Source organism: Maniola hyperantus, chromosome 3 (genome assembly GCF_902806685.2).
Source record: "Maniola hyperantus chromosome 3, iAphHyp1.2, whole genome shotgun sequence".
Classification (NCBI taxonomy): Eukaryota; Metazoa; Arthropoda; class Insecta; order Lepidoptera; family Nymphalidae; genus Maniola; species Maniola hyperantus.
Window position 1 is genome coordinate 17,385,671 of NC_048538.1, and position 144,179 is coordinate 17,529,849.

At 38.8% G+C, this 144,179-nt stretch overlaps 1 protein-coding gene and 1 pseudogene across 1 annotated transcript; one reads left to right on the plus strand and one right to left on the minus strand.

Annotated features, from left to right (window-relative positions):
* Nucleotides 1–2,415: 2,415 nt before the first annotated feature.
* Nucleotides 2,416–29,037, plus strand: LOC117996480 (mucin-3A). The gene is made up of 11 exons (XM_069509496.1): nucleotides 2,416–2,481; nucleotides 21,204–21,257; nucleotides 21,477–21,689; nucleotides 22,665–22,742; nucleotides 23,060–23,281; nucleotides 23,582–23,791; nucleotides 24,598–25,390; nucleotides 25,871–26,301; nucleotides 26,516–26,632; nucleotides 27,280–27,474; nucleotides 27,562–29,037. The coding sequence occupies exons 1-11, from the start codon at nucleotides 2,439–2,441 to the stop codon at nucleotides 28,518–28,520; spliced, it is 3,315 nt and encodes a 1,104-aa protein (XP_069365597.1). The 5' UTR covers nucleotides 2,416–2,438; the 3' UTR covers nucleotides 28,521–29,037.
* A 177-nt stretch (nucleotides 29,038–29,214) lies between these two features.
* Nucleotides 29,215–51,153, minus strand: LOC117996481 (rhomboid-related protein 2-like; annotated as a pseudogene).
* Nucleotides 51,154–144,179: the final 93,026 nt, after the last annotated feature.

Genomic DNA, 144,179 nt, shown 5'->3' on the forward strand with positions numbered 1-144,179 from the left:
TTTTACGTCTCACCAAACGAAACCAAATTCGAGAGTTGAAATACTTCCGCGTTACAGTAAAATGGACCTAAATAGCCTTGAATTGAAGTCAAATATTCAATGCCACTGATTTTAATTTCGCAATGTTTCCGCTTGGAGCGCTGGCTGTAGAAGTGTAGACCAACTTGAGCTTTAAAACAAGGCATTTAAGATCCAGTTTACTGTAACGCAGAAGTATTTCGACTCTCGAATTTGGTTTCGTTTGGTGAGACGTAAAATCTTGTACTACGGGTACTATTAACTACAATGTTTATAACTACCAGATCGTATAGCTCCGAAGTAGGTATTCTAGGACAACGAGTAGTACTAGTACCCTCTACGTTTCTTGACAGACAGACAGACAACGAAGTGATCCTATAAGGGTTCTGTTTTTCCTTTCGAGGTACGGAACTCTATAAACTACATACAAATCCGTGTTCTGTACCCGTAGTACAAGATATTACGTCTCACCAAACCAAACCAAATTCGAGGGTCGAAATATTTCCGCGTTACAGTAAACTGGATCTTAAATCCCTTGTTTTAAAGCTCAAGTTTGTCTACACTTCTACAGCCAGCGCTCCAAGCGGAAACATTGCGAATTAAAATCAGTGGCATTGAATATTTGACTTCAATTCAAGGCTGTTTAGGTCCATTTTACTGTAACGCGGAAGTATTTCGACTCTCGAATTTGGTTTCGTTTGGTGAGACGTAAAATCTTGTACTACGGTTACTGGGAAGCGTGTTCAAACTTCAAACAAGCGGTATTGATACAATCGGGCAGGCGGGCGGCACGGCGGCGGGCGGCGGGCGGCGGGCGGCGCGGCGGCGGGCGGCGCGGCGGCAGGCGGCGCGGCGGCGAGCGGCACGGCGGCGGGCGGCGGCGGTAAGGCGGCACACTCACGCTTTTTGCCCGTAATCAGCCTCGTCAATTAAGGCAGGACACACACGCCGCCGGCCCGTTACATGCCGCGGCCATCCGGTCACCATTCATAATTAACATTAAGTGGCAAAAACTCATTTATAACGTCTTAGACGTACCTATCCTCAACTGTAAAATCGTGGATCTCTATAGGAAATATGTAGGGTTTTCTTTATGGAGGTAGGTACTTACTTCATAAGCGTGGATTTAGGTTTTTAAAAATCCCGTAGGAAGCCTTTAATTTTCCAGGACAGACTAGACTATATCACCCACCAGTTATATTCATGAAAAAAATTTACTTCGATCCGTTGCTCCGTATTTTGGAACGGAATTAAGAAACCTAATTCCACGCGGACGAATTGTAATTCTCCAAGTGATTCTTGTAAAGATATTCCTGCTTGTCACCAGTCCACCGCCACCATGGAACTAGAATAGAACCACAAGCTTAAATAGCGCGGTGCTTTGAAAGCATCTTAAAGTTCTAAAGCTGGCTATTCACGCGGACTTCGCTCGACGAGCAAGTTTCATGCTCTCGCAGATCACTACTTGACGTTGAATTTACACGCAATACATATTATTATTACTCGCACAATGTTTTATACACAAGACGTGTAAATGAAAAACTTTGCTCCTTCATTTTTTACTAGGCTGGCTTTCATCATCATCATTATCAATCGATAGACGTCCAGTGCTGGATATAGATCAAAGTCAAATGATTTATTCAAAATAGGACTCTACTCTTTTCGATTGTCAGATGTTGGATTTGTAAGATATAGTGGTGATAATTATTTCGCAAACTTAAAACTAAAGCTAAGAGGGTTCCAAACGCGCCCAAGTCTGAGAAGAGCCCAAACAAACTCAGCCGGGTATTCAGATCTGTTGTAGGAACTGCCACACGCCATAGTCTTACGCCGCTTGGATTCAGTGGCTCCGTGCGATTTGTTTGATGTCGTCTGTCTATCTAGTGGGGGATCTTCTGACTATCTTCTAACTATGTACCACTTCAGCTTTGCAACCCGTTGAGCTATGTCGGTTACTCTGGTTCCCCTACGAATGTCCTCATTTCTGATTTGACCATGCAGAGCTAGCTCTCTCCATCAACCGCTGAGTGACTCCGAGCTTTCTTATTTCTATAATATTGAGATGCATATTATGTCATCACTGGCAAGACGCACAGTTCGAAGATTTTGGTCTTCAAGCATTGGGGAATTTTGGACAAGAAGACGTCTCGAAGCTTCTTAAACGCTGCCCATAAAGTGACTGCAAATAACGAGTGTAATGAGGTGAAGGGGTATAGGTGTGAGATTCTGGCGCCATCAAATTTGCTTGAAAGATTTAAGAAGTCGAGCATGTGCGCACGTGAAGAGCTGGCATAACAGGCTCGATCGAGTATCCCAGTTCCGCCAAAGAGTGCAGTGATACCTCTAGTGGATGGTCAGTGCCTCAGCTGACCCCTGAAGTGCTCAGTGTAATGCGGAGCGGCGCGGAGGTCGCACGTGCCATGTGGGTGCTCGTGTTCATGCTCGCGGGCGCGCTGGTCGCAGGTTCGTAGTTCGCGCGAAACACGGTCGATGACCCCAGTGATTTATGCTAAGGATAAGCTCCCATACGACACCGATAGCTCCACTTTTTTTTTCTCCATCTTTCATTGATATAAAAACCAAAGATTTCATTTTAACGACATTTTTAAAACGATTGCCCAAAACAACGAGTGTAATGTTTTAGGTTCCATGTATGTTTGAATGTATACGTGAGTTTCTTTATTCCATCGTTACTTCTAAATGCCTGAACAGATTTGGAGGTGTGGAGCATCATCCCAAGTGACACAGTCTAAAAGTTTTTGAAAAAATTCAATATGGCGGCTGTATGGTGTGAATCTCTCTGTGATTTTTTTTAATTTTATAGTTCGTTTTTGACAGGGTTAAAAAAAATTAGGACATTTCTTGTTACTATGAAAGTTACATTTTCATTCTGCTATAAAACTTCCAAACTTACCAAAAAAATGTGCCACGATTTTTCGTAATAAAGGTTTTTTGGGAATTTCCAAAAACGAACATTGGTTTACAATCTGATCTCATGATTTGAATTCTTGTATCATCATCATCATCATGATCAATCCATGACCAGCTCACTACAGAGCACGGGTCTCCTTCCGAACATGTGTAATACCTAATTATTCTTATGAAATAAGTACAAACTTTGAATTTTCACAAGATTTTCATGCGAGGCTAGAATGTTCGGTTGTATATATCAATGCTTTGTTAGTTTATTTGCCGGTGAGGCTGCCGAGTGAACATCCTTGAGCCAGAGGCTCCTTTGGTTTTGTGTTTTTTGCTATTCTGAGAGAAACCGCCGGCCGTAAGTATGCTCAGCTTGTAGGTATCCCGAATGCCCAGTATTACGGCACAGCCTTCTCAAATCGTTCTTCTCGATGAATTTTAGTAGCAATGAACAGGTACCTAAGTAGATTTTTGCGCTGGATTTTGACCTGTTTAAATTCCATTTGACCGGCCTATACTATGTACCTACTACCTACCAATTTTGTTGTGGGCTCTTCTCAGACCTGGGCGCATTTGGAACCCTCGTAGCTTTAGTTTTAAGTACGTATTAATTATCACCACTATATCAAATAATCAGCGTAAAATTTTACCTATCTCTATAATATAAAAATGAATCACTAAATGTGTTGGTCATCGCAAATCTCGAGAACAGCTGAACCGATTTCGCTAATTCTTTTTTATTATAATATTCCTTGAAGTACGAGGATGGTTCTTACGGAGAGAAAAATTTTAAACATTTGAATCGACTGTAAGGCGGAACGAAGTTCGCCGGGGCAGCTATTTCTTAATAAATAATTTGAGCTTGAGTTTGAATTAGAAAACAAATTTTTATTTTTCTCATCTAACTATAGCCTGTTCTATAAATATAGATTTTTGTTACTATTCAATGATTTGAGATTGCCTGATGCCTTAATAAAGAGACATTCTATCATTTTCCATTATAGGTATTTCAAAATGTTTTTCAAAGGCAAATTTAAAGGCAAAATATGTTAAATTTTGATTAAATAGACAGCAGAATAAATAATAAATGAAATGATATATTATGCTGGCTAGGAAAATACGTACCTTTGTATTGTTTCAATAGACAAATAATAGTCTATATCGTAAGATCTATATTTGTAACCTTTTTACATTATTATTTCGCATGATATGATGTCATATGACAAAAAGTAATAAAACTGTTCCATGTTTTAGTCGCACTTTGTCTAATACAGTCGTAATAAACGAGAACTGGATTGTGCGCGGGTCGCTCTCAACTCAATAGAGTTCAACGCGCGCGCGGCGCTCCCGCCATGTTTACCTTATATTGGTTCAATATTTAATTAATAACCGCCTCCGACGACAACTATCTAACGAGGTCAATTTAATGTATTCTCATAGGGTCTGAGAGAACTCTCGGCTATGTCAAATAGTAGCCTATCATCATCATGATCACCCCATCGCCGGCTCACTAAAGAAATCCATAAAGACCAGCGAGGTCTTTTTTTATAAAATTCAGATACAACTTACCCTTACCCTTATACCCTTATACCCTTGACTACAATCGCACCTGGTGATAAGTGATGATACAGTCTAAGATGGACGCGGGCTAACCTGGAAGGGGTATGACAGTTTTTTATTAAACCCACACACACCTGGTTTCCATGCGGCATCGTACCGGAGCGCTAAATCGCTTAGCGGCGAGGCGTTACTAAAATTCCAAACCCCTGCCGGGAATCGAGCCCAGGACCTCCTCCTAATAAGACAACAGCGCTTACCCTGCGCCATGGAGGTCGTCAATATAATGTCAATATCCGTAGGCAGGTACGCGGCAGAAAAGAATGTATATCGACCTTAAGAAAACATGGGTATGAGTGACAGAGCCAACGCTCTACAAAGCCGAAATGTCATTCTAAAGGGCGATGTACATTACTTTCTGCCTCGTACTGTAAACTGTAGTGGTAATTATTGTCCTGACAAAGCCTGAGCCACTGACACACTTGCCGCTGACATTGGCGTTAGAAGGCACGCATGCTAATTAGGAAAACAGGCACCGATTCCGTTGTATTTCTCTAAACTAAATTTAGAGTATCTGCATCCTTTTCTTTTTAACAATGCTGAAAAGGACAGAACATATGAACTCTATATTATATTATCTATATATTTAAAGACTCTAAATTTTAGTGCACGCTATTTAAACAGTAGGCTGGCGACTGTGCGCTAAAATCACGGGTTTTAACATCTAAAAATTAAATTTAAAACTGTCAAACTGCGTCTGTCCTTTTCATATTACATTAGTAAGAAGAGGCGAATACTTACTCTAAAATTAGGTTGTGCTCAGAATCAGCACCACTGTGGCTAATTCCGTTTTACACAATCTCTAAACTAAACTTAAATGACACGTCTAAATCTAGTGCTATCCCTACTGTTGCTTGCGGAAAAGGATGGCACTAGATTTAGACCTGTTAATTTAGTTTAGTTTAGAGATTGTGTACAAGAGAATCGGCCCCATTCTTAAGTTAAGATATTGTGTTAAAGTGATAACTTTTTGGGTTGCATACCCCAAGGGTTCTATCGGGACCCTATTAGGCTATTACTAATATACATCTGCCAATCCGCACTTGGCCAGCATGGTAGTATGGCCATATCTGTGCTCTGTAGTGAGCCGATGATGGGCTGATCATTGATCATGATGATAATTTATTATGAAAATGCTATTGAGTGGCTTTTTCTGAATTTTATTTAAAAGTTATAGTACAATCATAAGTATTTAAAAGTTATGGTAGAATCATAATATTATCAACTTACAGTGATGAAAAACAACCTAGGTATATATATGTATTTAGAAATCAGAAACGGTTACTTTATTCCCCAATGACACAATATACTTAACAGTAAATGCACTCGAGGGAAAATACGCTCTTTGTACAGGCCAATAGATATTAAATAAACAGGTCAGCCAACTTTATTACTAAACTAAACTAGCTACGAAAATAGCTTATTCCCGCGCACATCCGACGCGCTTATAAATAATGCCCATTGTCTCACCGGCAATTAGAACGGAATAAGTGAGGCGCTTGAACTCCTTGGAGAGTCCCACCGACCACTGGCTTGTATCTTTCAATGTTGAAACAGTTTTCAGTCAATTTCGCCTGTCAAATCTCTTGCTGGTCTTTTCTTCTGGACTTCTCAGTCGAAGCTGCTTTTGGAGCTGATGATAGCCTGGTAGTGGTATTTAGCGATGGGCATAATTGTTCATTTAAAATAATTTTCATTTGTTTCCATTTCATTCATTGTTGTTTTTCTTCACAGTTATTTACAGGCAACTTTTCACGAAGTTCCGTTCTCCATCTCCGAAGATAAAAATCGGAACTTTACCAAATTGAAATAGGACCACCTGTGAAGTATGTCCTACAAAACAAAAAAATCGGCCAAGTGCGAGTCGGACTCGCGCACTGAGGGTTCCGTACTACAATCGTATTTTAAAGACACTGCGTTATAAATCAAAAACTATTATGCCTAAAAATAAATAAAAGTCTGTTTTAGAATGTACAAGGAAAGCCCTTTCATATGATACAATTATGTTGATATGGTAATTTTACTTTAAAAGTTGAAAATAGCAATATTTGTTCATGAACACATTTTAATTTTTTTCTTGTGATGCAACCACAAATTCACGGTTTTCTAATTTTTCCCCTCATGTCTGCTATAAGACCTACCTTTCTTCCAAATTTCATAATTCTAGGTCAACGGGAAGTACTCTATAGGTTTCTTAACAGACCGACAGACAGACAGACAGACAAAAAAGTGATCCTATAAGGGTTCCGTTTTTCCTTTTAAAGTACGGAATCTCTCGAATTGAGAACCTCCTCCTTTTTTGAAGTCGGTTAAAAAATGGATACCACTGCTTTAATGTGGAGCTCGGAAAAGCTATTCAGTCGGATACGATAACATGAGCATTCTTATCACTCCACAGTACACTTACATAATACACGGCACCACATTCGTATAGTTTAAGCCCCGCAAATTGCTATTGCGCTGGAACCATGTCGCATTAGCATCGAAATGACGTCATTTTGACGTCAGCCGAAATAAAAATATAGCATCAGCTCAGTGATGTGGTTATCTAACTCTATGCATCAGCTCGAAACTTTAGTCTGACGTCACTAAAATGGCGGTTGGTGGCCACGCGCATTAGCAATTTGTGGGACTTATTATAACATATAGCAACCGTGCCAAGTCGGGAAGCGGGTCGCCAGTCGCCAACGCGCTAGTGTAAATTAATTGTTAATTTATTAACATCAGAATCAATTTATATTGATACCCAGTGTTTCCATGTACACGGTAATTACCGTAGATGCACCGTAATCTTGGACGATTTAACCTAAGGACGCGCCTCGCATGATTATTCCCCTCTGTCAATAGTAATGGATTTTTAATCCACTGCGTTTATAAACACTGTTTGCGGAATCGATTTTGTCATTGTCAGAATCGTTTTCGATGTGTGACGACGTCTTACACGCTGGGTGAAAAATGCCTGTTTGTGCCGTTAGTGAGTGCAAGAACAAATCAAACACATCAAATTTACAAAAAGATGGAATTTCATTTCATAAGTAAGTATTTTTGGTGTAATAAACGCTTTCTATAAATTAAATTACATAAATTATTATAATAAAATAACAATCGAGAACTTTACCGATTCAGTAATTGAGTACGTAATAATTCGGTAGAAGCGAGTCACACTCCTCACGAGACTATATTTTGTTTTTTCGTAACAATTGCAACCCTCGATATATACAAATTAGGTTAAAATTTGAATACGCGTGAACAGCATGAAATTACGTAGTAGTACGATAGTGATTGCGGTTCGATTATCGATATCGATGAAAACATTTTCTTTATTATTAACGACTAAATTACCGTCTTCAAGTCAAGTAAAGAATAGTTATTATTAATTACCACAATTTTTTCGCTACCTATACTTGTAATAAAACTGGTCGATTTCTGTGATTTCACGTACTTAATACATTTAAAAAAAAATTAAAGCAACGCAATTTTAGTGATAGGCGCGAAATGTATAAAATTTATGTATTAAATCGCCAAGAATGTACATAACATTAACCTAATGGTAAATAATGACGTGTTAAAAATAGAAGAGGCCACCGTGTGTGTTTACTAATTTATTTTCATAGTATCATATCTGTCTTATGGAATTTTGCTGTGGGGTAAAAGCGGCAGGTATTGAGAAAATTTTTGCATTGCTAATTTGTAAGGGCAATACGTGTTATATTTAATAACTTACATTTAATTTTTTTGGACAAAGAGTACACCATATTGGAATTACCATGTAAACCCAATGTGCAATAAATAAATGATTGATTGGAAAGAAAAAAACATTTTATTGATTGATATACCTACTAATTATGTTTGGTAGGCTTTTGCGCGGTCAGGTTTATTTTGTATTATATAATAATATAAGTCATTAATAAGCACATTTTCACTATCGAAATTTTAAATGAAAATTTCGTTATATAAAAAAATACAAAAGATTAAAAATGATATAAAATAAGTAAAAAAGTATGTGCATATTTTTTAAATAAATATTTTTCTTATTTTTACGTTGCATTATTAGTTTTTGGGATAATTACCTATTAAGTGAGGTGAATGTATGCAAGAATACGCTACGCTGACCAAACACTGGTTTTAAGTAATTAAATACGAGTAATAAATTCTTACTTCTACTTTTGTTTCTGAAAAACTATCGATATATTTTAAAATATCGATACGGTAGCATCGCAAATCAATTTGACTGTCTTACACTCGTAATGTCTTTGTATGTTGATGTATATAACTTATTAGTGTGCGTAAAATGTAGTAGTGTTGAAGATTTAGATATGTGTGTGTTAATAATGACACAAAACTTTGTTGAGTGAGTGTGTCAAGTTGTCTATGTAGTGTTTCCTCGTCCCGCACCAAAAGTGACAGAAATTTTTATTCGTAATATTAGGCGCGTTACAAGTCCATAGGTTAAATCGTCCAAGACCGTAATTCAGCCCTAATCTACCGTCAAGGTAATATGGCCATTACCTTGACCGTGTCACCGTAATACAAAATCACGTTAAAAATTCATAATATACTGCGTAATAGTAGTATTTCGTCCTTATTCAAGCAATTAGGAAGGAGTAAAATGTAAAACTAATGAGATTTAACAAAATATTAATATGAATTAATCCGTATATGAAAAAGATATTGCTATGCTAGGAGAGTCAGATTCAGAATAATATTAATAGCTGATTAAAAAGCTAATTCGTGACGTTTTTTTCTTTTAAAAATGACACGGTAATTTACACGGTATTCTTTTAGCTAATCCACCGTAATTTAATCTAGAAACACCGTAATTTTAACCCTTCAACACGGTAATTCTCGATTTACATATGGAAACACTGTTGATACCAATAAGGTATCAATTCCAAAAATATATTAAAAGAACATCGGCATGGCAAATTTTGTATGAACTTTGCCTTTGTGATTAAATAAGAAATTTCATTATTTTTTATAGCGTAGATGCTACATGCCGATTGAGCGCGCTGAAAAGTACTACAGCGCCATCTATTTGTAGCTTTATAGAAACTTGAAATTTTCATAGGTTGCCTAGGGGCAAGTTTAAGGTTTTAAAAATCCCGTGGGAACTCTTTGATTTTCCGGGATATCCTACGTCACTCTCCAGGTCTTAAACTATACCCAGGCAAACATCACGTCGATCCGTTGCACCGTTGCGACGTGATTGAGGGACAAACCAACAAACAAACACACTTTCGCCCTTATAATATGGGTAGTGATTACCTTGTAGATAGTGGTACCCTAAATAGATAGGTACAGGTACTTTAATCTGCTCCGCCCGCATGTTTCCCTGACTAGTCATCATAACCAGTGAAATCAGAAAGCTAAGCATAAATTACGACTATGTTTTAAAATATATCAGGCAGGCAGACAGACACACTTTCGCATTTATAATGTTAGTATGGAAAAGTATGGATGGTACGGAACCCTTCGTGCGCGAATCCGACTCGCACTTGGCCGGTATTTTAGAACCGACTTTCAAACTGATCTTGTAGTCTAGTCTACAGCTATTTTATGTTTGTTAATCAGATATAATACATATATCGGGTAGGTATCATTCGGTGTCATTAAACTTTGATTATCAAAGTTCATTTTTTAGACGATCGGGAAACCCCACTTATTATCTACTAGCTTATGCTTGCGACTTCGTCCGCGTGGACTACACAAATTTCAAACCCCCTATTTCACCCCCTTAGGGGTTGAATTTTCAAAAATCCTTTCTTAACGGATGCCTGCGTCATAATAGCTATCTGCATGTCAAATTTCAGCCTGTTCCGTCTAGTGGTTTGAGGTGTGCGTTGATAGATCAGTCAGTCAGTCAGTCAGCTTTTCCTTTTATATATATAATATTGAGATTAAGTATCAAATATCGTGAGGAAACCTGCATGCCTGAGAGTTCTCCATAATATTCTCAAAGGTGTGTAAAGTCTGCCAATCCGTAGGTGCTTAGCCAACGTGGTAGACTATGGCCAAACCATTATCATTTTGAGAGGAAACTCGATGCTCAGTAGTGGGCTGCTGATGGGTGAACATGATGATAATGATTAGAGGTTAGTAATAATAACCCCTAGTGTAGTTCACGCGGACGAAGTCGCGGGAATAAGCGCGTTAAAGTATTCTCTTTGGTAGAAGAACCACAGAATATACATTAGCATTAATTGTCATAGTACCTTGGTACCTACTGGTTACTGGTTACTGGTTAGGGAAACATTTGCTTTGGAAGTCATGTATACAATCGAGCCACGAACACTCACTATTATACACCTTTACTTCCAGAACATAGAGTCCATTTTCGTTGGGCATTTTAATTTTTATATTATATTCGTATACCGAAATAGTATAGGAGAAGAAAGTACTTCTAATACGCGGTGAAACAGCTCATTTTTCAGTGCTCACTCCAAATTAAGCGTTTGTATTCTTAAAAGGTTCTTATTGCCAAGGAATAAGGTTGATTTTAGACTGATTTTCTTGTGGAATGATAGCAGAATTATAGCGGTCACATTTGCATATATTATCGCTACGAGTGGACAGAGAGGTACATAGGTGTATATTTTATGTGGGCTAATGACGTAAGGTTGTTTATAAGTCCCGCAAATTGCTATTGCGCTGGAAACATGTCTCATTAACATCGAAATAATGTCATTTAGACGTCAGCCGAAATAAAAATATACCATTAGCTCAAAACTTCAGTCTAGTACTGACGTCACTAAAATGGCGGCCACGCGCATTAGCAATTTGCGAGACTTATACACCGATAACTATTTTGTAGCATAAGCAGAGTGAACTAGAGTGAGAGAACCCTTGATGAACTCGATCCTGAATCGATATGTCAAATAAGGCTTTGGCTATGGTCCAAATTACCTCCTATGTCGATGCTATGGTCACAGTTGGGGAACTTCTAATAAAACGTCACTGGCAGGCGTCAAATGTTAGTACATTTGTCGCAGATAGCCCTAATGTAGCCCTATTTTTCTATGATTTTATGTTACTGTAAATTATGTTATCACTTTACAGAAATAACATAATTTATTCAAATCTTCTAAATATATAAAAGAAAAAGGTGACTGACTGACTGATCTATCAACGCACAGCTTAAACTACTGGACGGATCGGGCTGAAATTTGGCATGCAGATAGCTATTATGACGTAGGCATCCGCTAAGAAAGGATTTTTCAAAATTCATCCCCTAAGAGGGTGAAATAGGGGTTTGAAATTTGTGTACTCCACGCGGACGAAGTCGCAAGCATAAGCTAGTTTTGGTATGAAATTAATTAATACGGAATTTTTAAAAGTTGTAGAACAAAAGTTGTTAGTATTAATGACAACAATTACGTGCCGAGAGCTTTCTGGTATTTTTTATTAAACTTGTAGAACAATGCGTTCCCAGGTAGGACGACTGCCTAGCGCTGGACATACTCACATGGGCGTTCCCATGACCTCTGCTTTGCATGGGAGCCTATTATGTTACATTTTTTACTTCTTTACTTAATATTATAATTTATTCCACTTTTTTCGGGGCTTTAGTTAGATATACCTAGGTACCTATATCTAAGTAGATATAAAAACAATAGGTACACCAATATATCTACTATATTTTTTTCGGACATAGACATTTCGGACATCTCCGAAAAAATAATATATAAATAGGAAACAATTCAAAGTTCAAAAATAATAATTGTTCTACATGCGGGCTTGTGGTTCTAATGAATTAGGTATTCTATGACTTTCATGATATTATGTCAAGATTTTACCACCAACTTGGAAAGTAAATAAATGAATGACAAGTCAACAAACCAATAAATAAACCAATAAAATGGGTAGTGAAATATGGGTAGAGATTGCCAATGAACCCAGAAATTCTGTTTTATCACTCTTTATATAAAAATCTCAACAACAAAACTTTCATGATATTGAATGAATGAAAAAAGTTTGATCATAATATTGTGCGCATTAAAAGACGTGTGAACGTGGACAAGTTGCTTTGACCTTAATTTTGGGTTAAAGCAATTTCTTTGTTTTCATTCACATGATTTTTTGCCATCTCTTTTGTGTCCAAAAAAGCGAATAATAATATAACACGGCCAAGCTAGATATTATTTACATACAATACATACTGCAACTTTCGTTTCGTAGCCTACTCTAAATTACTAATAATGTCAGTCAAAAACTGTGTTCAAAACGCAACGGAAGTCAAAGTCAAATTTTTAGAGAGCGAGAGTATCTTGGTAGATATACGGAATACCTTTAACTACTGGTAGCAACAATAATATGGCCAAAGAGATATAAGCAATATCATCATAATCAACATCGCCAGCTCACTACTCAGAATAAGATAGGTTTAGGCGATAGTCCGCCACACTGGCCAAGTTTGACGACCTCCCTGTCGCAGTGGTCGTATTAGTGGGAGGTCCCGAGTTCGATTCCGGGCAGGGGTTTGGAATTTTATAATTTCTGGTCTGGTCTGGTGGGAGGCTTCGGCCGTGGCTAGACATCTAGTCACGTGCGTTGACTGAACCGACGTTGATCTTAGAAATATAGCACCAAATTCCATCTCAACGGGTCGGCATCAGGGTACAGTACTGTTAGGAGCGGTACCGCCACCGCAATGGGGTTATATTGAGCCGTATGCCCTTGCGATTGGGTGGTCGGAGCCAGGAGCGACGTAACAGTGAGACGGGTCCCTGCGGGCGACCATTCACGGCCGCGGTTCCCACGCTCCGACCAGTTGGACGGCTATTTGCCAATCCTGATTCTATGGCTTGTTTATGGGTGGATTTGTAACCAGTTAGTGTCATAGTAAACTCCAATCTTGGCGATATCCAAGGTGAAATGTAAACAAACTTCGAGCGCAAAGTAAGGATAGTATGGAAGTTTTATAAATTAGTTGGTATAAATGGCTCATTCCGCCGTTTCGTGCAAAAAACATATCCAGAGTAATTAACCTATGAAAATAAGACTTTAATTGAATAATTATTTATTTAAGGGGTACAGGCATGAACACTTTAGAATCAGTATTGCACATTTTCTACTTTTATGAATTAGTTTTTTTTTAAACTTAAAAATACCTCCTATTATTTCATTCCTCTCTGATTCCGAATTTGGAATTCAAAAGTTTGTAAATTTTTATTTATGTTTATTTCAATGGACTGCTCCAATTAATATGTCATATTAACATCTAATACATAACTCAATGAATAAATATTTGTTTGTTTTAATAATGCTTATTTATTTTTTTAAACCGCGATTTTAAGTTTTGTCACTGTAAAAAAATCATAACCATCCGTATTTGAACGAATTTAAAATTTGAACGTATCTGTACGTCTACAACTATGGATTTGGGCAAGACGTGTTTCTACAAGTCAGTTAGCCAGGGCGACGGAGCCAGAAGGGCGTGCGCGTGTCGATGTCAAAATTATTCACAATCTTTTCACTCGGAATAGTGTTTCGTCAGGAAGTAATTTCATCACATTCCCTTGAATTCAGAAGGTACAGTGGTAAGTAAATTATTATTTTATCAATAAATGTTTACCTTCTTAGTCCATTTTGTACCTATTTAAAATTTGATTTGATACTGAACTCAATCACGAACTTATTTCAAAAAGAGTTTAAAAAAATCATTCATCTCCATTTCATTACTATCCTTACCATCCAAATTTATGCAGGATGGTAATGAACACTTTTGGAAGGTAATGACTGATTTTAATTTCATAAATATTAATTCATAATTTCATATCTTTATGATCACTCTGAACATCGTCATTTATTCTTCGCACCCACCTCCGCGTCGCCTACACTATCAACTGTGAAGCTACTAACGATTTAAAACAATCGTACATTTTACCTATAAAAAAGTTACTGTCATTATTTCAAGCTATGAGTTTTGTTGTTACAAGGCCGTATTTTTGTATATTTATTAGGTATTCAGTACTCAAATGGCGGAACCCGTAAAAAGTTAACAAAGGAAGAAAAATTGACAAAAGATAGGCAACGTAAACGAGAAAAGTGTGTTGAAATAAAAGCAAATCCTGAACTATATACTGTACAAAAGGAAAAAGAAAGAGTGAGATATTTGGCGAGGAAAAAAAAGAAGCAGATAATTAGCATTAAAAATATGACTCCAAGGGTGCAACGGGAACAAAGGAAGCGATGGCGAAAAAACTCACAAAGCTACTTAAACCGGAAGAAAGACCGAAAAAAATAGAAAAAATACTAATGGAAAACTTACCACCCCACAGTGATGCTAGTGACTCAGAAAATCATTTATACCCTCAATCAGATCCTTTAATAATACAAGAACCAGGTCCAAGCAATCAAAATATTTCACAAAAATTATCAAAACCTATGAATTTAATACGTCGTATGCGTTACAAACATTTAAAGATAATTAAGATGCTGAAAAATAAAATTCATAAACTAGAAATTGAAAAGGAGGCGTTACGCAAACGTAATAGTCCTAGAAAAGCAACTGGTCCAAAAGAAAAAAAGGTGGAAGAAGTATTAATAGATATACGTCCAGAAAAGAAGAAAGAAACTGATAAAAAACAACTGATGTTTAGTGGAACTGTATATTGTAGAAATTTACAAGAAAGCTATAAATCAGTGTCTAAAAAAGGCAAGAGAGAAGTTGCAGATTGTTTTATTAAAGATAAAACTATCCAGATAGACGAATCTGGTGTTCATTGTGATAAAAATGAAGCCACAAATGTCAATGCAGATCCGTCCATATTAAACATAAGCACGCCAAGCATTTTAAATAATATAACAGATTCAGATGATTTAGAAAATTTACCACTTCTGGAGGATTTAATCGAGTTAAATATTTCACCATTAACAAATATAGCTTCCTCTTCGGCAGCTCCAAGATCTCCTAAAGTCAAGATTTTATCTGACGTACGTTTAAGTTGGGAAAATCGTAAATTTTATAAGGAGCCAAACAAAAGACTTTTTTTACCAATGCGCCCAAAAAATCTGGCAGCATCTTTCAACTCTGACCACCGGCATTTTGTTATTCCACCAATTAAATCAGAAAACCAAAACAAATACATTATAGATGTTAATGAATCAGATGACGATAGCGACGAATTCAATATTTTTTAAGTTTTATCATGTTTAGGATTGCTTTTGAATTGTGCAGTGCTTATTAGTTAATTCAAGATGTCATATGGGTATTTGTTATTATTTTTTATATTTTAAAAATTGGGTTTAAGCATTGCAAAAATTAGAATACTTACTTTGAGTGTCGGTAAACTGTAGTCATTTATTTTTTCATTATTTATTTTGTTTTTGTTTCTTTAACTCTAGGAGTTTTATCAGTGAAATACTGTGATTTAGTTTAGCTAACGAAGCTACGAAAATTAGCTGCCATCATTTGACTATTGGTAGATTAGCTAGTTAGATATAAATTAATCAGATGACGATAGTGACGAATTCAATTTTTTTTATCTGTTCATGTTTATGATTTATTTTGAATTGTGCTATTAGTTATTTCTTGATTTCTTAAATTGTTTCATTATTTTTTTACAGTTTAGAACCATGGCATAATTTGACTGCCAGTAGACTAGCTAGCTATATTTTTATCGCATCAATAATAATTATATTTCAGTTTTATATTATTCAAATATATTTTAACTTTATTCTTATTATATTAACTTATAAACGCCAAAACTTTATTGCAGGCTATTTATTGTATAATAACTTTTGTGTTAAGACAATGTCGTAGAAATTATTCCGCCTTGTTGATTGTTTCAGACTGATTAAAAATAATTACTAAATAGAAATAAATACCGTTGATTACATTGTACTGAATTTCTTTTATTATAATTATCTTTTTTATATTACTATCCTTTGCCTTAAGTATATATCCAAGCCTAATTTCATTACAATCCAATCAATTTTCATTACCATCCATCTGTAAAATTTCAATTACCATTTTCTTGATAACTAAGTAAGATACAAAGGTGCCTCCCACTGATTACCAATTAAGGATCTCTCTAGAGTAGATTAATAAGAAAAAAAACACAACATGAAGTACTTTTTTTTATTCCACGGAATGTTCGTTTTTTGCACGAAACGGCGGAATGAGCCAAATACGTAGTTTAAATTAAATACAAATTAAGTAGATTATATGAAAAGGTTTTTAGATTTGATGTTGTATATGACGCTAGACAAAGACCGGACGGACGAACTTTGAGGAAACCTTTATAAATGTTTTGGTAGGCAAAGTTAGCAATTATGTGCCAGCATGATTTAAGATAAGATTAGACCTTGTTTCCAAATATTACGATTTTGTAACACAAAAAGATTAGGAATCTTCCATGTCATCATCATTATCTTTTATACCCTCTATCTCTACATAATCTACTTATACTCCGTAAAAATGTCTTCTCACGCGCCATTTTAACACTATGGGTCAACTGTCATGTCAATAGAACGATACACCTTTAAAATAAGGACTAAAATCGTATTTTTGACATGAATTTGATACAAATGTAAAAATGGCGTGTGAGGAGTCATTTTTTACGCATAATACCTACTTGTATATTATATTAACTTGTCTAAATTAGCCTATAGGTACTGTCCCACAATGGGCAAAGCCCTCCGTCCAAATTTTTCCACGCCTCCCTAATTTTGTCCCTCTTCGGGCGACATAAATAAATAAATAAATAATAAATTTATTCATAAGAATGCAGGTGACATAACATGGTTATAAAATTAGTTGGCGAGCCTTATGCATTCTACCTTAGAATATTGGTGTATGAATATTTAAGTATTACATTACAGTTAAATTTTTAAAAACATGTAAGTACATATAAATTACAAAATCTTTAAAATTATATAATATTCAGAAAGTAAATTAAATTAAGTCATACAGAAACAAGAGAAAAAAAAAAAAAAAAAAAAAAAAAAAAAATAGAAATAATAGCAGTCATTTAAATTTTTACATGTCATACAGAGGGGATACCTAACTATTGCACTACAAAGACCATAATTTATTTCAGTCATCTAATCTAAGTCATCAGATTTACATTATTTAGATATTATTTTAGACAAATTATTTGAGCTCATCAATCAAAAATTCCGAGATGTTGTAATAACATTTATTTATAAGCAGCTCATGAGTTTTCCTCTTGAAATTATTTATAGTAGTGTTTTTGTAGTTGTCAGGAAGTTTATTGTACACAGTTATTGCCATATAGTGTGTACTCTTTTCAAACATCTGTAGTCTTTTAGGAGGCACAACTAGTTTGTTCCTTCTCTGAGCTCTACGAGATCTCACCTCACCCAACTCAGCATAAGTTTTAAAATAGTTTGGGTTTTTCTTTACTAGTAATAGCAATTCATATAAATATTGACAGGGTAAGGTAAGAATATGATGTTTCTTAAATAAAGGCTTACAGGTATCCAATGGTTGCAGTCCACATAATGCTCTCAGACATGCTTTTTGTTTTATAAAAACTTTATTAGCAAATACCGAATTTCCCCACAGGATAATCCCATATCTTAATAGTGATGAAACATACCCTTGGTAGGCTATTAATGCTGTTTTCATATCTGAAGTTTGGTGGAGCCGTCTGAGGACATAAATAAACTTATCCAATTTGCTGCATAGGTTTTCAACATGGGTTTTCCAATTAAAATGCCGATCGATTATGAAACCTAGAAACGATGTAGACTCTACATCTTCAACGGCAGATCCCATATAGTTTATTTTAAAATTTGATAACACATTATTATATGGTAAAAATTGGATAAATTTGGTTTTTTGCATATTTACAGAGAGGTTATTTAGTTCCAACCATTTTATTACATTAGACAACGCTTCGTTTGCATCAAATTCAATAGTTAATTTATTTTTGCTTTTTACTATGATAGTCGTGTCATCCGCATACATTATACACTGTTGATTAATAAAGTCGGGAAGGTCGTTGATGTAAAGGAGAAACAATAAGGGACCCAAAACACTGCCCTGTGGTACACCATACGGATGTTGGACTTTATATACAGAGCGATAAGCCTTACAGCATGAATTTGTTGTTTGAAGAATTTCTACACATTGCATTCTTTTGCTAAGATAACTTGTTAGCCATTCTAAACATTTTCCTCTAATTCCATATTTTTCAAGTTTATCTAAGAGAGATTTATGACAAACTAGGTCAAATGCTCTAGTCATGTCAAGAAAGATTCCTATGACATTAAATTTATCATTTAGGCTTTCCGTAATAATTTTATTCAAGGCATAACAAGCTAAGGTGGTACTACTATTTTTTATGAAACCATATTGTTCATTTTTCAATAAATGATAAGATGATATAAAACTATATATTTTATTGTGCATTATTTTCTCCAAGACTTTCGAAAGAATTGGTATTAGTGTTATGGGGCGGTAGTTATTTATATCATTTTTATCACCCTTTTTGAAAATAGGCTTAATGATAGAAAGTTTAAGCCTGCCAGGAAAAACTCCTTCTGTAAAAGAAAGATTTACTATGTAACTTAGTGGCAACGCTACATAAGTGGCGCATATTTTTAGAATTTTTGTGCATAAATTATCGTAGCCAGTTGAGTTAGTATTCTTAAGGTGACGCAGGACGCTCGACCGAAATTGGCAGCGCACGTGGGTAACATGTTTGCTTTTCACATGACATTGTATGAGAAAGTTGAGAGGCACGATGATTTTCACCGAAATCAAGCGCGCGAAAAGGGTTTAAGAAGAGTATTTTTGAGAAAAAACTGCTGAATTTATGTTTGCAAAGTAAAGTTATTTCAAGTAATGAATAAATAAACTACGTCTAATGATAAATTGTTTTAGAATTTTCATATCCCTAATCTTATTTATTTACATCCAAAGTTGTCATTAATTTAGTGTTAAAATAGGAATCTTTTGAGCCTCGTAACTTTTAAATCAATATTTTTTTCAATGTTTTATATATCAATAAACCTAGATAATGACTCGATAAATCGATACAATTCTTAGTTTTGTGCGTACAATATCGAATATTGTTGTAATTTCCCTCCTACGTTTGTATGAAGAAAGCACTGAACTGAGTCCCCTTAAGTCCTAATATGGTTTTATGCACATCGTTTGCGATTACTGGTGTAAGGTATAAAGTCTTGTCATTAGTACTAATAAAGTTACTTATGTTATGCCTAGGGACAGTCGGGTAAGATTTTTTACTAATGTTTAAAAAGTAGTTATTGAATTCCTCAGCAATTTCATTTGGATTAGAGTAAGCAGTGCCCTGCGATTGAATGTTATTTATTTCTGTATACAATGTTTTCCGTTCAAAATTATTACTTATTACATCCCACGAAGCTTTACATTTGTTCTTTGATTTCATTATAAATTTTTTATTTGCAAGAGATTGTGATCTATCAATACATGCTTTTAGTAGTTTTGAATATTTAGTGTAATTCTTTTTATTTACGTGTTTATTTGATGGAGATAGTACATATTTCAGATAAAGACGACGCTTATGTATGCATGATCTTTTTAGGCCTTTGGATATCCACTTATTTTTTATTTCTTTGTTAACTTTTTTAATAGTGATAACTGGAAAACACAGTTCATAAAAAAGACTTAAAAGTTCATGAAAGCTATTTAACGCACTTTCTGTATCGTTTTGTGAAAATACTTCTTCAAAAGATAGCGCAGATATACATTGTTTGAACTTCCTAATATTATCTGGTGAATAGTCTCTCCGTTTTTCAAACCATACTTTTTTCTTGAAAGCCATACATTTTGGCTTCTCTTCTTTGAATGAAATAGTTTGTGCCGTTTCATGGTCTGAAAGACTAAGGTAATGTATGTCAGATTTTGCCTCTATAATATTACTCACTATAAGGTCAATACAGGATGCTTTCCTTGTTGGCTTTGTTATGTAATTAGTTAAGTTATAATTTGCAAGTAATGCATTTAGTTTGTCAAAAGATTTATTTTTGGTTAGTATATTTATATTCCAGTCACCACATAAGATTAATTTTTTTTTAGAGTTTGGATTTAATTTATATAGTAAGCTGTCTAATTTTTCAAAGAATAGCTCAATATCTGATGAAGGAGTCCTGTATAAGCAGACAACAATTAAATTTAGAGAAGTAATCTTTACGCCACAATATTCAAAATTATTTTCAATAGGTTGCACCACTTTGTATATTTCAGTTAGAGGAGTGTATTCTAAACCATTTTTTAATACAACACACGTACCTCCTCGCTTTTGCTTAGTTCTTGTGAACTGTGAGGCTACTGTATAGTTATTCAATTTAAGGTTTTTTTCAGACCCCCGCTTTATAAATGTTTCAGTTAGGCATAATATGTCAATACTTTTCCTACCTTACCTACCTTACCTATCTATTCATCTCGGCATCGTCGCCTCGGCCAGCCACTCAGATGTTGATGATTTTGGGGGAGTCCAGAAAGTCCTAATTCAAAATATTCAATTAAAAAATAGTAAAAATCTCGTAATTACCGAAAAAGTTCGCGATCGTGAGAAACAAAGAAGGCGCGAAATACTCGGTAGGAAAAAAACGAGGCGCATGTCCTTTCAAGGTACTTCAAGCTAAATTATTTCAGAAGTACAAATACTGAAAATACGGAAATATTTATGTTTCAGAAAGTCACGAGAACGGCAGATTCCCGTCTAGCAATAGAGTCCTCAGAGCCTTGAGTGAGTACCGGCTTTCTTTTATGCACCCCCGTAAAGGAGAAAGTGTGTCTGTCTGTCTGCAGGCCTCTCACGCCCTATCCATTCAACCGATTTTGTTTTGACAAAATTTGGTACATATATAGCTTGCATCTCGTGGAAGGACATGACTACTAGGTATGGGATGCCTTACAAAATCTTCACACAAATAAAATAATAATCTTCTAACGTGTATTATTTCAGGTAAATCCGAGCAACAAGCAGGGTGCCTGTACGAGGGGCGATGGCACGCGGCCGGTTTTCCCGTACGCACGCGGGAGGCGTGCCTGGCGTGCGTGTGCACGCACGGCGCGCTGTCGTGCCGGCGCCGCACGTGCGCGCCGCTGCCCGAGCCGCCGCCGAGGTGCCACGTGCTGCACAGGAAGGGAGACTGCTGCCCCGAACTACGATGTCCTGGTTAGTATATCCTTCTCCTTGCATGGATACAGAAGCTCATAATAATGGGGTCTTCTTCTTCTTCTTGAAATGCCGTCTCCTATATCGGAGTTTGGCAATCATTAGGGCTATATGCACCTTGGACACGGCTGCTCGGAAAAGAGATCGGGTACCTACTCTTCCCGTACCATTGGCGTAAATTGTTTAGCCACGATGTTCTTCTACGGCCTGGTGATCTTCTGCCGGCTATTTTCCCCTGAATAATGAGCTGAAGGAGTATTTGTCGTTGACTATGGTCGTATTGCCGAAGTACTCCAACTTCCGCACTTTTATGGTCTTCAGGATTTCAAGATCTTTCTTTGCTTAGCCTTTGCAGTACAGTAGCATTTCGACACGCACCTGTACCCAAGAGATTCTCAACATTCTCCTGTATACCGACATTTCAAAAGCTTCTAACTTTTTACACTTTTTTTTCTTTAATTTATTAAAGAAAAAAAAGTGAATTCATTTTAATGAATTCTAGCCCCATAAACTACCGCCATACAAAAAATCACGTCATTTTATTACTACAGTCCAAGATCTATTGTCCCACTAGAATACCCCTCCCACTCCCAGTTTACCCCAGCACATGAGTAGATATCCCTATACCTACTCGTGTGCCCGTAGGGTAGGTATAGGCTGGTTCTAGTAATCCCTGAGTAATCGAAGTCGTCGAATTTTCGATTTGAATCGAAACAGTCCTAGTCGAAATTCCACGAAGCTATTTGCCTCCACGTTTCTAACTCGACCCGCTAGGATATGGGACGCCCTTCCGGTTTTAGATTTCCCTTTCAATTTTGATATGGGTACCTTCAAGTCGAGAGTGAATAGAAGTATTCTAGGCAAGCCCACCCCATCTAGGCTACATCGTCACTTGCCAGCAAATATGATTGACTCTTCTTCTCGATATTAAATTCTTTTTAGGTCGTTTACAATTATATTAAACTGCATTTTCAGATGGCATAAAATACCAACACGAGGCGTCAGCTCGACTTGATGACTCGGACATCAGCAGACCAACATCAATGGGCCACGGTATGTATCTTCTAAGAATTTCTTCTCATTCATCATGATCATGATCAACCCATCGCTGGCTCACTACAGAGCACGGGCCTCCTCTCAGAATGAGAAGGGTTTAGCCATAGTCTACTGGCCATGTGCGGATTGGTAGACTTCACACACCTTTGAGAACGTTATGGAGAGCTCTCAGGCATGCAGGTTTCCTCACGATGTTTTTATGAATTGTTGTTTTCGAAAGACACACTCACACACACACACACACGCTCATATACACAAATACAAACTTTTGCCTTTATAATATTAGTGTGAAGTGTGATTATGAGTGTTTCCAGCGTGCGTGGAGGGCGGCACGGTGTACGCCGCCGGCTCCGCCATGAGCTCCAGCACGGCCTGCGAGCAGTGCTTCTGCCTCGGCGGCGCGCGTCGCTGCGTGCGCCCGCGCTGCCTGCCGCCGCCGCCCGGCTGCCAGGCTCGGCCGACAGCCGGCGCCTGCTGTCCCCAACGATACTATTGCGACCATATCACTAAGCCTGTACACGAAAAAAACTCACATGGTAAGACCCCTTAACACATTTTTCAGTACTTACTCCCCATAGAATCTGATTTTAAAACAGGTGGTAGAGTCTTGACTTTGTAATTTGTATGAAATAATGATATTTGAATTTTTATAAGCGGGTGGGATGTTACTTGATGGTCTGAGACGATGTAGTATTAACTGCTAACTTGGAAGGGATAAAAGCATATGTTATAATTAATGACGTAATTAATGACTAAAGCTACGAACTTATGTCACACCATTTTCAGATTTTTTATAGGAAAAAATACATAATTAATTAATTAATTATTTGTTTCAGATTGTGTTACTCCCGAGGGTTCGTGGGCGTCGGAAGGAGAGCGGGTGAAGGCGGCAGAGACAGGCTTGACATGCATCCACTGCTTCTGTCTCCGCGGTTCCATCCGCTGCCAACACCTGTCCTGCGCCCCGTCCTTGCAAGGCTGCACGCCATTGGTGCAGCCGGGACAGTGCTGCCCTCATCAGTACCAGTGCGATCGACATGCTAACGGTAAGTGACTATCTACAGCTAGCATTGACTTCCCTAAGTCAATACCATCATCATCATCATCATCGGCAACACCTTGCCGGCTCACTATCGAATATGGTCTTCGTCCCAGAATGAAAAGGGTAAATGATGATGACCAATCATAGACAATTTATTACAAGTATCGATGTTTATTACAAGTATATATTAAAAGTATATATTAAAAGTATAAGCATTGGTTTATTACAAGTATAGATTGTGCCACACATCACAATGTGTGGCACAATCTATACTTTTTTTTTTTTTTTTAATATTACAATAAAACTTAAAGCTAGCCTTATCTAATTACTATATAAATCATGACCGCGTGGAATGGTGCCAAGAATACTGGCTGCATTTCCGCGCTGGACAGCCAGGCTGATCCGTTGCGCAAAAAATGAGCCAGCCCTTCTGTCACCAGATGAGGCTATTAATCGCGGTGAAATGTCTCGTAAAAATTTTTTAGCACTAAGACTCCATGACAATCTATACTTGTAATAAAATTGTATCTGGACGATTTCTGTGCATAAAATTGAAAATGTTAATGTAAATGAAAATGTCTGTCTGTCTTTCATGTACACGTTGTTAGGTATAATATCATAATACATTGCATTTATAATAGGCAGAATTTGACTGTACCTTTTTGTTTTTGTAACATCTCCACTATTACCCATATTTCTTTTCTTTCTTTCCAATCAGAATTTTCAGACTCCACATACTTTTGAGAACATTATGGAGAACTCTCTGGCTCGTGAGATAAATTTTCTTAATTATTTCATTGAACTTTCCAGGTACTAAGTCAAGTTTACGTCCTCAACGCCAAAACATACTGATATCTTTGCGAGATGAAGACCGCTCGTTCCACACATCGAAATCAACGAAACGTGACACAACAGCAAGAGAACAAACAACTGTAACTGATAAAAGCACGGCAGCTGTTACTGTTACAAAAAAAGATTTAACTACAACGGCCAAGGTGAAAAGGGAGACTGAGGTACCAAATATTACAAGTTTAAGTATGAGAATTGAGAAAAGCGAGACCAGTACTTCAACAATTGCACAAACTACTCAAAAATTAAATGAAGCAACTCAAACACTAGCGACTGAAACCACAACATTGGATGAAGCTTCAGAAGAACTCCCCACAGAGCAGCCTCCAGGATCTGTAAAAGTGATCATTAATGGGACAATAAACTGTACCACGGAACTATCCTCCACGTCTTTACTCTTAAACGTATCAGATACAAACGACACTGTATGGATCGACAGTCAGACTCAACCACGGATACCTATCATCAATACGATTGATGTGGAAACTCACACTTTTCCACCAAATGATATAATAACTAAAGGAAGTTATGACGAAGAGTATGATGACGATGAAACGTTTACCATCAATGTAACCAGCTCACTACGAACTAATACAAGTCATACAACCACCACAACAACAAAACCTTTGCCTGTCGTCCCAAAAACTGTCCCACCTGCACTTCTCGGAAAAGTGAATGTTTCTAAAACAAAGAAGGAAGAATACGACTACGATTATACGGAACCAACGTTACCACCATCACTGCCGAACTTAAAGTAAATATCCAAAGTATTTGATTTTTTCCCATTTTGAGGGTTCCGTACCTCAAAAGGAAAAAGGAATCCTTATAGGATCACTTCGTTGTCTGTCTGTCAAGAAATCTATAGGGTACTTACCGTTGACATAGAATCATGAAATTTGGCAGGTAGGTAGGATCTCTATGGTTTTATAGCACACGCAAGCGGAAAAATCGAAAACCGTGATGTAACCACAAATCTGGTTACATCAAAAAAAGAATTAAAATATATTCATGAACAAATAATTAGTAGGTATTTTCAACTTTCAAAATAAGATGAAAGGGCTTTACCTGTACATTCTAAAACAGATTTTTATTTATTCTTATGCATAATAGTTTTTGATTTTTCGTGCAAAATGTCTAAAAAATACGGCTGTAGTACGGAACCCTCGCTGCGTGAGTCTGACTCCCAATTGGCTGGTCTTTTTAACGTTTATTATAAAACAGTTTTCAATTTCAGAATTATTCCTTTTGTAGCAGCCGATGCCGTTGTAGAAGACGATGTATCATCGAAAGAAAGTCTTGATTACTCTGCATTAGAGAGAGAAGACAAGTTTCCAGTTTACTATCCAAGTAAAGAGACGAAAGATACGATTTATGCGACGCGTAAAGTAGATGTTTATAATCCAACACAGTACCCAATATTTATATCAAAGAAAGTTGAACCTCAATATCCTAGTTTGAGTCAAGAAGCCGACGATATGAACGCACCTTACCCAAGCATAAGGAATGAAATGCCAGGTCCCGTTCAGGAATACACAGTTACTGCTTCGCTGGGGAATTCAGCAAAGATAAACTACAAAGGAGATACCCCACCGACTGCTACAAATACCCAATTTGAAGTTGAGCCACCAGCCAATAACTTGTTCTCTCCACCAGTAGAAACAGAAGGTCAGTCCTAGTTATTAATCCACAACTATAATATCCATACTAATATTTAATTGCGAAAGTGTAATTGTTTCACGGCCCATTTTGACGAATTTTGACGCCGAGTATAGACGCTTGTTCCCAGAAACGCAACGGGACTTTTAAGAACCAAAATATCAAGTTGAAATTGCTTAAAACTCATGTTCAAATATTATGTAACTAATATTTTTATTTTTAGGTGGTTTCATACCGAAGGGCCCTGGAATTGTGGACGATTACTATTCTGTGTACCCCAGCACACCGTTAGGAAATATTGTGCCTCATTTAACGACATCAATGCAGATAGACCCAAAGGGTAATGCAATATTTCTGTTCAATAACTATTAATAACTGCACCGGCGAACTTCGTATCGCCTTCCATTCGATTCTTTTTCAGGATTTTTTTTAAATTTTTCTCTCCGTAAGAACCATCTCCGTAGTTCAAGGCATATTATGAAAAAGGAATGTGAATATGTGAAATCAGTTCAGCTATTCTTGAGATTTGCGATCAGCAACACATTCAGCGATTCATTTTTATATATGGATATACATTTTTGATTTTTAGGATTCCGTACCTCAAAAGGAAAAAAGGAACTCTTATAGGATCACTTCGTTGTCTGTCTGTCAAGAAACCTACAGGGTACCTACAGTTGACTTAGAATCATAGAACTTGGAAGGTAGGTGGGTCTTATAGCACGCGTAAAGGGAAAAATCTAAAAACCATGAATTTGTGGTTACATCATAAAAAAAATTAAAATGTGTTCATCCAATCCAAAATGTACTAAGTGGGGTATCAGGGCTTTACCTGTAAATTCTAAAACAGATTTTTATTTATTTTTATGCACAATAGTTTTTGGTTTATTATGCAAACCGTCGAAAAATATGACTGTAGTACGGAACCCTCGGTGCGCGAGCCTGACTCGCACTTGGCCGGTTTTTATTTAATTATTTATTGCATTTCAGATGAATGTGTCTCTGGCGATGGGAGACACGTTTCGGAAGGTGAATCAATTTCAGTGTCCTGCTCTGTATGTAGTTGTGCGTGGGGAGAGTTGCACTGCTCCCCGCGACCGTGCAGCACCCCGCCGGGGTGCAGGAGGAAGGCTACAGATATTAGCACAACCGATTTGTGCTGTGGGGAACTAATTTGTGATAAAAGTAAGTAGAGGATGTTCAACAAATTATTTCCTTTGAAAAAACTAAAAAGATTAATTACCTAATATCATTTTTTTAATGTGTTTTCAGTGAACAACACTACATCCATGCCATTGATGACAACGAAAGAAATTGAAATTGATCTAAATGAGACTGAAATAACAAGTAAATACGAAAAAGTATCATTCACTTACCACGATAGTACAACTACACCACGCGTTTACACAAATATCGATACAATAAAAAATACGAGCTTAGGAACGAATATTTCAGAAACGAACGAAAGATTCCAAGACAAGGACTTGATGATACCAATAACATCAGTCACTTCAAGCACCACTGAAAAATCATTTTCATATACAACCTCAACCGAAACTGCTAACAATGGGATTGTAGGAAACAATAACCATTCTCTGGAATACGATGAAGAAGATGATGATGAAGGATTTTCCCTGGGAAGTGTCCTTAAGCTCTTACTCAGTGAAACATACGACACTACAACTGAAGCACCTAAAAAGAAAATAACTACAGTATTAGCAAGCACGACGCCTAAAATGACGTCTACACCTGTTCCCACAACTAAAAGAAAACAATTTACATCTGAAAATGGTTTCGTTCCGGTGACTCATCGTTCTCCTTACGCACCACCGAAAAAGTTATATTCACCAAATACCATCAACAGAATTGACCATCTCGTGCTTGGAGAATCAAATGCTATTAGGAAGTCAACCCCGAAACCTACGTATAAGCCTGTTACGCAAACAACAACTAGAAAACTGGTGACAAGTACTAAAACTACACCGCAGCCAATTACTACGAAGACTGTAGAGATTTCCAGTAAAGAAGGTTTTGGGGGGCACTCTGTAGAAGTACATCCTCCTGCTCCTAATTTTGTATCTGGGTATGGATTAGGTTTACCCAAACTTGCTGGTTGCAATATTTACGGTCGAATGTATCGGGTGGGTAGAATCATCGCCGAATTGTCGTCTCCGTGCCAAGAATGCAAGTGCACCGAGCTCGGTGTGCAGTGCCGATCGCTAAGCTGCTGAACATTCGGATGGTGAAATTGTAGAATATCTTTCTACGATGAGTGATAATTTAGGTAAAGACTAAAAGCGTACAAAATTACAAAAAAATGGTGATTACATTCAACGAGTTAGTAAGATTGAGTTGTATGTTCTCATACAGATTACGTTGAATTAACTTTTGTACAGTAAGTATGTAATATGTGAGTCTTGTGTGTACTTATAGATAAGGTTAGACGTAAGTTTTATTCCAATGAATATTTAAAACTAGATAAATTCCGCCTGCGACTTCGTCTGTGTGGATTTAGGTTTCCAAATTTCATCAAAATCGGTAAAACGGAAGGGGCTGTCAAAAGCCTACAGGGCAAAAAGGCAGACACACTTTCACATTTATAATATAAGTATGAATCATATTAATACGGATTACGTTCAATTGCCTAAAAGTACGAGTAAATAGCCGTGGCGCGTTGGTTTTGATCTCAAATAGTAATACTTTACAATAACAGTATCATACTTTTGACTTTTTAATCAATTTTAATTACTGAGCTTGCCAGAACAGTATAATTAAAATAAACCGTCTTGTTTGGGTGAAATTAAATGATTGACTGATATAAAATTTTGTTTTTCTTAATCCGGCAAACTTACATGTTGGTGTTGTGGCAGTGATGTGGTAAAAGTGGTAAATGAAATAAAAGAAGGACTTAGTACAAAAATGACTTTTATTAACAACATATCACAATAATGTTGCCAACATAGTAGGAAAACTTCATATAAAAATGAATGGTTTCAACATCCAAACTTCAACGTAAATTGAACTTTGTAAAATTTTGGAACAAGGTAATTTTAATTAAGTAAGTATATCATAATATATTCCTTAGACTACGAACACTTCAGAAGGTATCATTTGAATCCTTGACATTATGGGTAACATTACAAACTGTAGGTATAGATAAAACTGGTACACAAGCTTCGTTCACTTATCCTACGAAATATTCATGATATTCAAAACAGTAAACAATTATTGATATGCATACAAAATTTAAATTATTATTCTACTTATAATACACGGCTTAGTTAAAGAAACTTAACAATTTCAAAAATATCAAAAAATTGGACTAGATTATGAATCTCTTTGGTTGTCCATGGCTTTAGTTTTACTTAATATTATCACAATTTACAAACATGTCCTTATTCAAATACAAAATTAAGAATATTACCTTTTTTGTTACCTATTTGACGTGGTAAGTACTTCACGAACATGTGCACAATGCACATGCGTCAATAGTTCCTTAACATCAGCAATTCCTAAATTTCTTCCATGAAAAAGGTATATAAGTAAGAATTATTATTATCACATAATGTACCTAGTTAACCATGATATTTAAAAATGTTTTGATACAAAACGACTGAAACTTCTAATAATTTCATAGAAATTGGAAACAAAAGTAAATTAAAAAGCACGAGCGATAACTATATGTGCATAAGAATCACTAAGTACGCACCGAAATTATAATCTACGTACACTGTCCTTAATTATTAATGTTTTTATGGGATATTTTCAAAAAATATTTCATGAATAATATGTTTGCAATAAAATTATCCATGGAATAAAAATTGTTAATGACATTTAAATATCGCATACATATACAACATTAAGTAATAAAAATAAAGTCTATTAACTATTACTTTGGTTAGTTTGACATCAGTTTAAAACACTGTACTAAAATGTTTAAGTGCAAGTCCGTCGATATAATATTAAGAGTACATTTTCTGGAAGACTTTTGTGCATATCGTTGTTTTTACCCCACATTAATTGACTAAGTTTAAAAAGTCAGATTTGATGACCATAATCATTTATATTGGTTCAAACTTTTTTGATCTTCTCACGAAACACAGATAACTCTCATTTTCTTTTCCGTATTTTTAATCCTGTCTTTTTTCTCTGTTGCATGGATCATAGTATTGTAAGTCTTGTTTTTCGAGTTAATTGTATTGGTAACTATACATATAAGACACCTGGTGAACTTCCTCAGTTTTCTTATTCTATATATTTGGTTTTTCGAATCCGTTCCGAATTCAATTCAGAACGGATTACATTAATTCTCACGGCCTTAATCATGGCACAAGGTAGGTACCAATTCTTCTATCGGTTTTGGTACCTACGTCGAAAACTCATCGAGCCTCCTTCGGTGAAGGTCTCCTCACTCTCACGAAGGAGTCAAAATCAATGGATCCTAAACTTCATCTCCATCTCTCGTCAAGTCCAGGGATCGACCTTGTACCAGTACACGTAGTGGACGACAGAAGCGCACAGACCTGATGCGAGCAGAAGGATCGATGATAGTCTACACACTGTTATACTTCGTTTGGGCGAATTCTCTCCTGAAACAAACGAATTCTTCATTAATAGTGTTACCAGCATTGAGTTGCTATATAAGTATGCCAAAATAGTTTAAACTCCTACCTAAACCTACTTAAGTGGGAGAGTTTTCATATTATCACTAAGTAGGACATCTACCTAAAATTAGAATTGTGAGTTTCAATGTTGAACGATAACATTTTGAGGATTTACGAATGGCGCATGCAAATAAAATCTGCATTCATTTGTATTTTAAAGAGTAAGCCAGGCGGCGCAAGATCGTGGCGTGTGGAAGTCCCTACAAGAGACCTATGCCCAGCAGTGGACGTCTATCGGTTGAAGATGATGATAATAAGAGTAAAAATGTTGACAACATTAAATTCAAAGTAGAACAAGTAGATTTTGAGAATGATGTCACAGTTCTATTTTCGCACAGCAATAAGATAATGTGTATCAATTGTCGCCACAAACTAAATACAAGCTCATTTACTAAAGTTTACACAGGTGATACTTAGCAGATAGTTCTCAGTGAAACGTTACTAAATATACATGCGGATAACATTGAGTCCATTGAGTCGAAGCTTATATACAATTATTGATGAATTGCTAAGTGACAAAGTTGCGTGGAAGCAACCGGCTGATCTTTCAGTTGTATTCATATTTTATATTGTAACTTTTTATTATTTGAAAAGTTCTTACCGACTCTTCTCAATGTAATCTACATTCCGACCGGTGGTAGAGTCACAGACGTAGCATAAGAGACACTAGTTGTCTTACATAAATATGCCAAATATATAAATGTTGATTTTGATTTCGATAATGTCACGGGAAAAACTATACTCTGTCCACGGAGACGTTATTATAGGGTTTTTGTCTCTGTCATTTCTATGGGATCACGTAACAGAGAGAGGCCCTTTCTAACTAATTCTCTCCGTGGACAGAGTATATAGTGGCAGAAATATTTTCAAACCTACCTGTAAAAACGAGGAAAGCCAAGGGAACCCCCGACGGCGGCGCCCAGCGCATGCGCGGCCCACGCCACGTGGTTGTACGACACCTTGGGCCCCGGCGCGCGCAGCAGCGCCCAGCAGCCCTCCGACACTCCCAGCACCACCACGCTGAGCGGCCGGAACCACCACAGGGGGATGTGGCCGAATCTGTCGAAATTTTTATTGATATAGCTAATTCATAAATTTATTTGTATTTATATGTATTATATAATCATCTGGGATTACGTTAGCGTGATTCAGGCTTCATAGTGAGTGATTGAAAATACTTGTAGCGCCATTTAGTGAGAACGTTGTGAGTATTTCTTAGGTTCGTGTCGTGTCAACTTGTGTGGACCACCACATATAACAGTGTTCAGGAAACTAAATAATTTTAAACCATCAAGAACAATAATAACCCATCGTTGAATCACTACTGAGCACGGGTCTCCTCTCAGAATGAGAAGGGCTTAGGCATAGTCTGCCACGCTGGCCAAGTGCAAATTGGCAGACTTGTAGAACTCTCAAGCAGGCAGGGTTCCTCGTGATGTTTGCCTTCACCGTCAAAACAAGTGATATTTAATTGCTTAAAACGTACATGACTCCAAAAACTTGAGGTGCATGCCCAGGATTGAACCCTGGACTATGGGGCTGACGTCTTAACCAGTAGGCCATCACCGTTGAAATATACAAAGTTCATATTCCATACCTAAGGACACACGTTAGGCAGATGCGCAGTAAGTAAGGCGTAGACAGCGGCGGAGGCTCCCACCACGCGGACCTGGGGCTGCAGGGCTCCGGCCCCGAGCGCTCCTGCCGCCACCCCTCCCAGCCATATCGTGGCCACTCGCAACCAGCCTTGCTCGCACTCGAGACGCCAACCAACCTATAATGAGGGACAACTTATAAGTAAGATTACACATTTACACTGCCAATACACTTTAAATATTGTGCCAAAATCACTTATTAAGTCGAGGCTGTCTACAATGTGTGACTAATGGATCCGAGACATGGTCGCTAACTATAGGCCTCCTAAGAAGAGTCACTCAGCGGGCGATGGAGAAAGCTATGTGCAGAGTTGTTCTACAATTGTAGAGTGATCAAATCAGAAATGAGGGGATCCGTAAGAGAACCTGAGTAACTGACATCAACGGATTGCGAAGCTGACATGGCAATGGGCAGGTACGAAAAACGAGATAAGTACACTTGGGTCCCAAACTGCTAGACTAGTGCTGGCGACCACGCGCTGGAAAGCGCAGCGTTGGAACTTGGAAGACCCCCACTAGGTGTACAGACGAATCACAGTGAGCCGCTGGATTCAGGCAGTGCAAGACCGTGGCGTGTGGAAGTCCCTACAAGAGACCTATGTCCAGCAGTGGACGTCTATTGGCTGATGATGAAGATGATAATGAATTAAAACTTAAATACCTAAAAGGGGAAAGGCATCTTTTCAATGTCTAAACTTGAACGGGGGCTCTGAGGCAGGGTCTCAGGGTCTTGCTTGCTTGGATCTTCACAGGAATTCTTTGTTTACGATTACAAATTTAAAAATAAACTTACAGCCAGTGCCATGAGTGCGTTGAGCGCCAGATGGGTGGTGCCCATGTGCACGAGGCCATACGTGAGAAGCCTCCAGGGCTCCTTCCACCACGCGCCTGGCGCCCACTCCAGCTTGGCGCGCCACTCCTCGGGGGCGCACAGGTGTACCATCACCTGGGGAACAATTACGTTGTAACATCGCAACCCATATTATGAACTGCCGGCGACGTCGTCCGCGTCAATTTGGGTTTTTAAGAATAACGTGGGAACACTTTGATTTTCCATAATCACAAGAATAGTTCAAGGAGAGTCTCTTAATTTATTGCAGATATAAAGAAAGAAAGTTTTTAATATGGGTGTAAAGAAAGAAGCAAAATCACTAACATTGAGAAACAGCATGGTGATAATGAAGTAGGGAGGCCTCAAAACGTGTTTCAGCTTTTCTTTCCTCTTTTGAAATTTCGTTTTGGTTTGCGTTTTGATTCCGGACTTGATTGATGTACATTTTGGTTTCTTGACAACCAAAACTCCTAAAGTGAGACCAGCTTGAAGACGGCACGAGGATTTCTGGAGGGGCTTGCTTCCGAGGAGTCTCCGGTTCTCCCCGGGGCTGTTGGTTCTGCTATCGTTCCCGAGTCCCGACTCCTCGTTTTCGGCCCAGGCCTGCGCCGGGGGCGGCTCTTCGGGCAGGATCCGTCTGCCCTGATGAACTGGTACTTCTTGATAGTCTCCATTTAGCCTCTCCACCTGATTTTGACAAGACTAAAATTAGATATTATCTGCAACGGTTCACTCAAATTATGCAGGGAAAAATCTTCTCTTTACATTTTAAATTTACTTGGAATTTTTGGCTCTTAAAGTTCCATTACTGACATTTTTGAAAGAATTTTTAGTTTTGTGACCTATTTTTATTTTTTTTACAAACCTGTTCGCAGTCCTCCGCATCCGGAGCCATGGTTCGCCGCAGGAGATACTCTGGTCATCTTCTAAAAGAGTCAGAAGAGCGTCACACCATACCTCCGGGGGGTTCTGGCAACAAATGATACCTCTCGTCAAATCCCATCAAATTTATACAATGTTGAAGGAAAATCGAGGAAATATTATATTTAACTTCCTAATTAGGGATTCCCTATAATTTGCCCGGACATTAGAGCTATTAATAAACTATTGCGGTTTGTTTATTGCTAAAAAGGACACAGATTTGTTATATTGAGTACTACGTGTTCTTATCATTGGTTATGGTTTTCCGAAGGATTATGAGCTTTACCCTTTACCTACTAACGTATCAAGGTTCGTTTCAGGAATTTTGTCATCGAAAATGCCTGGTGTTTTGATGCCGGATTTCCTAGAGTTAAATTGTTTTGGATAACAAACTTATCCAAATAAATAAACAAAAGTATATACTTTACTAGCTGATGAACGTGGAATTAGGTTTTTTAAATCCCGTGGGAATTTAAATCCCTCCTGATTTTCCGGGATAAAAAGTGGATATCGTTACATCAGATGTATGGTTTAGGAAATTCCACGTAGAAGCTTATTTAGGTAATAACTCAACTGAGGTAAGTATTATATTTTGCGGCTTTCTCCCTGATGCTTGATTCAAATAACTCTTCGTAACACAGAGTTTATTTCCTTCATATAGACTTAAAGGTACTGCTTACTGAATTTTTCATACCTAATCTAAAGAAGAGAAAAAAAATAGTGACCTACATGAACGGAAAATTTCACTGACTGAGAAAGATTCATCACAGAACTTCTCAACTGCGGGGAATGGACGTTCGTCAAATGCGGGCATCATCACATGGACACTCGCAAACGACATGATACTCCGCTCAAAGGGATATTTACTTGAGGATTTAAAAAAATGCTTTAACAGCAAAGAACATAATATTATTGCTGTGAAGCCGAGATGCAGATTTTTTTGTTCAGAACTTAAATTGAGTTTTATTTGTTTTAATATATGGTTGAAATTGGAGTAGGGGGGCCGAGATCCAGCTTGTTTTGATAGTAACTTAAACTCAGCTTTATTTATCTAGACATACATTTGAAATTGTTATAAAATACGGAAGAGAGGGCTCGGCGATATCGTGCTTTTTAGGGTTACGTACCTCAAAAGGAAAAACGGAACCCTTATAGGATCACTTTGTTGTCTGTCTGTCTGTCTGTCGGTCTGTCAAGAAACCTACAGGGTACTTCCCGTTGACCTAGAATCATGAAATTTGGTAGGTAGGTAGGTCTTGTAGCTGACATTAGGGGAAAAATCTGAAAACTGTGAATTTGTGGTTACATCACACAAAAAAATTAAATTGTGGTCATAAACTAATAATTAGTATTTTTTTTCAATTTCAATGTTCGAAGTAAGATAACTTTATCAAGTGGGGTATCATATGAAAGGTCTTCACCTGTGCATTCTAAAACAGATTTTATTTATTTTTAAGCATCATAGTTTTTGAATTATCGTGCAAAATGTCGAAAAAATACGACTGTATTACGGAACCCTCGTCGCGCGAGCCTGACTTGCACTTGGCCGGTTTTTTACGTCGCCGTTGCTATGCCAAAGTCAATATACCTAGCTTGAATTTGATTGTTTTCAAAAAAGCACCTCGGCTCTACCTAGTTTGATAGATTATTTTCATTTTATTTTTATTCCCTATCTTTACAAATTAATCTGCTTATGTAATAAGTAATTAATTAATGTGATTAATTACAAAATCACAAACTTACAAAAAAGCACCTCGGCTCTACCTAGTTTGATAGATTATTTTCATTTTATTTTTATTCCCTATCTTTACAAATTAAACTACTTATGTAATAAGTAATTAATTAATGTGATTAATTACAAAATCACAAACTTACAAAAAAGCACCTCGGCTCTACCTAGTTTGATAGATTATTTTCATTTTATTTTTGTTCTCTATCTTTACAAATTAATCTATGTTAATAATATTATAATTAATTAATGTTACAAAATCACAAATTTACAAAATTACAATCTCAGTAATAAATAATCAATTACTGTGATTAATTTGTTATTAATAATTGGAAGTTTAATTAAGACTTAATCAGAATGTTTAGTTCATCATGATCATCCCATCGCCGCCGGCTCACTACAGAGGACGGGTGTACTCCCAGAGTGAGAAGGGTTTGGCCTATAGGTGTTTTTGCATAAAACATTATAAAAAATGTATAATTAGGTACTAAAAACAATTGTGTATTAGTAGATAATAAATATACCTACCTATTAGCTATACATGAAAATATGATTCATCGCCTTATTTTAAGTATCCCTAAATATTGGTTTTTCCATCTTAATAATATCAAATAATTATGTTTATTATTATTTACTTACCTACCCATGACATTATGTGAATATAAATAATATGGGCCTAATGGTGTGGTCACATAATTAACTTTTAATAATAATACTACCTACTTAATACTTCTATTAAAGGCATTTACGTAATAATATAACAATTAGGCCGAAATCATTACGCTAATTGTGTTTCTTGAATATTTTGGCTTTGGTTGGTTTTTTGCATGGACTTGCTTTTAGGTGATTTAATTTTAAAGTAATTAAGATAGGTAGGCTACTTACCTACCAAAATATTGTTGCGCCGTTTTTATAAGGTTAACATAATAATATTATTGTTATACTGTCACTCAGCATTTTAATTAAGTATTATGAATAAAGAGATTTAAAATAACTGTTTAGGTTATATCAGGTTATCAACACTATCATTGGTGCCTACTTTCACAGATAAGATACAAATTGGGTTATCATAAAAATGTCAAATACAAAATCCCACTGTTGCTTGTGCTGTGTCAAATTACTTAAAAAAGGAGTTTTTATATCGCTTAATGTTCGTTTCGACTCAGTTCGACTATATCAAAATGTAACTTTTTTTAATAAAATATTTTTAAATAACAATAGCTCGTGTATAGTAACGGTATATAAATTTGTCATGCACAACAGTGCAGCACTAAAGTGCACTACTAAATAAAACATCGCAATCCAAATCGGTCCAGCATTGCCTATGGTATTGACAGTTAGGGACCCCGTGTAATTGAGTGTCATGCATGGTGTCATGGTGTTCTGCATGCAGTCGCCGTTGCACTGCCAGCCCGTGTACTTCAAGAGCTCGTGGATTATAAAAGATATAGATAGTTCAATCCACGAAGACGCGCCCCACTATTTTTCGTGCGGGGAAACCACGGGGGCGGGGAGGGATCTTTACTTAATTTATCTTCTTGTGCGTGTGCCCACGTCGCTGATCGGTGCGTTACGATAGAACTCACACTCTAACAGTACCTACACAGCACATTTGCATTGTAACCGATTAGGACAAAGAGTGGGGCGCGTCATCATGGATTGAACTATCTATACCTGCCTGTTAAAAGCTGAAAGAGTATAGAGGTCTGGACTCTTGATTCATTAGCAAGTTTGGTGGATTTATTGACAGCTTTTTCCCTCCTAATGGCTTCCGCATGGATTTAGGTTTTTTGATGATCTTTCAAAATCCTTTTTATTGCACCCCTCTCAAGGAATATGTGCTCCAAGTTTCAAATATCTAGCTGTACCGGTGGTTGTACGTTGTCTGTCAGTGAGTCAGTCAAAGTATTTCATCTTCTCTTATCTATAATATAAAAATGAATCACTAAACGTGTTGCTCATCGCAAATCTCGAGAACCGCTGAACCGATTTCGCTAATTCTTTTTTATAATATTCCTTGAAGTACGAGGATGGTTCGAACGAAGAGAAAAATTTAAAAAAATTTAAGTATTAAAAAAATTAAAGAATCGACTGTTAGGTGGTACGAAGTTCGCCGGGTCAGCTAGTTTATAATAGTTTGTATAACATATTTTATAGATTAGCATTCTAGTTTGCTAGATAGTCGAACAAGAAAAATAACAAATTACAACCTTTTAGCTGTTATAAAATACTAGCTGATGTATGCGACTTCGTCTGCGTGGATTTAGGCTTTTAAAAGTTCTGTGGGAACTTATTGATTTTCCGATATAAAAAGTATGCCTATGTTTATTTATACTCTCCAGGTCTTTACTATGTCCATTGTCCATGCAAAAAATCAAGTCAATCCGTTACGACGTTTTTGAAGGTAAAACAAACAAACACTCTTTCGCATTGATATTGTGTGTGACGTTTGATACCCACCAGCTCTCTGACTACAATGCCCTGGTTGTGCCTAGCTTCCTACATAGGTCGGTCACTCGGTATGTTTGTCTGTTATATTATAGCCAACCGATCAACTATGCATAAGGAAGGATCTGCGATTATACAGCACTAGATGATGCTCGCGACTTCGTTTGCATGGATTTTAGTTTTCAATAATCCCGTGGGAATTCTTTGATTTTACGGGATAAAAATTAGCCTATGTCCTTCCCAGTGATGCAATCTATCGCTGTACCAAATTTCGTCAAAATCGGTTGAACGGATGGGCCGTGAAAGGCTAGCAGACAGACAGACAGACAGACACACTTTCGCATTTATAATATTAGTATGGATGGATTTATAAGTACTTATGCCTGATTCGATTAGTAGGTAGTCATTGTTTTGGTCCGGCCAGTTGGCCTTTAACACATATTGCTTAGATTATAATACCTATAATATCGTGGTATCATGGTGCATGTAAACTCGCGTGATTGTTTATGCTACCATGAGTCATGACGTCCTACATCTTCAATGGTAAACAATCACATACCGATAAACTAAAGCGAAAGTCTAGGCTGAAATCTATAGAAAGTAGGTATTAATAAGAAGGTATTTAGCTCAAAATTTTACCTAGAGTTACTTTAGAGTTAAAATAAATCAATGTTTCATTACTGCGTAGCATCATCGCATGTCATTTTTCCCGCGTCTTTTTAGATATTATACTTACAGTGCGACAAGGCTATCTTGGCGCGTGGCGAATATCAGAACTAAAGTTGCCGTCAAGTGTCCCTTTTGTTCTTGTTTGAATATTCTAAGCCTTTGTTCTCAAACAGCGCCCCCCTGTCAATGTCACTCAAGTGCCAAGAGGGCCTTGTCGCACTGTACCTACATAATTTTGGTGAGTTAACTGAAACTGAAAACCATGCTTGTGTTCCGCATAGTTTTCTGTATGATGGTAGAAGTAGACAGCGTGCTATTGGCGCTTCGGGCGGGCGGGCGGGCGAGCGCGGCCCACGGGGCCAAGGCTACCCATGTTACTACATTAGTAGTTCAAATATTTGCTATACTAATGAATAAAATTGAAGTGTCTGTCTGTAATGTCGAAATAACTACCTCATACGGTTATTTTGAAATTGTCCCATGAAAAATTCGCATTCCAACTCCTCAATCCTGATGCTGTACACGACTTGACCACAAAAACTGATGGGATTTAAATACCTACCAGTTTGATATTGGAGGTGCCTACTTACCAAGTAGGTAAAGACTTTTTGAAGTCGAGGACCCAACTTCTTAGCCCTGATGCTGTCAAGAATTGCATTCCTAAATCGTGGTGATCCCACGGGGTGTTTAAAGAATCATGCGTTTAAATGTTTTTATGTAATTTGGTACCTACCGAGATACCTAAGCCGTAACCTAACCGTACCTAAGAAGTAGGCTATTCTGTCCATAGTAGCTCGTCCCCGGGATGCATTCCAGGGACAGGCTACTTTTTGTCCTGAAAAATCAAAAGTTCCCACTGGATTTTTAGAAACTGAAATCCACGCGGGCGAAGCCGCGGGCATGCAGCTAGTTGGTACATAATTACAAAAAAAATAAAAACCGACTTCGATACACAAACACTAAAAATTGAAAAATAATTTAATTTATTACCGAATATATTATGTATACAAGAGTTAATATAGTTCCATAATAATACTTTTTGTGCCGGTGCCAATTAGCTTTAGCTGCGCGAATCGTCTAGACTTCATATTTTTATGAGACTCCACAATGGCACCTCATTGGCACCGACCCCAAAAAATATTATTATGGAACTATATTAACTCTTGTATACATAATATATTCGGTAATAAATTAAATTATTTTTCAATTTTAAGTGTTTGTGTATCGAAGTCGGTTTTTATTTTTTTTGGAAAAAAAATTTATTTCACAATTTTTAGTGGTCCCATGGAATTATGCTATGACTGGTTAAAAATCTACTGTTTACTAAGCTATTACACTGATCGCGAGCAATTTACTCTTATCCGTTGAGGAGTTCCAGTATCTATCTTCGAAGATGTTCATCAGATTTTCACCAAATTTAAATGGGACCAACTTTGAAGTATACCCTTTCAAACAAAAAAAGAATTTTCAAAATCGGTCCAGGCGTCTTCGAGTAATCGGGGAACATACATAAAAAAAAAAGAAAAAAAAAAAAAAAAAAAAAAAAAGATTCCGACGAATTGAGAACCTCCTCCTTTTTTTGAAGTCGGTTAAAAATAATTATCTACATGATGATAGGCTTCGGCAATCGGCAACCCGTGCGAAGTCGCGGCGGATCGCTAGTGCCCAATAATTCAAAGTATTATCTTATCAGAACGTAACTGGTGCATTTCATAAAGCAATGAACTTTAAAGTAAATTAATTTAATTCCGTTATCATTACCGAGAAATGCCGCGGTTTGGTTTTGTTTTTTATTAATAAAACAAGTTAGTTGGCGTCACTTTGTCTGCGGTAAATTGGTATTTACAATATCTACCTACTTGTTACTACTAGTGACATTACTTATTTGACTAACAGCCGCACTCAGAGTCGCTAATCGGTACTTAAAATTGAGTTAAAACGAGACAGATTTATGTGAAAGATATAGCTCTGTTTCGTTTTAACTAAACTTAGACTCTGAGTGCGGTAGTAAGCATTTTTAGTGTAATTAGTAATTACCAATTTTTGGGATGTCATGCATATTTTTTTTAATTGCGATAAAATTAGAATAAGTTTATTTTGATAAAATACCTGTGCTCATAAAGATACCAATTTAATGGTCTAGTTATCATGGGAGAATCTACAGGATTTGTCATTTTGACAGATTTCCAATACAAAAACTGTCATAACATCAAATTTATTTATAGACAAAGTTTATCTGGAAGCTGTGAAACTCAAATAATTGAAAATCTAATGTTTTCGAACTATGTTCTTCCCTTCCTTGTAATTCTATGTATTTATTTGCAGACAGGGAAAACCATATTTTAATAAACCATCGAATTACCGAAATAGGTATATCATTTACGTATAATGTGTGGAATTCCTCTAAAAATTGGGTTACAGTATTTAGTATTTACTAGGTATAATTATTATAATCATCGTCCAAAGGGCCTGAAACGAATGACGCAAATCACAGGACTGCAAAATGGACTTATGCATCAGCTGAGAAAGCATTTTACCCGTTTTTATCCCTAAGAGGGTAAAATGGGGGTTAAAAAGAGTACCTAGTACAGTTCTTGCAATTCACGAAGGCGAGTGGCTCATACTTGTGTTTAAGTCGTATCGGTACAAGTAACGTACACTGAATGTGTGCGTTTGCGTTTGCTCGCGACTGATTGGTCCGACATGCACGCACACTTACGCAATGCCCGTGTATTCCGACGTAACCACAAGTAAAGTCCACTCGCCTTCGTGAATTGCAAGAATTGTAACTACCTATGAAAGCTGTACGAAGTTCGGCCATAGTAGTATTCTTAGGGTTCCGTATATAAAAGAAAAAGTTGACTGAGCAAAAAAATACGTATTACACGATTCTTGAAAATTATACTGCCGAGGGGGTTAAATAAAGGATGCAAGTTTGTTCGAAAGTCATTTTTCAAATTATTTCCATGAAAATTGATATTTGGGTTTTCGGATACAAAAGATAAAAAATACGTAGACCGTAGATTTTTGAAAGTTCTATTCCACGCCGATTTTCTAAATTCCAGCCGAACGAAGCCGGGGCGGGTCAGCTAGTACTATATACGAATTTTAAGTAGCGTTTTTACTTGTTTTATCAGAAGCGCGTCAACGCATAAACTAGAGATACCATAATCATACCCTTGACGCAGAGTTCAAGTATCCCTTTCAAGGCGAAGGCCACATCATTGCATTACATTGCCTCCCTGAGTGAACGCCCGTTATGCTTTATTGATACATTTATGGCGAGCTTTCAATTGTAATAGATATAGAAGTTTGTTATCTCTAAATATATAAAAGGAAAAGGTGCCTGACTGACTGACTGATTTATCAACGCACAGCTCAAACTACTAGACAGATCGAGCTGAAGTTTGGCATGCAGTAGCTATTATGACGTAGGCATCCGCTAAGAAGGGATTTTTGAAAATTCAATTCCTAACGGGTGAAATAGGGGTTGAAATTTGTGTAGTCCATTCGGACGAAGTCGCGAGCATAAGCTAGTATTCTAATAAAACTTAAAGTGTTTTAAGTGTCAAACTAGTAATTTAAAAAGTTTTAAGAAAACCCTACTGCAATTTGCATCTTTTTCAGCCCGCACCTTAAAGCGCACGAAATTCCAGCATTTTGATTTTATAACAATTTTATGATTCCAGTGACACTCACGCTATCAAGACGAATCTAATGACCTATCATTTATTTATTAAAAAGAGGAAAACTAACAGAGATATTGCATTGCTCTAGTTTTCTGTCGCAACCACAGGGCTTAAATGATAAAATCTGTCTTCTATGTTCTAGTAGGTACTACAAGTCGGTAGCTCAGAACAATCTCCAGTCGACAGTCGACAGTCGACAGTCGACAGTCGACAGTCGACAGTCGACAGTCGACAGGTTATGCAGTACAGTCGGCATAAAAGCCTCGACTCGCTACTGCATTATGACTGAAACAGACGTATTGTTCGACGATGGCTCTCGATTAGGGCTGCTGACTTTCCTGCTTCCCTGGTAGATGTGGAATCATTTAGTTGTTTAAAAGTTTATTTATATGAAAACTAGCTTAGAACTAGCGTAGTGGATAATAAACTTCAACCCCTATTTTACTCCCTTAAGGTTTGAATTTTCAAAAATCTTTTTTGAGCGGATGCCTACGTCATAATAGCTTGTGCATGCCTAATTTGAGCCCAATCCGTCCAGTAGTTTCAGCTGTGCGTTTATAGATCAGTCAGTCACTTTCTCCTTTTTTCATTTTATTTTATTCTGTTCTATTGACATAGGTACTGCGGTATACTATATCGTGTTTCAAAGTAAACCGAATTTTATCTCCTTTAACTTTAATCACAGATAATATTTTGTTATTCGCTCACCTTTCGAAGGCTGAAAGTATTGATGTATTGATGAGCAAAAAAGAAAAAAAAATCGTATCACAAAAAAATGTTTGTGATACAAAAAATTGGAGTTTTATAACAATCCTTTTTGGTTTGACGACTGGATTAATGTAGGTACTGATTGAAAATAATAATTAGTAGATACTTAAAGTTAAAATTATATCTATGAAGCCACATATTGTACCTATAACAAATTTTTAATTGTATAATTAACTAGCTGCCCCGGCGAACTTCGTACCGCCTAACAGTCGATTGTTTTTCAGGTTTTTTTTAATTTTTTCTCTCCGTTAGAACCATCCCCGTACTTCAAGGAATATTATGAAAAAAGAATTAGCGAAATCAGTTCAGCTGTTTTCGAGATTTGCGATCAGCAACACATTCAGTGATTTATTTTTAAATATAGAGATAATTTGGTGTACCACAGAAAAGAATAATAAGTATTTTGCTTTACTTTAGGCAGTTGGTTTAAAATACAAGCTTTTTTACGAAATAAGAAAGAAAGTTCACGAGTTTTACAAAAAAATTTTTTTGTAAATAAGTACGGCCTCATATTTTTGTCCTGGAACACAATGAGGGAAAAAGGCTTTCATTAATTCCAAGCAAACAGTACGTACAATAGATATTTGTCCAGAATTAAAAGTTAACGAACAAGTACAAAATAGAGCTATGGTGGAGACGTAGACAACCCTAGCCCATTGTCCTAGGCTTGTATAAAAAGTGAAATATCTTTTCAGGCTTTTGTTGCTGTAATCATGGAGTAAGGACAGAGTCAGTGCCCTCACTCTTGAAGGTATTATTAAGGAACATAAGTAAGATCGGATAAACTTCAAGAGGCCAATTGAGAACGAACTTGCGGCTCTGGTTTGCTTTACATTTCAGGAATTATGAAAGTGCAACTTATAAAATACAATTTTTTTCTTTTGCAACATTGCTAGATAACATTAAAATTCTACAAACTTTACGAGATAAAATTCTTTCTTTTTCAGACAAAGAGTTACTAGTTTATTTGAGATACAAGATATCTTTGTACCAAATTTCTTCAAAAACGGTTTAACAGATGGGCCGTGAAAAGCTAGCAGACAGACAGACAGATTAGACAACACTGGCGTTATGGATAGACAGAACAATCTGAAATTGTAATATTATGTAGAAAGACTAACAGGTTAAAAAACGCCTCAATGTGGACTGAAATACAAAAGTTGTAACAACAATTTGAGGGGAAAATTAGTATCCTTATTGAAAACTATTACTAATGACTTACCTACTGAGTTTATTTTAGACGTGTAGTGAACAACAACAAAATAAAATAATTATTCAGTGGTACCTATCGTATCATTTATTCGTAGGAAAAAATAAACATCTACTTATGTTACTCTTGCGAGTTGTAGCATAACAACAAAGCATGAAACTAAACGCTATGGAAAAGCTACAACAGTCTAACCACGAGTGGAAACATTCCCATTGTTCAGTTCATTGCCTGTCCCTGGGCTTTGATACAAGCTGCAGTACTTTAGCAGGCTTCGTTGTAATCAAGGGTTGGAATCGCTGACTTATCGATCGGAGCCTCCATTGTGGAGTGGTGCAGGTTGGAGAGGCCATCGAGACTACAGTAATGAGGATTACACATTTACGCTCAGCTACAACTACCTGCAGTGCGCGACAGAAAATAATGTACATCGACCTTTGGTAAGAGGTAGCGGTTTTGTAGAGCACTGTCTCGGCCGTTGAGACCGATAAAACGTCACATATACAGTGACAGAGACAACGCTCTACAAAGCCGAAATGTCATTCTAAATATCGATGTACATTAACTTTCTGCCACGTACTGTACCTTGTTTCTCGAAAATATTTGTTTGTAGAGGGTGAGGTTTTGGCCTGGATTTCTATGAACTAAAGATGTATGTCCACTAAAGCGATGCGGAGATGTGTGCAGGCCAATTTAAACTACAAGTGTTAAAAATATTGCCAGCGCTCCTAGAATCCGCTTTCCGAACCAAGTCAGACGTAGCATTACAATTATATTTGCTCTACATGAAATAAATGAATTTGATTTTATTTTACTAAACGCCAGCGAGGCGAGAGCGAATTTTTTAGATAATTTGATTTAAAAAGATGATTGACTGAAATCACAGAGCATTAAGTTTAATTATAATAGACTTAATTTAAACTTAATTCTAACGTTAATGTTAACGAAATAAACTATGATGACTTAACCGGTAGGAAACAAACTATGATGACTTAACCGGTAGGAAGATTTTACGTGCCAAGGTGCGTGTTTAAGCATTAAACAGATTAAAACCGAGTCAGTATCGATCGTCGTCGTTAACAATACAGCTGCACCCACCAGTCTGGGCCTGGAGACTGGAGACTGGAGAGAGTGGCGGGCCCCCGTCTTTACGTGCTAATGAGGTTTGCGTGGAGGCCCACAAAGCGCGCGTTTTGCATGCTCAACCATAATACTGCATTCATTATACGACGCTTCCTTTGATTCACTCCCCAAAGTTTTACACTAAATATTTATTTTTGAAACGAGAGAATTCTGCCGACCTATCCAACTTACCCAACGAAGCTGGTAAGCTCTGTGGTCTTATATGCGGAAAAGGCATTAGGTTCGGTCCCCAGCAGGGACAATTTGGGATTGAATAATTTCTGGAATGGATCTCTTCGTGATCTCTTCAGAAATGTGGACATCTGTAGGAGAAGCAGAGTAACCGACGTAACTCTTGCGAAGCTGAAGTGGCAATGGGCATGGCACATAGTTCGAAAAATCTATCTTCTATCTAAATATAAAAGGATTGACTGACTGACTGATCTATCAACGTACAGCTCAAAGTACTGGACGGATGCGTGTCTTTCCAGTTTGGAGTTGGTATAATTTGCAGTATGTATTTAGGTTCAACTATTTCGTTGTCCCTACTTTAACCTACTTAATTAAATAATTTCATACGTTTTTAGCTTAGCAAAATCAAACCTACCATCTTGTGGCCAACTGAGAGTTCAGCCGGTTGCTTCCACGCTACTTTGTCGAAACAATTAAATAAATATTTTTAGTTCAACATCCTGTTTAATCTTACAGTTTCTATATATACTAACATAGTTTACACAACGCTACTCCTACGCTGCGCCTCGCAAAAGTGGGAAAGTCATTTGTGGGAATGAGTGTAATATCCTCCATACTTTTCCAATATTATAAATGCGAAAGTTTGTCTGTCTGTCTATCTGCTAGTTTTTCACGGCCCAACGGTTTAACCGATTTTGATGAAATTTGGTACAGACCTCTGTAAAACTTAGCTTAAATCCCGGGGAAGGACAGGCTACTTTTCATCCCGGAAAATCAAAGAGTTCCCACGGGATTTTAAAAAAACCTAAATCCACGCGGATAAAGTCGCGGGCATCATCTAGTTTTATAATAAAATTCCACAAACAATTTTAGACTTGCCTTTACACAAGTTTAAAAATCTATTAAAAGTATGCTCTTAATAAATGCATATTATACAGTCGACTGTAAACGACTATGTAAACGATAAAAAGCTTGGATTTGACGCGCTCCAGCAATGCACGGGGCTGCAATCGCTTGTACAGTATGGTATAATAACATTGTAGATTGAAAACTTAATAAAAAGGGCAACCGCCGAGTTTCTTGCTGGTTCTTCTCGGTAGGAACGGCATTCCGAACCAGTGGTAAATTAAAGTATCAGACGATTCAGTAACTTGCAAAAGTTTACTTGAATAAAAATATATTCTATTCTATTCTAAAAAAACAAAGCCTCAATAGCTCAACCGGTATAGGAGTGGACAGAAAACCGAAAAGTCAGACGGTTCAAACCCCGCCCGTTGCTTTATTGTCGTACCTACTCCTAGCACAAGCTTGACGCTTAGTTGGAGAGGAAAGGGGAATATTAGTCATTTAACATGGCTAATATTCTTTAAAAAAAGACTTTTGAGGTGTTTAGGCTACTGTTGAAGTACTATTATAAGTCGATAGCTCAATGGGGGGTAATTGCGTAGTAATAAAACCCTTGTAGCTACTGTGGGGGTGCGATGGGGGTATAAGGTGTCAATGCCCGCTTTACCACACTAAGCTATCAACCTATCAACGCACACCAAGAATTATAGGTTAGGTACTAAATTGTGTTATCGAGTATTGACCTCTTGCACAGTGATGTAGCTTTTTTAATTTTTTTGTTCATATAGAAGTTAGCCCTTGACTGCAATCTCACCTGTGCTGTGCCTCCCATAACTTGACTCGTCATCAACCGATAGACGTCCATAGCTGGGCATAAGTCTCTTGTAGGGACTTCCACACGCCACGGTCTTGCGCCGCCGCTATCCAACGGGTCCCTGCGATGTCGTCATGTGATGTCGTCAGTTCACCTAGTAGGGGCTTACCAACACTGCCTTCCGGTGCGAAGTTACCATTCCAGCACCTTGGGACCCCAACGTCTAACGGTCTTTCGAACTTGACTCATTCCTGATTAATCAATCAGAAATCAAAACGTAAATGTTATCTAACTACCTACACACATGGTGTGATTGTTTGTAAACACAAAAATATGAGACTACCTATATTATTATGTCTGACTCAAGAAATAAACCACCTCCTTATAAATGGTAAAACCGCACAAATATAAATAGTGATAACAATATAATTACGAGTAATTACCTACTACAAGTCCTGCTAATAAATTAAATATAGGTGAATTCTGTAAGTATTCATTTCAAGGTAACAATATGGTAACAAACAAAACAATATTTTATCTCAGTTTGATTGACTCTAAAAACCTAAAACGTTGTACGGTAATCTAAGTATATCAAAAGGAAAAGGTGACTGACTGACAGACTGACTGACAGACAGACTGACTGACTAACTGATCTATCAACGCACAGCTCAAACTACCTATTGGACGGATCGGGCTGAAATTTGGCATGCAGATAGCTATTATGACGTAGGCATCCGCTAAGATAGGATTTTCGATAAAATTCAACCCCGAGGGTGAAATATGGGGTTGAAATTTGTGAAATCCACGCGGATGAAGTCGCTAGCATAAGCTAGTTTAGTATAATTTTGCCGCTACTGATAAAAATATTTTATTTAAATAAAACTAAACTAAAACTGGTGAATTAGGACTAGGGGATGCAGAACAAACTTAGGAGAAAACAATGTATTGATTAGAATATGTCGCGAACATAATAATCTTTTTAAAACTGCGAAAAATATGATAATAGATCCTCATTCACTCTCCTTGCAGCAGTACAAAAAAATGCTGCATCAGTATATTGATGCAGCATTATAAACTCGTATGCTTCTTCGTAATTTTTCTTATTTTTCGTGTTTTATGTAATATTTAGTATTTAATATTTAGTACTATTGTAAATTGCAGTAAAACCAAAACTTAGTTTGATTTCGGAGGATTCAATCTAAAAAAAAATTTAATCTCTGTCAAAACTTAGTAATAAAACGTAGATAGCGGTATGTTTGTTGGATACTATTATGTGATAACGGTTATCATTGCCATTGTAAAAAGATAATAATAATAACTGTCGAATGTCGATTGTCAGACGTTTTTTAATACACTCCAAGCAGTTTTGGATAGGTTCATCAAATAAAGTTCTTTATTTTAAAATTACATAAGTAAAAAAATATAACAATTTTTCAATGTTTAGTTTTAGCTGAGGAATTAAGAAAATAATTTGGATAATTTCGGCTCTTCAGGAATTCAAGTCACTTGTAGAATGTTCCAAAAAATTATTGAATTTATTTAGCACCTTAACCTTAGCATCCTGGTGAAAGCTTCCAAACGAAATGTTGCCTAGAAACATTTGTTGACACCAGATAATACAATATATTATACCTAATAACTTAGGTATATATTGTATAATTTATAAGTACATGAGATAATGAAATATTATGTTCAGAAGTTGAGGAAAACCAGTGATTTGTCTGCTTCGTGTCACGTGCACCCACATGCGGCTGTTTCGTACTCACGAGCCACCACTCACCACTCACCACCAAGAGCAACCGCCGAGTTTCTTGCTGGTTCTTCTCGGTAGGAAAGGCATTCCGAACCAGTGGTAGATGCATCCGACTATTCGTAAGTGCTTGTAAAAGTTTATACGAATAAAAAAGATTTTTATTCTATTTATTTATTCAAGCAGGTGTTCCGTTCATATATTATGTAAGTATATACTTTCATATATTTTTATATTAATCCTACTTTTTACTGAAGATTTTAAAAGTTCAAATAGGCAAAGCTCCATTGTATTTTAAAAAGTGAAGACAAACTCGTACGCTTGTATGCGTGACACATACGCGTAGCGAACGGAGCAGAAAATATTGTACATCGACCTTTAGAAAGAGATAGTGGTTTCGTAGAGCGTTGTCTCTGTCGTAGAGACCGATAACACGTCTCAAAGGTACGAGTGTACTGTACAGTGTACTTACATTATACAGTTATACTGGCGCTGGATAGTCTTCAGTCCAATCAGTAGTTCTTAGGTAATTATGTGATAAACTCATAGTAATATTTTCGGTTATTATTCCTTACGTATCCGGCATTGATGGGTAGATAAATAATAATATTTACAATACGAAAACAAATTAATTAAAGCATTGATTTAATTAAAATATTATTGATAGTGTTTAGCAAATCATTAATTAAAATTATATGCTTGGTGTACTTATCTACCGACGATTCTTAGTTATCAGTATATTATTAATTTAACTATATATGTGATAAGCTGACTACAATATAAAATTGATATGTTTTATCCGTCTGTCTGCTTATGTATGAATCACCCTCAGGTAATTAATTAATGGCGATTTAATTAAAATAGTTTTAATTTACTAAATTTACTAATTTTTTAGCGACAAATTTACTAAAGACAAAAAGTACCAATTTTAATCAATTTTGAATAAAAAACCGGTCAAGTGCGAGTCATGGTCGTGCACTGAGGATTCCGTAGATACAGTCGTAATTTTTCGACATTTTGCATGATAATTCAAAAACGCATAAAAATAAATAAAAATCTGATTTAGAATGCACAGGTGAAGCCCTTTCATATGATACCCTATGACCACAATTTTTTTTGTGTGTTGTAACCACAAATTCACGGTTTTCAGATTTCAATGATTTCATGATTCTGGGTCAATGGGAAGTACCTACCTACCCTGTAGGTTTCTTGACAGACCGACAGACAGACAGACAACAAAGTGATCCTATAAGGGTTCCGTTTTTCCTTTTGAGGTACGGAACCCTAATAAAACAGTTAATAATTAATGTAGGAAAAACAAGAAAAACTTACATTTAAAAACGTTCACAGTGTATCAATTTTCACAGACGGTTATCTTCAGTGTCGTTCGATCACTCCACGTGTAGACTGTAGACTGTAGAATAGCGCCGAGCGGCGGAAGGCACTTTGTTGCGTATCTCAGCTTGTTTACATTACATCTTATTACATGCAGATTAGAGCAAGTTAACAATAACAACACGCTCGTGCTGGAGCGGTCCGTGGGACGCGTGCTGCCGGCCCGGCGGCGTCCGCTACACTACTGATAACGACGAGAAAGTCTGATAACGGACAGCTGATTGGAGTTTTTTTCAATTGGCTTCACGGCGGTCTCTCCGTCACTTGCGATAATATACTAGCATACGCTCGCGACTGTGCCCGCGTGGAATTTACATAAATTTTAAACCCCGATTTAACCCACTTAGGGGTGGAATTTCGAAAAATCCTTTCTTAGTGGATACCCAAGAGGAGACCACTTTGTAGTTAGCCGGCGATAGGTTGATCATGACGATGATGATGTACAAAATTTCATTGAAAATGAAAATATTTTTTATTCAACTAAACTTTCACAAGAACTTTTGAATCGTATGCATCTACCAAATGAGAGCCAAACTACGTTTGTATGGAGCGGACTACGAATAAAGTCCTCTAGGCTTTGGGTTCGAGCCTTTTTGAGTCAAGCTGATTGGTCTGTCACGGACCACGGTTTACCACAATTGAACTTGCTCTGTACCTTCCACGAAAAAGCTTATTATCAAAAATAATCAGGTACCTATCTAATGGAGAACAATTGTTGAACATTCAATGACTTACCTGCTAGGCAGGTATTGTTTCTCCTTACCAACTCTCCAGGCTGGGGTACCTGTTATAACGAGAGATAAGAAATGAACTTTCATTCCTTATACGCGATAAGGAATGAATATGTAAGGGGAAGTTTGAAAGTATCGCCAGTGGTAGAAAAGATGAGGGGTAATAGGCTGGCATGGTATGGAAATGCGGAGGGAAGAAAGCCATGTCACTAGAAGATTGTTAAGTATACATGTGGAAGGAAAAAAGAGGAGAGGACGACCAAAGAAAAGGTGGATTGCGTGAAAGAGGATATGCGTGAAAAGGGGTGGACATAGTACGTTGAGGAATGATACAAGTGAATGGAAGAAGAAGACATGTTGTGCCGACCCCACGTAGCGAGGGATAAGGTGAGGAAGAAGAAGAAGTATAGTACGCGACAAGTCAAGATGGCAATCGGCGTATGAGGCGGGGAGATGCCCCGAACACCCGCACTATACGCGCGCTCTCCGATTGCCATTTCGAGCTGTCGCGTACTAAGTATACAAGACAATAATACATATGTGTATCGTTTCAGTAAGCTACTGTCATATCTGCCGTCCTGTTACATCTGTTATCACTTACCGATTTATGATAATGACTTGTACACTTGTAGTGTAAAAGCGCAGCTGATAACAAATAAATCTGGCGATACATTCATCTCACGTTTTAGTATAATGCTGATAAGTCTTTGTTTATAACGACATACCTATTCAGGCTAGAAATTTTACAGAATTATATGTATAGATAACTAGCTTATTCCCGCGACTTCATCCGTGTGGACAACACAAATTTCAAACTCCTATATTTTCACCCCTTTAGAGGTTGAAATTGTGTATCAAAAATCCTTTCTCAGTCCCATCCCATCTGCATGCCAAAAAGCCCGATCCGTCCAGTAGTTTGAGCTTGCGTTGATAGATCAGTTAGCCAGTCAGTCAGTCAGTCAGCTTTTCCTTTTATACATACATATAGATATATCTATTAAACTTCTTGGTCTAGCTCTAGGCGCAGATCTTTTCTAAAAAACCTTTTGTATATAGAATCTAGGTATAACCATAGAATATATATTATAGTACTAACTAATATAACATAGAATTCTGCGATACCTTGTGGTACTTATAAGAATTAATAAATAATTTGCTAAGTAATATACTAATATAATATACGGCAGTTATTGAGTCGCTAATCGTTACTTAAGATTAAATTAAAACGAGACAGATTTATGTGAGAGATATATAGCTCTGTCTCGTTTTAACTAAACTTAAGTAACGATTAAGCGACTCAAAGTACGGCAGATAATTATCAATTAAATTGCTTCAGAACAATTATTAATATTAAAAATCCGAGCGAATGGTAGGATTTAAAATTTTGTAGCGTTTTAATTTTTAGCATTAAAATATATAAAGCGTGGGCGAATCAGTTTTAAATGATAAGTTATATCAGTAACAATAATTGTTATTTAGTTTAACTACTAATAATAGCACTACAAAAAAAATTAAGTTCAAACCCATGAAATATTGATAAAAAGAACTTAAGTAACTTATTCACTGTTTGCTTTTAAAATTTGGAGATCTATATATATAAAAGGAAAAGGTGACTGACTGACTGACTGACTGAATGACTGACTGACTGACTGACTGATCTATCAACGCACAGCTCAAACTACTGGACGGATCGGGCTGAAATTTGGCATGCAGATAGCTATTATGACGTAGGCATCCTCTAAGAAAGGAATTTTGAAAATTCAACTCCTAAGGGGGTGAAATAGGGTTTTGAAATTTTGTTGTCCACGCGGACGAAGTCGCGAGCATAAGCTAGTAAAATATAATTTTGGAGAGCACGGAAGCTTTTTGTGAGCTTTGCCCACCGGAGTTTAAAAATAGGTAGTGCCTGCTTACCAAGGCAACGGCAACGAATCGATGGCCGACGTCGGGCTTCATTATACACTCTGTAGAGATGGACCATTTCACAGATAGCAGGCGAAAATTACGTGAAAAGCCTTTTCATAATAGGAGACACTACTACTAGCAGCATACCACGTACTAGCAGCATATTATGAAAAGTCTTTTCATAACTTGCTGCTAGTACTCTGTGAAAGATCGCCCCAGCAAAATCTCACGAAGTTTGAAAATTATTTATTACATTTAATACCACTTCATTGTTTTTCGATCATAAACTCAAGCTAAAGAGCGTGCGAGCGAGAATACTCGTAAGTCGTACCGCTGAGTGTTAGAAAGGTCTAACATCTAGTTCAGTGTAGAATGTACAGTACTTGGCAGAAAATAATGTGCATCGGCCTTTAGAATGACATTTCTGCTTTGTAGAGCGTTGTCTCTATCACTCATACCACAGAATATATAATAGTACCTACTAACGCTCATACCTATATGACGTTTTGTTGGTACGACAACGACAGAGACAATGCTCTATAACTCAGATGTCTCCTTCTAAAGGTCGATTATTTTCTGTAGCGAACTATTGTAAGTACGAAAATTGAAAAACACTTTCCGTGAACAATCGCCAGTGAAATCACTGTGAAGAAATTATGTGATTTTCACCAAATGATTTAAAATAAGCAATTATGCCCATGGCTAATGGAAAGCCTGTCAGCGAATTTGGAAGCTCACAGTTTTTTTTTGTTCATAAAACATAGCTTCCTGTTGCCATATTAGGTGAAGTTGTTTTTAACAAAAACCAGCTCATTTAGTGAACTGAAGGTTCATGTCTGTCTGTCTGTCTGGGTCATGTCTTTTCATAAATAAACAATTGAACTGGAAATGCAATGAGGATTTTGTTTTTGCAGTTTTATAAAGTTTTTCTACGATAGAGAAAAACTTTATAAAACTACAAAAAGCAGACACAGCTCTATCTATAAGTCAGTCTATATATGTATGTAAGTCAGTCAGTTTATTAGTCAGTTAGTAGATTAAAGATTCATAGTGATATTATTGTAAAATCGTACTTCTGATTTTTGTACACGACTATATAAATAATTGTATACTATATGAATAAAAATATGTATAAAATTATTTTATAATTTTATGTATAGACTATATACCAAGCTACGGAGCTTTTGTCCCTAGAGGCTAGACATGCGATGATATACAGTTCGGAAGGTATTTGAGTTACTCGACCTTAAACAAAGAAATTAATTGCAACATCCCAAAACGGGTGATGCCAATAAATTGGAAATGATTAAAATGCACCGTGAGTCGTTACACACAAAAGGTCTGGACTCCTGACTCATTTTATATTATTCGCATTGATGCAGCTCCTTATTTGCAGATACAGTTCATTTTTTACCTTCTCTTCTAAAAAAGGCACAGAGTATACAATATTCAGATTAAAGTACGAAATGAATGTAAAAAATACAATACTGTAGGTCGCATATAACCTCTATAAAATAAGCAGGAGAAGGTGCTTTGTCTCAACTCATACATATCATATTGCTATACGCGTGAGATCCTTCAGCCGGGTTGTGCAGCTATTTACCTCCCTACCGTCAAAACCGTGCTTCCAAGGTTTCTGTCTGTCTGTCTCTCTGTCTGATAACTTTTCACGGCTTATCCGTTTAAACTTTAACGGATTTCTCTGGTACCGATCGCGATAGCTTGCATCCCGGGGCAATCCCCGGAATATATACATAGGCTACTTTTTATCCCAGAAAATCGAACAGTTCCTTTGGGACTTTTCAAAAACCTTAATCCACGTGACGAATTCGCGTGCCTCATCTAATAATTATGTCGATTCCGTTTAAAAATAAATCTGCAGCTTGGTGAACCATGGCTTAAAATCATTCTGATGCTGGCGATGGGTTGAGATGGTAATTCAATCCATCTGACAAAGCAACAAATTCCTGTTCCTACCTGTTGGTACATGGCCGTTAGATAAGTCCTTTGTGATAGAATTATTATTCTTTGTACATATTATATTGTGCGTACATTTATTTGTTAGTTGGTTTGTTTAACTGATGTGCCGTGGAGATATCGCGGCAGACGCATCGTCGCCAGACGCCAAGTCGCGCAAGGGCGCCCGAATGGGTCACCCGGTTAGCGCCTTAGCGGACACGAACAGACTTGCAACTTACAAGTAGGACCTAAGTGAGTCAGTGTATTGATCTCTGATAACTTTGTTCTTTGTACTTATACCTACTTAACTACTTAGTTTTGTTTGTTTTGTTTGTAGCGCCAAAAGAACAGCTAGGTAGACGCTATTATGTAAAATTTTCTTGTATTATGTATATAATCCACGGAACAGAAAAAACAGTTCTTTCTGTTCCGTGATATAATCTATACTAATACATAAAATTGAAGTGTCTGTCTGTAATTCCGAAATAACTACTTCAAATTAGGTTATTTGAACTGTACCTACCTACTATAACTGAATCACTCGTTTTTAAAATTTTTGTCTGTCTGTCTCTTTCAATCTTCGGAACGGCTGAACATATTTTGAAGGGACTTTCTCAGACAAGACAAGACAAGAAGATTAACCAAGGTCCAAGGAGTAACATACCAAGGAGTAACATACCTTGAGAATGACATAGGCTACTTTTATCCCGGGAAATTAAGGAGTTCCCACGGAATTTTTAAAACCCTAAATCCACGCGTACGAAGTCGCGGGCTAATGACAAATCGTAAGGATCGAATAAGATTGATAATCCCGTTCAGGTTCATAGACTTAAGTACCTACCATAATATACGCCGGGTAAATTGATAAAAGCTCAGCTGTGCTTGACAAACGTACCTACTCATTATTTCTTCCTAATAACTTCACACCTCACAGAAAAAGAAAAATAGTTTCTTCGAGTGGAAAATGTAGGTGAAGTGTGCGGCGACTTGGCGTCACGTCACGAAACTGCAACAAGTGACCCACACCGCACGGCAGTGACCCCGACCTGTTTAGCTGAGCTCCACTTTGTGACGTCACGTGTTGTGTTACCCCCGATATCCGGGAGTTACTTACAATGACAAACGATTCCTTAAACAGCGTTTATAATTAGCAAATTCCCATTGGATTATAATACAGTGCGACAAGGCTCTCTTGACACTTGCGTGACATTGACAGGGGGGCGCTGTTGGAGAACAAAGGCTTAGAATATTCAAACAAGAACAAAGGGGACACTATTGACGGCGACGTTAGTTCCGATTTTAGCCACGCGCCAAGACAGCATTGTCGCACTGTATAAGTACCTAGTGATCACCGACATCTATTGCTCCGGTACAATAGATGACGGTGGTAGTGATGCGGCCCTGCGGCATCCCTCAATACGGCACTGTGTTGCTTTGGCGTAAATGAAACTTAACATTCGTAGCATGTAAGTACACCATAACCAAAATAAAAGGCTCACCAAGTTAAATCGTGACTAAAACAGAAACCATAAATTTCCAGATTTAACCCCGCGGCCCATGGCCCATGGCGTGCGGACTGCGGAGCCCGTCCCATAAATCATGCTGATTCATTTACTTACCTAGTTACTAGTTATACTTCTAATTTTTCTACGTATAATATTAAACGTAATTAATTATTTTTATTTTAGGGTTAGGTAGATTATAATTTATTTCGTGCTGCGATGAATTAATTGTACAGATTAAAAATGTGTTTTAGCCATCAGTTGTTGAATATTAGCCATGTTAATTGTTATTCATGACTAATAAAAGGGAATCCCTACCAGATATGCGTAAACCTTGTGCTAGCAATGGGTATACGATAAATAGTACACTCATTCCCCATTTGGCACGATGGACCGACGATATAAAGAGGCGGGAAGTGGCTGGATGAGGAAGGCTGAGGACCGGCTGTGGTGGCGCTCTTTAGGGAAGGCCTATGTCCAACAGTGGACGTCCACAGGCTGATGATGATGATGATGATGATGATGATTCCCCATTTAATTAGATTGTACACTTTCCCACTTTCCTGAGACGGAGCGTAAAAGTCGCGAGCTTTTTACGATTCTTAGTTTTCATGAAAGAAAATTGTGCGGAAAAAGGTAATTAGTGGCAAGGACCCTCAGCAATGAAAACTGAAAGTGTGAAATAATTAAAGATTAGGTTAAAGTCACATAACAAGGGCTTGGCGACAAAAAAAATGCCAAACACAACTTTTCCTGTTAGAAGAAAGAAAGAAAGAAAAGACGTTTATTTAGCAAACCATGCCGCACATCACATCTTAAAACTTAGTGCAAGTTAGGACGGCAATGGACTAAACCGATGAATTATAGAGGGTCCAAATATAATACCTATCAAAGAATATTACGTAAGTTTCTGGCACTCGTTCCGTTCCACTAAAGTAACACAACAGCTGAGTAAGAGTATTTCAGAAATAGTTTTGGCAGAACAGTTATCAAGGAATGGCAACAACGGACACAGCAGTTGCGTGAATGGTAACTCGCAATAAATCCCGATATCCGCGCATTGCGGAGCGCCGCAGTTCCTACAATGGCGTCAATACTCAATAGCGGATATAGATAAGATTTACGAGTGTTTATTAACCGACTTCTATAAAAAGACCACCTTATGCTCGCGACTTCGTCCGCGTGGACTGTACAGATTTCAAACCCCTATTTCACCCCCTTAGGGGTTGAATTTTCAAAAGTCCTTTTAGTATTTTATCTTATAATTCAAAATCTAATGATTAATATTCTAAGCCATAAGTACAAATAAAAGGTGGTACCTACGCACCTTTAATTTACATGCCTAAAATTATTAGTTTACAGTGATCGATCAATCCATCTACCAAATATAGAAACAGTAACAATTTTTTTTTATATAGATACCTCGTTTTGAAACAAAGTCAACTTACTCGAATTCTAATCCAGGACGCATTCCATTACGCACACCATGACAAAACCATTATCACAAACACAGAGAGCCCTTCATCAAACCCCCATTAAGCTCTTCCCACTTCATTATCAACACCATCTATCAACCCCATATAAACCCCATCACAAATAACACACCGATTCACTTCACATCCGTGTGTTGTCAATGCACATTTCGCTTCACTTTTTGATTGCACGCACACTTCGATTTTCCCTCTAATTTTCTCGAACCGTGGAGTTTTCAACTCTACAGCAGACGCGCTGGGCAATACTATGTACACTAAACCGAAGATTCACTAAAGGACAATGTCTAGAGAGTTATGAATGTAGTTAAAACGTTATAAATAGGTTTAGTGCTGTTGTTTACAAATAAAATGTGCAGGGCGGGCGTAGGGCGGCGGGCAGGGCGGGCGGGACGCGCCGCGCGGGGTCGTCGGCCGCGCCGCGTTGCCATGGCGACAGCTGCATACGTCGATGCAATTTCGAGATGAATATGCATGGATGCGTTGATCTTCTTATTCTAAGTTTAATCTCATACTGGGTTATAGAATATAATAGAATATATTTTTATTCAAACAAACATTTACAAGTGCTTTTGAATCGTTAAAATAATTTACCACGGGTTCCGAATGCCGTTCCTACCGGGAAGAACCAGCAAGAAACTCGGCGGTTGCTCTTTTCAAATGTTCAGTTCACAGTAATATTAGGTACTCCATACTGTATAAGTATATGTGTTAGTATAGGTGTGTGAAATCTGCCAATCTACACATGGCCAGCGTGGTGGACTAATATGGCCAAAAAACCGTTCTCGTTCTGAGGCTCACTGACACCAAATCAACGTAAACCCCTTCCCCAAACCACTGGGTCTGGATTTTGAATATTGCAAGAAAGGATCCTGGAAAACTCCAACGGGATCAACGGGACGAAGGTAAAGTGTGTCTTGACGAAAATTGGCATAGAGATCTTACTAAATATAATTTTGCCTAAGAAAAGTACGTATTTCGAACGAATGAAAACAGAAATGCAGACATCGACCTACTTGCAATAACCAACCCTCATTGGTTGCACGTGTTCACTTTTGTGTAAACTAATTGATCAATAGTAATTGGCCTATTTCTCACCTACCACGGATCGCGCAAGTGTTAGTTTAATTTCTTTGAAGTGTATCTAGCTCTGCGTCTCACACGTCGCCACCAGGCAGTGATACAAATGTATAATGATGACTAGATGCGGCGTACATCGGTGTTCACACTGCTGCCAATCGTAATCCGTTAGACGCAGTCCATTTCTACAAACATAGATAAGTTATAATCACTACCCCTATTATAAATGCGGAAGTGTGTTTGTTTGTTCGTTTGTTGGTTTGTCCTGCAACGGAGCAACGGATCAACGTGATTTTTTGCATGAGTATAGTTTAAGACCTGGAGAGTGACATGGACTACTTTTATCCCAGTAAATCAAAGAGTTCCCACGGGATTCTTAAAAACCTAAATCCATGCGTACGAAGTCGCGGATATATAAAAGGAAAAGGTGACTGACTAACTGATCTATCAACGCACAGCGCACAGTTCAGACTACTGGACGGATCGGGCTGAAATTTGGCATGCAGATAGCTATTATAATGTAGGCATCAACTGAGAAAGGATTTTTGAAAATTCAATCCTTATGGAGGTGAAATAGGGGTTCGAAATTTGTGTAGTCCACATGGACGAAGTCGCGAGCATAAGCTAGTAATTATAAAGACTTCTTATAGGTACTTAAGCTACTTAAGTACCTACTCAAATATTATAACGTGAACTTAGGGTTATCGAGCAAGTTTAATTTTTACAAACGGACTCCTTCTAACGTGGATTATAATTATGATTGACAAGAATGCGGACATTGATGTTCGTTGGAACATGTTACCGTGGAACGTCGCATCTAGTGGGACACCTATGTCGCTGCCACCAGGCCTCTGCACTCGGTAAGCGACACCTGGCGGAATATCGGTCATGGCTCAGTTGCTCCATTTTATATTGTACTCTGTTTAGGTAACCAAAGTTTAAGGAGGGCCGCTGAAAATAGTTTGTGTTTCTTATTAATTATTCGCAGTAGAAATATGTCCGAAAGTATCATGAATGACGACCTCCCTGGCGCAGTGGTGAGCGCTGTGGTCTTAATAGAGGGAGGTCCCGGGTTCGATTCCTGGCAGGGGTTTGGAATTTTATAATTTCTAAATTTGGTCTGGTCTGGTGGGAGGCTTCGGCCGTGGCTAGTTACCACCCTACCGGCAAAGCCGTGCCGCCAAGCGATTTAGCGTTCCGGTACAATGCCGTGTAGAAACCAAAGGGGTATGGGTTTAATAAAAACTGCCATACCCCTTCCAGGTTAGCCCGCTATCATCTTAGACTGCATCATCACTTATCACCAGGTGTGATTGCAGTCAAGGGCTAACTTGCATCTGAATAAAAAAAAAATTAGTATTATTTATAAATACCCGGCTGAGTTTCTTTGCGGGCTTATTCTCAGACCAGGGCGCGTTTGGAACCCTCGTAACTTAAGTTTTAAGTTTACGTAATTAATTAGGTAGGTATCGTATCACAAGGATATCACCATAATTATTATTTACATCATTATCTTACAAATTTCACCATTGACAATCAAAAAGTTTACATTGGTAGGTACCTACCTATACATACCCAATTTGAATAAATGATTTGAGTTTGAGTTTAATGGTGTTTCTTATAAAGCTTTATATCCGTACTATAATACGACCCGACCCGAATTCGCTCGGGTGTACTTTTTGGAAACCTTAAAAAGGGTTAATTAATAGAAAACCACATTTTAAAGTTCCTAGACCAAGCAGTTTGAGCTGTCAGTACATAGTGTACATAGCATGCCAGTCATTTTTTCCACAATCTTCACAGTAATCGTGTGTTGGTTTTACTGCCATCTAGCGGATATTGCTTGTACCCAGTAACAAGTTAACGCTGCAGCGCTCTCGTTTCACAGCGATGTGATTCTTTTTCTCAGTTGTTAGAGTAGTTCTGATGTATTCTGTAAGATGGAGTGCCTACATTTTTAAGACAATTTTTATTATGCTTTTAGGGTTCCGTTAACAGCTGTTAAAAGTTTCGAGTATACAAATAGAAATGAGAGAAAGTGAGTGAAGAGGAGAACTAAGGAAAATAAATGAAATTTTAAAATGGTTGCTTTTAAAATTTTACTTTAGGATAAGTACAATTGCTATTTTTCCAGGTTAGGTTCCCTATTCATGATTTATTACAGTTTTAGACTTTTAGGGCATGCATAGTGCGGTTAGGTTCCCTTTTCATGATTTATTTATTACAGTTTTAGGGCATGCATACATAACTCAATAAAATAATACAAAAATAAGAGTAGGAATTGCAGCGCTGTGTCTTATAAGCGAGAGGTCACAGGTTTGATTCTCGGCTGGGGCAGTCTATAAATTGCCTACCCAAACATTTCTAATGGCTGTCTGGTCTGGTCTGGTGGCAGGCTTCGGCCGTGGCTAGTTATCACTCTGTTCATCGGATCTGTACAAAAATATGGGACCAACCTGATAGTAAAATCTTTCTAAAAAAATCTCAAAATTGAGAAAATCGGTTCTTTGATGGAATTATAGAGTACCTTCCTACCTACTTAACATCGTCAAAAATTTTGATCCGATTGTTTTTTGGGCTAAAAACTATCCTATATTATGTTAATCTGAAGTATGGCAATCCGTTTAGTAGTTTCAGCGCGAAGCATGCTCAGCCACAGACAGACAAACAAAAATTTAAGAGAAAGTTTTGTTGTCTAGGTAAGTATATTTCCTCGGATTAATCTTTTTAAAATATTAATTTTACTAAAGGGTGCCCTTGACTTCGTCCGCGTGGATTTAGGTTTCTAAAACTCCCGTGGGCACTATTTGATTTTCGGGGATAAAAAGTTGCCTGTGTCAATTTCCGGGATGCAACCTACCTTAGTACCAAATTTCATATAAATCGGTTTAACAGACGGGCCTCTCTGAACCACGGCCCCGTGGGAAGTTGGGAACTCTTCGATTTTCCGGGATAGAAAGCCTATGGCCTTTCCCGGGACATAAGCTAACTCTGTACCAAATTTCATGAAAAAGCTAGCAGACAGACAGCCATACACACTTTTGCATTTATAATATTAGTATGATGTAGACTGTAGAGAAATCATCCACCGTTATATTAAAGTAAGTACCTACTTACTTATACTAAATTACTATACATTTGTTTACAACATACGAGAAAGTCACGTCACAAAAACCATGGCTATCCATAAAATGTTAAAACCTTTCCCATTCCATAAATTCCATCGCGTTGAAATAAAATCACCGGCGCAGTGTATCCAGAAACTAATCTATTTTTCCAGGGAATAATGGAAAGAATAAATTAGTATCCATTTGTTTATTTTTGGACGGGACGGTAAAGCTTTCGGCGCGATATTTTTACCTCGGTTCGTTGATTTTAATGGGGAACATATTTTCTTCCATATTATTATGTTGAAGTTGATGATTTTTATGAGGCAAGTACTTAAAATACCTACCTATAATTTACAGCTTAGCGACTTCGGCCGCGTGGATTTAGGGTTTAAAAAATCCCGTGGAAACTCTTTATTTTTCCGGGATATAAAGTGCCTGCACCAAATTTCATCAAAATCGGTTAAGTTGTTGGCCAGCGAAGAGCTAGCAGACAGACAGACTAGTACTACAGTATCGATAATTCAGAGTAGGTAGTACACTTGCTGCCCAGTCATTATCCCTAAATAGTAGTAAATCCTGCACTGATCCGCGGATTGTGCTGTCACCTTACCGAAATCCCTCCGAGTTCAAGGAACCAGGCGCTTGTAGGGTTGCCAACTCTTGCTTTTTAACATCTCTCAATAAAGTCAGTACCCGTAGTACAAGATTTTACGTCTCACTAAACCAAACCAAATTCGAGAGTCGAAATACATCCGCGTTACAGTAAAATGGACCTAAACAGCCTTGAATTGAAGTCAAATATTCAATGCCACTGATATTAATTTCGCAATGTTTCCGCTTGGAGCGCTAGCTGTAGAAGTGTAGACAAACTTGAGCTTTAAAACAAGGCACTTAAGATCCAGTTTACTGTAACGCGGAAGTATTTCGACTCTCGAATTTGGTTTGGTTTGGTGAGACGTAAAATCTTGTACTACGGGTACAGTAGACGTTTGTATGCTATCTTTTCACGACTCATCCGCCTAACCAAATTCAACGAAATTTAGTACAGTGAAGCCTCGTTTCGGAGACGGATATAATATACTATTATTTATCTCGGAAAATCAAAGAGTTCACAAGAGATTCCTAAAACCCAAATCCAACGGACGAAGTCGCGGCCATCATCGATATATTTATCGTTATAGAACAACAGAAGTTATCAGGTCAGTATGCTTTAGTTGTGTACCTACTTACTCTGAGAAAAAATGCAGGACACGAGCCAGGGTAAAGACCCCGGCCAGCAGTTACAATAACTGTGACACATCTCTTTCGTGACTTTTGCAACGCTTTATCGATCAATAAGCTGCGAGAAAGCGTCGTCGTTGAATATGATTGGGCTGCTAGAGTCTGGCTAACGAAAGAAGGGACTGGAAACCGCGGTTTTAAAAAATATCAGTATGGCAGCTCTGAAAGACCTGGAATAACCTAATTTGATAAACAGAAATGAAAATAAATACTTAATTCTAAAGTCAAATTAGGTTATTCCAGGTCTATCATACTAATTTTGGGGCTGCCATACAGATATTTTTTTTAATTTGCCGCGCCCTTCCAGTCTCTTCTTTCGCGCCAGATTCTAGTTTTACCATCCATAAAAGCGTGTGAAATCCGTTTGTACAGTTATCCACGTGTGTTGGCAACCCTAAGTAAGACAGTATTTCGGCCGTAGGTGGCTCGGTTCCAAATTTTTTAGTGACAGACTCCTGTCCCGCCGCCATTCTGGATGCTGGGAGATATTTGTTGTCATTCCGTGTCATCTTATTTATTATCCTAATTGATTCATCAGTTCTATCAAATTACTTCGGACACAAGAAAAACAAACTATAGAAAAAAATGGAAAAAATACAGCGCATTAGGCACAGTCAGTAACTGTCAGTATTATGTCAGTCAGTAAGTAATTGACTCGTATCATTTCTTGTTTTGCATCAGTAAATCCGAACTTTGGCAGAGAAAGTGGGTACCTATATTTCTAATGGTTTACTGTTTTTATTTCTTAAATAGTTACCTACTTTAGTCTATAGTATAGAATTATAATAATATAGACCTGATACTAATATTATAAAGAGAAAAGATTTGTACGTTTGTAATCGATAAACTCTAAAACTATACTGAACCGATTTAACAATTCTATCACCTTTGGAAAGCTACATTATTCAGAAGGCTATAAATTACACATTGTACTATGGACGAAGTCGTGGGCAAAAACTAGTTCTAAATAAAATAGTAACTACTTACCTAGTTCTAATGTTCTAATTATGTTACACAACAGTCTAATTTAGTTTCAGTCCGCTACCAAAACTCTCAAAATATTATCGTGATTTCATAAATTAATTAACTATCGAACGCCCGCGGCTTAGCTCTCAAGGGAATTCTGAAAATCAGGCCTTATTCCTATATACAGGTATATAGTATAAACCATGCAAAATTTCAGCTTTCTAGGTACAAGTGTTTACGGCTGGACGTTGATGATTGACTATCCGTGAGTCAGGTCTTTTCAATAGATTATTTGATTAAAACTGTATCGAGTGCTGTAGCTTTAAGATTAAAACATTGTCTAAGCCTGCTTTTAGTCAACTTATTCATGAAAATTCACTTCGCAAATCCTACTTACTTAGAAAAGTCTCGTAACTATGCTCCACATACACAAATCCGCTTATCGCTCCATTTCCTTTGCATTTGGCAACGTATAGTGTATACATTATGATCGAAATTGTAGCTTTCTCCTGCTTTATGAATACGTAACACAGGAGTCATATTTACTTTGCCATAAATTGTTTGCGCATTTGCATATTTTTGCAAACATTTTCCGAATCTCGCCTAACACTATATCCACTGCATATTGAATCTGTAAACATACATCGATATTAACCTATGTAGGTAAATTGTAATAGCCTATGTAGGTAAATTGTAATAACCTATGTAGTAAATTATTGTAATCATGTAGCGACGATAGCCTATTGGTTAAGACATCGGCCTTCGGGGGATCAGAGGTTCGATCCCGAGCACGCACAGTTGTGCGTGCTTTCCAAAAACGCGTTTCGGAGTTATTGGTACCTATCTGCATTTTAAGTAATTAAATACCTATCACACCGAAAAATATCGCGAGGAAACCATGTTCTCAATGGTGTGTAAAATGTGCACATTCTTACTTAGCCAGCCTTCTCATTCCATTCTCGATCGATTTTAATTTTTTCACGAAAAGTTATTTCTAAGAGTACCCTGAACTACTACTTAACGCTGTTTTTCCCAGGGTAATAAAACGGCGAGATTCCGTCTATTTCCGCGCTAGGTTTCCTGCACCATCAGCGGAGAGCCTCACCGTGCTCGCCGCCCACATCCGTGTTCCACCTAACCTCATTATCACTAATGACATCGCCTGCGGTAGCAATACGATTGAGATACGAGATCGTGAAGGGTCGCATCACATATCTACTCATGTGGCCGTATTTACTAGAAAAAGTGAACGCCTCTCTAGAAAAGGCCAAAAGGTAGGCCAAGATCGAGAGGTCGGGGGCTCTACCCCCGGCACGCACCTTACACTTTTCGGAGTAGGTATACCTTTTTTTTTTAAATTCAGATACAAATTAGCCCTTGACTGCAATCTCACCTGGTGGTAGGTGGCTAACCTGGAAGGGATATGGCAGTTTTTATTAAAACCCATGCCCCTTTGGTTTCTACACGGCATCGTACCGGAACGCTTAATCGCTTGGCGGCACGGCTTTGCCGGTAGGGTGGTAACTAGCCACGGCCGAAGCCTCCCACCAGACCAGATCAGAAATTTAGAAATTATAAAATTCCAAACCCCTGCCAGGAATCGAGCCTGGGACCACCCACAAAAAGACCAGTGTTTACCACTGCGCCAGGGAGGTCCTCAGAATCACCTGTCACTTGCTTTAACGATAAAGGAAAACATATCGTGAGGAAACCTGCATGAGGGTTCCCCATGGTGTTCTCAAAAGTTTAGCAATTCGAGCTATAGACTAGCATAGCGGACTATGACCTAAAGTCTCAACCCTTCAGCAACTGAAGGGTTGAGACTTCAGCATGAAAACTGCAGCAATGGAAGACCCCACAAGAAGGTGTCCCGTGCAGTTTGCAGTTGAAGGCTTTAATTTGTTGGTTTCCTTTGTTATCTACTCTCTAAACAGTTAAGCTAAGAAGGATGGCTGCAATTTGCTCTAACCGATCGAGATTGCTTCAATGTTTCATTGCAACGCAGCCAGCTTGCTCGAGTAAAAATATATTATCTTTCATTTAAAAGCTAAAGAATTTAATTAAAAAGCTCAATCTGTTTTTTTATTCATCTGGCATTCATTTATAAAAATAATATTTGCTTTAGTTGTTCATTTTTGTATATTTGAACTCTGAATTAATCTCCTGTTTTAATTATAAGTACGAGTAAACATGTCATAAAATCTTTAGCAACTAAGTAATTTCTAGAATTACTTCATTAGGAGATAATAGCTTTAATTCACAAAGAAGCAGCAGCTTTTATAAGAAAATGAATTCATAATTAGATAAGTTTTTAATTATTATCCTAAAACTAGCTTGTGCTCGCGACTTTGTAAGCATGGACTACACAAATTATAAAATTATGAGCCTCAATAGCTCAACCGGTAAATGAGTGGACTGAAAACCGAAAGGTCGACGGTTCAAACCCCGCCCGTTGCACTATTGTCGTACCTTTTTTTTTTTTTTTTTTTTTTTTTTTTTTTTTTTTTTTTTTTTTTTTTTTTTTTTTTTTTCGCTGGGAAATGCTTTTACGCATCCTCCCCGGAAGAAACGCAGCTGAACCACGTTTCTTCCGGGGAGGTATGTGGGACTCACTGTAACCCAGAATACCCACTAAAACCCAGCGGACCCGTCAGCGCCATGATGAGGCGGCACAGGAACGCAGTTTGCATACTACTATGCCGTCTCAGCGGTACAGATGCCTCACAGGGCTTCCCTACAGGATGCCCCTGCCTTCCTCCTCGGGTTTACGGCCCGAGGTAGTGAGCATATCGGCGCCTCCTTTGCCCTTGGCGTTTACGGCGTATGGGATGAGCGTTGGGATCCAGCTCTCTTTCTCGTTCAGCCGCCTCCTTTAATGCGAGCACTTGCTCGCAGAAAGACACTACTGCCGTCCAACAAGTCTCGCTTGTGATCATTGCGCTTATCACGCTTGGGAGCGATAGATCAGTGCCCAAGGTGAACGACAATAGATGCCTCTGCGGCGCCCAGGCTGCGCATTCCATCAGGGTGTGCTGTGCCGTATCGGATGGAGCACCGCATTCGTGACAGGCTGGGGTCACTTCCCGCCTCACTATTGTCGTACCTACCCTAGCACAAGCTTGACGCTTAGTTGGAGAGGAAAGGGGAATATTAGTCATTTAACATGGCTAATATTCTTTAAAAAAAATCAAACCCCTATTTCACTCCCTAGAGTCAGAATTTTCAAAAATCCTTTCTTAGCGGATCCTTACGTCATAATAGCTATCTGAGTGCTAAACAGCCCTATCTGTCCAGTAGTTTGAGCTGTGCGTTGATAGATCAGTCAGTCAGTCATTCAATCAATCAGTCAGTGAGTCACCTTTTCCTTTTATATTATTTATTAGTGTTTACCTAGTCATCAAAGAGACAGGTACTTTTTATCGTGCCAAATTAAAGCGTTCCTCGCCGGTCTATCATCTAGTTATGTATACAGAGTAGTTAGCTTAGAACAACCGGGGTAAGTAGCAGCACGCAGTACGCGGCAGACAATAATGTACCTAGAAGGAGAAAGAGGTTTTGTAGAGCATTGTCTCTGTTGTTGAGACCAACAAAACGTCATATACATAGGTATGAGTGACAGAGACAACGCTCTACAAAGCCAAAATGTCATTCTAAAGGCCGATGTACATTATTTTCTGGCGTGTACTTGTGTTCCTATGAGTTTCTCCATCATTGACGTAAGCTGGTTGTATATTTACCGCTTCCCTTGTCGGAACGTGAAAAGTATAAAATTACTCGCTCAGCTTTATACCGACGGTTTCCTGTTTAAATAACATTAATATCATAAACACTAGATGCGAAAATAAAATAAAATAAATACACAATCCGTATTAGTCGCTCGGCATGGGATTTATTAATATAGTTAAGAAAAAATACATGATCTTGATAGAAACATAGTCATCGTGACATATATTATTTTTAGGGTTCCGTACATCAAAAGGTAAAAAGGAAACCGTATAGGATCACTTTGTTGCCTGTCTGTCTGTCAATCTGTCCGCCTGTCTATAGAGTTTGTCAAGAAAACCTATAGGGTACTTACTTCCCGTTGACCTATAATCATGAAATTTGGCAAGTAGGTAGGTCTCATGGCACAAGTAAAGGAAAAAATCCGAAAACCATGAATTTGTCGTAACTAAAATGAAATGTGCTTACGAAAAAATTGATTTACAAAATCACATATTAGATGGCGCAGTCCATCATTCACTTGCAGTGTTCTACATAAAAGTGGTAGGTATACTTTGTACGATGGCATGGAGCCCTTCGTGTGTGAGTCTCACTCGCACTTAACCGTTTTTTTTATGTCACCGTTACAGAATAGAGATTTGTAGCGTGTTTTGAAATAACTGACGTTTTTATAGATATATGGTTGAACGAATGTTATTATACCTACTAAGTATATGAATTACTTTTTCTTGACATTTTTATAGATATTTTTGATAATTTTTTTTAATTAGTAATTCTCGTGGTTTCTGTTTGTTTAGCCGTGTAGCTGTAGTTTAGCCGAGAAAAGTCAAAACTGTTTATTGACAAACCATTGAAATCTAGATACTGCACGAACGTTAAGACCAACGACGTACCAACCGATAGACGTTCACAGCTGCACTCTAGTAAGAACTTCCACACGCCACAGTCATACGAGTAGATATCCGAACTCGTGCGCCAGTCTTGCGTCCCCGCGCGCCGCCACGGTTGCAAGAAATCAGAAAAAGCTAGCTTTGAATAAGACCATAGATAATAACCTACTTGTTAATGCGCGTTGTGGCACTTGGCACTTGGCAAGTAAGGCTTTCCGGCGCAGTTTCCGTTCCGGATAACTAAATCACAGATGTACGGAGCGTGAAACTAGGCTCAGTAAGCCGGCGCGCGGCGGCCTTGCCTCCCGCAGATTTTATTTGATTGCCACCAATTAACTAGATTTCTAGGCTATATTTAGAAGTAATATTTACAGTAAGAGTACACAGTACACTTGACTGACACGGCTGAGAGAAGTCTTTGATTTTCTGGTATAAAAACGTACCTTAGGTATTTAATGTATGTATCAATGCAAGACTATGGCATGGTTGCTAACTTTGGGCCTCATAAGAAAGCTCAGAGTCACTCAGCGGGCGATGGAGAGAGCTATGTGCGGAGTTTCTCTACGTGATCAAATCTGAAATAAGAACTAGAGTAACCGACATAGCTTAACGGGTTGCGAAGCTGAAGTGGCAATGGGCAGGGCACATAGTTCGTACCTAAAACCGATAGACTTTTGGGGTCTCAAGGTGCTAGAATGGCGACCTCAAACCAGAAGACGCAGTGTTGGAAGACCCCCCACTAGGTGGACGGATGACATCAGACGAGTCGCAGGGAGCCGCTGGATGGCGGCGGCGCAAGACCGTGGCGTGTGGAAATCCCTACAAGAGACCTATGTCCAGCAGTGGACGTCTATCGGTTGATGATGATGATGCTGATCCATGCAAAAAATCACAATAACCGTTGCTCCACTGCGGCGTGATTGAAGAACAAATCAACAAATACACACAGTTTTGCATTGAATTTTTACTTTACCAGAATTTCACGTAAAAGAAGCCGTGCGCAGAAAATAGTTTTGTGATGATAACCTCATGCTATCATGAAAGACATAATGCTTTTATCGAATAAGAATAAGATAAAACACTACTAATAATTAAGGTCTAGAATCAATTCAGTATGGACTGGAGTTCAAAAGTAGTTGTAAAGTCAACTACTTAAAAGAAATCATTATCTATAGGTACATATTTCAATTTTCCTTTTGTTTATGCAGTAATAAGCTTTTTAAGTTTAGTAAAATACCTTTCGGTTGTCCAACATAAAAAAAAATTAAATAAAATATTAATGTGATGACTGATGAGCCTTTTACAGGATTTTTAAAATGACATAATATCGGTTCCGAAATTAGATTTTTCATGGATTTTTCCGAGAAGAAGCTTTGGCTTGGATCCCGAATCCCGATACAGATTTTCAATACAATATGCTTATGTACCAATTTCCATATAGAACGATATCTGGTACAAATCTACTCACATCAATTAGATACAAGTTATTTTCATATGAAAGAAAAGAAAGCGCTGTTTTATATGTATATCTATTAGGATAAAAAACAGAAGTTTCAAGTTCAATCCAACATTAAACACATGTTACGATTTATTTACACTTCCGTGAAAATGAACACGTAAAAAGATGTAAATGAATAAACAAAGACGTCGAACATGCTTTGTATATTATGATATCATTCGTCACCTCATCACAGACAAACGACGGTATGTTCTTGGAAGGATTAACGATGACTTTAGTTTTTTTTCTTTTCTTTCCTCATATTAAGTATGTTGATTTTCATTTGCCGTCATTGAATTATTTTAATTCCTCAAAGTTCTAAGTACCGTGTGATTCTCTAAGGTAAAATAAAACATCAATTGGGTGATTCGATTGTTTCCGTAGATGTAGCGCTGCATTTATACCTAAACTAGCTTCTGCTCGCGACTTCGTCCGCGTGGATTACACAAATTTCAAAAGCCTATTTCATTGAAATAAGTGCCTATATTCCCCTTTAGGGATTGTTTTTTCAAAAATCCTTTCTTAGCGGATGCTTACGTCATAACTCATAATAGCTATCATTAATCATGCATGCCAAATTTCAGCTCCATCCGTCCAGTAGTTTGAGCTGTGCGTTGATAGATCAGTCAGCCAGTCAGTCAGTCAGTCACCTTTTCGTTTTATATTAGATTCCATTATCTTTGACCCGCCTTTGCGACACAACCGTTTCATGAGGTGATGATTTTTGGGTAGTGATAGATTTATTTTGTGATTTTATGAATGCACTTTTTAATCATAATTTTGTTTTTCTATAGAATAGAACATTTTTTTTTTAAGTAAACTTTTACAAGTGCTTTTGATTTGTCAAATGAAGCTTCCAAACAAAACTCCGAAGCTGAATTATTATAGTCGGAATTTCAAGCCCTGTAGGTAACTGGTTCTGAGGCTACTTGCATGGATAGGTATAAGTACGTCTGTTCTTTCGTCTCCACTAAGCATCCACTAAACACCTGGTTATGACAATAAGCTCTTCCAAAAAAAGCGTTAAGCTTTCGCAACCTTTTGCTAAGAATAGGTATGACAACTTGCGGTTGGAATCACAGTTGGAATCGTAGACCTTTCAAATTTCAGTCCATTTGACTTGAACTATTGAGCTAGATCGCATTCAAGCACAAGGCTGAGATCTAAGTATAGAGCGCACTTTGACATGTGAGTCTCGTTTTAATTCTATCTTAAGTCTAAGCTAAGTCAGAGTGCGCTCTATAGATCTCACCCTAACAGTTCCCCTTTTCTTTCCTTTTCATCTGTTCATCATCAGCAAAGGTACACAGCCTAAGCAAACACTGAGCAGTCGCACCGCTCTTCCGGGCTGTCGTCGTAAATATTGCAGTAATTTGTTTACACTGTTTACATCGAGGCTAATGAGGGGCGGCGGGCGCGGGCGGCGGGCAGGCCACAAATACAAACACCCAGAGGTGGACCATTTCACAGATAGCAGGTGAAAAATCACGTCAAATGGAAAGCCTTTTCATATACATATCCCAACAACCGCAGTCTCAGCCGCGACACGTGCGCGAACTGAGTCCCTGTGAAAAAGGACCCTGGATGGGTTCGAAACTAGTCGGGCTAGCGTCGACTAAACACGTGAGTAAAGCCGGGTGTGAGATATGTATAATGGAAATCACTCACGATAGTTTAAACGCTAAAATAGCCTTTTCATAATTATGTAGCACTCGCCAGTCGCCACCTTGATTAAAGTAGCCTTTGATAAACCACAAAGCAAAATCTCACAAAGTTTAAAAACTATTACATTTTAATCCCACTGAATTACGTGCATGCACGGTCACTAACCCGACTAAAAGAGCGTTCAATCGAGAGCACTCACATCGGTATGATAGAAAGAGAAAAACAAATTGTTTGCTACGTTTCACGATACGGTGACATATGTGCGGTATTGATTTTGATCAAAATTAATGTGGCAAACAATAACTTTGTGCGAAAATTTAAAGTCACGTTCTGTGAAAATTCGCCTGTGAAATCACTGTGAATAAAATGAAATTTCACCAAATGAATATGATTTAAAATTAGCCATCATGTCCATCGCTACCATGGACTACAGTCGCTACAAACTGCGATGTACGTGAACTACATCGGAATTTATGGCGCCGTTTGATGTACACTTTCATCGCGCCACATAACCGCTGCGTGGCGTAAAGCTGGCTTCTCACAGGGCTTGATGCCACGAGCCCAGCACTTGCTGATCGCGATTATGATAGTCGACGCATTTTAAACTGAGCCGTCGAGTTATCTGTCTGTTTCGCTCGCACTTACCTACGACCTGTAAGTGCGAGCGAAACAGGCAGATAACTCGACGACTCAGTTTAAAATGCGTCGACTATAGTTACAGTTACACTGAAAAACTACGTATATTATATATCAAGACACACGGTTAGTGTGTCAAGCCAAGTTCGAATATTTTATTTACGTCTTGAAATCTAAATATAAAAAAGGAAAAGGTGACTGACTGACTGACTGATCTATCAATGCACAGCTCAAACTAACGGACTAACTAACTAAATGGATCGAGCTGAAATTTGGGATGCAGATAGCTATTGTGACGTAGGCATCCGCTAAGAAAGGATTTGAAAGCTCAACCCCTAAGGGGTAAAATAGGGGTTTCAAAGTGTAGTCGACGCGGACGAAGTCGCGGGCGTAAGGTAGTTATCTAATAGAAATATAAAAATATTTTAACTGTTGTGGGATCGTTAAACTCAAAATAAGAGCACAGATGAAAAAGCCGGTGACATTTGTGTGCGCCACGCTTTGGTATGTAGTCTCCTTAAACTACGATATTTCAATTGAAGAGAAACTACCCAGCATCCGTCTCTCTAAACGTTTGCCAAGAGAACATTAATCTTAGCAAATAGAACTGTAGGCTGCGTGCCAATGTACCGACATTTCCCACTGGCCCATCGTTATAATATGTTTACGTAAGGCGCTAAGAAGTTGCGTGTTTGTTTATCTATTACTAGTCAAAATCAATACGCCCATTGAGTTCTCTCCAGACCAAAGTCCCTATGTAAACTAAAAGTAAAAAAATCACATTAATTCAAAATGGCGTTATGCAGCCGCCATTTTAATTTTTAAGGTTCCGTACCTCAAAAGTAAAAACGGAACCCTTATAGGATCACTTTGTTGTCTGTCTGTCTGTCGGTCTGTCAAGAAACCTACAGGGTACTTCCCGTTGACTTAGAATAATGAAATTTGGCAGGTAGCCTCACAGAATGAGAAGGGGTTTGGCCATAGTCTACCACGCTGGCCATGTGCGGATTGGTAGACGTCACACACCTTTGAGAACATTATGAAGATAAGAATATTCGCATATTTTTGCATATTCGCATTCGCATTCCGCGAAATTACTAAAATAAATGTTTGATGTAATAGCACAGAATAATATAATAGTACTAACGTGTAATAGTTGGTTAATAAAACAAAATCCATTAATTTCATAGGCTTTTTAATGTAATAAAAAGTAACTTAACATCGTGATCACATTATCAGTCTTCTCTAAAGAGACGGCCTTGACGACCTTGACGACCTTGGCGGCAGTGACTGCCGCCAAGGTCACCAAGACATAGACAAATGGCGCCAAATTTAAACAAAAACTGAATACCTATTCGCAATGTTGGCAGCAGATATTCGCATCCGCATTTGCATCTACGAATGTCCAAAATATAACATTCAGTACTATCACCTGTGTTCGTTTTTGCCTGCGTTCTGGTTACACGGTGTATAAGATTGGTATAAAATAAAACAATCCGTAATCTCTGTGAGCAATCAGCGCAAGGCCGAGTGCTCGGGGCGCTCGAGGGAAATCTGCGAGATAATGCCGCAGCTAACTTCTGGCTCAGATATGATTACTTGCTATATCGTTCGGAAAGTTGCCATTTGTTGTCATTGAAGAGGTAGGTACTTAGTCTCCTAAGTTAGCTCTAAGTTCAACGTATACATCGACACCGGCGGCAGCTTGCCGGCTTTCGTATTGTGCGTACAAAAATCCATACTAATATCATAAATGTATGTAAATATGACCAGATGTATATTAGTATAAGCACAAAATCTGATCTAAAAAAAAAATACCACTAAAAAAATCGGTCAAGTGCGAGTCAGACTCGCGCACCGAGGGATCCGTACAGTCGTATTTTTCCGATATGCACGATAAATCAAAAACTAATCATAGTACAAATAAATAAAAATCTGTTTTAGAAAGTACAGGTCTAGCCCTTTCACGTTGAAAATACTTAAATATTAGTTCAGTAACACATTTAATTTGTTTCTTGTGATGTAACCACAAATTCACGGTTTTCGGATTTTTCCTTTACTTGTGCTATAAGACCTACCTTCCTGCCAAATTCCGTGATTCTAGATCAACAGGAAGTAGGTACCCTCTAGGTTTCTTCACAGACAGACAGACAATGAAGTGATCCTATAAGGGTTCCGTTTTTCCTTTTGAGATACAGAACCCTCAAAACAAATGTACATTTCTTTCACCATATTACATTAATCAACGCAATTCTAAAGCCATAAATTCCTCATGCCGTGTAGTCACCGTGTCCGAAACTTTCTCGACACGTTTTCACCTTTTGTTTGTCGATTTGTGTAAACGTGTAAACACACAGAATGGTCTGAGGAACGTCCGTCGTCCGCTGTAGTGTAGGTCGCCAGTCGCCGCTCGTCCGCTACGTGCCGATTGTTGCTACTCTCACGTCTTTTCACTTCCTATCATTGACGCGACATGGCACCGAACAGTAGTAAATCCAACCCATAAGAGCAGAAGCATACTTAAAAAACGCCACTTAACCTAATGCCACACATGACGCAATATTAGTGGTAGTGTCATATCAAATGTTGTCAAAAAAAAATAAGTTTTGAAGTAAAACTTCACAACTGCGACACGACTTGTACTTTTGGCGCACAGATATTTAAAATGGCCGCTAAATAGAACAATTGTTTTGAGGCAGGCATCTCATACGAAGTATTTTAAAGTGATAAGACCGCCTTTACATCATGGACGGCGGTAATCATTTAACATCAGGTGACCCGCCTGCTCGTTTCCTCGCTAGGTATTTTTATTTTTTTTAAATCATCATACTACCTATACTACTATTATACTGGTTACAGGCCTCCTCTCAGAATGAATAGTCCACCAAGTTGGTCAAGTATGTTGGTCACCTTTGAAACGATTGAAACCATTAGTGTTACGAGGTGGCATCGCGTGTTACAAGTGTGTTGCCGGCATTAACATAAAAACTGTGCGACGATGACATACCGCAATGACTAATCTAGCATTCTAGACTAGAACCAATTGTTTTACCACGGTAAATTAAACAGACATACTTTTCTAGTCGTACACTAGGCTATTGTGGTAAGTACCGTAAAAAGGGTTATGTTTCAAATCCTCGCATAATTTGCGTTTAGTAAATGTCCGATTTCCGATTTTAGTTAAACATTTTTCAAATTATGAATCGTCTTGCAATACCTATCTAAATAACTAGCTGTAAGGTAAATAGACCGATTGTTATTTTTAGGGTTCCGTATCTCAAAAAGAAAAACGGAACCCTTATAGGATCACTTCATTGTCTGTCTATCTGTCTGTCTGTCAAGAAACCTAGAAGGTACTTCCCGTTGACCTAGAATCATGAAATTTGGCAGGCAGGTAGGTCTTATAGCAGAAGACATTAGGGGAAAAATCTGAAAACCGTGAATTTGCATTTTTGAGGTTTTTCCCTAAAATCCGCAAAAATGCAAATTCACGGAGAGACAGACACACTTTCGCCTATATACAATTAGTATGGATTCTCCTTAATTGTTAGAGCATCATTAAAATAATTAATTGACCAATTTTACGCATGGTTTGATAAAACAAATAGCCTAACTAACATTTTGGCTTCCGCTATTGACAAAAGGACAGAATACCGTGTGAACCCTCGCGAGCCGCGACCATTAGCCAATGAATGCTACCAACGGCCTTGAGAGGCTGAATCATCGCTAAAACTATTAACGTACATATACCTACCTTTGCTATATAGATTATGTAGGATGTTTTTGAAATATTTATCGTTAGTAGATTATATTTGAACCATGCAGACAAAGTGTTTAAATCTTCTTGAGCTTGACTAATAAGAGTTCCAATATATGGCCCAAAATAGAACAAACAGGTATCGTCCGCATAGAGAGTTAAATGACCATGCAATCCTAATTCTTGGATGTTGTTAATGTAGACCAAAAAAAGTAACGGGCCTAAAATAGAACCTTGTGGAATACCACATGTTACTGCTAAAGCCTTGCTTTGATGTTCACCTAATTTGACAATTTGTGCTCTATTAGTTAGTTACGATTGAAACATTTTTAAGGCGATGCCATTTATTCCAATTGTTTCAAGTTTTTTTTAATAGCAAGTTTGGGTTCACGGTATCGAAGGCCTTTTTTAAATCAATAAAGATGCCTAAAACTATATTTTTGCCATCAATACCGTGTTTGATTTTAGTGACAAGGTCAATCGTATTAATTAGTTTTAAGTATACAGGCCTGTCTCACTCTTGGTACTTGCACAATTGCGCTACGCCAACAGACCGAACCTGAAAACCTGAACCGAAAACGGAACCCTTAAAGGATCACTTTGTTGTCTGTCTGTCTGTCTGTCCGTCTGTCTGTCAAGAAACCTACAGGGTACTTCCCGTTGACCTAGAATCATGAAATTTGGCAAGTAGGTAGATCTTATAGCTGACATTTGGGGAAAAATCTGAAAACCGTGAATTTAGGGTTAGATCACACAAAAAAAATTAAATTGTGGTCATGAACTAATATTAGTATTTTCAACTTTCGAAGTGAGTGACTATATCAAGTGGGGTATCATATGAAAGGTCTTCACCTGTACATTCTAAAACAGATTTTTATTTATTTTATGCATCATAGTTTTTGAATTATCGTGCAAAATGTGAAAAAATACGACTGTAGTACGGAACCCTCATTGTTCGAGCCTGACTCGCACTTGGCCGGTTTTTTTTGTGATGTAACCACAAGGAGACGGTCCATTTTGGGTGTACCTTATACTATATCTTCCGTGGTATAATTTACAGTAGTATATAACTTGAATACTTTCAAGGCAAGAGAAGATCATGTAGGCGCGCTCCAATCCAGACCGCATCATTGTTGTCAGTAACACCGTGGTTTGCGGCTCATGGCACGTCCAGCACGTATTAACATGCTATCAGCTTACTACATAATTTAATTGGCAGAGAATACGGGACGGACATTACGTTTATTTTTACCGTTGCAAATTATACCTACATTTGACTCGGAACAAAGACTTGCAGCATGATTGTATGTACTTACCTACTACTGCTTTTACAGATACAGGTATCTTCGAGTCTTCCTTATTGACTGGTGCTACCTACTTACTTATAAATAGAAACGTGTGAATAGTAAATACTAGTGTTCGATTTGTTTGTTTTTCTTCGTTTGACTCATCTTTAAAGGTAGGTACCTTCTTTCCTACTAGGTACCTAGCTGAACTTTTAAATAAAACATTTACGGGCCTACCTCCGAATGGGAAGAAATTACAAATTATATCCAGTGCTTCTATTTCATGGTGAACAAAACCGTTCAAGGGCGAATTGGACTCGCACACGAAAGGTTCCCTACCATCGTACAAAAATTTTGTACCTTCTAAATTTTTTTAATTTACATGGCGGCCATTTTGAAACGTTTGTTATTTTGTTGTTAAAGCTGCAATAGAAATACTAAAACACTTCGTGAAAAATTCAACTCTCTATCTATATGTATACGATTCATGAGATACAGCCCGCTGAGAAACAGACAGACAGACGGACGGACGGACAGCGGTGGCTAAGTTAGGCTCCCATTGGAACCACATTAAAGTTATTGCATTTATAGATTTCAAACAAAAAGTTTCCAAAATGTTGCAAATGGGTCGTTAAGTGTGTTTCACACATTTCTTGTATCCAATACCCTATTTCTTTTCTCATAAACATATGAAAAAATTAGGGCATGAAGCAATAACAGCGGAATAGTACGGCGATAGAGCGCGATCGAAATAAATGTTACATTATGTTTATTGGTGTTAACAGCATTCTTTGAGGTTACCCTTCCTTGTTATTAAAGAAAACCTGAGAAATTACTGAGATATAGCACTGGTTCAAACAGTTTTGTAGAAATAAACTATGTACACGTTATATATAATATATCTGTCCCGGCTTTACCCACGTGTTTAGTCGACGTTAGCCCGACTAGTTTAGTGAGTAAAGCCGGGACAGATATTATATATAATGGAAATCACTCACGATAGTTTAAACGCTAAAATATGTACACGTTGTTTGGTATATCATAATAATATATTGCATGCTAATAGTCAGAATTTGGCTGTACCTTCTTGTTTTGTAACATCTCCACTGTTTACCCAGATTCGCAATTTGTATTTGTATTTATATATAGTTATATATATACGTTAGTACTTATAGTTCAGATTTCAGCTCAAATCTTTGATGAAAAATTACAAGAAAAGTGTATTGGACTTCAAAAAGTATCCACAAAAAAATCGGCTCAATTATATTCGGAGGTCCGTGTCGCATTGTTAACGCTTGCTATACAGCTAGGTATCTGCTTATTTTCTATTTAAAAAGTTATTAATTATTCATAAACACCCATATTTAAGAAAATAGGGAATTAAATTAAATTGACAGAATCTTTATAAATTATGAAAGCTTCTCGTTATTATATTAAACGTCCTACAAAATTATGTTCTTATCGAAAGTTAAAACATAAAAAAGAAAAGCCATTTTGTAAAAAATCTCGTTTGAACTTTTAATGGCCTATTACTTGTCTATGTCGCCTAAATGTTGAACGTTGGAATTAGCTAAGTAAATAAAGTAGCTGAAAATGATAAACGAGAGTGAATTCAAATTTAAGTTCGCTATTGGTATAAAACACCATTTCCTTTATTTTCAGTCAGCCAGCCATTGTTATTTCTAAAGCATGATCTATGCTCAAAGATCTTTGGGATGCGCAAAATAAATAAATAATCATTATTATTGTAGCGAGGTGATAGAAAGAAATAAAACTTTTCTTATCAATGATAATAATACTTGTCAACTTGAAAATACGACGATTCTATACGTCCCTGTGGTGACCTATGGATCCGAGACTGAGCGGCATCTCAGCGGGCGATGGAGAGAGCTAGGTATGTGATGTGATCAAATCAGACCTGAGGAGATCCATAGGAGAACAAGAGTAACCGACATAGCTAACGGAAGCAGAAGTGGCGATGGGCAGGACATACGTCGGAAAACCGATAGATGTTGGAATGGCGACCTCGCACTGGAAAGCGCAGCGTTAGAAGACCCCCCACTAGGTGGGCAGATATCAAATGAAGTACAGGGAGCCGCTGGGTTCAGGCGGCTCAAGATCGTAGCGTGTAGAAGTGGACGTCAAGCGGTTGATAATGATGATGATGATGATGATGAAACGTCCCTTGGTCCAAAACAAAGTCTACTAGAAATTATTTTAATTCGTATCTCGTCTCGTAGTCGCCAGCGCCATTTAAAGTTAGAAGCAATAAAATTCCTTGTGAATAAGGAAATGAAAAATGATGAAAGACTTGTATCGGTTAATAGTAAAGAAGTAAGAAGTAAGAACACATAAACCACATTAGAAGCCAGATCTTTGAAGTCGGTCTCGTAAATATCGCGCGCCTACATTTCCGGGATTTACGAGATTCAGTCAATTGCGTAAATTGATTTTTTACTACTCTTGGCCGTTTTAATTAATCTTCATTGCTTTTGTTTATTTGCTTACTGTTATGAGTAGGAGTAGGTAGGTATATAGTCAGTGGCGTGCAGGTCATAGAGGCATAAATGCACTGCTTACCCCAGTTAAAATAGCTTAATGCATATTTTCTATTATGACCTGCAGTGAACAGGCTCCTACTTAACTAGTGCCTACCCTGGCTTCAAACCCTGTGCACGCCACTGTATATAGTATGTGTCAATGTCCATGTCAATTGTCAATAGTCTATGTAAAATCATCTTGCCATTAACTTAACTAACTCCGGTCTAATTTTAAATTAATAAGTAAATCAAGAACCGTTTCGTATTATTTAAAAAACCGGCCAAGTGCGAGTCAGGCTCGCGCAACGAGGGTTCTGTACTACAGTCGTATTTTTTCGACATTTTGCACGATGATTCAAAAACTATGATGCATAAAAATAAATAAAAATCTGTTTTAGAATGCACAGGTGAAGAACTTTCATATGATACCCCACTTGATCTAGTTATCTTACTTCGAAAATTGAAAACGGACAGACAGACAGACAGACAGACAACAAAGTAATCCTATAAGGGTTCCGTTTTTCCTTGTGAGGTACGGAATCCTAAAAATCACGTCGATCCATTGCGACGTGATTGAAGGACAAACCAAAAAACAAATAAACCAACAAACAAACACACTTTCGCATTTATAATATGAGTAATGATATTTTTAAAACAAAGCCGTCGCTTCAGTTTTATAAGCAATCACGGGCTTAGGAAAATGGCACAACTCATGCAAGATAAAGCCAAAAGCTCGGAAAGCTCTGGATTTAGCGCTTTAGTACTTTTGGCGCGTGATGGCGGATCCTTGAATCAGTCATAAAATTTCCGTGTAATTGGAGTGAATTTAACTGATTATAGCATGTTTGATGACGTGCTGGTATGTACCCATGTACAGTCGCAGTTCAATGCCTATGTTATGCTGAGTTTGTTGTGGCTCTTCTACTGGGCGCGTTTGAAACCCTCGTTACTTTAGTTTTAGGTTTGCGTAATAATTATCACCACTACATCTTACAAATTCAACAACTGACAATCAAAAAGAGTAATTTCTTACCAATCTATAATATAAAAATAAATCACTAAATGTGTTGGTCATCGCAAATCTCGAGAACAGCTGAACCGATTTCGCTAATTCTTTTTTTATAATATTCCTTGAAGTGAAAAGAGAAAAAAATAATTCAACCTCCCCTCAATTTTCTAAACTCAACCCGAGCGAAGCCGGGGCGTGTCAGCTAGTATTGAATAAATTATTAGAATTTTTTGAATATTGGAACACGAAATAACTTGCTCTATATAGCGGTCTGAGCTATTCATCTTTCTCGCGGCTTTGGCAACGCTTTGTCGTTGAAAAAGCCAGTAAAAGTACGTCTTTGAACAAACAAACACATGTTCCTGTTAGTAGTGTCACCGTTCTGCACATAAACAAAATCCAACTGTATTGTAGTACAGATTTTTTGTCAACAATATCTACTGATTCTGTTGGAAGGTCTGGCACGCGCTCTGGCTCTCTGTCTATTATTCGTGACGTCGAATACTTGTGAACGTCAGGATGGCTGGAGCACCAGAGAATTTGAAAGTTTAAGCCATGCTAGGATTTAGTACCTATTTGGTACTATTTTTTTTTCGGGTTGTGCCACACATGACATGGTTTATTCCGACGCTTCTTCTACTTGAGGTCTTTTGACTTTAGTACTCAAGTATAAGAGGCGCCGGGATAACCTAACCTAACCAGCTAATGTCTAGCTGGTAATGTGTGGTACAGCCTTAAAAAATAAACGTTTTTCTTTCTTTCTTTCTTTCTTTAGTACCTGATATCAAATAATTAGTAGGTAACTCGATAAATCGGGAGAAATTTTATAATCAAAGTGGTCAGCCATCCCTGACGTTCACCGAATACTCGATGTTGTAGCTAAATAAAATGTGAAAGCTCTTAGCTCTTAGTTACCTAATTTTAAAATGATTAAGATCAATTTAAGCTGTTTGTTGGTTTTTCAAAGAAAACAAAATAAAAATAGAATACCACCTGCAAGTCAAATACCTACAACTAATGCGATACATGGTTAGGTATTTAGCGAAAAATGTAATCGTAAGTACAACGTCTATAGAGTGAATGAGTGTATAATTCACATGGCTACCTCTAATCATGCCTATTGGCGTCGCGGCGAATCCGATCCGCTCTAATGAGAGACGATTGACCGCAGCGTAATCGTCTGATTGACAATAATTGCTGGCCCACATCCTTCCCACTCCATCCCGTACATAAATACCTCTATAGTAACTACCTACATTCACAGATTCCCTTGCAAAGGAAACGACCAGTAACTCTATGCCCAAACCTTTCTCACTTTTAGAAGAGACCCGTGCTCTGTAGTGAGCCTGCGATGGGTTGATCATGATGACGATGAGCATGTAATAACTGCGATATGACTTCTTACCTACTACCCGTTATGCCAGACGTCATTTCATGTTAGGAGTCAAACTTGAGTGCAGTAGCCACGTCATGATAACTCGTAGAATGGGTTATATAATTCAATGCGTATACAACATTTCATGTCTGTGCTGCTTACCATTGAGGAGTTCCCTAGTCAGGATCCAACCTTGAGTACAACAACCATTCATGGTAAAATTTAAAACCGTCTACCATACTAAAATACGTACAAAATTTTGTGACTGTGATGTTGATCGTTGAAGAGTTCCTATATCTGGAGCTAATTCTGAATGTCAATTCGGGTCATGCTTACCATAAAAATGCATTGTGCTTGGAACTGAACCAACTTGTAAAAAAATCAATTCCGTAGGATAAGTGAAAGTGGTTCTAATTCAGCTTGCAAGAAACATACCTATAGTGTCAGGTGGATTTTATTTACTGCTGAACCTGGTGGGTGTACTTTATAAAAAGTTGTTTAACTCATTAAGCTGGACGTCTTAAACTCGCTAAAGGCCTGAGCGAACTCATAGCGGCACGGGCAATAAATCTGTACTATAGTTTCTACGAGAGTAACGCGACGAGTGACGGCTACTACACACTAGGACACAAGAAAACTACTTTGAAACACTGTGCTTTCAAAACAGTAACTACTGAGTTTTCTAGGTAGCCCTTCTCGGTATAGTAGTTTGTTTTACGAGTGGTAGATCTTGACGATCGATGCTGGCCAACATTAATCAAATATTTTTTAATTTGAATAACTTAATCGATACTAACATTACAAATGCGAAATTGTGTTTATTTGCCTGTCTGTCTGCTAGCTCTCCTGGCCCAAGAGTTTGACCAATTTGATGATAGTATAGAATTAGCTCATATCCCGGGGAAAAACATAGGCCACTGTTTATCGTCGAAAAGCAAAGAATTCCTACGGGATTTTTAATAGACCTAAATCCACGCGGACAAAGTGGAGGGCATCATTTAGTGTTTGAATATTTTTTTCAAAAAAATTGTTCAGCATAACCTCCTGCTGTGGTGTTGCCGTCACGTGTCGTGTGTGTCCAGGTCTTTAGGGTTTTCAGGTCAGCGCGCGCTTTTAGCGCAGCGAGTGGGTTAACGGCCGTACGTTGCGGATACATTTCTCAAAGTATCATTTTCCGGGTTCGCCGTCTGTTTGTATACCTACTTACTAAGTACGTAACGTATTACCTAAATTAGTTTACTTGCAGGTAATTGTTTAGTTGTAGGTGCTATAGTCTATCATATCTATATATATAAAAGGAAAAGGTGACTGACTGACTGACTGATCTATCAACGCACAGCTCAAACTACTGGACGGATCGGGCTGAAATTTGGCATGCAGATAGCTATTATTACGTAGGCATCCGCTTAGAAAGGATTTTTGAAAATTCAATCCCTAAGGGGGTGAAATAGGGGTTTGAAATTTGTGTAGTCCACGCGGACGAAGTCGCGAGCATAAGCTAGTTAAGCGATATTTTTTTTAAATTCAGTAATTTTATTTGACTTCATAAATTACAGAAAATAAATTAGTAAAACATATGATTCAAAACTATTTTTTATTTATTTAAGAGATTTGAAGTAAAACGTTTAGAAGTATTTAATTGTCTTGTATTCTATCTTCATACAAACCATTGATATTTTAAGAGCCTATACAAAAAACTATTGTTTACGAAATTATAGCCGTCAAAGTCACAGAATATTAGTACTAACGTATCAAAGTGCACTTGATCAGTTTTGTTATTATAAACAGCCTATTAGTACCAAACGATCTTGGATAAAGCTCCCAGTGTAGTTACAACAGATACTTACTAACCACTGTCCACTGTCCACTGTCCACTGTCCACCAGGCTATCCCAGCTATGATACTTACCTACATAGTATGAAAATCAGAGCTAATAAATATGAATAATAAATAAGTGAAGCCTTGCAGGAAGCGGCGCGGCGCGGTGCGGCGGCGCGGTGCGGCGGCGGTATAGTGTTTCATAGCCGCGGCAAGTACTATATTATTCTGTGGCCGAGGTGAGACGAGGACTTTGACCGTCTGTGGTGGCCGTTGTGTACTTGTGTACTTTACTATGCCAATAGCAGGTACAGTTCACGACAGTTATGAAACTTTTAGGTAACAAAACCAGGCAGGCGGCAAATGTAGGTAGGCTAGCTAGACTATGAAACAACAGTGTATCTTTGATTTCACGTCCCCTCTAACCTAATATTTTTTACCCCTGTGCCCCTAGCCTATTATTTTGACGACCCCCCTGGCGCAGTGTTAAGCGCTGTTGTCTTGTTAGTGGGAGGTCCTGGGTTCGATTCCCGGCAGGGGTTTGAAATTTTATAATTTCTAAATTTCTGGTCTGGCCATGGCTGGCTCCTACAGGCAAAGCCGTGCCGCCGGCCGCCAAGCTATTTAGCGTTCTGGTACGATGCCGTGTAGAAACCAAAGAGGTGTGGGTGTAATAAAAAACCGGCCAAGTGCGAGTCAGGCTCGCGCAATGAGGGTTCCGTACTGTAGTCTTATTTTTTCGACATTTTTCCACGATAATTCAAAAACTATGATGCATAAAAATAAATAAAAATCTGTTTTAAAATGCACAGGTGAAGCCATTTCATATGACACCCCACTTGATATAGTTATCTTACTACGAAAATTGAAATTATACTAATTATCAGTTTATGACCACAATTAATTTTTTTTGTGTGATGTAACCACAAAGTCCCACCTATCTACTAATAAATTTCATGATAGGTCAACGCGAAGTACCCCTTAGGTTTCTTGACAGACAGACAGACAGACAACAAAGTGATCCTATAAGGCTTCTGTTTTTCCTTTTGAGGTACGGAACCCTAAAAAACTGCCATGCCCCTTCCAGGTTAGTCCACTTTCATCTTAGACTGCACCATCACTTACCAGCAGGTGAGATTGCAGTCAAGGGCTAACTTGTTTCTGAATAATAATAAAAAAATAACGATTTAAGTAATGATCACTATGTGAGAGAAAGAGAGTCAATTATTATAAGTCCTGCAAATTGCTATTGCGCTGGAACCATGTCTCATTTACATCGAAATGGCGTCATTTTGAGGTCAGCCGAAATAAAAAAATATACCATCAGCTCGAAACTTCAGTCTAGTGCTGACGTCACTATGATGGCGGCCACGCGCATTAGCAATTTGCGGGACTTATAGTATTTAATATGATTATTTTCAATGATTAGTTGCGTCTTATAGTTTAAATAAAAGTAACTTACTACTATGTATTTGGTTAATGTTCTAACGAATTAGTTGCGAGACTGGCCCGAACTAAATCTAGAACTGCTAATAGAAATATCGTTCGGACTGGAATAGCGTGACGACCGAAATACGCGCCTAAAAATATCATTTGATGTATTCGTTAACGAAACTATGTACCTAGATACCTACCACTACCACTACCACTACCACTACCACTACCACTACCACTACCACTACCACTACCACTACCACTACCACTACCACTACCACTACCACTACCACTACCACTACCACTACCACTACCACTACCACTACCACTACCACTACCACTACCACTACCACTACCACTACCACTACCACTACCACTACCACTACCACTACCACTACCACTACCACTACCACTACCACTACCACTACCACTACCACTACCACTACCACTACCACTACCACTACCACTACCACTACCACTACCACTACCACTACCCAGTACATCGCAGACGTACTGTCGCGTTCAGAAGCTTCATATCGACAAAACATGCGTATCTAAATATATAAAAGGTAAAGGTGACTGACTGACTGACTGACTGACTGACTGACTGACTGACTGACTGACTGACTGAACTATCAACGCACAGCTCAAACTACTGGACGGATTGGGCTGAAATTTGGCATGCAGATAGCTATTATGACGTAGGCATCCGCTAAGAAAGGATTTTTGAAAATTCAACTCCTAAGGGGGTGAAATAGGGATTTGAAATTTGTGTAGTCCACGCAGACGAAGTCGCGAGCATAAGCTAGTTTTAGTATAAATGAAAGTCTAATTATTTTACATTTTCTTCAGAGTAGTGTTAGAAATCACGTCATGCATTTCCAGACACTTAGTATGGTGGCAAACTCCTGCCAGACACCTTTAAAGTTTAATTAGCTTCCAGCTTTTATAAAATAAGGAATGTCTGGCACGCGCTGGCTCTTAGGCCATAAGGTTAGAAACTTGAAATTTTGACAGTAGGTAAGTAGGTTCCTTTTCTGGCGTGGGCACCCACTAAGTAAGGATTTTCTACCCCTATGGGGGTTAAATATGATGGGGTGAATGTTTGTATGAAAATCTGTAATTTTTCATGTTATTTTCTTAAACATCGGTAAGTAAGTAGACTTTCGGTTAAAAATGAATCTACAAAGTATTACGAGATTTTCCAGCCGCTCTCTAATTTTCAAAAATTGCACTCGAATTCCGAGGGTCAGGTAGTGGGTTTATACAACTGCCAGACTCTTACAGGTTAGCCCGTCTCCATCTTAGACATGCATCTTCACTTACCCTCAGCTGAGATCCTATCTAATAAGTACGTATTAATAAAAAAGTAGAATTTTTAGGCCGTAGGTGATAATAAACTCTGAGATGTTTATTAGTGTTCTATTTTGCAAAATTATCCATTATATTTTCGGTAGGCACGCAATATTTTAGCGTCACCAGTTTTTATGATAAGAGGATACATAAATCTGCTACAAAATCATAAGCTAAACACTGTATAATTTTTGCGGAAACTTTTTTATAATCATCGGGAAAACTGAGAAAATCTTATTTTAAAATTAGCTCTTTGGATGAGTTATTTTTGTGGAATTGAAGTGGACATTGTAAAATGTTTGTCATACTTTATTTATTTAAAAATTCATACTCCGTACTAATATTATAAATGCGAAAGTGTGTCTGTCTAGAACGTATGTGTGTCAGCTAGCCTTTCACCCCATTAGCCCATCTGTTCAACCGATTTTGACGGAATTTGGTACTGGGGAAGGACATAAGATACTTTTCCCGGATTTTAAAAACCTAAATCTACGCGGTCAAAGTGGCGGGCATCACCTAGCCTTATCTAATTACTGTACAAAACATGCCCGCGTGGATCGGTGCCAAGAATACTGACTGCATTTCCTTCATGCTTTCATTCAAAAAATGAGCAGCCTTTCTGTCACCAGATGAGGTAACAGCGGTTCAATATCTTGTAATTTTATTTAGCACTACCACCGCGACTTTGTGAAAAGGTACCTAACAAAGAACTACTTTAGTATATTTGCAAACATATTATATAAACGTATAATCCTCCAATATGGATAAACCTATTATATACTTACATAATATTCAATATCAAATTCAATATTATATGAATTATGATATAAAAGTTATTTGAAGCATGCGTAAAGAATCCTTATGAGAAAATTCTTGCGCTTCTGCCTTTAGTATGTGCCTAGTTATATATATATCACTTATATTTATATTTTAACTACACGCTACTAGAAAGGAATTTCACCCTCACCACCTGGGTGTCTGGTGCACTTCGACCGTCCGCTGCGCCAGATCCTTCTATCCACGCACGTGCAAACTGTGGAACCAACTCCCATCGGCGGTGTTCCCACTAGATTACAACATGGAGTTATTCAAGGGGCGGACCAACAAATTCCTAAAAGGCCGGCAACGCATCGGCGGTTCCTCTGGTGCTGCAAATGTTCAGGGGCGGCGGTAATCACTTAACATCAGGTGACCCGCCTGCTCGTTTGCTCGCAATCTCTATTTAAAAAAAATGAGCGCTTTCAATACTTTATTGCAAGAGATTGGTTCGTTTTTAAAATTAATTACTATTGAGCTGAAACATGTATACAACGTGTAAAACCATTTAAAACCTAATTTTATGAACCTGTTGAAGCTGAAGATTCGTTATCGATGCCAGATACTCAGATACTGATCATACGATGAGTGCGTACGGACATCAGGCATGTACGAGTGTCGGTTACACGTGTGCTACTACACATTGACTACTTACGTATTATTAAGTACTTATGTTTATTATTAAAATGGCACGTGCTAAATATTTTATAATTTTTTGGGATCCATGCCCAACAAAAGAAATAGGAACACTTATGGGATCACTTCGTTGTCTGTCTGCCGTGTTTTTTTTTATTCGGATACAAATTGGCCCTTAATTAGCCCTTGTTTGCAATCTCATCTGGTGGTAAGTGATGGTACAGTCTTAGTTTGTCAATAGCCAAGACCCGTCAGGCATCAAGGGAATCAAAACCTATAGGGCAGGTAGGTACTTCCCGTTGATTTAAAAACATGAAATTTAGCATAACACAAATATAACGAAATAATCCGAAAACCATGAATTTATGGTTACAGCACAAAAAATATTAAAAGTGTTATTTCCTTCTACGGTGGTACGGAACCCTTCGTGTGCGAGTCCGACTCCGGACTGGACACTTCACCCACCTTTGAGATCATTATGGAAAACTCTCAAGCATGCAGGTTTCCTTACGATGTTTAGCGAGTGATATGCTTATAATAACACACATTATATTATATGTATCTAATTCTGAAAAGCTATAGAGGTGTGTGTCCGGCATCGAATCCCCGACCTCCCGAATAGGAGGTGGATGTGTCGCTAGGCTATCACGACTGAGCTAGCTTTAAATATTAACTTTAGCAGTTTTTATAGAACATTTTGTACTTACTGTTCTTACTTTTAAACAAATGTAGAATAACCTAGGGATACATAAATGTAAACAACTAAGAATGTACAAAGGCTGTTAGATATCAAAGTGATAATTGCAAATGGATTTTTCCGTATGAAAATATCCTGTGTTGCTTTTAACACCTGTTTATTGGGCGTCAGTTTAGCGCATGACGCGTAATTTTTTTTTAAAGAATATTAGCCGTGCTAATCATGACTAATATTCCCCTTTCCCCTTCAACTGAGCGTAAAGCTTGTGCTAGGAATAGTTACGACAGTCGACAATAGTGCAACGGGTGGGGTTTGAACAGCCATCCTTTCGGAATTCAGTCCGCTCCTCAACCGTTGAGCTATTGAGGCTTTAACTCCTCATGGGCCATTTTAACTTATTGTGTCAATTTTCATGTCAAAAGTACGATTTTTGACATGAAATTATAGTTTAGTTTATGGCTATCCAACTACCTACTGCCTAAATACAAAGGAATGTACCTGTGAATTTTAAATTAGGCATATCTACCTAATGCTGATTTAATTATGGAGTAACTACTTAACTGCATTCTCATCATTTTATTTGCTGAAATGTTCTGAAAAGAGGTTCATAGTATAAACAACTTAACCTCCAATCCGGGTTTATTAGTCTTGGGATGACCCTAGTATGAATCAAACGCAGTTCCAATGTCCACAGTCTTATATTCAGGTACACTTGTCACATCCACTTAGTTTATATCTAGCTTAATTAATCACCTAGTACTTATATCTCGCTTAATTACTTTTATATCGTTCCTTTTTTACTCCCGCGCGCTCTCGCACCTCGACTCGCGGGTGACAGCTGGCCGGTTTTTCTGTGTTGCCCACAGTCGTCCATCCTGCTCCAGATATGTCCCCATATCTGACCACTCGGCCTTCCAACCGAGGGTAATGCCCTCATACCCATAACTCAATAGGAGCAACATAGAATACCTTAACAGTCCTATATTATAATTAATATGATTAGTATAATAATTCCTCTAACAGATCAAAGCTAACATTGTTAGATTTAACAAGTGCACAAAACAAGTGCCAACGAGACCTACAAAATACTGGTATCAATAATCATTATGTACATTGCAATCAACATCTGTAAGTCTAATTCTTATAAATACACAACAAATCACACTGAGATAAGTAAATAGTAAATACTATAAGTCATTCTGATTTAAGCTTGATATTAAGAAAATTCTATAATCTAGTTATTGTTAGTGATATACGTATACAACCAATTCACAATAGTATAATCAAATATTGAAATCAACACAATTTATGTTAATACTTAATACAAGGAAATTATAGTGAAATCAATAATTTAATTTTTAAATATTATTATGAACTACATATTCTTCAAGTTTGTATTTGTATTTAGTAATACGTGAATAAATATTTGCATGGCAAATGTGGCAATACTAATTATGAGAATTATAAAACATCTTTGGTAAATTGCATTTAAAGCGAATAAAATATAATCAAACTTAAACAAAACAACAACGAGGAAAGAAAAGAAGGATAGTGAATTATCACCAACTTGAATTCTGAGTGCTAAGTACTCTATGATTTTAAACCATGTCACTATCCGTTTTCAATTAAAGTAAGTTTGTTTGCCCTTTCCTTCTTACCACTGTAATGACATGAATTCTAATCCTACATAATGCTCTAATGCAACACAAATACAATATTTTCACTAGTATAAACATTTTAAGAGATATGGTAAGAGTGGTTGGATCCCATTGACCATTACTAACACTTTATATAAAATTAATCACAAAGTTCTACAATATACCAATGTACCTAACTACTTCTGTAGAGTTCATAATTTCTTTAAACTTAAAAATAAATTAAAAGAATATCTTATAATCCAATGTTCTCATACAATTGATGAATATTTGATATGAGTTGACCTTGATTATAATGTCTTTGTAGTGTTTCATGAATTATCAATTTGACTATCGTGAATTGACATTTAATTATTCTCAAGTGGTACCTACTGATTGACACCGTTGAAAAAAAATAATAATATTACAATATAAGTATGTAACGTAAAACAAATAATAAGAAAACAATATGCCAATCTTTAATTGCATATATGTAGTATTATACTAAGCAATATCGGTAAGTATATGAATAATGATTGTAAAATATTTTTGCAGACCAGAACGGCAGAGATGTCGGCACAGATATTATGTGACCATATTTTGTACTCTACTTGAATAACAATAAAAGATAATTACCTATCAAATTGAATTATTGAATATTGAACCAATATTCTTGATGTCTACGAAATCAAGATAAATAATATGGTTAAATGTAGTTGTTATTATTAATAAGTACTAAGATCGAAACAAACCACAATGTATTCTAAGGAGAACCCAATAATCATATTATTTCAGAAATTTAAAGAAACATGAATCCACTAATTGATAATGATACACAGTACAGATCACTATGAGATCTACAATGTGCACAATGTAATCCTATATTTTCAAATAACTGAGACGACTGCCTCTGACTGTATCTCGATTGTAGTACAACAAATACTATTATTAATATAACAAAATAAGTCACAATGATGTTAGCCAAGGTATTATTGTATTATTATAAACTCGTTACCCGTGGTGCCCCATATCATCCTTGCACTAGGGGTAGATGCATGCATAACTGTGTCTACCATAAGCCCCGTAAGTGCGATAGAGAGCGCAACAGACGGCGTTTTGTTGCCCCATTTTATTGTCTCGCAAGCAACGAGTCCTTGATGGCACTATAGACTTAATTGATGTAACATACAATAAAATCTGATTTCTGGAAACTTCCATTCTTGTACATTCTTGAGCGCGTAAGGACGAACGATGCCAGAGACCCTCGTCCTCTTATGATAATATGGTTAACTTGAACACGGTGATTGAGGACAGACAGCACCCAACGCTGCACCAACCCAGCGTCATGCTGAGCCGTGAATTGCTGCATCGGTCACCGTTGCTTGTCTCGTGTCAGTGTGTGACAAATGAATGACAAAGATGTAGGAAATTATTTCGTGATACATTGGTGTACTTATACGCTTTGATAACATGTCAGCGATCCATACATTAATACCTAGCGAGTGAAGTAAGCAAGCCTTCGTGCGCGAACTGCTTATATAGTCTATTGGAATAGATGTTACTTGAAATAGTATTTAAGAATTTGCTCTTTACTGTGCTGTTTCCACCAAACATCAACGTAATACAATGAGTGACTGCGAAGATGTGCATTAACATGAACCGATATTTAGCATTTACAATCAGCATGTCATTTTAGATCTACTTTAAAGGGTCTATACAACTTCTACTACGTACCGAATTCAGCAAGACATAATTAATATATTATTACTGAATACGTCCATTATAAGAACTTTAATTTGAATTTAAGTAACCCTTGAACATTAGTAAGTATCTGCTAGAACAGGTAAAGTGATTTCCAACCATGATATCTACTTCTGTACCCCTATTCTGTAGATAAATCTATTATTATTAATAAAAAGGATACACCCTTTCCACTTGCCGACCCCGATTTAGTCTGCTTGTTTTCCATCAAATTAACTGGACTCCCTCTTGTCACCATCGCGACCCGATCAGTTGCTGAAGTTCATACTGAAGATCACCGTCCACTCGCATCGGGATTATCGAATCAGGTTTTACCAGACTATTATTTTTCGTCATTTTTCAGACGCTTCGTCAGTCGTTTTCCAATTCGTTTGTTGGTTCTTACTAGGACCAGCTTTTGTCACCGGAATACGATCCATTGTTTACGTCAGTATTGCCACCTTCCATTTGTCATTCTTGATTCCTTATTCTTAGGTTTATATTATAGTCAATGCTACCCTCCTTTGGCACGATTGCTACAAAATCAAAAATTTCCACTTGCTGTATGTCACAATTGGGACATGAATTAAATTTTCCAATAACAATATGTCTCATTTGGAACATATAAAATAGACAACCTTTGACACAATTGGGACAAGGTATATTACATAAACTATTCTCAGCAATTACCGCTTATCACACCAGGAATAAGTCCATACATAAGTCGGTATTCTTTTCTCCCATTTGCCACTTGGTTCATCATAAAATATTCTCAGGAATCACCGCTTATCACACCAGGAATAAGTCCATACATAAGTCGGTATTCGTTTCCCTTATTTGCTTGTTGGGTTATCATAAAATATTCTCAAGAATCACCGCTTATCTCACCAGGAATAAGTCCATACATAAGTCGGTATTCTTTTCTCTCATTTGCCGGTTGGTTCATCATAAAATATTCTCAGGAATCACCGCTCATCACACCAGGAATAAATCCATACATAAGTCGGTATTCTTTTCAACTATTCTCAGGAATCACCGCTTATCGCACCAGGAATAAGTCCATACATAAGTCGGTATTCGTTTCCCTGATTTGCTTGTTAGGTTATCATAAAATACTCTCAAGAATCACCGCTTATCACACCAGGAATAAATCCATACATAAGTCGGTATTCTTTTCAACTATACTCAGGAATCACCGCTTATCGCACCAGGAATAAGTCCATACATAAGTCGGTATTCGTTTCACTTATTTGCTTGTTAGGTTATCATAAAATACTCTCAAGAATCACCGCTTATCACACCAGGAATAAATCCATACATAAGTCGGTATTCTTTTCAACTATACTCAGGAATCACCGCTTATCGCACCAGGAATAAGTCCATACATAAGTCGGTATTCGTTTCACTTATTTGCTTGTTAGGTTATCATAAAATACTCTCAAGAATCACCGCTTATCACACCAGGAATAAGTCCATACATAAGTCGGTATTCTTCTCTCTTATTTGCTCCTTAGGTTATCATAAAATACTCTCAAGAATCACCGCTTATCACACCAGGAATAAATCCATACATAAGTCGGTATTCTTTTCAACTATACTCAGGAATCACCGCTTATCGCACCAGGAATAAGTCCATACATAAGTCGGTATTGGTTTCTAATATTCTCAGGGATCACCGCTTATCACACCAGGACTCAGTCCATACATAAGTCGGTATCCTTTTCTCTCATTCACTAGTTGTCAGTTTGTTTAGAGTCTAAAAATAATAATCACATTCATAACAATGACACGTTATATCATAACAATATTAAACACCATTTTTTTTTTTTTTTAATTCGCTTCCTCAAGACAGCCACCAGAAGTGATTATTTGTGTACAGTCAATAGAATGAATATTATAGTGTCAACGGTTATGGCAAACCCGCTAAGTGTTTGCTCCCTTAATACCTCATTTGATTAATCTTCTTCTTAATTTGCTTTATGGCTTTTAGTAATTTGATTAATGATTTGAAAGACTAGTTATCGAGACTACTGAACTCAATACTCAAATCGATATTCTTAACTATTTGTGGGGTATCTACAGTAGTAAACATCTTTAGTTCACCGTGGGCTCTACCGCGGTTGTTTGACAGCTACAATGTCACGATCGCAATCATCTCTGATTGGTTAATGCTCGCTCACTATTGGCCACAATGCATTGTTGCAACAAGAATCGCACAAATTCAGCCAATCAGAACAATAATGATTGATGCAGGTTTTAGACAATCGCCCTACGTGTAATGTCTGCAAGTGATAATAATTGTGCAACTCGTTTGAAATTTTAATGTAATTTAAGGGCACACACACAAGAGAGCAATCCGTCTTTTGTTTATAATAATTATATTAATAATTTATTTATTTAGTAAAAATATGCATCTCATAAGCTCCTTTTTCCAAAGTCAAATAGCTAGTCAAAATTTGGGCAGTAAAAGTAGGGAATCCGTTTCTCCACTATTTATCCGATGGGGCTTGCAAGGTTAAGATTTACACTTCTCTGTATACTGACAATTTCATTTCTTATTTCAAAACCTAAACCTAAGTCAGAGATCGAATTATTCGTGCATTATTTATACCCGAGAAACAACGATATGATAAAATTATGTGTTAGTAGGCTATATAAAGAAATACAACAATCCAGACCCTGTAATACATAACATTGCCACAGTCATTGCCACTTCATTTAATAACACCTTCGTAACTCTCTTTTGTTATTAGAGACACATGTTTCAAAGTTTCCTTTACTCGTACATAAAAATTGAACTTCGTAACTTAGTATTTCTTTCTAATTTCTATTATTACAGCAGATAGTATCATCTATTAAGTTGGTAAGCCAATCCAATAATAACAACAGTAAATAATTTATTATGTACTTGGTAGTTAACCTGTTGTTCAGTGCGTGTTTTTCTGAGGTAGTAAGTACCTAAAGGCTTTGATTTATGGTAGCAGATTGTACAACAAGGGCACCAAACAAGCCACTTGAGCCGAGTTATAAACACTGCTTTTCACTTCGATTGCGAGGAAATGTAACAATAATATTACTATAAGTACATATCTATAGATTGTCCGAAAAGAGTAGGGATTAAATGAGGGTGCTGTAATGAGTTTGTAGGTATAGGTCGCAACCTCAATACAAGTGCAAAAGTTCACTGGCACCATAGAAATTACATACATTCTTTCTCATCCATATGTCATTCAGAGAGACTGTTGTTTACCTATAAATACCTTGTGCATAACAGCATGAAACGCACTTTAGTCGTCTTATAGCCAGCGTAAAATAGAACCTTACGAGCATGAGAAGTGGAAACGTATTTTTATTTTATTATTATTTTTATTTTCCGAATTCTAAAAATCACGAATGCATGTCATCTATTAGTATAAGAGGATGTCAGCTACTAGTGACTTTATATGAATGTGATAGCTCATATAATTTTACCTTTTTAATTATAAAACTCTAAGAACATTTGAAAGAACCACTGTTATGCTGATAAATAAATATTTTAATTCAATTCCATTTATTTATTTTCATCTGATCTGATCAGTTAAATTCACTTTAGGTTAATATAATAATGATTCAATTCATTTTCCTTTCATAACCTCACCTCTCCTTAAATGGTAGTTGCAGCCAATGTAATTTATAATTTTCACAAGGGTGAGCAAACGGAACAAAAGTACATACTAGCACTTAATATAAATTTTATTGGTATAAGAATCAAATAAAATTCCAACATCCACATGGCTACTTCGTGAGCATAAGTGTTGTATGTCTTTCTGTTTCTGGTATGTACATAGTTAGATTAATTCAAACCTGATATTTCATACCCTATACCTACTAGGTATTCAAAGTAATCTAATAACTCTAATTTGGTCGAATAAGTAAACCTACAGATTCAAAATAGGTTCAATGTTCAAAACCTACTTTATCTAGTGGACCAATTAATTATTTATTAGCTGATCCACCCCAGGTAGAATTTTCCAAAATCTTTTCTTTGTGTCCAGTAGTAGCTTAGTAGGGAACTCAAATCATATTTGATTATGCAGGGCCTGCGGGTTGATCTATGTCTGTCAGTACATAATACAGACTATTCAGTCGGTAGATAGGTATTAAATGGGTGCATCTAGCAATCGACTCTATTAGTCTCCCTATCACTGTCTATCATTCTCACAACCATACCATGCCTACCATAGACCCAAATCCAAAAATCTTACATTAAATGGTAGGTAATGAAAACACATGCACCTGACACATATTTCAGGCATTCTATCCTTAAATTGTACTAAAATATTACTATGTGTATAGTTAAGTATGTAATTATTTAATTAAACAAGAATAACTACTCATATTGAGACTATTCAATTCAAAGTTTTAAGACTTTATTTTAGTTACTAGGTAAACTAGATTTGCTTCAATTAACCATAGTAGTATTCAGATGTTTCTTACCTTCTTATTACTGTATTACATAACAATACCTTGAGGTTACACCCTCTATCATAATGAGGCAGCCCGGGATGGCTTTTTTTCTTTTGTATCATTATAACAGGCCTCACACCAAGAGTTACTGTGTTCTTATCCGATCCATGCAGGTACATGACTGCTTCTAATCACAACTTGAAGGTTATGTGCACTTCTCCACCACAGATGCCGGCCAAAACCACTTGTTCATCTCACATTCGTCGACCTCATCGTCAAGTCGGGGTCACAGGGTCGTGTACATCATCAGAAAAGTTGTCGAACATGAAAAAAATTGTAACAGTTGAATAATCTCGGAAATATTGCATTTAAGCGACACCAGTATCAAGTACATACCTACTTGATTATATCAGACCCCTGTCTGTATATAACCCAAATTTTGCACTAAAACCATTGATTGACCCATTGATGTAGATATGACCGTTGTTATTGTAAGATTATTATTTCTATTTTTAACTAAAGCACATGTACATATTTCTTTTTTTAAAATGATTGTTGAATGATTTAAATTAAGACTTGAATAAAATTATATTGTCAACATTACTTCCTAGATAGATAAAGTTATATATAAATGAGTTAAGTAGATATTATTCATTCTAAATTTTCACATTTTATTATGCTATGATAATGTACTATAGGTAATAATTTGCACACTCAGTTATTGGTTGAATGTGTTAGATCAAAACAGATTTAAGACCAAATTGTACCACATTCTAGCAAATAAACTCTACTTTTTTATTTCTACACTAGTTCATGTATCAAGTACTTACCTACATAATAATCTAATTGTTTTCTTGATTCTACTTTAATATAGGTAGGTGCCTATTTGGTTTAAAGTATTTCATATCACTTATTACCTTATTTCGATTTTAAAATACAAGGTGTTAGTACTACGGTGCGTTGCATCCAGTCTTGAAATCAATACTAATACTACTTATAACTTCATAGATCAAATCTTGGGCTAGGTATGTCCCTACATAATAATCCATTAAAGCGGTCAGGATAAAACTATAATCCCTTACTTTGAACTCTCAAATAAGTCATAATGCTGATATCTACTTACTATTAATAATTATAGCCTTCACTTACTCTGTTCTAAAAGTATCAATTGGTAATATTGTGACTTATCAAATACCTACTTAGGTATTTTGATGCAGTAATCTTACATTAGGCACTCTTAATATTCACCCATGCTTTAATGAACATCCACTGTAAGAAGGTAAGTACACAGATTCACCGCTTTCAATACAACCTATGGATGCATTGGACCCATCGACCTACGTACTTCTGCTTGTTCCAGACAGTATAAGGTGCTTTCCTCCAACCAATCTCTTGAGTAGTTGCGTTGGAGACAAGTCCTCCAACTCGACACAGGTCTACTCAAGTACTCCCAAAGTAATAGTGTAGCACCATTGCAGTTTGTATGTATTTCATATTCACTTTGTTATTCGTTCAGGTAGATTTCTTCATATAATTTCCGATATAAGTACCTAATAAATATGTTGCTATGCGTCTTGTACAGGCACTTTTAACATCTTCCAGGATAGACCCCGCATTTTTGGGCATGAATCACATCCAATCTTCTGATATAAACAACTTAACCTCCAATCCGGGTTTATTAGTCTTGGGATGACCCTAGTATGAATCAAACGCAGTTCCAATGTCCACAGTCTTATATTCAGGTACACTTGTCACATCCACTTAGTTTATATCTAGCTTAATTAATCACCTAGTACTTATATCTCGCTTAATTACTTTTATATCGTTCCTTTTTTACTCCCGCGCGCTCTCGCACCTCGACTCGCGGGTGACAGCTGGCCGGTTTTTCTGTGTTGCCCACAATAGTTTAGTTTACCTGCTCTTTTTTGTCTCTCTGTCAGCGCGCTGTAGGTATCTCGTGAACTCTAAAAGGTGGAGAGTGGAAATTTTCATAGCGTGTGTATTTCTATTAATGCATATTTAATTTTTAAAAATATTAAAAAGTATTAAAAATATTAGTTACATAGTATCTATTATGTTCTTTTCATGAGTATTTCGGTCTTCTTTTTGTTCCTATTCTACTCCCTTTACAACCTCTCGCACTGCCAAGGGTCACTGGTAGAGATCTCTGGTAGAGAGGTATCTCTCTCTAGTAAGTGCTTCGCTATCCACTTTTGCTCTCTTTTTCTCTTTACTGTAAATATTTTTGGGACAAATAAAAAAAGTATCTACATAACCTTGTTACTATGGATCGGAACCCTTCCGTCCGAGGCCGATTCGCACTTTTCTCCACGGGATTTCAAAAACATAAATCCACGCGGGCGAAGTCGCAAGCATCAGCTAGTATCTATACAAAAATAAGAAGAAGCTAACGAACTGTAACTAACTGGATGATCCTAATAATTTCCCATAATTGTTTTTCATATATAAAGCTTTCCAGAGTTTCGGCGGCGAACCAAATTGTGTGTAACTCAATAAGATGCTGGAGACGCGCCAGGAGATGAATCTGCGAATTGATACAGCGTGCCAGTGGGGAATACCACCCTTCATTACAAGTATAATGATATTTGTGAACACACACTTCGGGTTATGACGAGGGATTGTGACTACACATAGCTACATGTACAAGCATAGGATTCCAAGCCATGGGGTCTAGTCATTAGTTAGGTATGTACTAGGTTCATCATCATGATCTACCCATCGCCGGCCCACGGTTCTCCTCTCAGAATGAGAAGGATTTATGCCACAGCCTGCCACGCTAGGCCAGTGCGGATTCGTACACTTGACATACCTTTGAGAACATTAAAAAGAATTTAATTAGAACTATTCATATTCCATGTTTGGGAAGGCAATGGCCCCTAAAACACGGGATTTCCTAGTTTAGGTTCTCTGGAATCTTGACGATTTTAGAGAGATGAACTGTACTGAGTTATTAAATGATCAGACCTGGTGGCAAGTGATGATGCAGCCTAAGATGGAGCGAGCTTGCCCAGAAGATGCCTATTCACTCTTGACTGAAGGTACCCATACTACAATTGGAGGGAAGACTGATGCTGGAAGGGTGTTCCAAATCTTAGCGGTTCGAGTTAGAAATGAGGAGGCAAAACGTTTTGCGCACAATTTTTTTTTTAAGAATTTGTATTCGGCGATTCAAAATACCTGTGTTGTTACACAAATTATAGGAATTGAAACGATTCCCCGAGCCGATAACATCGTGTACAATTTACCTAAGGTCTGCTTCGAGAGATTTATCTCGGGCTCGGACGTAAATTAAAAGAGCCTTGGCGACGAGCCGGGCGTCGAGCCGGGCGTCGCTCCAGATTGCTCGCTTTGTATGGACAGTGGACACTGCACGACAAATTGCTTCCAATAACCAATTTTATTGACTTTTATAGCCGTCTTGTTTACTTTTAAGGTAAAATTAAACTCTAAAGTAGTTGCCTTAAGTAAAAAAAATGATTTGTTCAAAATAGGTAATAAATTACTATTTTCGATTGTCAGTTGTTGGATTTTGTTAACTACATCTCATAGACACCATTTAATTTTTAGATAAATGACACATGGTTTACGTAATCTAATACGAAAACAGAATGGTGGAAAATTCTTCTTTTATACATGCATAGTATTATTAAAGTTACCTACATACCTACAAGCCTACAGTTTTTGATTGTTTCGAGCGTGGGAATTATATCAAACTACGGAATTTGGATAAAATCCAGATAAATTAAGCACTTAAAATGTAAGTGTGAGATCAAATACAAAATATGTAGGTACAATAAAATTATTGAAATTAAAATAATATTATGTAAATCAGTACCCTTATTATAAATGCGAAAGTGTGTTTGTTTGTTGGATTGTTGTTGGGTGCATCGGATTGAGGTGCTTTTTTGCATGGGTATATATAAAGACCTGGAGAGTGACATAGGCTACTTTTATCCCGAAAAATCAAAGAGTTCCCACGGGATTTTTAAAAAAAACCTAATTCCACGCGGTTGAGGTCGCGGGCATCAGCTAGTGAAAGATAATTACCTAAAGCGGGAAAACGAGCAATCACAAAGTTCGCAAACTTTCGAGCTTCGCGTAATAGTTGTGTTAAAGTTTAATTGAGGTTAGAGGTTTAGTTAATTGATGTTTAATGGTTGTGTAAAGCAACCGAGCTGTCCGCCGCAGCCGTGCCTCAATCGTCACTACACAATATTATAATTGTCTCGTTGGTTTAGTGGTTAACTGCGGACGACAAAAGTTCTGTTCCCGGGGTGGGCCAGAAATAGTTACGTATCAATAGTTTTTTCTAACTAGAAATGTATTTTATGTGCATTTTAAAAAGTTAAAATAATACATCACTTGCTTTAACGGTGAAGAAGGAAACCTAAGAATTCTTCATAATGTTCTCAAAGGTGTGTGAAGTCTGACCATCCGTACTTGGCCAGCTAAGTATGTCCAAAGCCCTTACTTACTCTGAGAGGAGAGCCGTGCTCTGTAGTGAACCAAAGATGGGTTGATTATGATGATGATGAACTAGAAATTGGCAGTAGGTAGTAGGTACTACCACGAAGTTGGTGGTGTGTCACCTTTGTGCCTCGTAGATCCTGCGCCTGCGGTCTTCTCCGGTCGTGTCGGAGTTCCGTCCCATCGGGATATGAGGAGTGTGTGTGTAATATCTCTCAGGCCACATATATGGTTAATCTCTGTCAAGATAGGCCACTGTGGCCAAAATTCGGTTGGGAGAACATTCTTCTTCTTATTGACTGTGGAGCTTCTGTAAGTTTCCGCACTTAAACGTTTCCGTCTGTTGTGCGTGTGGGAGAACATTCTTCTTCTTCTTCACTCTGGGTTGGTTCCCGCACTTAAACGTTTCCGTCTATTGTGCGTGTGGGAGAACATTCTTCTTCTTCTTCACTCTGGGTTGGTTCCCGCACTTAAACGTTTCCGTCTATTGTGCGTGTGGGAGAACATTCTTCTTCTTCTTCACTCTGGGCTGGTTTCCGCACTTAAACGTTTCCGTCTGTTGTGCGTGTGGGAGAACATTCTTCTTCTTCTTCACTCTGGGTTGGTTCCCGCACTTAAACGTTTCCGTCTATTGTGCGTGTGGGAGAACATTCTTCTTCTTCTTCACTCTGGGTTGGTTCCCGCACTTAAACGTTTCCGTCTATTGTGCGTGTGGGAGAACATTCTTCTTCTTCTTCACTCTGGGTTGGTTCCCGCACTTAAACGTTTCCGTCTATTGTGCGTGTGGGAGAACATTCTTCTTCTTCTTCACTCTGGGCTGGTTTCCGCACTTAAACGTTTCCGTCTGTTGTGCGTGTGGGAGAACATTCTTCTTCTTCTTCACTCTGGGTTGGTTCCCGCACTTAAACGTTTCCGTCTATTGTGCGTGTGGGAGAACATTCTTCTTCTTCTTCACTCTGGGTTGGTTCCCGCACTTAAACGTTTCCGTCTATTGTGCGTGTGGGAGAACATTCTTCTTCTTCTTCACTCTGGGTTGGTTTCCGCACTTAAACGTTTCCGTCTGTTGTGCGTGTGGGAGAACATTATTTTATGAAGCAAAATGACTAAGTATACCGATCTGGGTTCGCACTTCGCATAGCTATATGATAATATTATAGAATAAGGTGATATGGCATATTTCTGTATTACCAATTACCATGTAAGTGACCTGATATAATATTATAGAATAAGGTGATATGGCATATTTCTGTATTACCAATTACCATGTAAGTGACCTGATATAATATTATAGAATAAGGTGATATGGCATATTTCTGTATTACCAATTACCATGTAAGTGACCTGATATAATATTATTCTGGGTAACACCTGCGAAACAAAAGAAATTTAATTTGTTCAAGTTTCTACGAATGCAGACGGCTAATAAGTAGTTTGTAGAAGAGTCGTGTAACTCTTTGTTACTGCAATGCGTTAATGCAAAACACGAGTATGCATTTCGAGGAATAAAAGTATATTTAACTTCCTATGTTCACTTCATAGAAATGTGTTATGGGACGCAACAATAAAGTTATAGTTACTATGACTTCTAGCACTTGTTGTAAATGTGAGTGGAATTCTGTCGCTCGATAATGTTAAAATTAGAACTTATGTCGCCAGATTTGTGGGAAACGATAGCTACTACGTATTTAACGTAAGCGCTGATAGCTTAGTGGTTAAAGACGTCGACCTCCTATTATTTTGAGGTCGGGAGTTCGATTCCGAGCACATAGGTACTTCTAACTTTAAAAAAATAAATCAGATACAAGTTAGTCCTTGACTGCAATCTCACCTGGTGGTAAGTGATGATGCGGTCTAAGATGGGAGCGGGCTAACCTCAGTATCCCTTTGGTTTCTACGCGGCATCTTACCGAAACGCTAAAACGCTTGGCGGCACGGATTTGCCGGTAGGGTGGTAACTAGCCACGGCTGAAGCCTTCTACCAGACCAGAAATTCAAAAATTATAAAATTCCAAACCCTTGCCAGGAATCGAACCCGGGACCTCCCACTAATAAGACCACAGTAGATTCCATAGCCGAAGACACATTATCGTAAGCAATCATTATAAGTCACACCTTATCGTAGCCTTTACCGCAGCCTCTACTGACTGATCTCGCAACAGGTTTTACCGCCACACAGTACTAAGCCTTATAGGAAAAGTCGCAGAACTCCATATTAGTGTTGCGCTAAGCCCCTGGCATGCTAACGACGAGGCTTGCATAACCCTCCTTATTAAGAGACACAACCGGCCTTAGAAAATACCATCTCCATTTATTGTAGCTGCTGAAGAAATGTTTCAAAGATTATTATTTGTTTATTTATTATTTATTATTTATTATTATACCATAATGTGCACTGTCCTTACAGGGTAGTCCTAATGCGACAGTGCACTCTAATCTATCTTATACCTATTAACAATTATTATACTTAAAATTAAAAAATAAATTAGATAGCTTTAAGGTTCCCTAATAAAACAAGGAAACCTTAATATAGCTATTTCGTCAAGTCCGTGTGTCTGTGTGTTAAAGTAATTTTAAAAACGAACTAGGAATAAGAGTTGTATGATTATTATTTACTAGCAGATGTCCGCGACTTCGTCCGCGTGGATTTACGTTTTTCAAAATCCCGCGGGAAATTTGTGATTTTCCGCGATAAAAAGTAGCCTATGTTTTAATCCAAGGTATAATCTATCTTCATTGCAAATTTCATCCAAATCCGTCCAGTAGTTTTTGCGTGAAGGAGTAACAAACATACACACACACACACACACACACACGAACTTTCGCCTTTATAATATTAATCGGGATGATATCGTTATGTACCGTATACTGTATTTAAACAACAAAAACTAGAATCAAAACATTATGTACGGAACCCTAAAAGAGGGAGGCCCGACTCGTACTTGGCCAGATTTTTAAACATGAACAAGGCATTACATCTCGGATGCGCAGGAGTTTCGCACGTTTATGTTATTTATTAAAAGCCACTTTTACTGTTGTACCAAATAAACACGGATATAATTTCGCATGTGATATGTGTGTCTGTGTTGACGCGTTTTGCGTTACAAATACCTACTATACCTACCCACTTAACGGTACTTAATCGTACATTATAAAATAATGAAAGTGCCTACTTACGGAACTCTACCTATCTATATCTAATCTACGACTTGCCGAAGGTAAATCTGCCATTGATACTGATGGTATCTATCATATGATTACATTTGAATATTGAACAAAACTTTTCGGATAATGAATAACACATAGCTCATTGAATAAAACTTGAGTTTTATACAATTTACTAGCTTATGCTCGCGACTTCGTCCGCGTGGACTGCACTTTCAAACCTCTATTTCACCCCCGTAGGGGTTGAATTTTCAAAAACCCTTTCTTAGCGGACGCCTACGCCATAATAGCTATCTGCATGCCACAGTCCGATCCGTCTAGTAGTTTGAGCTGTGCGTTGATAGATCAGTTAGTCAGTCAGTCAGTCACCTTTTCCTTTTATACTATATTTAAAGATTATTATTAGCGTATGGTGTTTACAAAATATTACAACAAATTATTTGCAAATTAATAACATCAATTTTTTTTTTTTTTTGCCCTCAAAAGGACCATTGTTATAAATCCTTTTAATTAGTTAATACTGAATGTTTTTGCTATTTTATTTATTGAAACAACGGATATTAAAGTATTACAAGTTAAACGTAAACGTATTACAAAGTGAAAAGTACGTCCGAACCTTCAACATAGCACCCCAGCATGTTTTCCACGCAGCCACTTTGTAGAGGGCTAGGTATAATAAAACATGTAGCATTTCGTAACACGCAAATAACACAAGCAAAACAAATTGTATAACAATCGGCACGCACTTTTGAACGCGTTGCGTTGCGAGTTTCATTTTATCACGGAAATAGCTGTAGGTACATACCTAGCTTGTTGTACTTTACTATATAGAGTATAGACAATTATGTATGCTTTTAAAGCTTAGAATATTTATCTAACTACCAATTAAATATAATACATGCCCTATTAGCATTTCTAATAGGTTACCTAAAACAGAATTGCAAAATATACATATAAGTAGAATATATGAATTAGGTTTTGGTGAATCTTGTAAATAGTAATAGAAAAACTTACAGGCTAGCTAAATACATTTCTAAATTATTAACATAAATGTACACAAATTAATAACATAAATGTACATAAATTAACATAAATGTAGCCTAGGTAAATCTTGATTTTGAAACATTGAATGATTGTCCTCAAAGTTTTCGACTGACTGACATAATATCGGTGTAAAGCTCAAACCGCTCTAGGTTCAGAAAAGTGAGATTTTAGTTGAGGTTCACTTAGAAATAGTTCCAACAACAGCTTTAGAAACCTTACACCACGCGGTTGAAGGCGCTATATTATAGCTAGTTGAATATTTATAACAAAACTCTATATAAAGGATATTAAATAAAACAAAAAGTGCATAAAAAGAGCGCCGCTCGCACGTGAACTGTCGACAATTTCGTTTTGCTTTAAAGTTGTTTAGTTATTTCCTGCCGAGGAGACTGCCCACTGGACTTGGCAAAACCTGTGGAGTCTGATCGACCACGTGATCGCAATACGCTCAAACTTTATGTTGAGGTATATAAAATTTAAAATCTTAAAAGCTCCTAATTTCTTCTGCGAAACAGATAGTCTTATAGTGAATCTTTTAGCTAATAAATTCGATTTGACAGCAATTAATTCGATTTGAGTCCAGCCAACTCTCTCCAAGAGACAGCCAAGTCTCTCTTGACTATGTCTCGACTCTCACCCTAATTTTTTTTAAGAATCCCATGCGTTGCTTAGGGTGGGGTTGGTACCGGGTGGGGATGTATGGCATCATGCAGACTGACGGCGATTACTTCCATCATCCGAGTTCTATCCGTCACCTGTGAGAATACCAGCGATTACAAAACAAAAAAGAACGCATTTTCACGGACTCGGATCGGATCGAAGTCCGCTGCAAACTAACGGTAAACTTTTTTTTTTTATTTTTTTTATTTTTATTTTTATTTAATAGATATAGCGAGCAAGCGAGCAGGCGGGTCACCTGATGTTAAGTGATTACCGCCGCCCATGAACATTTGCAGCACCAGAGGAGCCGCCGATGCGTTGCCGGCCTTTTAGGAATTTGTTGGTCCGCCCCTTGAATAACCCCATGTTATAATCTAGTGGGAACACCGCCGATGGGAGTTGGTTCCACAGTTTGCACGTGCGTGGAAAGAAGGATCTGGCGCAGCGGACGGTCGAAGTGCACCAGACACCCAGATGGTGAGGGTGAAATTCCTTACGGTGGCGCGCGATGCGGTTGTAGAAAAAAGAGGGTGGAATGAGGTCAAAAAGCTCTTCAGAGCACTCCCCATTATACAGGCGATAGAACACGCATAGAGAGCTAACGTCTCTGCGGTGCTCCAGGCTTTCCAACGAGCCGGTTAGTTTGGGATCGTCCACAAGTCGAACAGCCCGCCTTTGGATCCGATCAAATGGAAGGAGTTGGTACTGGGGTGCTCCAGCCCAAAGGTGGGAGCAGTACTCCATGTGAGGGCGGACTTGCGCCTTATAGAGTAGGAGCCTATGCTCGGGCGCGAAGTACCGCTTTGCTCTGTTGAGCACCCCAAGCTTTTTGGAGGCTAATTTGGCCTTGCTTTCCAAATGATCGCGGAATTGAACCTCGCTCGAAATGTGGACTCCAAGGATCCCAATGCTGTTGGAAGGTGTGAGGGGAGTGCTCTGAAAGAGAAGAGGCAGTGTAAAAGGGGACTTCTTGGCGGAAAACGCGCAAACCTGTGTTTTAGTTGGGTTAAATTGCACTAGGTTTTGTGCGCCCCATTCCGACACTTTACCTAGGCAGGTTTCTATGTCAGACACAAGTTTGGCTCTACACTCCTCCAGCACTGCGCGAGAAAGCCGTGTATGTCCTTTGTACAGGGCATCACCCGTACTGTCATCCGCATAGCAATGGATGTTGTTGTGATGCAACATGTCATTGATATGCAGGATGAACAGTGTGGGCGATAGCACCGAGCCCTGAGGGACGCCAGCATTGATGGGTTTGAGTTCCGAGCAAAAACCGTCGACAGCGACCTTGATGCTGCGACCGTCAAGGAAACTGGCGACCCAATTACACAGCTTCACTGGTAGTCCGTAAGATGGTAGTTTCGATAGAAGTGCCCCATGCCAAACCCTATCAAAGGCTTTTGCAATATCAAGACTGACCGCCAGAGCCTCTCCCTTGCTGTCAATGGCTTCCGCCCAGCGGTGCGTGAGATAAATAAGAAGATCACCAGCTGATCGGCCGTGGCGAAAACCGTATTGACGATCACTGATCAGCTGGTGCTCCTCAAGATATCCCAGCAGCTGGGCGTTAATGATTTGCTCCATGACTTTGGACAGGAGGGAGGTAATCGCGATAGGTCGATAATTTGAGGGGTCCGAATGATTGCCTTTCTTCGGAATAGGGTGAACTAAGGCAGTCTTCCACGAAGATGGAACTGTGCCGGAGGAGTAAGACAGACGGAACAGACGAGTCAGGACCGGTGTCAGCTCAGGAGCACATATTTTGAGCACAACCGCAGGAATACCGTCCGGCCCACTCGCTTTATTGACGTCGAGAGAGAGGAGTGCCTTACGCACAGCTGTTTGGGTAAAGCGTATGTCACGCAGCGAGCTTTGACACCGCGGGATGGTAGGCGGTGTTCTCCCCCCGTCATCAAGCGTTGAATTGGCAGCAAAGAGTGTGCCTAGAATTTCGGCTTTCTCTTTGGCGGTGTGGGCCAGTGTATCATCCGGTTTGCGCAAAGGTGGAAACGAGGAACGACAGAAGTTGCCTTGAATGGCTTTTGCCAGCGACCAGAACGCGCGGGAACCAGATGGCATTGCGACTAGTCTCTGTCCAATTCTGTCGACATGCTTGAATTTTGCCCTGGCAATGGCATTTTTGTAGGATCTAGAGGCAGCATTAAATTGTTTTTTCAGGATGGCGGTATTTGGTTCGTTGTTGCGTTGTGCTGATAACCAGGATCGGTAAGAGGATTGCTTAAGGTTTGCAGCCCTCTTACAGGTCCCGTTAAACCATTTCTGTGCTCGCTCACCGGTGGGTATTAAAGAGTTGGGGATGAAGCAATCCATACCTTGGAGTATAGCGTCAGCAACGGCCACAGCACAGATGTTGGGGTCATTTACGGAAAAACAAAGCTGCCCCCATGGATATGAGGCGTAGAATTCGCGGAGACCATCCCAGTCAGCTGATTTGTAATGCCAAACTCTACGGCTACCGGTAGCACGTGTGCAAACGGATGATGGAAGTTGCACGGTGGTCTGTACCAAGCAGTGATCAGACGTCCCTAGCGGAGCATCGACACTAACTTGGTAGCCGGTAGGGTGAGTGGTGAGAAAAAGATCGAGAATAGAGGGGGTATGATCAGCGATATCGGGGATCCTAGTAGGTAGCGTAACCAGTTGGTTGAAGTCGTATGCCAGGACAAAATTATGGGCGCACCTCCCGGCGTGATCAGTGGTACGTGAGCCTAGCCATTCCACATGGTGGGCATTGAAGTCCCCTAGGATCACCACCTCGGCGGAAGGAATATGCTCCTGTATATAGTCCACTGATCTTTGGACGTGGTCGAAGAGTCGGTCCGTCTCAGCGTTTCCGCTATGGGATCTGTACAGGCACGCATAGACTCGGGTTTGACCCCCGAAGTCCACGCGCAACCAAAGTAGAGATAGGCCCCCAACCTCTAGGGTGTACAGGCGTTGACCGCAAATATCCCCTCTAATATACACACACACGCCAGCGCGTGGCGAGAGGACATGTTCCAGTTTGTAGCCGGGGTAGTTTAGATACGAAGTATCGTCGGGGGGTGAGATTTGAGTTTCAGTTAGGAATAGTATAGCTGGCTTCGCCGTTTCAAGGTGATGATGAACGGCGTTTAGGTTGGAGTGCAACCCTCTAATGTTGCAAAAGTTCACACGGAATGTGGAACGAGGCGCCGCTGTATAGCGATTCTTTCTGTTAATTTTTGGCATCATGTGTGTATATTGGGGGTTGATCGAAGAGGGGACCGGGTTGACGAATGTTGTAACAACGGTGGTCTCCAGGTCAAAGATGTAGAGTCAGCCGCTCCCGATCACGCAGGTAGAGTGAGTTACTGGCACGGGGGACGGAAGGGCCCCCAATCCGATCCGTTGAATGACCGGCGGGTTCCACTCCGGTCTCCCACTCCGGCACTCCGGTCATTCACCGGGCTTTTTTCGTCGGCGGCGGGGCAGCCTCCTAGGTCAGGAATCCTAGGTTCGGGCCCCCTACGGACCAACGGGCGGCCAGCGGACAACCGTTTCATCGGGTCTCCCTGGACCCCGCGCCAATATATCACGCCTACGGATACGAGAGGGCCTAATTCTCCACGACGGACCCAATGGCCACAGAAATTACACTATTCGGGGGGATGGGAGGGGGAACTGGCTCTCCAGCTCGCAGCCGGAACGCACAGGGTGCTTTGCGGCTGGTTACGACTGGAGTGTGGTCGCTAGCCAGGCGGATTCGGGATAGAATCCTACCACGAAGCAGACATACCATAGTGATTACGCTGTGCGGTATAAATACAGCGACCCATGAATGGGACTGGGAGCGTCAGAGCCTCGTTAGCTGATTGGCAGGGTGCACCACGGGCAGGTGAGGTTGACTTTGGCCACTAGGATGGAATTCGGGCCACTTACACCCCGAAAACTTGATCGTGTATGGCCAGCATTATATAAATACTAGATAACTAATAACTCCTAGGAATTATAAAATAGTCCCAATCACATGATTTGCATGATTTTTCTGACAATCTGAAAATTTCCCCAAAAACATCAAAATCGTAACGCATGTACCAACTCCAGTGACGCGTGTGCTTCTTGCGGTCAAATTTGGCAAAGTGTCAATAGTTGTGCGGAAAACGAGATATTTATCAGATCGGAATATCATTTGGATTGGGTTTTCATGGAAATTGAGAGCCGCCATAAAACTAGCTCCCGCGAACCGACAGTGTAGGTTTTATGAGATTACACTTGTCGAAACAGTAGGTACCTACTACTTTGTGTTTGATAAGTGTGACGTAGAATATCCACGTAGGTTACGTTATTATTATAATTCATGGCGCTGATTCAGTGGTCTTTCTCTAAACTAAATTTAGAGTATACATATATGCATCTTTAATAAGTACAGAACATGATTTTTACATTTAAACACTCTAAATTTAACTACACGCTAAAAAGCTGTGATAGCCTAGTAGTTATGAAGTCCGTCTTCTAATCGGAGGCCGGGGGTTCGATCCCGGGCACGCACCTCTAAATTTTCGGAGTTATGTGCGTTTTAAGCAATTAAATGTCACTTGATAAAACATCGTGAGGAAACCTGCATACCTGAGAGTTCTCCATAATGTAGTAAAGGTGTGTGAAGTCTACCAATCCGCACGCGGCCAGTGTGGTAGACTATGGCCGAAAAATCCTTCTCACTCTGAGAGGAGACCCGTGCTTAGTGAGCCGGTGAAGGGCTGATCATGATGAATAATATTATTGTTATTTGTTGTCAGTATTTTAAGTTAAAATAAATTAGATCCGAAAAATTCACAATCAGAGCCATAGTAGATATTAAGTAGGTAATTAAATCTTATTATTTTATTTATTAATGAAACCTTTGAAACAAGCTTTCATTTTATCAGTACCCTTATTATAAATGCGAAAGTGTGTTTGTTTGTTGGTTTGTCCTTCAATCACGTCGCAACAGTGAAACGGATTGACGTGATTGTTTTGCATGAGTAGGTATAGATAAAGACCTGGAGAGTGGCATAGGCTACCTTTTATCCCGGAAAACAAAGAGTTCCCACAGGATTGTTAAAACCTAAATCCACGCGGACGAAGTCGCGGGCGTTGGCTAGTTGGTTAATGAGTTATCTTGCACCAGCACGTTTTCAGAGCCTCCTACAATGTAATGAAGGTAAAGGTAATCGTCCATCAGCTTTTCCCGTTACGTCGCAATTACCTACATAATGACTAGTGTGTTGGTGTGCTGGTGTGCTGTGCCTGTGCCTGTGCTGGGAAATGACAGGTTTATTTCCAATTTGAGCTGCAGTACGGGCCATAATCACCCGTCCCGTTAGCGCGCCGCGCGCCGGCTCGGAACCGGTCGCCGGTCGCCGGTCGCCGGTGGCGGCCCCACCACTATCACAGAACTGTTTCTATGATATATCAATCATCATCATAATCCCCTGTTATAAAACTCAAACTCAAATTATTTATTCAGAATAGGTAAAATTTTACGCTCTGATGGTCAAAATTTTAATTTGTAAGATGATATTATAGTGGTGATAATTAATACGTACTTAAAACTAAAGATATGAGGGTACCAAACGCGCCCAGGTCTGAGAAGAGCCCACAACAAACTCAGCCGGGTATTCTTTTTAACCGACTTCAAAAAAAGGAGGAGGTTCTCAATTCGTCGGAATCTTTTTTTTTTTTTTTTATGTATGTTCCCCGATTACTCGAAAACGCCTAGACCGATTTTGAAAATTCTTTTTTTGTTTGAAAGGGTATACTTTAAAGTTGGTCCCATTTCAATTTGGTGAAGATCTGATGAACATCTTTGAAGATAGATACTGGAACTCCTCAACGGATAAGAGTAAATTGCTCGCGATCAGTGTAATAGCTTAGTAAACAGTAGACTTTTAACCAGTCATAGCATAATTCCATGGGGCCACTAAAAATTGTGAAATAAAAATTTTTTACAAAAAAAATAAAAACCGACTTCGTTACAATGAGGCCAATGAGGTGCCATGGTGGAGTCCCATAAAAATATGAAGTCTAGACGATTCGCGCAGCTAAAGCTAATTGGCACCGGCACCAAAAAGTATTATTATGGAACTATATTAACTCTTGTATACATAATATATTCGGTAATAAATTAAATTATTTTTCAATTTTTAATGTTTGTGTAACGAAGTCGGTTTTTATTTTTTTTGTAAAAATTTTAATTATCACCACTTTACAAAATCACTTAACTTATAAGAACTAACACAAAGCTGTTAAGCAACTTAAGTTGTAAGTTAACTGTTAAGTAAGTTAAATGCGAAAGTGTGTTTGTTTGTTGGTTTGTCCTTCAATCACGTTGCAACAGAGCAACGGATTGACGTGTTTTTTGCATGGGTATAGTCAAAGACCTGGAGAGTGACATAGGCTACTTTTTATCCCGGAAAGTCAAACAATTCCCGCGGGATTTTAGAACTAAGTCGAACCACGCGAACTAAGTCGCGGGCATCAGCTCCATTTTAAATACATGCAAAAATAGCGATAATATTGATAGAATCGGGCTAACCTGGTAAGTAAAGCAGCTCTACTGCTTTACCTTTTCGCCTCTAAGCAAAGCGTGTAGCTTAGTGATAAGTGAGGGTACGAGACTATATTTCAATTTAGTTTAGTCCGTAAAAGGTTGGTAAAATAATAATGTTAAACTTTCACTTAATAAAAATAAGAAAATTACAAATAATAATTTTAGAACAAATTTTCTTGTGGTTTCCCAATAAGAAAGTTTCTTCAAAGATAAATAATAATTTTAGAATAGGTTTTCTTTCTTTTAATTGTTTATTAATTCACTCTTCTCCTCGACTTTTGTAGTTATATTAAAAGTTGCGAAATATAAATATTATAGTAACATCGTTTGAACAAGATCAAAGTGAGTGGGTGATATTAAACAAAGCACTTATCAAAATAATTATAATATTGAGTTTTCTCAGTATTACTTACATAAAATATAATAAACAATATAACTCTACATCATATTATTACTTCATAGAATTAAGGCTAGAGAAAATAATTGAAAATGAAAATGAAAAAACAATTCCTTTTGTTCTCTTATCTTTTTTTTTTAACACAAACAGCTTTTACGTTGCTTTTGGCTTGATACTATAGATAAATAGAGTAGATAATCTAATTTAAGTTTTATTATTCTGAATAATACTTAGATTCGCAAAACTAATAATTACGTTTATCTTGTTTGACAAGATCTCGGTGATGGTATAAAAACCACAAGACCGTATAATGCGACCCATAGAGTTGAAATGAGATGACCCGTAGAGATAAAATGGCACGTGAGGAGAGGAGTCATTGTTTACGGATTATACCTACGTATTAATTAGAATAGCGACAGTGTTCTGTAATAGGGCCAGTCGGATAGGGGTGGAAACATTGTCTCATTGACTATCATTGTAATAACTTAGAACATGGGCAGGTACCGCTAGCTTGATCCCCATTTTGTGCGATGATTAGTAGACCGCTCAATAGCTCTATAAACTTTTTTTACTTTTTAATTTAATTTATACCACGTAATTATTATATTCTAATAATATTGAGTAGGTACCTCAAGAGAGTAAGAAAGCTCAGAGTCACTCAGCGGGCGATGTAGAGAGCTGTGTGCGGAGTTTCTCTACGTGATCAATGAGGAAATGAGGAGATCCTCAGGGGAACTAGAGTAACCGACATAGCTCAACGGGTGGCGAAGCTGAAGTGGCAATGGGCAGGGCACATAGTTCGTACAACCGATAGACGTTGGGGTCCCAAGGTGCTGGAATGGCGACCTCGCACCGGAAGACGCAGTGGACGGACGACATCAGACGAGTCGCATGGGAGCCGCTGGATTCAAGCGGCGCAAGATCGTGGCGTGTGGAAGTCCCTACAAGAGACCTATGTCCAGCAGTGGACGTCTATCGGTTGATGATGATGATGATGATGATTGAGTACCTATTTATGTGCTATGGATAGATTTGTAACAAGTCTATTTACAAGTATTTTAAAGTCGATCAGAGCATCAGGCAGTATACAAAATGTGTGTATAGACTAGCGAATAGAATATGGCCCCACGCCCCACGGTACGGTTTGTAAATCAAACATTTTTTTACTTTGTAATGCATTTGGGCAGATAGACAGATTTTTAGGGTTGATGTAAATATTTTTTGCAATAAAATTTCATCGCATATAAAAAACAAAAAAAAAAACATGTGGTGCAAAGAATTTGTTGAAAATGTGGCAAAAACATTTAGGTATGTTTTATTTTCCAGAAGGTCAGTATGTCATAATCATATATTCATAGAGTCACATAAGAGGTAGGAACTGCCGTTAGCCGCTACACTAGTGGCAAGTGGGCCGGCCCGCTTCCCAGGAGGCAGGCGTAACGGTGCGGCTCCACTAGTGTGTGGCTGCAGTGCGCCCTACTACCTACCTCATTAACTTACTTGTGCTTCTTATAGCATCTTTCAAAGCCGGGTCATGAATTTAACGGATTAGTGTCTTTTAGTCACTAAAAAGTGTACCTACCTATGCGTGTTAACTATTCCCCAAGTTATATTAAAATTCACAAATTCATGAATGAATATACGTATGAGCTCATGAATTTAGTAAATTCAGGTGAATTTGCACATAGCTCTGAAAAGTTAGAGGATCGAACCCCTGACCTCCCTATGAAGGCCGACATCTTCACCACTGGGCTATCACCGAAGTATAGATACCATAGATCAATAGATACCGCACAAAAAACTTCAGTAGATACCTTCGCTTCTTAGTGTTTGAAATGTGATAAGCAATTAATTAGGCTGTGAAAGAAAGCGTTAATTAGCGACAAGGCTTCGGGTGGACTCTCTCGAGACTGGAGGATGCTGGAGGAGGGCCCACGCGTCTATGAGTCAATTGCTCAATTTACATTGATATTAGAAACTTAAAGATTTACAGTTACCTCTCGTCCGGAAAATTGAACCTGCGCAGTGATCGATTTCAAGGTTTATCGATTTAAGGTAACATGAAATAAAGCCCAAAAGTGCTAATATTTACGCAAAATCCATAGAAAAACAAAATAATAAATCTTCTCTCCTCTCTTTGAATGGTTTTCACCAAAGCTAAAGGAAGAGGAGATGTGAAAATAACTATGTAGGTACTTATTACGAAACATCTCCGCCTAAAGTTTTTGTGATAAGCAAGTATATGTTCAGTTCACTAAGGTCACTATTAGCTCCCGCCGCGACCTTGGTGCGAGAGCCACAGACTGCCGTGACGCCCACAACAGCACCAGCCTCCATCGCCTCGTCGCCTCGTCGCCTCGTCGCCTCGTCGCCTCGTTTCATTACATTTCTGTTATTAACAAACTTTGTCCTAACTCAGCTTTTTATTTCACAAGACTCATTTCAAAGTTTACAGACGTCCTTTTTTGTACAATTTTTTAATTAGTTAATTAAAACAGATTGCTGTCGAAACAGTAACATAGTCCGTATAAATACTTATCTATTAATTAAGTCTAGACAAAATAAACTAAAAGTGTTATGTGTGTAAAATTCACACAATCATAATCCCCAAGCGTTGTGTTTATATTTTAGTAGCTGATGCCCGCGACCTGCTGATGCCCGCGACCTGCTGATGCCCGCGACCTGCTGATGCCCGCGACCTGCTGATGCCCGCGACCTGCTGATGCCCGCGACCTGCTGATGCCCGCGACCTGCTGATGCCCGCGACCTGCTGATGCCCGCGACCTGCTGATGCCCGCGACCTGCTGATGCCCGCGACCTGCTGATGCCCGCGACCTGCTGATGCCCGCGACCTGCTGATGCCCGCGACCTGCTGATGCCCGCGACCTGCTGATGCCCGCGACCTGCTGATGCCCGCGACCTGCTGATGCTCGATCGCGTGGATTTAGGTTTTTCAATCCCAGGGGAACTCTTTGCTTCTCCGGGGTAAAAAGTAGCCTATTCACTCTTCAGGTCTTTAACTATACCCATGCAAAAAATCACTTCGATAAATCATCAAACAAGCACACTTTTGCATTTATTGTATCTACTGACTAGCTTATGCTTGTGACTTCGTCCGCGTGGACTACACAAATTTCAAACCTATATTTTCACCCCCTTTGGGGTTGAATTTTCAAAAATCTTTTCTTAGCGGATGCATACGTTATAATAGCTATCTGCATGCCAAATTTCAGCCCGATCCGTCCTAGTTTGAACTGTGCGTCGATATATCAGTCAGTCAGTCAGTCACCTTTTTCTTTTATCCTTATTTTACCGTATTAGGGGTTAAATTTTCAAAAATCCTTTCTTGGTGGATGTCTACGTCATAATAGCTATCTGCATGCCTTTCAGTCCGATCCCAAGATGCGTGCGTGCGATCTATCAAGATAAGTCACGTAGTTTTCCTCCTGCCTAGAGAAAAAAAGTTTTAGTTTGAGCAGCCCTTTGAATGCTACATAAACCTACAAAGTAAGGCTCGGCGCAAAGTGCCTCATTACACGCCAGTCGCCACAGGCGGAGGCAGCATCGCTAGTAGATACGAACCTTTAGACAGTGATGTATGCTCGACATTACAAATCACATGATGCCACTTCTCTATCAAAACTCAAACTCAAACGTGAACACGAATGATGTCGTAGGTAAGTATTTGCACGTCGAGTGTTGGTGTTATTGGCACAGCGTAGATGAACAGTAAAGCAACACAAACAGTACAGCATCACAGTTAATTGGTCCACATATTTGTAGATCATTTGCTTGGAGCGGAGAAAGTACCGACAACTGCGCTCGGAAGTCGGAATGCGGTGCGGGACACGGGACACGGGACACCCATTACCTACGTTTTCCTTTCAAATTATTTATTTAATGCGTTTTGGTAGGTTCTTTTTAATTGTACAGCGTGTTTGATAAATCATGTAGGTACCTACCATGAGAAATGAGGTAGGTATGTAGTGCCAAATAGTTAAGTGCCATAGAATCTCTTGTTGTTTCAGCTACTTGACTGCACGGAATTTACGAAATTGGGTGCAGTGATAGTTGATACTATGATACTACTCGGGTTAACATATAAGGTAGTTTAGGCTTCCTGTAACATTTTTCATTTCTTTACTTTCTCTTATCTTTCTTAATTTGCTCATTGACATATCTGTTCCACACTGTCTGTGTCTATATTTTTATTAAATCTCTTGTGATTTTTTTTACATAAACCATTGTACTCTTGTTTATTTTCATTACATTGTCAATCAATTCAATTTATATTTGAACTAGCTGATCCCCGCGGCTTCGCCCGCGTAGATTTAGGTTTTTAAAGATCCCGTATAGCCTATGTCACTCAGGAATAATGTAGCTTTCTACTGGTGAAAGAATTTTTAAAATCGGTTCAGTAGTTCTAAAGATTACCCCCTACAAACAAACTTAACGACATTACCTCTTTATATAATACAACGGGCCGTGCAGCAGAAATCGTAATATTTTATGGTTCTATCTTTTATAGTTTAGGCAGCGTACGCAAAATAAGTAACTTTTCTGGTTGATTTTTTACACCTTGTGTCCGAAAAACCCAAATATCTTACGGAACCCTATTTTTTTCCAAAATAAAATATAGCCTATGTTACTCGTGGATAATGTAGCTTTCGAATGGTGAAAGAATTTTTAAAATCGGTCCAGTAGTTTTTGAGCCTATTCAGTACAAACAAACAAACAAACAAACAAACAAACAAACAAACAAACAAACAAAGTTTTCCTCTTTATAATATTAGTGTAGATTAGTGTAGATGTAATGAGAGAAACCTTTTTATTCAAATTAATGAATACAATCGATGTAGATAGTAGGTAGGTATGTGTTGTCATGTGTGATGTGGAACACGATATCAAGTCGTCGTCATTTGACTCAGCATTTTCGTAGGCAGATTTTAAATTAACCTTATTACCGGCGGTCTCTCCATCACTCGCTCCATACAAACGTATTATGACTCTATTTCGTCGACGGGGATTGAGGTTTTTCAAATTCCCGTGGGAACTCTTTAATTTTCCGGGATAAAAAGTAGCTCTGTCAAAGTAAAATGTCACTCTCCAGGTCTTTAACTATACCCATGCAAAAAATCACGTCAATCCGTTGCTCCATTACATGTTTGAATGACAAACCAATAAACAAACACACTTTCGTATTTATAATACCTATGGGTAGTAATAAAAATCAATGAAATTATGTATACGACACGTTTTAGAAACCAATATCTAGGTATGGTGTTTTGCCAGATTTTCGTACAAATATCTAGTTTTAGAAAAGCATGAGTTAAAATATGTTTTGTATTTTGTATGTTAAAATTTGAACCCATGAACTTAGAGGCTAAATATTTTAACAAAATCTCGCAAACCACAGACACAAATTAGTTTCATAAGCGTGCAATACAAAATTTCATTGAGTTCAATTGGTTAATATTAAAATGAGAGCCAAACTACGTATGTATGGAGCGAGAGGCGGAGAGACGGCTCTTAATAAGGTTAATTTAAAATCTGCATTATGAAATGCTGAGTCAAAACGAGCGCACTACGAAAACACTCCTCCAACTGACTCGTATCAGCGAAATTAAATAACTAACTAAAACGATGAATCATATACATGTCATCTCATTTACAAATTGCAGTATCCGATGCAACTATAGTACGCGACAGGTCGAGATGGCAATCGGGGTATGAGGCGGGAGGACGCCCCGCACACCCGCACAATAAGCGCAGGGGCTGGGTGGGTGTGCGGGGCGTTCGCTCCCCGATTGCCATGTCGAGCTGTCGCGTACTTTAGGTATCAAGTTACAGACGGCCTCAATGACCTCAGTCCATATAGGAAGGCTCTTAAATGTTGCGTAACCCAATTATAGGGCCCGTACCAACAGCTGATATGATCAAATTGCATTCATTACAAAATGACGTGTTATTAGGGTCCCGTGGCCGATAAATGAACCCATATCCCACTTCTGAGTAAAACACAAATATTGAGAGCTATAAAGTGACACTAATAAACTACTAGCTGATTTGGGGGGTGTTGTCATGTTACTAGATTTGGGGGGTGTTGTCATGTTACTAGATTTGGGGGGTGTTGTCATGTTACTAGATTTGGGGGGTGTTGTCATGTTACTAGATTTGGGGGGTGTTGTCATGTCACTAGATTTCAACATTAAAAAACATAGTGTTATTGGAGGGGCGGATCAACAAGTTCCTGAAAGCCGGCGATGCAATGGCGGTTCCTCTGATGCTGCGAATATTCATGGGTGGCGGAACCCCTAGGAATTTCTAAAAGTCTGTCATTATTCCTTATCTACATTGTAAAGGCTTCCCTTTACAATGTCTCTGTGCCAAAATTCAACTTTCTGAAATCCAAGCATTTGGACGGGATGTTCATGTCATGAGTCAGCACTTTTCTTTCTATATACCTGTTTAGATTCTTATCTACACTATATTTTGGTATGGCTACGGAACCCTTCCTTATGCGTGGCCTGCACGCACCTGACCGGTTTTCATAATGAACTGGTGCAAGAGTCCCCAAACACGGGGAACAGTTCGATTCCACATTATCCTCCCATCTTGATTGTTATTCACCAAATACATACACGTCTTGGATACACTCATTATCTTCCACCGGTTAAAGCATAATGTACTCTCAGTGTAACGAGGTAAGGTTGAGAATAGGGAGGGTTGTGTTGGAGATATGCAGGCAGCGTGTCGTGAAGGCCGAGTCGGTTCTGCCTAAAGTGAGTTCCGCTTTCCCGTCGTAATAATTTATGGTGTACTCGATACGACCTTCATTTGGATGAAAAAGAAATAAAAGTGTCTTTAAATGAATCATCTTCATCATGATCAACCCGTCAGCGGCTCACTGCGCTCGGCCCAGCACGGGGCTCCTCTCAGAATGACGATGTGGGCCATGGTTCGCCTGCAATGACGATGTGGGCCATGGTTCGCCTGCAATGACGATGTGAGCCCCGGCCATGGTTCGCCTGCACTGACCTAGTTTACACACACCTTTGAGAACATTATGGAGAACTCTCAGGTATGCCGATTTCTTCACAAAGTTTTCCTTCACCGTTAAAGCAAGTGATAATTGCTCAAAACCCACATATTATATTACTTAATTCCGAAAAGTTAGAGTTGCGTGTCCGAGAGTGAACCTCCGACCTCGCGAACTTCAGGCCGATCACCACCGAGCTTGAGCTGTGCGTTGAGATTTTCCTTTCATCCGTATAGATATTACCGCGGCCGTTGAAGAAGAATAGAGAACGGGGACAACGGGACTGCTTTTCAATAATTTTATTCAAATACCGTTGTCCCCGTTAAACAGGACTGACAACGGGGACAACGGGATAAGTTTTTGATAATTTTATTCAAATCTCGATGTCCCCGTTAACGGGGATACGGCTAACGGGGACAACGGGACTACATGTGGATTAGCAAGAGGTCACGGATCGAAAATAAAAGCATCTCTCAAAACAAGCGCTGGTAGTTATTCTTGATGCCGAGATGAAAAAGAAGTGATGAATTTTAAGAATATCTATGCATTATGTGTACGTACAAATACTTCAAATGTATAGTAAGAAAATACGTAAATAGGTACGTACGTAAGTATAGCAAAGAACATTTTATTTAAAAAAAAATTAAAAGGTTACGTCAATTAATCCATCCTCCGTTTTCTTTAGGTTTGTGATTCTTCAAAGAGATGTAATTATTACAGGCCGGCGCTGATTGTGATGAGATAAACAAGATTGTTTCATCTGGGAATTGGGATTCTCGCGATCTAATCAAACGTTCACGCAAAAATTCACGAACAACAACAAACCAAACTAAACAGCTATCTAAATCAAGCTTATGATTACTGCGGACTGCGGACTGCGGACTGCGGACTGCGGACTGCGGACTGCGGACTGCGGACTGCGGACTGCGGACGCCGGACGCGGTGCCAATGTTATTTTCTCGGATATTTATCATTTAATGAGGCGTGATTTAGACACAGGATATTTAAACTCTATATTAGTGACAGATAGGACAAAGCTACCGAAGCTAAGAAAAAGGCGCTATTTGGCTAGTTTTCGCTGCAAAGTCAAGTATATTCTAATTATTGCTTGATAGCCAGCTAAATATTTCTCTCAACGGGCGATGGAGAAATCTATGCTTGGAGTGTCTCTACGTGATCAAATCAGAAATGAGATTCGTAGGAGAATCTGAGTAATCGATCTAGCTCAACAGGTTGCGACCTTAAGTGGCAATGGGCAGTGCACATAATTCCAAAAACTAATAGACGTTGAACTCCCGAGGTGCTAGGAAAGCGACCTCACGCCGGATAGCGCTGCGTTGGAAGACCCCCAGGTGGACAGGCGACATGAAACGAGTCACAGGGGGCCGCTGGCGTAAGACTGTAGCGTGTGGAAGTCCCTACAAGAGAACTATGTCCAGTACTTGGATTTTGGTTTAAGATAGCCGCTCTTAACTTTAGCTCAATGTATGAAATATAAAAATAATATGATACGACACGAGAATAGACGCAATAAATTGATATGTCGGATTTGTTGGACGGAAAATAGTCCCGCGTGACATGTGGAGGAGGCGCCGAAATACTCTGTGACGTGAGGCATAAGGGACTATGTACACAGAACTGAAAGTGAGCCGATCCAAATGTGATTAGGTCGTGTAAGGTGTACCTATGTACCTATTGTAAAAACGTATCAAATTCAAAAGTGTTCTTTGGTAAGCCCTGCCGCGTTTTGGTTCTTGTGTAAATGCTTCCTTACAGACACTTAATAATAACAGAAAGTGTCTAGACATGAGACAGCCACAAACAGTCGTTTGATTAAAAAAATTATATAGACACCAAGTGACGCTATTTTATTACTAGCTGATGTCCGCGGCTTCGTACGCGATGATTTAGATTTTTAAAAATCCCGTGGGAACTCTTTCATTTTTCGGAATAAAAAGTACCTAGGCTATGTCACTCTCCAAGTCTTAAATTATACCCATGCAAAAAATCACGTCAATCCGTTGCTCCGTTGCGACGTGATTAAAGGACAAACCAACAAACAAACAAACCAACAAACAAACACACTTTGGCATAATTATAATAAAGGTACTGCTTGATTCTCAATAGTTTGCTAGTAACAAATGGCAAAAACGTTATTTAGTCAGAACAAAAATGACTAAGTATAACAAAATAACCCGGGAACAGAATGACTTTTGCCAGATTCATACGACAACTAGGTATGCCCTTTCATTTCCCGCCAGCCTCGCCATCGGAGGCTCTTGGACCACCTTCGCCCATGGTAATAAAGCTAATAAAAAACTTTTGGCCGGATGTTTTGAGCTGTCAAACAACTGCCTTTTTTAAATATTACAATAAAACTTAAAGCCAGCCTTATCTAATTATGTACCTACTATACAAATCATGCCCGCGTGGAATGGCGCCAAGAATTGCATTTCCGCGCTGGACAGCCAGGCTGATCCGTTGCGCAAAAATGAGCCAGTCCTTTTATCTATTAATCTCGGTGAAATGTCTCGTATTTTTTTATTGATTTCTACACATTTCCTTCATAATAATATGGATGAAATCAAACGCCCAAAAAACAACTAAACGGTAGTTTTTCTAAAAAGTTTTCAATGGTTACGTGGTTTCCGTAAAAACGTTTAAAAAATTTGTCACTCTTCTCACCTCCTCTTTTCATCTAAAACGTTAACATCTTGACAGCATCATCACTTACCGGCTGGTGGGTTGGCGGAAAGGTAATCAACTGTCACCGATAAAAACGTTAAATATTTTAAGAACATCTTACCAATAAATAAACACGGTATTTGAGCGTTTAAACTACCGTGAGTGATTTCCATTCTAAATAATATAATAAACACGGTATTATTTAAATAATCTCTTAAGGCCGCTCTACACTTGTGCTCTACAATCACTGCTGTGAAGTTTACTTGCGACTGATCTCTGCTTGAGAAATAATGTCCGAAGTTTCACAACTTTTCGTTGTCTAGTTCGCAGTCCTTTCATCGCGTCCTTTCATCAAATCGGACATAGGACGAGTCAACACACTCCGCAAAGAAATAACGCAAAGTGGCGAAACGATGACCCTTAAAATCCTTCCCTTCCCTTAAAAGGATCCCTTCTAGTCTAGTCCGTATGTCCATCTGTCTGTCTGTGTGTCACAGCCATTTTAAAACCGGCCTTATTGTTCCACACATAATTATGTTTTGGTCACTGCTAACAAAGAGTACTCTATGAATCGTTGTTTTTAGTACCTATTTCAGTATACGGTACATTATAATATACCGAAATTCAATATTTCCAACTAGTTCACTTTTCTGATAAGAGATCCCATCACAAAAATGGTCTAAAGCTGACAACTTTGACGGCTCCCATTTCTTTATTTTTAACTAGCTGATAATTAGCCCGCGACTTCGTCGTGGAAATTAGGTTTTTAAAAATCTCGTGAGAACTCTTTGATTTTCCGAGATAAAAAGTAGCATAATATGTCTCTCTCCAGGTCTTTATCTATACCCATGCAACAAACCAATAAACCAACAAACAAACACACTTTCGCATTTATAATAAGGGTCCTGATGTAGAATGGGATTTTTGATTTGCCGGATTTCGCAGCGCGAGTGTAGAACGGGCATAACAGAATAAAAAATGTAAGCTCCGGTCGCCATCAATCGCCGGTCGCGTCGTCGTCGCGGTGTCGTCGCGGTGTCGTCGCGCGATAATTGACAATAATGGTCGCGGCGACTGCAGCCGTCGCTCTAACGACTCTCCGCCAGACTCCGAGAACGTGTCGCCGGCGGCGGCGCGCGGCGGAGACCACACGGGGGCCACGGTCAAATTCCACAACGTTTTTATGATTTTATAATAGTTATACAAGTGGATACATGTGACGATCTCCTGCTGCAGTGCTCTTAGACGTGGCAGGAGTACTGAGTAGCGAATACAATTTGGAAATTTTTGATTTCTAAAATTGTCTCTGGTCTGCTGGTGAGAGGCTATACGCTAGCTCCCATCGTACCGGCAAGCCGTGCCGCCAAGCGATTTAGTGTTCCGGTACGAAGCCGTGTAGAAACCGATAGATAGTATAAAACAGCGATACGCCTTTATCTATTAATCTCGGTGAAATGTCTCGTAATTTTTTATTAATTTCTACACATTTCCTTCATAATAATAGGTCACCAGGCCCGATCGCAGTCAAGGGCTAACTTGTAATGGAATAAAAAAGGATAAACTGACTGATTAACTAAGCGAAAAAAGCAAATGCTTTTCAATCAGTTTGACATAATTTTGCATCGAACCGAAAATTCTGCAATTTCATTTTTGATGCAGTCAAAGTTTCGCCAATCAAGCTTTTTTTTAAAAAAAAATCATTACCTATATTTTTTACATGACTAAAGACACACCAGCTTTTTCTTAGTTCCCCAAGAAATAAATATTATTTTGTCAAAAATAGTAAACTATATTTAATTTTTATCTTGATAATAATAATAAATCACTTCAAACCATGCTCTATAATTTATAACAAAGATCCTCACTGAGCAAAGATTTATGGAAATTGTATCTGAGCGAAGCCGGGGCGGGTCAGCTAGTCTTAATAATGTAGAACTGTTTGTGTAATTTATTGATGCTCATAAATTGACTGTCCCTGTGACCCCCTATATCAACGAAGCGTTCATTTCTCATTCATTCATAAAAAAAATTGTGTCAACACAAATAACACAAGAATCGATAAACATAATAAAACTTCTCGTTTGCTTATAAAGCTGACTTAAGAATTATTCAGTATTTTATTTTATTTTTTTAATGATTTGCTCAAGATTTTTTTATTTATATTTATTTATCAGGAACTCAACTCCAAGAAAAGCACTCTAATGTTTTCAGAGTTCATGTATGTGTGTGCGTTTCTTTATTCCACCATACCTTCTACTCGTAAATTCCTGAACAGATTTGTATCGAGAATCTTTACATCATCCCGAGTGACGTTGACTATACAAAAAAACCCAATTTCAATATGGCAGTGCAGTCGCGTTTTTTTAATTTCTTCAATTATTATAACAAGACTTGTTTCTACAACGTAAACAACGTTATTCAAAATATTATACCCGATGAAGTCGGTAGTGTTATCTAGTTTAATAAAAGGAAAAGCTGACTGACTGACTGACTATCTATATCAACGCACAGCTCCAACTACTGGATGCATCGAGCTGAAAGGCATGCAGGAAGCTATTATGACGTAGACATCCGCTAAGAAGGTTTCAAATTTGTGTAGTTCACGCGGACGAAGTCGCGGGATTAAGCTAGTTCTTCATCAATAAATAACTGGTTTTTCCAGAACTAGTGGACCGGTGTATACGAGTTTATGTGACAACCGGCGTCGCTCCGAGCTTTATTGCCTGACATTGGAAACAATGTCAAGGCGTCCTGGATCGTGTTCCCGCCGCGTAAATATACTGTCCCCTTGGAGCCGCTTGTTTATGTCCCAATGTTACGTCGGTGACAGGCCGACACGTCCAACCGGTGATTATTGTTAATTCTATGGGAGATTTGCTATGAGATATGAGGTTACAGACTCACTAAATAACGTTCCCCTGACCGAATTCCGGCCACGCGGCGCCGCGGCGACTCATTCAACCCAGACTAGCCAGCTATGTGTGTGAAAAGTGCAAACCATATTCCATACTCAGTAGTGCAAACACAGGGCACTTGATTTAAATGTAAATTAGCGCTTTAGAGCTTATTTAACTTAATATTTGGCAAACGGATCGCTGAGTTACAGATATCTAAGTACTCATGTGGCTGAATCCAATAATGGTTTTCATACATCCGAATATTTGTCTCTTAGATAGTCGAGAAAAAAATTGACCCCACATTACCTGTATGGGGAGTAACCTTAAAAAAAATTTTTATCACTTCGTCCGCGTGATTAATATACGTATCTTCTTCTTCTTCTTCTTCAAGTAATCTACGTATGTTCTTCTTCTTTAAGTGCTTCTCATTATTGAAGGTCAGTAGTCAGTTGTTTAAACTTCTCCTTGTCCAAAAATAATACTACTAACATACGTATTACCCGCCAAATGACAGGTTTCTAGTACTATGTCTATGAGCTAAGCCGCGGACAGACGAGAGGATAGACAAAGGGACATGGCCAAACTACAAGGATTCCTTGTTTACTATGGATCTCTAAAAACCCGCGAGTGTAAAGAAAAACAAACACCTATAAATTTCGTGTCAGGTCGAGCCGTTATTTCTCAACGTTTGCCTGTCGTTTGTACACTCAGCGCTTTCCAAAGAAAGTGCGTGCAGTGAAAGATGGCCGCTAAACCTCTCTGCTTTCTGCATGCTATGCACCCCCATGCTATTTCTGAAGTGAAAATGTTGAACTATTTCTTTTACTTTCAATCCAGTCCAGAACGAAAAATGCCGTTTTGTCTCTCCTTCATGTTTCATGCCTAGCTTTTTGTTTTGGTCATTAAGTACCTAATGTAAAAATTGCAAAAAATAAGAATTAACTGTTACAGTCATTTTGAGACCACGTATGAAAATACAAAAAAGCAGTCAATTACAGGATAGTAAAGAATAAAGTTTGAGAGGCGCTGTAGGTACGTGACGTGAATATAGATAAATCAAACTTTCGATCTCTCTCAGCGTGACTGGTGACTGGTGACTGGTGACTGGTGACTGGTGGGAGGAGTGTTGTGAACTATTGAGGTGAAGTGTACACTATTTGTTTATAGTACGTATTTGTGTAGGTGCTCATTGATCTCAATATAGGTCCGGTAACAAGTCGTTATTGGTAACAAGTAGAGGACAGTTCATAATCATAATACTTACCTAATCATAATTTATTCATTTGAGGATTGTTGAGTAGTTATGCCAAGTGGCGACAGGACAGACAAATTGTTCCAGTCGACGGTTCACGATATTCGTAGTGTTTGTGTCATTTCTAACGTGTCTATCCTTTGCCTTTCTCAAATTCTGATAGTTCAGGTTTTGACTTCATACATGAATATCGGGAAAGTAAAGGCACGGAGCAGTCGACTTATATTTATTGTCCACAAAATAAAAGCGATGGAAGGTGCAGCACGCACGGTACCGGCGAGATGTGCGGCTGTCGCGCGCAGAGACTAGAGAGACGCAGGTCGTTCACCCTGGCGTGGGCCGCGGCGCTATCGGGCGGCGGCCCTCGGCAGGTCGCACAGGTCGGCCCGCAAGTCGCAGCACACCCGCCGCGACCTGTCTATCAGCTATCAGCGCGCCGCGCGCCGCGACCTCGCGCCAGCCGCCAGGGCTGGCGACTACTACTTACGAATTACGATATTCTTCCGGGTATACATATTAATTTCTAACGCATGTTTGAAATAGTTCAATAGTTTAGCTAGGAATTGAAAATTGAAAATACTAATTATTTGTTAATTACACATATTAATTTTTTTTTATGTAACCACAAATCCACGGTTTTTCGGATTTATTCCTTTACTTGTGCTATAAGACCTACCTACCTACCTACTTCATGTTTCTAGGTCAACGGGAAGTACCCTATAGGTTTTCGTGATAGACACGACAGACAGACGGACAGACAGAAAATGAAGTGATCCTGGTTCTTTTTTCTTTTGAGTAGTACGGAACCCTAAAAATTAAAATTTTAAATAATTTATGTTGAATATGCTCGCATGTTATCTAACTTTTTAATTTCCCCTCCTCCCCCCCCCTCTGAACTTTTTTAAACGGAAATAGTCTTATTTCAATCTATCTATGAATAAACATTTTTCGGGCACAAGTGCTTTCTTCTATCAAGTAATTCAGTGTAGAGATAACCTACAATCTACGTGAAAATTTTTCAAATTTCTATAGATAGTGGTTTTACGTTGATACACTCACTGATAATCCTTTTACCTACCTATACTAAATGATGCCTGTGTCTATAAAAATCTCGTGAAAAATCTTTGATCTTCCGGAATAAAAACTACCTAATCTATATTCGTCCGTGGTCTCCAAGATGCAAACTATCTCTGTATCAAACATCAAAACTGGCAGACAGACAGGCAGACAAACAGACCGACAGGACAGATGCACTTTCGCATTTATAAAATTTGTATGGATATGGTATAAATTAATATGGATATTAGTATGGATTTTGTGAATCTAGACATGCTAGTCAGACGTGAGACGGCATAATGCAGTCAGTGCCGTCAAAATAGCCCGCTCGATATTGTAGTCCATTTGGGCTGAAACCGAGTCCGTCGTCGGGTGACCCCTTCAGGAACATCTGAACTCGCACCAGCTATTTATATACCTATTGTAGTCTGTCGCCACGAGGAAGGAGATACATAAATACATTATTGTTAGATTCTTGTTTGAAATAGGTTACAATTTTTTGTGTTAGGTAATGTTCGTAGTATCAGTGATTAGTGGTTAAAACGTCTGCCTCCTATTCGGGTGGTCGGGGGTTCATACTTTTGTAAATACTCTCGTGTATAACGTGCGTGCACGCTTCAGCTATCCCGGTAATGTATTCGCTGGGAGTTGGGAGCAATGGGCGTGACGTCACACCGCACGCTCCACTGTCCACTGCCGCCGCAGCATACCAATGACCGGACATTACGTGCGCTTCATTGCAACAGTGCGCAAAAACCTTATTTGCTTAATATGTTACAGTATAATGCGCAACGGGAAATGCTAAAGTTATCTCAATGTTTTACTTATACCTATCGACTTCCTTCGGCTGTGAAGTTCAATTAGTGGAATGACATGATATAGAATGAAAGAAAAATCTTTAATTTTATGAAAGTTGTGTCACACGTCACCAGTTATACTAAGGGTTCGGTTACCCCGGCGCCTTTAACACTTGAGCATTCAAGCCAAAAGGCCTCAAGCAGAAGAAGCACCGGAATAAACTATGTCATGTGTGACACTACCCGAAAAAACCGGCCAAGTGCGAGTCAATGCGAGACATTTTGCACAATAATTCAAAAACTATGACGCATAAAATAAATAAAAATCTGTTTTAGAATACACACATTAACACTCATATGATACCCCACTTGATGTAGTTATCTTACTTCGAAAATTTAAAATACTGATTAGTAGTTCATGATCACAATTTAATTTTTTTGTGTAATGTAACCACAAATTTAAAGTTTTCAGATTTTTCCCCTAAAGCCAGCTATAAGACCCACCTACCTGCCAAATTTCATGATTCTAGGTCAACGGGAAGTACTCTGTAGGTTTCTTGACAGACAGACAGCAACAAAGTGATCCTATAAGGGTTCCGTTTTTCCTTTTGAGGTACGGAACCCTAAAAAGGTCCCAACTTGCATATAGGTACCTACACAAGAGTACACATCGCTGGTTTTCAGCCGGAACCCCGGTTCAGGTAGCGCCACCAAATTATTATAAACTAGCTGATCCCCGCGGCTTCGCCCGCGTAGATTTAGGTTTTTAAAGATCCCGTATAGCCTATGTCACTCAGGAATAATGTAGCTTTCTACTGGTGAAAGAATTTTTAAAATCGGTTCAGTAGTTCTAAAGATTACCCCCTACAAACAAACTTAACGACATTTACCTCTTTATATAATACAACGGGCCGTGCAGCAGAAATCGTAATATTTTAATTTCGCCATAACTTCAAAACCAAACGTCCAATTTTAATCATTCAAAGACCAAATATTATCTCCATAAACTGTTCTTAGTGATGAAATCATTTATTTTGATAAGGATTAATAGCATGAGTAAAATAAACGCGTTTAAATGTAGTCCAAAAAAAATTCAAGATTTTTAAATAAAAAAATGGTTGCTGTGCCTCACTCGACATAGATGGGTATAGTGTGTCGCGGACTTTTTTGTAGATATTTATAAGATCTACAATTAATTAGAACATTTTATGGTTCTATCTTTTATAGTTTAGGCAGCGTACGCAAAATAAGTAACTTTTCTGGTTGATTTTTTACACCTTGTGTCCGAAAAACCCAAATATCTTACGGAACCCTATTTTTTTCCAAAATAAAATATAGCCTATGTTACTCGTGGATAATGTAGCTTTCGAATGGTGAAAGAATTTTTAAAATCGGTCCAGTAGTTTTTGAGCCTATTCAGTACAAACAAACAAACAAACAAACAAACAAACAAAGTTTTCCTCTTTATAATATTAGTGTAGATGACATATTTTCAAGCTTTTTGTAGCGGAGATTGCGGTGACCTTCATCATTTCAGAGTTACGTGCTTTTCAAGCAATTAATATTACTTGTTTTACCAGTAAAGGAGACATCGTGAGGAAACCTGCATGCCTAGGAGTTCTTCATAATGTTCTCAAAGGTGTGTGAAGTCTGCCAATCCGCACTTGGCCAGCGTGCTGGGCCTTGGCCAAATCCTTCTCATTCTGAGAGAAGACCCGTGCTCAGTAGTTAGCCGGTGATGGCTTGATTATGATGATTATTGTTAGGTAAAGTGTCCCACGTGACGGTTTGTTGCTTCTGAATATGAAGTGTAATGTTGTATAGAAGCAGGCGTTACAGCCGAAGTCCATGATATACAAAGAACCAAAAGCTTCATTCGCTATTATCCGCTGAAACAGGCAAAGTATGGTAAAACATGCAATATGCGACATGCGCCACTCGCCCTCCCACTGAAGTGCAGGAAAATCCAGACCAAGCAAGCAATACGCTCCACCACACACAAATCCACTAAAACACAGTGCAGAGTGTCTAGTGGAATGAATGTATGGTGAGTGGTGACAGTAGGTGTCCCGTTACCACTGCTCATGCGCCGTTACTGCTCGCTGGCTGACTGCCACGCTCTGCAGGCGACATGGAACTGCTCAGTGCTCAGGCAGTCACCTGGAACTTGGCATTAAGGCCATCCACACAACATTAAGTCTATTTATTTATCTTTTCGACGACCTCCCTGGCGCAACAGACAATACTGTTATTTTATAAGAGACTATAGCTCTATAGGTCCCGCGACCTGTCCGCGTGGACTACAAAATTTCAAACTCCTATTTTATCACCTTAGGGATTGAATTTCCAAAAAACCTTTCTTAGCGGATGTTTACGGCATAATAGCTATATGCATGCAAAATTTCAAACCCATCCGTCCAGTAGTTTGAGCTGTGCATTGATCAGTCAGTCAGTCAGCTCTTCCTTTTAAAAATGTCCCACATTTAATTACCAGCTGGGTTAATTTGGGTAAGTATTTCTAATTTCTAAATTCACTCAAGTCTGGTCTGGTGGTAGGCTGCGACTTTTACTTAATTACTTTCCCCCCTGTGTGGATGTGGGGGCGTTCCTTCCCCGATTGCCACCTCAACCTGTCGCGGACTATACATAAGTGTTTATTGTAATCTTCATGCAGATGAATGGAGGTGTGCAACAAGTTTGAGTTTCGGTTGGTTTATTCACTGACAATTCATTTGTTAACGTTGACATGTTTTAATAACACTTGGACTTACTATAGCTCCACTTTACTTGAACGGATTTCCTTTCCCGAGATTGGACATGTACCTACTTACGCCCATTACGCCTGAACCCCGAGTAGGTATGAATGAAGCGAGCCTGTCGCGAATGGAAATCCGACAGTATCATTATTCTGCTCCAATGTGACATGAAAGGTCTTAGATTGCTTTATTTGAAGCTGTCTGGCTACGCTGGTGGTGCGTTGTCGCAATGCAGCCTTGTCTGGCTACGCTGGTGGTGCGTTGTCGCAATGCAGCCTTGTCTGGCTACGCTGGTGGTGCGTTGTCGCAATGCAGCCTTGTCTGGCTACGCTGGTGGTGCGTTGTCGCAATGCAGCCTTGTCTGGCTACGCTGGTGGTGCGTTGTCGCAATGCAGCCTTGTCTGGCTACGCTGGTGGTGCGTTGTCGCAATGCAGCCTTGTCTGGCTACGCTGGTGGTGCGTTGTCGCAATGCAGCCTTGTCTGGCTACGCTGGTGGTGCGTTGTCGCAATGCAGCCTTGTCTGGCTACGCTGGTGGTGCGTTGTCGCAATGCAGCCTTGTCTGGCTACGCTGGTGGTGCGTTGTCGCAATGCAGCCTTGTCTGGCTACGCTGGTGGTGCGTTGTCGCAATGCAGCCTTGTCTGGCTACGCTGGTGGTGCGTTGTCGCAATGCAGCCTTGTCTGGCTACGCTGGTGGTGCGTTGTCGCAATGCAGCCTTGTCTGGCTACGCTGGTGGTGCGTTGTCGCAATGCAGCCTTGTCTGGCTACGCTGGTGGTGCGTTGTCGCAATGCAGCCTTGTCTGGCTACGCTGGTGGTGCGTTGTCGCAATGCAGCCTTGTCTGGCTACGCTGGTGGTGCGTTGTCGCAATGCAGCCTTGTCTGGCTACGCTGGTGGTGCGTTGTCGCAATGCAGCCTTGTCTGGCTACGCTGGTGGTGCGTTGTCGCAATGCAGCCTTGTCTGGCTACGCTGGTGGTGCGTTGTCGCAATGCAGCCTTGTCTGGCTACGCTGGTGGTGCGTTGTCGCAATGCAGCCTTGTCTGGCTACGCTGGTGGTGCGTTGTCGCAATGCAGCCTTGTCTGGCTACGCTGGTGGTGCGTTGTCGCAATGCAGCCTTGTCTGGCTACGCTGGTGGTGCGTTGTCGCAATGCAGCCTTGTCTGGCTACGCTGGTGGTGCGTTGTCGCAATGCAGCCTTGTCTGGCTACGCTGGTGGTGCGTTGTCGCAATGCAGCCTTGTCTGGCTACGCTGGTGGTGCGTTGTCGCAATGCAGCCTTGTCTGGCTACGCTGGTGGTGCGTTGTCGCAATGCAGCCTTGTCTGGCTACGCTGGTGGTGCGTTGTCGCAATGCAGCCTTGTCTGGCTACGCTGGTGGTGCGTTGTCGCAATGCAGCCTTGTCTGGCTACGCTGGTGGTGCGTTGTCGCAATGCAGCCTTGTCTGGCTACGCTGGTGGTGCGTTGTCGCAATGCAGCATTGTCTGGCTACGCTGGTGGTGCGTTGTCGCAATGCAGCCTTGTCTGGCTACGCTGGTGGTGCGTTGTCGCAATGCAGCCTTGTCTGGCTACGCTGGTGGTGCGTTGTCGCAATGCAGCCTTGTCTGGCTACGCTGGTGGTGCGTTGTCGCAATGCAGCCTTGTCTGGCTACGCTGGTGGTGCGTTGTCGCAATGCAGCCTTGTCTGGCTACGCTGGTGGTGCGTTGTCGCAATGCAGCCTTGTCTGGCTACGCTGGTGGTGCGTTGTCGCAATGCAGCATTGTCTGGCTACGCTGGTGGTGCGTTGTCGCAATGCAGCCTTGTCTGGCTACGCTGGTGGTGCGTTGTCGCAATGCAGCCTTGTCTGGCTACGCTGGTGGTGCGTTGTCGCAATGCAGCCTTGTCTGGCTACGCTGGTGGTGCGTTGTCGCAATGCAGCCTTGTCTGGCTACGCTGGTGGTGCGTTGTCGCAATGCAGCCTTGTCTGGCTACGCTGGTGGTGCGTTGTCGCAATGCAGCCTTGTCTGGCTACGCTGGTGGTGCGTTGTCGCAATGCAGCCTTGTCTGGCTACGCTGGTGGTGCGTTGTCGCAATGCAGCCTTGTCTGGCTACGCTGGTGGTGCGTTGTCGCAATGCAGCCTTGTCTGGCTACGCTGGTGGTGCGTTGTCGCAATGCAGCCTTGTCTGGCTACGCTGGTGGTGCGTTGTCGCAATGCAGCCTTGTCTGGCTACGCTGGTGGTGCGTTGTCGCAATGCAGCCTTGTCTGGCTACGCTGGTGGTGCGTTGTCGCAATGCAGCCTTGTCTGGCTACGCTGGTGGTGCGTTGTCGCAATGCAGCCTTGTCTGGCTACGCTGGTGGTGCGTTGTCGCAATGCAGCCTTGTCTGGCTACGCTGGTGGTGCGTTGTCGCAATGCAGCCTTGTCTGGCTACGCTGGTGGTGCGTTGTCGCAATGCAGCCTTGTCTGGCTACGCTGGTGGTGCGTTGTCGCAATGCAGCCTTGTCTGGCTACGCTGGTGGTGCGTTGTCGCAATGCAGCCTTGTCTGGCTACGCTGGTGGTGCGTTGTCGCAATGCAGCCTTGTCTGGCTACGCTGGTGGTGCGTTGTCGCAATGCAGCCTTGTCTGGCTACGCTGGTGGTGCGTTGTCGCAATGCAGCCTTGTCTGGCTACGCTGGTGGTGCGTTGTCGCAATGCAGCCTTGTCTGGCTACGCTGGTGGTGCGTTGTCGCAATGCAGCCTTGTCTGGCTACGCTGGTGGTGCGTTGTCGCAATGCAGCCTTGTCTGGCTACGCTGGTGGTGCGTTGTCGCAATGCAGCCTTGTCTGGCTACGCTGGTGGTGCGTTGTCGCAATGCAGCCTTGTCTGGCTACGCTGGTGGTGCGTTGTCGCAATGCAGCCTTGTCTGGCTACGCTGGTGGTGCGTTGTCGCAATGCAGCCTTGTCTGGCTACGCTGGTGGTGCGTTGTCGCAATGCAGCCTTGTCTGGCTACGCTGGTGGTGCGTTGTCGCAATGCAGCCTTGTCTGGCTACGCTGGTGGTGCGTTGTCGCAATGCAGCCTTGTCTGGCTACGCTGGTGGTGCGTTGTCGCAATGCAGCCTTGTCTGGCTACGCTGGTGGTGCGTTGTCGCAATGCAGCCTTGTCTGGCTACGCTGGTGGTGCGTTGTCGCAATGCAGCCTTGTCTGGCTACGCTGGTGGTGCGTTGTCGCAATGCAGCCTTGTCTGGCTACGCTGGTGGTGCGTTGTCGCAATGCAGCCTTGTCTGGCTACGCTGGTGGTGCGTTGTCGCAATGCAGCCTTGTCTGGCTACGCTGGTGGTGCGTTGTCGCAATGCAGCCTTGTCTGGCTACGCTGGTGGTGCGTTGTCGCAATGCAGCCTTGTCTGGCTACGCTGGTGGTGCGTTGTCGCAATGCAGCCTTGTCTGGCTACGCTGGTGGTGCGTTGTCGCAATGCAGCCTTGTCTGGCTACGCTGGTGGTGCGTTGTCGCAATGCAGCCTTGTCTGGCTACGCTGGTGGTGCGTTGTCGCAATGCAGCCTTGTCTGGCTACGCTGGTGGTGCGTTGTCGCAATGCAGCCTTGTCTGGCTACGCTGGTGGTGCGTTGTCGCAATGCAGCCTTGTCTGGCTACGCTGGTGGTGCGTTGTCGCAATGCAGCCTTGTCTGGCTACGCTGGTGGTGCGTTGTCGCAATGCAGCCTTGTCTGGCTACGCTGGTGGTGCGTTGTCGCAATGCAGCCTTGTCTGGCTACGCTGGTGGTGCGTTGTCGCAATGCAGCCTTGTCTGGCTACGCTGGTGGTGCGTTGTCGCAATGCAGCCTTGTCTGGCTACGCTGGTGGTGCGTTGTCGCAATGCAGCCTTGTCTGGCTACGCTGGTGGTGCGTTGTCGCAATGCAGACTACAACTTTGTACCGCCTAAGAGCGATTACGCACTGCACTGGACAAGTGAGGAAGTGAGGGAGGCAGCACTTAATAATTTTGTCAGTCAAAATTAATTTAGATAGAGTTCTTAAGTGTTCCTTAACTTTGGCTTCCTCGTGACAGCGAGATGCTAATGCAATGCAACAGCCGGCCGCCGGAAGTGCGCCATTACCATTTAGTGTTCCGAACAGCCTAATGGAGCTAATGGAACCTCGTGCCGCGTGCCGCGTGCCGCGTGCCGGACCGGAACTTGCAAGTTTACGCCGCCCACGCACTGAGCTTTCCGAAATATCTGAGTTTTAAGTGTTCCATGCCCGAAGGGTGCCAACAGGATCCTTCGGGCACGGATTGTCCATCCGTCTGTCTATCTTTCTGTCTGTCTATCAGCAGGCTGTATCTCATGAATATCTATCTTGTAGTAGTTACAATTTCTACACGAAAGAATACATTAATTCATCATAAAATCTGTAATTTTATCTTTGTGCCTTCCGCAAGCCCGCAATTCAAAGACTTCCCACGGGATTTTTAAAAATCTAAATCTATGCGGGTCAAGCCATGCCAGTTCAACTATCCTCTGTCCCACACACCGCGTAATGTGCGGTAAGTAGGAAGCGGTTCGGAGCGGAGCGGAGCGGTCGTAAACACGAAGCCCACAGGATTAACTACGGCTTATAGTTGGTTCACTGCTCGAGGACCCCACGCAACGCCGCGCTGGCTCGGAATCTGGACTTATTTCATTGCTCATCGCCATAAAGTATGCCAGCCACCTCGCCATAATAAAACACAATTAGTTCGACAATGATATTAACTCAACGGGCGATGAAGAGAGCTATGCTTGGAGTTCACTTTTGATCATTTTGACATCACTCATCAAAATTTTCATCAAGTCTTGTAGACTCTGTTTCGTATCACTGCCATTTTTAGGGTCCCGTACCTCAAAAGGACCCGTCACTTCGTTGTGTGTCTGTTTGTCGTGTCTGTCAAGAAAACGGAATCAAAGCCAAAGAAAAAGGAATAGGGTACTTCCCGTTGCTCTAGAATCATAAAATTTGGCAGGTAGGTAGGTACAAGTAAAGGAAAAATCCGAGAACCGTGAATTTGTGGTTATATCACAAAAAAATTAAAAAGAAAAAATGAGTTCACTAAATCACATGTAGGTAGATGCCGCTGTCCACCATTAACTCGCAGTGTATGATATCTTGTACGATGGTACGGAACCCTACGTGTGCGAGTCCGACTCGCACTTGGCTGATTTTTAATTATGGCCATTTATTTTGTAATGTATCAGCTATAGTTGTAGAGTACAAAACGAGATTTTGATAATCTTGGGGAGTAGAAAAGCAACAGGTTAATTAAACCTTTATTATTAACAATGTTGTTAATCAACACGACGAAGCATTCTCGTAAGCCGTACATAATCTCGGATTTCTCATCAAACAGTCTGTTTGCTATCTCCACTTATCGTTTGAAGCATAATAATGATTCATTTAATTATTTATAACATTTCGAATTCATGTAAGTAGGTAAGTACATAATATCTACCTACTAAGTTTCTGGCATACACTTTTAATCAAAATAAAAGTTCCAATGAAAAGGATTTTATAAGCCAAACCTGCCAAAAAACGAACTACAAAATTATTTAAAAAACCGACTTCCAAAACCACTACAAATTAAAAAATAGCATCAAAGAAACTAGAAATCAAAGCATTTACAAGCTATGGTGGAATAAAGAAACTCTGAAAACATTACACTCCAAATCTGGAGTCCAAGATAGGTATGTAAATAAACACGCTATCGTAAAGGCTGTAAAACAAAGCACTCTCATCTCGCAAGTCGCAAGGACGCGGCGCCACCTTACGGCGCGAACACGTACTTAAATATTTTACAGTTATTTGTTACACTTACAGGCGCGTATATCTTTACTTTATATCGCTATTCGCTTTTATGTCCAAGTAGCATCATATGGAATGAACGAGTATTTCTTTTTTATTGTTTTGCTGAAGAAATATTTAATAGGGTGAAAAACATTAATTGGACAGGAAGGTGAAGGAAAGCTGCTGTCTTTTGATGTTATGAGTTACTACTGCGACCCTACTATCCATATCTATACTTTTGCATAATAATATTATACATGCGAAAGTGTGTTTGTCTGTCTGTCTGTCTGTTAGCTTTTCACGGCCTATCCGTTCAACTGATTTCGATGAAATTTGATACAAAGATAGCTTGCATATCAGGGAAGGACATAGGCTACTTTTTATCTCAGAAAATCAAAAAGTTCCCACAGGATTTTTAAAACCTAAATCCACACGGACGACGTCGCGGGCATTATCTAGTTTTAGCTGTGATAGATTCAAAAATCCCACAAAATTCGTTTGAACGTTGTTAATAAAATGCTGTAGGCACATAATAAAACACTCCTAGCCGAATTACGGCAGAGGAGAAGATAAGTATGTACACAAATGCACTTTCTATTCTCTCACTCTAATAAGGGACCCGACCAGAGAGACCAAGCTGGTGTTAGGTTCGAACACAACAAACGTAAAAAACTGTCTATATTATTTATATGAACTGGCTTATCGCGACTTCGTCCGCGTGGACCACACCAATAATAAATTCCCTAGGAATTGAATTTCCAAAAATCATTTCTTATCGGATGTCATAGTACCTGCATCGTTCTGTCCAGTAGTTCCAGCTGTGCGTAGATAGATCAGTCAATAAGTCAGTAAGTAAGCTTTTCCTTTTATATGATTAGATATAGATTAAATCACGAAACCCAATCTAACAGACCCAACCCCCAGATCTCACGAAACATTAAATTGGATATCAAGAACAATATGCCTTTTCGGCTCAACGTTTCAGCAAAACCTTTGGGCGATATTCGGAATTTCAAGATAGCTGAAGAAGGGATTAGGTCCTTTGTGCCTAGACAACTAGGTAGGTAAATACCTACTTGTATAATATAATCGTCATTCGGGAACTGCGTTAGCCACTTTGTTGAATATTTAAACACTTTGTATCGAATATTAAAGCAGGCAGTAATTATTTTATGAATTGTTAATTTAGTTGCCGCTGTCCCTTGTACATAATAGGAAGAGATGTAATTATTCCAAAACGGAATACATAATTAAGTTATTATTTCGTGTAATTAAAGCCGGCTTTTGGCCGGCAACGCATCGGCGGCTCCTCTGGTGCTGCAAATGTTCATGGGCGGCGGTAATCACTTAACATCAGGTGACCCGCCTGCTCGCTTGCTCGCTATATCTATTAAAAAAAAAAAAAAAAAAAAAAAAAAAAAAAAAAAAAAAAAAAAAAAAAAAAAAAAAAAAAAAGCACATACAACCCAAAGCTCCTGAACTCCAACAAATTCCTGAAAGGTCGGCAACGCATCTGCAGTTCCTCTGGTGCTGCAAATGTTCATGGGCGGCGGTAAACACTTAACATCAGGTGACCCGCCAGCTCGTTTGCTCGCTATCTCTATTGAAAAGTAAACAAGAACCTTCTCTTGTGCACTTCTAATAAAACCGGCCAAGTGCGATTCTAACTCGCACATAAAGGGTTCCGTACTATCGACCAACACCTTTAGTCTCTAGCCCTTCCCCGGGCTGCAAGTTATCTCTATGCTCATCATAATTGGTTAAACATATGGGCTGCAAATATCTAGCACACAGACAGATAGACACACTTTCGCATTTTTTAATATTTGTAGGGATTTAGATTGTTACATAGGATCACAGTCCCGCAACCACTTTCGGCACTTCGCTATACCTACCTCCTTTATCATTTCAACGACGTAATTTCAAAGTCAATTTACATGAAAGTTTTCTGCTGGAACACGGCAACAGCTTGCCCATTGCAATGAGCAAGCTGGAACACGGCGACAGCTTGCCCATTGCAATGAGCAAGCTGGAACACGGTGACAGCTTGCATTGCAATGAGGCGGGAATCTATAAAGTTTTGATGTGTACATGTAAATACGGCCCGAGGCGTGTGACAAATTTAGATAAAAAGAAGAGAGAGAAGTTAAGACACAGTGAGCTTTAATAGTGATGATAAATTAAATCCAATGATTACTAATGAAAGTTATCATTTATCAATTATTTGTCAGGTAAGGCCAAATACTAAGTAATTAAAATCAAGCAAAGCATCTGCTGTATTATTTCAAAGTAAGAATCCTAATCATCTAAACAGGCTTCTATAATAATTAGAAGCTAACAACCTAGTGTTTACTTTTATCTCAATGTATAAAATAAATAGCACAAGAGGGTAGGTGATAAATACAGAAGTAAAACCAACCAAGTCGAATAATAACTGAATTGTATTTGTTCAGCATTGATCTATTTATATTAAAATGAATCTACCACCCATTTCGCTAAGGTGTTTAGTCATGGAGAAGAAAGGGCAAAGAAACTCCATAACACACATCTTTTAAAACAACTAGAACGTTGAGTAAAGTAGTAGGTACATATTTGGTACACAGTTACAACAGGTAACCTATAAAAGGCAAATGATTACATTACATTATAATACAATATAAGAATACTTAACTTCAGTAAGGTCCGCTGTGTTTGCTCTGGGCTGTCGATACAAGACTGTACGATACTGTCTCTCCTCTGTCGAGGTAGCTACTTTTATATCTTCCCATCGCAAAACAGGCGGACGTCGACTATCACATGACATTTTTAATAATTATTTATGTTGGTACAATGGTAGGTACCATTGTACCAACATTGAGATTGTTGACATTATTATTAATTTACTTAAATAATATTATTTGCAACATGTATTGACGGTTTACCTATTATTGTTTTACTACATTAATTAATGCCATACTATATTGATGATTTACATATTATTTCACATAATTTCCATAGACAACTGTATTTTAAATCCAGCCATATCCTGTCAATCCTAGTATGTTGTCAGTATTTACTTTACAATAAATAATTAGTCATATGTATCGATAATTTACATAATATTATTTTTCGTATTGTCACATTCCTAGATATTAAATTGGACAACAATAAAGAATATAAGATACTACTAAATCATAACCTTTCGGGCTGGGTAACATTGACGTTGATATCCTGTCGCGGGATAACGATTCTGTTTAAATTATTACTACAAATATTTATTGTAGACTCCAAGTTTATGATTAGATGAATTTTAGCATAATAATTATGTATCCAATTTTATCGTAATATAACACGGCCATACTGACAAGTACTTCGCTCCCGAAGTACATAGGTAAAAACAGAAAGAAAAGAAAAAAAAATTGTCCCATTGGGAGTCTTAACATTTTGTCACATAGTGAGTCTTAACATTTTGTCCCATTGGGAGTCTTAACATTTGTCACATAGTGAGTCTTAACATTTTGTCCCATTGGGAGTCTGAACATTTTGTCACATAGTGAGTCTTAACATTTTGTCCCATTGGGAGTCTTAACATTTGTCACATAGTGAGTCTTAACATTTTGTCCCATTGGGAGTCTTAACATTTTGTCACATAGTGAGTCTTAACATTTTGTCCCATTGGGAGTCTTAACATTTTGTCACATAGTGAGTCTTAACATTTTGTCCCATTGGGAGTCTTAACATTTGTCACATAGTGAGTCTTAACATTTTGTCCCATTGGGAGTCTTAACATTTTGTATCATATGGCAAAAAAAATTTTTTTTTTTCTTTTTTTTCTTTTTTTTTTTCTCTGTTCTGCTTCTGTCATTTAGCATAAATTATTAGTATGTTTTATTACAATTCGGCCATCTTGATAAGTACTTCGTTCCCGAAGTACATAGGAAAATAGAAAAATGCAGCCAGTGAACTTAAATGAACAGCGGCAACAAAAGTACCGACATAAAAAAATATAAGATTGCTTCATTCACAAAACGATATTCAATGATTCAATGTCAATGTTACTGTCATAAAAACTAGAATAGCTAGACGTCAGACCAAAATTAGAGTAGAAGAGAATATGTTTTTGTTGATTATGTCTTATAAACAAGTGTAGTGTATGTACATCAAACCAACTCAAAACAAGAATAAATTGATAACACGTAACGTAGGTATTTATAAAATTAAAATGTTCTGATAGCATTACTAAACAGAAAAAAACTTGAGCAGGTAATCTGCCTTACGTTGCTAAAAAAGTAATTTAGCTAAATAATAAAAGTTACTTGAATGGACCATCTCTTTTGTGTTGTTTTAAGAGAAGAAAAATGGTTGAGTTATTTTAAGAAGCAAAATAAATAAATAAATATAGTTTATGTTTAAGTTACATAAATCAGAATAAGGTAATTTCTTCAAGTTTCGAGTTGTAAGTACGATGCAATTTCTCAAAAGCAAACCTACTGATTTGATTAGTATTATTGTTTCGGTATATCATAACTTTCTAAATGATTTCACATTTACATATACTTTATCAAAAACCGTTCGGCTAATCTGACCTCCAACTAGACTTATTCTTATCTAAATAAATTATACCACAACACGTGGTTTATCTAACTAATTAAAAATCTTCTCTGATTCACCTCACAGAAACTTTTTTCATATAAACTATACCACAAAATCGTGGTTTTAAATTTACACTTTTCTTCACACACAACGCACAAAATTGTACTTAGCTTGCTCAACGACGCGACGTTTCAGCCGGCGATGCCACACCAGCACCAAGTGCCACTGACAACAAAGTTGCCCCTCGCTTTGGGATCATCGGGCACCAACATCAAGTGCCACCGACGACAGGCGGTAGCCTGTCGCTTCGAGGAGAAGCCGTATCCACGATTGCTGAAAGCATTTGAAAAGTATTAGTATTTCGACAAGAAAAGAATTATCGTATCCCACTTCTGATGACAAATTTAGATAAAAAGAAGAGAGAGAAGTTAAGACACAGTGAGCTTTAATAGTGATGATAAATTAAATCCAATGATTACTAATGAAAGTTATCATTTATCAATTATTTGTCAGGTAAGGCCAAATACTAAGTAATTAAAATCAGGCAAAGCATCTGCTGTATTATTTCAAAGTAAGAATCCTAATCATCTAAACAGGCTTCTATAATAATTAGAAGCTAACAACCTAGTGTTTACTTTTATCTCAATGTATAAAATAAATAGCACAAGAGGGTAGGTGATAAATACAGAAGTAAAACCAACCAAGTCGAATAATAACTGAATTGTATTTGTTCAGCATTGATCTATTTATATTAAAATGAATCTACCACCCATTTCGCTAAGGTGTTTAGTCATGGAGAAGAAAGGGCAAAGAAACTCCATAACACACATCTTTTAAAACAACTAGAACGTTGAGTAAAGTAGTAGGTACATATTTGGTACACAGTTACAACAGGTAACCTATAAAAGGCAAATGATTACATTACATTATAATACAATATAAGAATACTTAACTTCAGTAAGGTCCGCTGTGTTTGCTCTGGGCTGTCGATACAAGACTGTACGATACTGTCTCTCCTCTGTCGAGGTAGCTACTTTTATATCTTCCCATCGCAAAACAG

What these genes read in the sequence shown, in the direction of transcription:
- LOC117996480 (XM_069509496.1), top strand. Translation starts at nt 2,439, where the DNA reads ATGTGGGTGCTCGTGTTCATGCTCGCGGGCGCGCTGGTCGCAG. An exon ending in CCCCGAACTACGATGTCCTG is followed by an intron (nt 21,690 to 22,664) that starts GTTAGTATATCC and finishes CTGCATTTTCAG; the next exon opens with ATGGCATAAAATACCAACAC. An exon ending in TCCACCAGTAGAAACAGAAG is followed by an intron (nt 26,302 to 26,515) that starts GTCAGTCCTAGT and finishes TTTTATTTTTAG; the next exon opens with GTGGTTTCATACCGAAGGGC.